Source organism: Palaemon carinicauda, chromosome 44 (genome assembly GCF_036898095.1).
Source record: "Palaemon carinicauda isolate YSFRI2023 chromosome 44, ASM3689809v2, whole genome shotgun sequence".
Taxonomy (NCBI): Eukaryota; Metazoa; Arthropoda; class Malacostraca; order Decapoda; family Palaemonidae; genus Palaemon; species Palaemon carinicauda.
In genome coordinates, this window is record NC_090768.1 from 25,113,150 (window position 1) to 25,257,328 (window position 144,179).

The 144,179-nt window shown below is 44.2% G+C and overlaps 3 protein-coding genes across 7 annotated transcripts in view; 1 reads left to right on the forward strand and 2 right to left on the reverse strand.

Annotated features, from left to right (window-relative positions):
* Window positions 1-8,084: 8,084 nt before the first annotated feature.
* Aasdh (Aminoadipate-semialdehyde dehydrogenase) lies at window positions 8,085-24,174 on the reverse strand. The gene is made up of 3 exons (XM_068366987.1): window positions 23,763-24,174; window positions 19,171-19,256; window positions 8,085-13,719 (listed from the first exon to the last, which is right to left on the reverse strand). Exons 2-3 carry the CDS (start codon window positions 19,250-19,252, stop codon window positions 10,301-10,303), a joined length of 3,501 nt encoding a protein of 1,166 aa, XP_068223088.1. The 5' UTR covers window positions 19,253-19,256; window positions 23,763-24,174; the 3' UTR covers window positions 8,085-10,300.
* Window positions 24,175-25,004: 830 nt separating this feature from the next.
* APC10 (anaphase-promoting complex subunit 10) lies at window positions 25,005-74,787 on the forward strand. Of its 2 annotated transcripts, none has more exons than XM_068366901.1 (4): window positions 25,005-25,074; window positions 30,635-30,766; window positions 67,197-67,359; window positions 74,242-74,787. In XM_068366901.1, exons 2-4 carry the CDS (start codon window positions 30,640-30,642, stop codon window positions 74,525-74,527), a joined length of 576 nt encoding a protein of 191 aa, XP_068223002.1. In that variant the 5' UTR covers window positions 25,005-25,074; window positions 30,635-30,639; the 3' UTR covers window positions 74,528-74,787. The 2 variants fall into 2 exon arrangements, with proteins under 2 accessions (XP_068223002.1, XP_068223001.1); XM_068366900.1 differs by having other exon boundaries at window positions 25,074-25,210.
* Window positions 74,788-97,897: 23,110 nt separating this feature from the next.
* The window catches only part of frc (fringe connection), a 292,532-nt gene continuing 246,250 nt past the window's right edge, over window positions 97,898-144,179 (reverse strand). For 3 of the 4 annotated variants that reach the window (XM_068366665.1, XM_068366664.1, XM_068366663.1), the window contains exon 8: window positions 97,898-99,403. In XM_068366665.1, coding sequence (XP_068222766.1) covers window positions 99,307-99,403 — 97 coding nt within the window. In that variant the 3' untranslated portion in view covers window positions 97,898-99,306. Of the gene's footprint in view, window positions 99,404-128,493; window positions 128,757-144,179 lie in introns of those variants that run through there. The other variant, XM_068366666.1, reaches the window with a different exon arrangement.

Below are 144,179 nucleotides of genomic sequence, written 5' to 3' on the forward strand. Positions count from 1 at the left end.
ACAGTTGACGACTTCGACCCACTCCGGGCTCCTATGGATGAGAGCTCGGACGTGGAAGAGCAGAGCGATCTCGAGGACGACGCCAGCAGCCGCTAGCCCTAAGCTTACAGAGGATGAGAGGAAGGAGTCGGAACACGCCTTCTGCAGGTCCTAGCCTGCATCCGTTCCATCAATGGACTTCCAGATCCATCGGCAGCCCCTCTAGATGGAAAAGAAACGGTCTTTGACCAGTTCTATGGCACTCAGAAACCTCATAGGACCAGTGCAGCTTTACCCTGGTCAAAGGGGTTGAAGAGTGCCAAACAGAAGGCAGTGTCCCAGGCAACTGGGTCCACCTCTTCTCTCCGCTCCAACTCGTCCTCCAAGCCCTACCTCCTCCGTATGTGTTTCAGAGGAGGTACTACGAGATCCTCGGGGAATTTCTTCCAACGCTACCTCTCGACCACTCTATAGAGGCACTCTCTAAGGCCACCTCTTTGAGAAACTTACGGGACTTCCAGTCTCCTTTTCGGCCTCTGAAATCCTAAACCAGGAGAAGGTGGCGAAGTACGCCATGCATGCTACTTCGTGGCTGGATTTCTGGTTAGGATCCTTAGGACAACGGATGCGGTCTAAAGACCTGTCTCAGGAGTCCTCCAGGAATTCTTTGGAGACTTTCCTATTGTCTGGCACTCGGGCCATCGAGTTCCTCTCCCATCAGGTTGCTTTGGGCCAACACTATCCTGAAGAGGAGAGATGCCATCATAGGCAAGTTCTATAGACATCTCCCTCAGGCTAAAGTAGCGAGACTGAGAAATGCTCCTTTCGAGGGCAATTCTTTGTTCCATCTCGAGTATGTCGAGCGGGTGGCAGAGAGGTGGATGGAGTCCAGTCAGGACTCCCTCATCCAAAAGGTCTTAACAGCTAGACCTTATCCAACTCAGCCACGGTGGAAAGCACAGCAAAACCCGCAGCCGAAAAGGGCTAGAGACCCAAAACAGCAGGGTAAAAAGGGTGCAAAGCAGGCCTTTCTCAGCAAAAAGTCCTTTCGTGGAGGAAAGGGTAAGAAGGGATCTGGCCGAGGCCGGTCCCAATAAGACAGGCAATCCTCCCATTTGCCCACCTGTGGGGGGATGCCTACAAAGCCGCTGGCAGAGGTGGCTTCACCACAAGGCCGAACCCTGGACGGTCGAGGTGATTCGTTCAGGGTATCGTGTCCCGTTCACGCTCTCTCTCCCTCCACTGACTCGAGTGCCGATTTCACCGAACTCCTGTGTGAAGGGATCTGCACAGGAGTTTGCCCTCGGGGCAGAAGTCCAGTCCCTGTTGGAGAAGGACGCTCTCCAGGAGGTCCTCGACGGGTCCCCAGGCTTCTACAGTCGACTCTTTCTTGTGAAAAAGGCGTCTGGAGGCTGGAGACCAGTCATCGACCTCTTGGCCCTGAACAGGTTTGTCGAAGAGACACCTTTCAGGATGGAGACGGCCGACACTTCATGTGCACTCTAGATCTGAAGGACGCATACTTCCAGATCCCAATTCACCCGTCTTCCAGGAAGTATCTGAGATTCATGTTCAATTGGAAGCATTACCAGTTCAGGGTACTGTGTTTTGGTCTTTCCACAGCACCCCAGGTATTCATGAGAGTATTCGCCCCAGTATCATCTTGGGCTCACAGAGTCTGCATCTGTCTCCTAAGATACTTGGACGACTGGCTGATTCTGGCAGACTCGGAGGCGCCCCTTCTCCGCCACGGAGAAAAGCTTCTAAGGTTTTGCCAGGATCTGGGGATCGTGATAAACCTCGAGAAGTCTCAACTGCTCCCCTCTCAAGAACTGGTATACCTAGGCATGCAATTAGACACCCTAAGGCACAAAGCATTTCCATCAGACAAAAGGATCCAGAGACTGAGGGAAATAGCACAGATCTTCCTCAGTCGGGAAGAGCTCCCGGCGCAGTATTGGCTTCACCTTCTCGGTCACCTCTCTTCCCTGACCCGACTGGTCCCCAACAGTCGCCTCAGGATGAGATCCCTCCAGTGGCGACTAAAATCCCAGTGGAACCAACACTCCGATTCCCGGGATCACCTAGTCCGCATAGGGCTAGAGGAACAGTTGGACTTCAGGTGGTGGCTGGCAGAGCCGAACCTCTGCAAAGGGGTCGATCTTCTCATCTCCCCCCAGGAATTGATGCTTTTTTCGGATGCATCAAAAGAAGGGTGGGGGCTCACGTGCTCCGGCCAATGGTCTGAATCAGAAAGGTACCAGCACATAAATCTGTTGGAGATGACGGCAGCCTTTCTGACCCTCAAAGAGTTCCACCAGGTCCTGGCTGGGCACTCCGTCATGCTGATGAGCAACAACACCACGGTAGTAGCTTATCTAAGCAAACAGGGCAGTACCTTTTTGCAGCAGCTGTGCCATCTTGCAGTAGAGATACTCAGATGGGCAGAGGACAACTTGGTGACTCTTATCAGCTCGCTTCATTCCGGGCAAGCGGAATGTGCTAGCAGACAAGCTGAGCAGAGCGACTCAGATAGTTGGCACCGAGTGGTCTTTGAATCCTCTGATAGCCAACAAAGTCCTGACTTTGTGGGGTTCCCCGACTGTGAATCTATTCGCAACGGCCCTGAATTTCAGGCTCCCGTTGTACTATTCTCCAGTCCCGGATCCCCAAGCTCTTGGGCAAGATGCTTTCCAACAATGGTGGATAAACCTGGACGCTTACGCGTTTCCCCCATTCTGTCTGATGAGAAAAGTCCTCAACCAGGTACGAGCAAGCAACAACTTGCAAATGACCCTCATAGCTCCGCTATGGCATCACGCAGAATGGTTCCCGTACCTTCTGTATCTCCTCACGGAGATCCCGAGGGAGCTTCCTCCACAGCACGACCTCCTCAAACAACCACATGCCAACATCTTCCACAAAGCCGTAGCCTCGCTTAGACTTCACGCCTGGAGACTACCCAGCACCTCCTCACGCAGAGAGGCTTTTCGCAAAAGAATGGTTGGACACCTCAGGAGATCCACAGAGGCAGTCTACCAGGCGAAGTGATCAGTTTTCTGTGGTTGGTGTCGTGGAAGGGGCATCTCTCCCCCCGATGCCTCTGTTCCAACTATAGCGGAGTTTCTTGTACAGTATACCTTCGGGAAGAAATGCTTCTCTCGGTCTCGGCAGTCAAAGGCTACCGCTCAGCCTTGAGTCTCGCCTTTAGACTGAAAGGAGTCGATATTTCCTCCTCTTTGGAACTTTCTTTGCTCATACGCAGTTACGAGCTTACTTGTACCCAGGCAGAGCTAAGAACTCCCCCTTGGAACATGGTTCGGGTCCTCAGGTCTCTGAAGGGCTTCCCCTATGAACCACTATGCCAGGCCTCAGATTGCCACCTCACGTGGAAAACAGCGTTCCTGCTCGCTCTGGCTTCGGCCAAGAGAGTCAGCGAACTTCATGGTCTATCTGATGATGTCTCCCACTCTAGGAGATGGGGGGAAGTAATCCTCAACTACGTCCCTGAGTTTGTAGCTAAGACTCAAAATCCGGATGTGCCGGACTCCAGGTTCGGCCCATTTCGGATAGAGAGTCTTCGTTCTGTAACCGAAGATCCAGACCAACTGTTACTATGTCTGGTAAGGAGTCTGAGGTGTTACTTAAAAAGAACGGCAAAAGCTCGCCCCCGTGTACGAGCACTTTTTGTCAGCACGGGGAAGGTCAAGATGAGGGTCACGAGGAATACTATTTCCTCCTGGATAAGGAAAGTAATCGAATATGCTCTATAGACAGGTCCTCCTCTGTCCAACCGACCCAGAGCTCATAACGTCAGAGGCATTACAACATCTCTGGCGTTCAAGAAGAACTTTTCTGTGGCACAGGTATTGCAAGCGGGCGTGTGGAAGCATCAGACGACCTTCACAGCCCACTACCTGAAAGACGTAACCCACAGGAGCATGGAAACCTTCTCCATTGGTCCTGTGGTGGCCGCACAACAAGTGATCTAATGCCTCAGGCTCCTTGATGGACAAGTAGCAGAGGGTTAAGGGCTGAGGTTACCCGGGCTAGTCTGGGGTGAATGAAAAGAATGTCTGGCTCACTTCTTTCTTTTTCCTTCTCCCCCCCCGTGGGGAAACGGCTCCGCAAGACCGAAGCATAGTTGACCTCACCCCTCTGCAGGTAAGATTCATTTCCCTTGTGCATCCTGAGTATGAATGAATACTTTGTTACGTCACCAATACCTCATGAGGGAGGGTATTGGATATGTCTTAGAATCCTCGAGATCCTACGTAAAGACAAGCCACGAATCTCTCTCACACAAGCTTTTGCTGGCCGCTATCATTGAGTTACCTTGTAACTACTCTGATTTTAGCGAGGGTAGGGTTCCTACTAATTAGATAAAAAATCAATTAGAAGGAACCCCGGGTCATGACCAAGGCCAGTTGGTAGAACTTTCTCCCTCCTAAGAGTAAGTCACCCTATAAATAGCGAGGGTTTGTATCTGTGTCGGAACAAATAACAAATTTGGAAATAATTTGTATTTTTCCTAACATACAAACCTGGAGCTATTTACACAAATTGGCCCGCCACCCTATCCCCCTAGAAGTCCTGCCAGAAAGCAAAATTGGTTACTCAACCGACAGGTGTGAGTGAGCGGGGTAGCTAGTCTACCCCAACTACCTCCCGCTAACTAGCGGATGGGGTAATTATCCCTCACTAAAATGATGTTGGCTGGTTTTCAGCGTTGCCAAAAGTAATACTCTATAAATAGCTCCAGGTTTGTATGTTAGGAAAAATACAAATTATTTCCAAATTTGTTATTTTTCGCTTTGCTTCAAAATCCGTGTTTTGGGCTCAAGCCATGTCGTCCTGATGGAAGTTTACCAGAGAATTACTTGAAAGTACTGAATCTGTGGATTTGTATAAGTGCCTCAACCTTGGATTAGCTTTTATATGGTCATCCAGACCATTGAGAGATATGACAATACCGTTATATGTCACTACCACTAATCATGGAACAGTGTTATGGCTTCCTGCCCCCTGCAGGGAAGTGTCTTTGCTAGACAGTAAAAAGCTTCAAGGTTTGTATACGTGTAGGAGCAAATATAAGTATTAATCAGATCTATTTGTTTCTATGTATCAGTACAATAAGTAGGAATTTTACTCCGGAAAATAAGTAAAAGAACTCCAGCTACTTTTTATTTTGCTACTTATGGGGTGAAATAAGATGCAATTACACATTTTTATTCATTTATTTAAGTTGAATGAGTAAATGGAGTAACATGTGTAATAAATTTAAAAGAGAATTATACATTCAACATATACAGACAATGTTTTTCTACCTGAAAGGGAAGAAAAGGGTTAATGCCACTCATAATAATAGATAAAATTATCAAGATAATTTTTACTGTAAATGTTGGATACTATCAACACTGTCATTTGTATAATTCTTCACCTGAAAATTGAACAGTCTTAGTGTCACCAGGGTGACACTCACATAAAGGGATATTGCACTAGAAAGAGTCAACATCTTTTCACCCGAATTGAGAGTCCCAATCAATTCACTGTTCAACGCAGCACTAGACGACAGGTTTCACTACACTACCTGCCGCCACCACATAACGTTTGAGTTCGTGCACTTGCTTCGCATAATGTTTGTAAAACACTCTAGAGGACTTCCAACCAGTGTATGAGCGAAGACGCTCAAAGTCCATATACTGAAAAAAGTTCAGTGAGGAAGCAATTTTTCTTGGATCATGGCCTGCGGGTGTACTGTCAGGATCCGCTCTGTGAATGAAGTAGGTGAGCTTCGCCCTCAGCTGTTTTAGGGATAGGTTTGATCCTGAAGTTTCGCCTTTGAAGAGCTGATCTCCCCTGAAGTCTGAAGTTCTTCGAAGATAGACCTTTAGACATTCTACTGGACATAGAGAGACATCTTCCTTCAGAGGGCAGATTCTCCAGGGACCCCACCTTTTGGTGGGTAGCTCGTTCTTGGCGAGAAAGGTAGGATCAGGAAAGAGATCCAGTTCTCCTGCTTCTGTGAACTGAATATGACCCTCGTCTCTTGATAGGGCTACTATTTCACTAACTCTAGCCCCTGAGGCTAAAGTGAACAGGAAAATCACTTTTTGGGTTAGATCCTTAAGAGAACAATCTTCATTGTTCAGGGCTGAAGCATAGTGCAACACTTTGTCCAGAGACCATGAAATGGGCTTCGGAGGGGCTGCAGGTCTAAGTCTAGCACATGCTTTCGGGATCTTGTTAAAGATTTTGTTCGCCAGGTCCACCTGGAAGGCGTATAGAAGAGGTCTAGTCAAGGCTGACTTGCAAGTAGTCGTGTTGGCAGCCAAGCCTTATTCATGAAGGTGGATGAAGAAGGACAAGCAGAAGTCTATTGAGATTTCTCTTGGCCTTTTTGCTTTAACGAAAGCAACCCACTTTTTCCAAGACGATTTGTTTTGTCTTCGGGTTGACTCTGACTTGTATTCTTCTAAGAAGTCTATACTGCCTTTTGAGATCCCAAGGCGAGAAATCATGAGATGTAGGTTTTGGGTTCTCTGTGATGAAGCGAAGGCAGTCGACTTCTGAACCAGTTGAGATAAAGCTGGGTTTGGTAGAGGGACCAGCCTCAGCTTCAGTTCCATCACTAGAGGGAACCAATTGCTCTTGGGCCACTTGGGGGCCATTAGTGCTGCAGTTCCCTTGAAGGGAACAAGTAAATCCGGGTCCAAGCATTCCAATCAAGGGACATGGCGTCCGTCACTTCTGCCAGAGGATCCTCCTACAGGGCTATGTATTGAGGTAGTTTCTTGTTGTCGCTCGTCGCGAAGAGGTCGATCTGCAGTTCCAGGACTTATTCCAAGATGAAGGAGAATAGGTCTGTGTCTAGGGATCATTCTGACTCTATCGGCTTTAGCCTGGATAGAGCGTCCGCCGTCCCATTGCGGAACCCTTGTAGGTGAACTGCTGATAAGCGCCATCTCTTCTTTTTTGCTAGAGGAAAGATGGCTTACATCACAAGGTTGATGTGGGGCGATCTCGAGCCTTGTCGGTTCAAACATCTCACTATCACTTCGCTGTCCAAGACCAGCCTGATGTTGGCTGATCTGTGAGGGGATAGTTTCTTCAGCGTCAAGAGGACTGCCATGGCCTCCAGAATATTGATGTGAAAGGTCTTGAACAGGGATGACCAAGTCCCTTGGGCTTTCCTTTGATAGGAGTGACCTCCCCATCCTTCCATCGAGGCATCCGTGTGGATGGTCACCGATGGGGAAGGTGGTTGTAAGGGAATGGTCCTTCTTAGGCTCTTGACCTTCGACCACGGCTTGAGAAGTGATAGTAGTAAGGTCGGTACCGGTCTTTGTAGATCTCTCCGAGCGTTTGATGCGTATCTTCTCCAGACTCCTGACGCATCTATCAGCTGTGCTCTTAGCACTGGGTCTGTTACTGCTGCAAACTGGAGAGAGCCCAGTACTCTTTCCTGTTGGCGCCTTGAGATCCTGACGGATTTCAGTAGTCTCTTGACAGACCCCGCGATCTCTCTCCTCTTCCTAGGTGGAATGGAGAGGCGGTGTGACTTCAAGTTCCAATGGATTTCCAGCCATTGAAACTCCTGAGCTGGAGAGAGTCGAGACTTCTTGAAGTTGATCTTGAATCCTAGATGTTCCAGGAACTGGATCACTTTCTTGGATGCTTGCAGACAAGCAGTCTTGGATGCTGCCCACACCAGCCAGTCGTCTAGGTACGCTGCTACCTGAACACCTAGGTGTAGTTGTTGTACAACTGCTATGCAAGTTTCGTGAAGATCCTTGGGGCTATGTTTAGTCCGAAGGGCATGGCTCTGAAGACATACTTTATCTTCTGTAACTTGAATCCTAGGTAGGAGGAGAGGGGGCGGCTGACTGGGAGGTCAGGTCTATTGGGACTGTGTACGCCCCTTTTGGTAACAGGGCCCTTATGTGTTGAAGGATTAACATCCTGAACTTGTTGTTCTCGATGAACTTGTTGAGTGGCGACAAGTCCAGAATGACTGAGTTTGTCCAAGTCCTTCTTGGGACCACAAAACACCCTTCCCTGGAATTTGATGGACTTTGCTTTCCTTATAACCTTTTTGCTCAAGAGGTCTAAGGTATATTCTTCCAATAAGGGGGTGGAGTGTTGGAAAAATTGAAGAAATGACGGGAGACTTGTTCCATTTCCATCCTAGTCCATTCTTGATTAGGCTGTGGGCCCAGGGATCGAAGGTCCAACGATCCCGAAAGTGTTAGAGCCTCCCTTCTACCTGAAGCATCTCATTGCTTAGGTTGTCCAGAGGGTTTGCCACCCTGACCACGTCCTCCCCTGTCTCGGGAGGGGTGTCTTGAGGAGCCCTGACGGTAACCTCTTCCTTTCGGACGAAAGGTAGTGGTTTGCCTCTCAAACCCTGGGTTGAATGCTGGTGACTGGGCAACCAGCTGTTGAGGTACCACTTGGAATGTGGTCTGTGGTTGAGCAACCACTTGGGGCACCGCAGTCATGGTGACTGTAGGATGTTGCTGGGCAGGCCGAGAGGATAGTCTTGGCTTCTTCGACTTCTGTTTAGTTTGGGGACCCACATCTGGGGAAGATTTCCTCTTTGAAGAGATGCCCCACTTCTGGAGAAGGTTCCTATTCTCAATGGCGGCTTTCTCGACTACCTCTTTGACCGTTTCACTCGGTAAGAGGTCTTTACCCCAGATGTTGGAAGAAATCAGCTTCCTGGGTTCATGTTTTACTGTTGCAGCAGCAAACACAAACTCTCTACAGGCTCCCCTAGCCTTCATGAAGGCGTACAGGTCCTTCACTAAGGTGGCCATGTGCATTTTGGCCAGGACCGTGAGCATGTCTGGGGTGCTTTTGTGGCCTGCACACATCTCGATGCAGTTCTGTAGGGACAGGGAGGCGGCAAGCCTCTCTTTCGTCTCTTGCTCCCTACGCAAGAGAAAGTCTGACAGCTTAGGGAGATTCTCGCTGAACTACCGTCCCGCGATATCTGTATCTAGCTTCCCTACTGAGAAGGTTAGGTGGACTTCCTTCCATTCCTTCTCATTCATGGGTAGGGCTAACAACAGACTCCTACACTCCTCTAGTGCAGGACATGGTTTGCCTGCCTCAACTGCCTTGGCAACAGCCTGGAATGCCTTCGACGTAAAAGGGAAGGCTCTGGAAGCAGGAGCAAGAAAGGTACGGTGTTTCTTGCTCAATGCAGACACTTTTGAGTTAGTATAACCCGCCTTCTTCAGGCTGCTCGACAAGAGAGCCTGTGCCTTGCCGTGGTCAAAAACCATGACCTCCTTCGGTTCCGTCTCCTCCTTTAACGCTGGCTCATGCTTCAGTCGAATGAAGCAGTCAGGGTAGGCTTGGAAGCTCGGCCAGAACTGAATATCGTCTAGGGGGACAGCTCCCATCTTCTCTGAGATGTAGAGTTTGCCGTTGGTAATCGGCATACACTCCGCATACCTCCAGGGATTAGTCTCGGGGCAGGATGGCAGGTCTTGAACTCTGGGTCGCTTGTAAGACCCTCTGGATGCGGTGATCCGTGCTTCACGGAGCTCTCTTTCGAGCTTCGCTTCCCTTTCTTCACCTTGTTTGCGAAGATTCCCCATTAATGAAGTGATATGAGCCAAAACTGCCTGGCTCATGGCATCTAATGGAGGGGTAGGAGCTGAAGATGAAGTTGTGTTGCAAAATCCACTCAAGACCCACAAGTTTGAAAAAGTATCAATATTCAAATATTTCCATACTATTAAGCAATTATTTATGACCTGGTTGTGCAATTGGTGGCAAAATTCCCACCCTGAAAGTATAAAAGTAAAATCAAATATCAAAACTTAGTTAGGAGTTGCTTAAAGGAATTTTTACATACGGAAAACTTTAGCATCCAAATTTGAGGTTGAGCGACAGGGGCAAGGAATAGGTGATTGCGCTTGTTACACAGTATCCTAGATACTGACCACATCTACATTTGATCAGCACACAAGCCTCTTTCAATTTAAGCTAGGACCAGGAAGAACCAGGTAATGGCTGCTGATGGCGCTATTAGTTGACCTATTGCCCACCAAACCCATATCAATAGCTCACAAAAATGGTAAGGTTGTTAGTGGGGCTCAGCCTCCTGACCCTAGGAATATGAGTGATACATTTTCACAAAGTTATAATATCCCTAAAGGTATGGAAAAACCAAGAATAATGGATGAAAAGTACCCAGAAGAATAGTTCAATACACATAGAACATCTTTTTAATAGTTTCAAATCTTTTCAATATAGCAAAATGGGACAACATTATATGCAATATAATTTATTAATAACCTATGTTTATTTATACAAATTGAAGGCAATATATGTAATCATCTCTACTACATATATACAAATTGTTTTGGAAAACTACAGGTGAAGAAAATATTTCACCTCTAGTTTTAGATTCATGTACTGTTTCCAATTTTAATTTTGTAACACCAAATTTTGAAATGTCATCCTGCAAAGTATCAAATATCAAATCAACAAGAGTATATTTACCAGAGGTTTCACATACTACCATTCTGGCTTTATTTTTCACATTTAAGCAAAATATAAATGGGGTTGAATAAATTGCTGATTCTCCATGATATTTTGCAACATTATGACCCTCGTTATTGAAAAAATATACAAACTTATCATGACTGCCAATAGCTATGATCTCCAATCCATTTTCTAACACTTTTGTAAAGGCAGATGAATAAACTGGTGCATTTATTTTGAAATTCCAAAGTTTTTCTCCTGTAAACGAAAATCCAAATATTTCTCCACCAACACTGCCCAAAACAATGCCCTTTGAATATGCTGTAATTGATGAAAATATTGGTTTGTGTAAGAATGCCCTCCAGTTTACATTACCAGTGATCTTGTTAATACCAGCTAATACACCATCAAGAGTAGCAACAAAAACTTGCTGTCCAACAATGCATGGTGAGGAGAAAACACTTCCAACTGAGAGCTTTAGTTTCCAAACAAGAATCCCATCTGACATTAGGCAATAAACATTTTTGTCATGAGATCCAAAAATTACATTTTCTGTTTCAAAATCAACTACTGGAGAGCTTTTTATTTCAGAATTTGCTGCAAATTTCCACAAAATATCTCCGGTAAGAATGCTAATGCAATATAAACTATAATCATAACATCCAACATACACTCTCTCCCCATCACCAGAGATGCAAGGAGATGATTCTATTCTGTCTCCTAATGTCAAACACCATTGACTTTTGCCTGTCAGTACATCAATGCAAACAAATTTAAAAGAATGTGATCCTACCATTAACAGAGTCTTTCCACAAGGATATTCAATCAAAGTTGGGGACGAGTCAATGCACTTTTCCAAATTATATTTCCAGAGTAAGTGTGTAGAAGATTGATATTGATGATGCATTACCTTTTCACAAGAATAATGAACACCCCTGCGTGATGCAACTGACACCTGCCTATATAGTGAGCATTTGTATTTGTCTAACGAATAATTTTCCTTAATAGAACTACCTTCAAAATTAAGGCAGATCTTATCATTTGATTCACTATTGTTTTCATTCACAATACTTTTATGGCCCAGCTGGAGTTTTATCTTTTTATTTTTTTGCTTTTCAGTATAATCATCACCACATTCAATACTTTGAATAATAATTTTAAGGACATCTTTAAAAGTATTATTCAAAACAATATCTAAGAGTGTAGGTATTTTAACCTCAAATTTACTTTCAATTTCTTCAGTAAACTGCAATGCAAATAGTGAATTTCCTCCACTTTTGATGAAATTCTCATTTTCAAATAAATTCTCACCATCTCTTACGTAACTGATTCCTAAAATTCTTTTCCACAATTCCTTAACACATTCTCCGGTGTCATCACAATTATAGTTGCCAAACCTTTTCAAGTGCGATTCACTAAAATACTCCAACAATTTAGATTTGTCTACCTTTCCATGTTTATTAATAGGTATGGTATCTATAGTAATAATGTAATCTGGTAATTTCCAATCCGACATAAGACTTTTCAAATCATTCTGGATATCACTTCCTGTGTAAACATCGGTACTGGCTGTTTTCACAAAAGCAACTATTTTTATTTGATTGTGCAAAATTAAATGACAATTTTCAACATAGCTTAAACTTTCACACTGCCTTTCAATTTCAGATAGGCTGACTTTTTTGCCATGGCGTTTCACTTGTCTATCATTTCTTCCAAGACAATATATCTTTCCTTTTTTTGATATCCCTCTGTCTCCAGTGCTTCTCATAATCAAAGGCTTTTGTTTTGTATCTTCTTTATGTGTGTGGATATTTTTTAGAAATTTAGTTGTCTTACTGAAATCACAGTCTCCTTGAAATTCATCACATTTCAGCTTCCAAAATGTTTGTTTTTTACTTTTATCATTTAAGTTGTTGTTGTCTACCCAACAAAATCTTTCCCTTCCACCAACATATATTTCCCCTTCTTCACCTTCTTCAACCTCTTTACCTAATTCATTAAGCACCTTAATTACAGTTAAGGTTAGAGGGTTGCCAATGGATGTTAACCATTGTAGTGAGGCTAAATCTACTTTTGGTGGTATGATTGGAATACCTTTCACAGAGGTGGATGATTCTCTCTTCTCTGGAACTAATATTTCATTATTTGAGTTGCCTTCATGGACAAAAACCTCCTCAACTGATGCCCAGCATGACACTTCAGTTATCCCATAGACATTAAATATTCTTGTTTTGCACTTATCAGTCATCCATTCTCTCAAGACAGACAGTTTAGGAAACACTTCTCCACCTAATGCTAATATTTTTAAGTGAAATTCATCCCCAAGTAAATTTCTTTTCATTCTTTGTTTCCCCAAGTTGAATATAAGGGAAGGTGTAGCCTGTAATATTGTAGTTTTACTTTTAGTTAAAATACTAAGCAAAGCTTTTGGCATTTTCAAAATCCACATATGAGCCATCACAAGAGTAGCACCAGCTTGAAACCCAACAAAAAAATCTACCATACTTGGGTCAAAAGTTGGAGGTGAAGTACAAAATATACAATCTTTAGATGTGACCATAAAAAGGTCAGCAAAATCTTTGATATTTGGTAAAATGCATTTATGAGGTACATATACTACCTTGGGTGTCCCAGTACTTCCAGAGGTTAAAATTATATAAGCTATATTTTCCTCTTCAAAATTATGCAAACAGTTTGTGCCAGTGAAACTGATGCAAAGGAACTTTGTGCCAAACACTTCAATTTTTTTCTCTGTACTTGGTGATATTTTAAAAACCTTATCTATAAAACACTCTTCAATTAAAATTATATTAGGATTTACTCTGTGTAAATATGACTTTATTTCATTTTCCTTCCATTCTGGGGATATAAAAAAGTATGTATACTTTTGCATAATGCCCAACATACAAGCAACAGAGCATGGGCCAGGATCACACATAACACCAACTATGTAGTTTGAACAATTTTTATCACCTTTACAACCTGAATCATTTTTAGTTGTAACACTGGATTTCTTTTCAGTATTATAAGTTGCCACTGTTACTTCACTGCTTGGTACTGACTGACTTTGTAAACTTGAGCGTGAAAATTGACTAGTAGAACAAAATCCTTCTGAAGGTACAGATTTGTTTGTACAGTCATGATGATTAGGTTTGCTCCTTTGGTATTCACATGCCCTTAACACTTGCAAGGCTTCATCCTGTAGCTCTCTGTAACTTATTCCCTTTGATTTATGTTCACCTGTAAAATCAATAATTCTTAAGTTATTCATTCTTAAGTGTCACATAAATAATGATAATATGTTATAGCACATCGTTCAGCTGCTTGTAATATATATACAGTATCTTATATAATGTCAAAGAAATTCTTACATGAAAATATAATGATTGTTGTGACATGCTTGCTTTAACTAACTAATACTAGTAAAACAGTAAGACTTGGAGACCTTATCTGAGGTTCTGAGATGGGAATACTTAATAGATGAATATTTTGCAGCAGGTGACAACTCTACTAGAAAACAACAACCAATTTAAATATACTACAATAGAAATGATTTTCCATGCTATTAGAGATTAGGCAGTACTAACTGTTCAGTAAAATAAGAAAATTTTATTTCATCACTTACAACAGTGACCTAGCAACCCCAAAGACAAAGGTTTGTGGTAGCATTGGAGCTCTAATCTGCTTTTTAATATTACAGTAGCAGACAAATTCGAAGGAATATAGCCTTCTAGTGTTAGTGGTAAGAAGCCCAGGTTGTAGCATTAGTAAGTATATTTTGCAGTTTGCTCTGTTGACCGGCAATGATTGAACACTCAGATTGTTTATATACTGCATTTTAAGATGTCTTCCCTCTGTTTAGTTTACATTTATTGCCTGGAACGTGAACAGGAATTAATTCTGGGAGTTCATATTTTCCATTCATGTTGGGGACAATTTTGAGACTTAAATAATTGTTGTGAATAGTGCTTTTCACTCTTGGTACCACTAATGGAAAACTGTTTCTATGTTTAACGATCAAGTTAACTGTTCTAGCGAGCATGGGAAGACTCCGTTAGGTGATTGTAGAAGGATGACGACGGTATTAACATGCATTCATATAAGTGACACTCTTTAAAGGTTTGTTATTGGTGATGTTTCAGCTCAGTTGGTAGGTTACATCACATGATCAATCCAGATGACAATGCATTTTCATTCGCTTACATGCTTGGCCTCTGGTATGTCACAGGTTTACTTTAGTATGGTAATTTATTACTTTCATGTTTTTAATACCAGTACAGTTTGACTTTGAAAACAAAAAAAAGATAAATATCATATTGGATTGACTGTACTGGTAGCTGGATCCCACTTTATACTAAAGCAAGTGTTATTAAATAATATCTTTTCAATTTGGTATAGAGCATTTCATATCGTAGATGCTCTTTAAGATTTTTTGTAATTGGTGTGGTATTGACTCAGCTGGTAGATTACATCTCATATTCAATCTGGATAATAGAATGTATTCCTTTGCTTACAAGGTAGGCCTCTAGTTCATCATGGGTTTACAGGCATAGAGTGTTCATTACACACTACCTTAAACAAATCCAAGAAGTACAACATTCATGTGTGGTACTTGTGCATTCGGGACTCATATAGGGGGCGTCTGGAGGGAAGGACTAAATCACCAGGACCTTCAGGCAGTCGGTGTTCTACAGTTACCTTTTTTAGGTAAGAGTCAGTCTTGCTAGTTTGTTTTCTTTTTCCAAGGAACATACACATGTATTGAAGGCTGAGTTTGGTGGAGACCTGGGCAGTGAAGTGGTCGTTGAGATGTCCCTGGAAGATTATTCTCAAGCAACCCAAGAGCTCCTCTGACAATCCCAGTCGTAAAGCCTCTTCCTTTGCAGAGTTCATGTCATCCTCTGATCCAAAGTCAACAACATGGGTAGGAGCCTGGTCCACTAGGGCCCCATTGCTGAAACTGGGATATCAAGATTACTTAGAACTCTGAGATCCTTGCTTGGGTAAATACTTAGCTGATGAGAAAATCCTTTCACCCACATAGAAAGGAGGAAAACAGCCTTGACTTTTAGGTGTTCTGCCTCAGGCTCCAAATTCTGAGAGGAATTGATCCTTTTACAACAAATGGAACAGTTTTTGGTCTCAAGTCTTGCCCCAATCATCAGAACAATCACAATTCAGCCTACAACCTTTGTAACTCCATTTCGAGTTAGCCGAGTTATCACATCTGACCCTGATGCATCTTGGTTTAATAACACTCATCTGTAATGGGAATATTTTAAATGAGAAAAACACGTAAAATTGAGTGAATGTTGGAGATCAACCTCAAACATGTACTCTCTATCATGTTTGTAGTAGGACTGAAGGGTGAAGGGTGTAATTTACTGGGTAATACATTGTCTTGTGACTCGTGGAATCTATATATGCCATAGCTAACAATTTGTTTTACATTAAAATGTAATAATTATCAAAATTTACAAAACAGAAGAAATACTGTATTTTCTTGTAGGGCACAATGTTTTTGGTTTATTTAGTTACTATTTGACAAAATATTTTGTATATGCATTCGCCATTGCCATATGAAGCTCTGAAATTTTTCAGCATCTTGTGTTTTTCTTCCTATACCCCCATATGTTGGCATTCCGGCCGGGCCCCTTAACCAACATCTCAGGAATTGGTAAATCCTGAGTAATGGGAAAGTAGGCAACTGCACTGGACTACTGGTCAATCCAGGAAGCTGCCTGAGGCTGGTCATAAAAGAAGTTTCCATGGCAGAAGACTCAAATGCTAAAAAGACAGTGCCCTCAGCCTTGAGTTTATCCATAGGCCATCCTGCCATCAATGGGGAACTGCAGAATTAATGGAAAGAGAAGATGGGCTCGCACCCTCGGTACGTAGACTCTTATCTATCAAGGAGTGCAGGGGGCAGGAGTTTTCTTGAACACAATGAATTCTCCATGCCAGAGATCAGAAAATTCTCTCTGTCCAAGGCAACTTTCAACTATTGCAACTTCAATGAGGTCCTTTATCATTGAGGGGCACCAAAACACTGATTAATGATCAGGGAACCCACTGACACAGAAGTTATGGTAGCCTCTCTAAGTTCATTTCACTCACGAATGAGTACAAAAACGAACACCCAGTCTCGGGGTTCTCTGCCTTTACCGGATCGAAGTCAAGTATCATTGGCTTATTAAAAACAAGGGAGGAGGTCTCAACAATCAATCACGAGACAGCTCTTTATTCAAAGAGTAAACACAATCCAGACTGAGAATGGAATCAGGAATATACATGGAAAAGAATGAAGGGTACCCCGATCGACGAAAAGTTAACTGAAGAATCCTGGAGACCCATCTAGTGCCACTTGAAGTGTGCCTTTGTCCATCATTTTCTGGACTTCTGCTTGAAGGATGAGGTCTTTCTAAGATCCTTGGAAATACAACAACAATATTTTCGGGGTTTGATTAAGGGGAGGGCGAGAGTTGATGAACTGGATGAATTATTAATGTTGGAGAACCTTCACCATCCAGTCCTCTGCTCTGTGGTACTGCCACCTCGCCCACCTCCTTGACAGGCATCCCTTCCCCTCATGGCAGTTGCCGGGGGCAGTCTCTTCCCTAACAGGACTTAGCCCTTCTCTTGGCTCTTCCCCTTTATTGATGGCCAAACTACTGTATGTGTGAAAAGGCTGGATGGATTCTGTAGACCTTCTAGGGGACGGCACCAACAGTGTCGTTGATCTTTCCCTTACTAACGTTTTCTTGAATGCCGGCTTCAAAGGCATGGTCATTTTCCCACTGCAAGAAAAAATAGAATGGGGATCAACACTTGCCTTGCTCATGAAAGTCCCGCAATAATGTCTGGAGATTCCAGAGCAAGACCGCAGGCCATTATTTCTCCACGAGCAGGCACACACCAAGCAATCTGGAGAGAAAAAGAAATTAATATGACAAGTTTGTTAGCTGACAGCGTGGCTGTACTACTCGGTAGATGAAATCAAAGTGGCTTCCCAACTACCTGCTAGTAACTACTGACACCTCGTTATAATTTTTTTTCAGCTTCACTGAAATCATACTCCTATTAAAGGATGAAGGTTTGTATCAGTGTAAGAACAAATAGGATTTTGTAAAGTACTGTAGAGTACTAAACAATTTCAGAAATATAAACGACTATATAGTACTGCACAGTGAGTAATCTACAGGAAAATAATTTAGCGAGTTATTTAGGGTATTACTCGACAGCATATAAGCAGCAATCAGTTAGGGAGGGTGGGAATGAATTAACCCGAAAAATTAGTGTACTCTCTCGCGAACGAAAGAGAAACACTTCGTAGAAGAGACGGGTCAGCCAGTGACCTAAAAAGAGCAATCCTCCGCAAGGGGCTCCTGCAATTGCCCAGCCCCTTGAGCGTAACAGCAGGTGCGACCGCTCAGCACCAAGAGCATAGTCGCACGAAAAAAAGGCAAGAGAAGAACCCCCCCAAAGGGGAAAAACTCAAGCCTGGACAGGAAAACTTCCCTCGGAAGGAAAGTTACCCACCCAAGGAGGCGAGCCTCCTGAGTGTTCTAAAATGAACTGGAGAGCTGTCAATCATCACGGGAGTACTTCCAAGAGAAGGAGACACGCCCCTGACGAATATCTATAGGGGAGGCAGCAACAGCCGAATCCCCAGGCCTCAACAAGACAGCTCACTCCGTTGTCACATTACAGAAACGAACTAGATCGGTAACTGTGAAAAAAAAAAAAAAAAAAAATCATTAGTTAACATTCATTCCCCCGGGAAGGCTCCAAAGAGGAATCCCGAGGGAATGGAAAACAAGAATTACACAACAGGCACGTGCCCTCACAACCACTTACACTCACGGAAGGAGAGCTGTAACCAACACAGAATTATAACAATTATAATTATGTAACTATGTAATTATGTAATTAAAAAATGAATGAACACTAAAGAAAGAACGAAAACCCCAAAAGGAATCGTTCTACAAAGCTGAAAAATCAACAAATACAATTAGATTCATAAACTAATTGAGACAAAACGTACGGCGTAGCAACCCCACCCACACGGGAAGGAAGCTACTCAGACGTAGTAAAAGTAACGTAGTAAAAGTAACGTAGTAAAAGTAACGTAGTAAAAGGGTGAACGACCTCAAAGAGAGAGAGAGAGAAAGACCGTAGTCAAACTCGATCGCGACCCATGAAATTACACCATGGTGGCCTAACTGCCGAGGGCTCCACGGAGATATTGTACACTACACACACAAACACAAACTCTGAAAAGGAAACTTACTGATTTTTATACTCAAATATATACATAAACACGAAAAAATGTTTACATATATATTGAGTAAAAGAAAAGTAAGTGATTAAGTAAAGACAAAACAAACAATGGCTGCCAAGCGAGGACAAAGACAGAGACGTCTGTCCATTGTCCGAGCCAAAAGTGAAGTGAAGCAGTTCACCGGTGTGTGAGGGGGGGAGGGGTAGCTAGCTACCACTCCCCTACCCCCCTGCTAACTAGCGCGGGGGTAATACACCCTCGTTAAATTCTAATGGCTCGCCATTTCAGCTACGCCGAAAGGTAAACCCAATGTACGGTAAATAGCGTGGTTTGTATTTCGGTTACGGAACAAATGGAGTTTTGCTTTCTTGTTTCATCACGGTTTTAAAAAAAATCAGAGCTGCACTTACTCTCAAAATACAAAATTGCTGAATTGTCTGGGTATGCATCAGCTGCAGTATTAAATATCTCTGCAAGTGACATTCTGGTCATTCTTCTGAAAGAGAAATCATCTCATTTAAGCTGTACATTAAGTTGAAAATAAAACAAAAGCCTGGTAATATAAAAAAAACAAAAAATTCAGAACTTCTAATGGAAGTTGGACAAGAGCTCAAACAAAACATTATTATTACTACTAGCCAAGCTACAACCTTAGTTGGAAAAGCAAGATGCTATAAGCCCAAGGGCTCCAATAGGGAAAAATAGCCCAGTGAGGAAAGGAAATAAATAAATGATGAGATCAAATTAACAATAAATTATTCTAAAAACAGTAACAATGTCAAAATAGATATGTCATATATAAACTATAAAAAGACTTATGTCAGCCTGTTCAACATAAAAACATTTGCTGAAACTTTGAACTTTTGAAGTTCTACTGATTGAACTACTTGATTAGGAAGATCATTCCACAACTTGGTCACAGCTGGAATAAAACTTCTTGAATACTGTGTAGTATTGAGCCTGATGATGGAGAGTTTTTGAAGGTATGACAAAAATGTGCATATTTTGTCAAATCCATTAAATCTCAGTTGTACTTGTTTTCAAATAGCCTAATAAATTATTAAAATTTCACACAAAAACAAATGTACGTATTAAGTTATGCTAGTGCTCTAACATCTTGGTAATGTTAAAAATGAAATTTTTTTCAAGTAATTTGTATTTTTTTTAGCCATACAAACCTGTGTCCTTTAATTTGGGAGATTGTTTCAGCACGAGTCAGAGGTCATTAAAGTTGGATAACAAGCGGTTATCCAGTTCATAGGTGTGGATCATGAAGACCTAACCCCCCTTTCCAGCTAGAAAGCCTTCACTTTTGACCTTTCAACTCAGAACAGAAGGGTGGTTAAGGAAGGAAGTTGAATTAAAGCACATGTTTATAGGGTGAGGAAAAATGCAAATCAATTTTATAATTAGTGAATTGTTCCTGCGTAGCTTATAAATCTTTGTCTTTTAATTCCCTCTTAACGAGAGAATGCCTTGACGGAGTCACTTGATTTCATCACAGAATTTTGTATCCATGTTGAAGCATTGTGACGGGAAAGAGGGCTCTTGAACTTGGGGGAATTGCTCCAACAATTTGAATCTAAATTTCTCTCTCTCATCAATTTCTTCTTCTTAATATTACTTTGACCTCCCCTAATTTTATAAACTTTCTTTCATCTTGCTGTCCTAACTCTATGAGTAATATTTCCCTTATCTCTATATATATGCATATACTGTATATATTTTAGTCTTTATAATTTTTTTTTATTTATTCATTTATTTTTTTAAATAGCGTGGATATTTCCACATTCGTTATTACTGCCTGCTTAGATGAATAGGAGAAGGGATAATTGTTGGGAGACATTTGCATTCAAAGCTATATGTGAGAGTGTTGGATGGTCTCAGCCGTCCCGAAGATGGTTTGGACCTTTTTGGTGGAACTATTCTCAAGGGTTGGGTCATCGGAATCCGGGGGGTTCCAATCCTTGAGATAGGACTCTCGGCTTCTGGCCAGAAGCCCATTACAGATATGGGGAAGATGATTCCATATTTTCTTGGTCTCAGCCCTAACAGACAGGTTTAGCTTACACCTGTGCCTATATCTGTTTTAGTGCTATCCTTTGGGTAGGGTATGGAGTGGACCATCTGAGAAGTATACTCTCATTGTGCTGATAGTGGAGAATGCAAATTTCCTTTCCAACGTATGATACTTTCTTGATATTTTCAAGCAAGTAAACCAACCAACCAAACAAACAACCAACAAAGAAAACCCCAGCCTTCATTATGGACCTTTCGAAAAATGACGCCCCATCTCCTGGATATGCTAAGTCCCGCTGGTACTGTTGACGACTTCTGGCAATTCATTTAAAGAAAATTCTGTTGTCGACTTAGGAACTAAAAAGGCCCATGCTTTGAATATTCAAAACGAGGGTAATTTAGGCAACACAGGAAAACTGAAAATCTTGCATGTTACCCAGATTTTATTAGAAACTAATCATGATATGTTGTATAAAATATCTGAATGCTACGGTTTAATAAAAGAAATTAGCATGAAACTTCAAGATGACAAATGGGATTCTTGGTTATCGTTTAATAGCCATGATGGAGCATTTTATGCAACCTGTGACATTATGATTATTAAAGCTGGTAATATGACAAATTTGGAAGTAATTTGTATTTTTCTTAATGATACAAACCTGTAGCTATTTATAGGGGCATTAGCCTACTTTCGGCGAAGCGGAAAGACGAGCCATAAGACTTTTAGCGAGGGTGAACCTCATTTTCCTTGTAGGTAGGACTTCGAGGGGGACTGGTGCTGGCAGGCCAATTTGTATAAATAGCTACAGGATTGTAATGTTAGGAAAATTCAAATTACTTCCAAATTTTTCATTGGTTACATAACTAAAATACAGACGAGTCTGCTGGCCAAGGCAAGTCTTGCTGGAAAGATGAGTCTGATGGCCTGTTCCCAAAGATCAAGGGCAGGGAATGGATGAAACCAATTCCCGTAGGATCTTTCAGGATCTACGTCAGTAAGTGAGACAAGTCTTCTAACGAGACAAAACTGCTCTGAAGGGGCAATGGCAGAGAACGGCCTAACATGATTCCTGTGGAAGGAATCCCCCGAAGGAGAGACTAACCAGGAAAAGGAAGATTCTCTCATGGATGGGAAAGGCGGCCGCCGTTTGCTGCTGCTGTCAACGATCCATCCAGCAAGCAGGCAGATTGCTTCATAGTGGCTGGTGGAGGAACTACTCTTCGGCTGGAGAGTGGATGAATCCTTCCCTTTGCTGGAAAAATTCTCAGAAGGGGAGACCAAGGAGAGAAGGAAGTCTTTTCTGCAGTTGGAAGAGACAAGATTAACATTGCTACCATAGTTGGTGATTCTTCCTACGATGGAAGGGAGAGTTCCAGCAACTAGAGGCGATCCTCTTGGCCGCACTCTCTGTCTCCCATCCCCGAGTTCTAGCCCAAGTTAAAGGTAGACATCGGGCACTGTATGAGAAACAAGTCAGAGCTCAAAACTGAGTCCCCCTCGAAAGGGGGTAATACCTCTTGCCTGTAGGAAGGTTTGCCTCAACTCAGAGATTTAATAGCTGGTACTATTTGGACTCTGACCACAGACCGGAGGCCGAGTCGTACTGCATGCCCTGCCCCCCTTTTTCTTTTATGCATCTGGAGAGAGAAATCAATTTGGGGAAGAACCGACAAGATTGACTCTCTGGATGAGATTCTCATCTGGCAACCTCCTTACCAGGACAGTCTTCTGCTCAGATCTCGTAGAGAACCAAAGGAAAGGAAGATAATGTACCTGGTGCCGAAGGACCTGGGATCTGGCTGTTCCTGAAGAGGTTAAATTTGAAGGAGACTGATGGGGTCTTGTCAAACCTGAGGAAGTTTCTGCAGGCTGATGACCATGTCTATAGATATCCATACAGTATTCTATCTGACAGTTGGGTCTCTCCTGAGATTACTCCAATCCTCAGATCGTGGTAAACTCGAGGATATGTTTCGGAGGAGCTTAAGACTGTTAGGATCAGCCAGTCATACAAAGTCTTCGGAGACAAGGACAAACCTGAAGGGGAAGGTTGACCTTAGGGTAAAATCCTCTGTGGCAACCACTGCCTTTTATTAAGTTCTTACCCTTTAACATGAATGTAAATAATAAAAGGTTACCGTGGCAGCTTCTAAGCTAATAGCATTGGTTAAATCTCTTATGATCATTAAATGTATTAGAAGAACTACGTGACCTGAAATTACCAATTTAATAGGTTATTCGTGGTGGTGCAAGGAAGTCTTCCAGTAGAGTTTTCATGAAATCTGTGGAGTGACTTGCCTGTGGGTGTCATGGGAAGGATGCATTGATGATTGGGTATTAGAGAAGTAGACACTTCCGTGAAATGACCCTGAAGTTTATATGTTTACTCTATCATATCAGAAGGTAATTGGAAGCAGTGAGACAAGTAAAAACAATTTTTTGGTTGTATGTACAATAGCGGCCACCTATATGTATTGTTATGTCTAACTTAGAATACGGCAGTGTAAAGTGGGTCGCAAGGGGAAATTATCCCCCCGTTAGGTAAGTAGGTAAGGACACGGCATGTAGGTTAGGTTAGAGGGTAAAGTTTAGGTTAGTTGATGTTCATTTTTAATGAACACGTGAGGAACTGGCCGCTGATATACAAAGGCTCCCAATTTTACATTGATGTATTTATTTTAAAATGTATTGGTCTCCTTCTTCCTGTTGATGTGTAATCACGTCTTATTTGAAACAGTTACTTTGTTGTTATGTCGATGATTTCTTTTAAGATTATAGGGATACCAGGGTGCCATTAAACCCACCCTTTCATCATTTATAAACATTGTGCTTTCTAATAGGCTTACACCTTTACTTTAGTTTAATCTATCTTTTGGTTTGTTTGTCAAGCAAAAAAGGTAATTTCTACTATTCAATTCCTTCTCAACTTTATTTTATTTTGTTAGGAATTATATGCTTAACAGATATCCTACCAATACTCACAATAGTTAAACTATAATAAAAATTGTTTCTTAGTTATTATCTTGTTGCATTTGAAGAAATTAGTTCGTTTCATTTCAACTTCTCTTTAAAGAATGTCGGACTCTATCATAATCCAGCTCGTTTTCCATATCATCTCGTGTGTCTTGTTCCTGTCCTTTCTTTATTGTCCACTTTCATTTCAGTTTGAATATTTCCGTTCTAGAATACATTTTATGAATTTATTTGTTGATTTTACAAAACAAACGTTCTCAGATAATAAATTGTAATTACAAACAGCTGGAGACTTGTAGTAGTTATGAGACTTTCTAACCTTTGTAACTGTATACTTTGTTACATTACTTTTTTTGGTCCGATCACATAACGAAACCCTACTTAGAAGATTTGTTTGTGACCGTAGACATTCTAAGGCATTCAGAGTATGATGTATCATAGAACATATCAACTCATTACAGGTAAACGTATGCTCAGTAGCATCATCTGCCCCCCCCCCCTTCACAACACAAAGTCTATCCTACCACACCATATTGGGGGCTAATAGCAGAAACAGGATTATGGCCAGTTGAAAATACAATAGAGTATAAAAATTTGATGCTTTTTCATAACATCATAACATCAGATGACAAACTAGTTAAGGAGGTAGTGGAAGATCAAATAAGAGAACCATATGGGGAATGTTGGGGAAAAATAAATATGATATTAAAATTGAAGAAGAAAGTATAATAACAAGAATTCAAAAAATAAATAAAAAATAAAGTGGCAAATGAAATTAAAAGAAAAATGGAAGTAAAGAAAGCAGAGATGACCAATCTGAGATTTGTGAATAGTGATGGCAGAAGAGATTACATAGGAGAACTTAACACTATTGAGGCAGTAATAGTTATTAAAACAAGGTTAAATATACTGGAATTAAAAGAAAATTACAGAAACAGGAATGATAAAGATAGTCTGTTTTTTGTGTAGGGAAGCAGAGGATACTACTGAGCATATTTTTAACTGATAGAAATAAGGAATTTAGAAATCTCAACTAAAGAGGTTCCCTAGTGTATTGGAAAGGTCCTAGAAGTTAGAAGTAACAGTATGCAAGCTGTGCTGTCTGTGTAGAAGGTAACTAGTGATAATGAATTTTCTGCAGATTGCAGCGCTTTGAACCTACTACGTTTCTTCTAGTAGTGTGCCCACAATCAGTGTTGTGGTCTTGTGGAGAGATCAACGAGGAACCTAGAAGATCTTGAGTCTTCTTGACGGACAGCTGCACAAGGCATGAACTGAAGTGAACTTACTGACAGTTCAAGATTTGTGATTCATTCTTAAGGTGTGTATTACAAAATATACTTATCTTCTTTTGACCTAAAGCAGTGACAGTGCACTAGTGTTAGAGATTGTGAAGCAAGAAACTGTCATCACCAAATAGATGTCCCAGGACAAGTGTGGCTAAGAACCAAACAAGGGTAGGTCTACGTGCGTCCAATTTCGTGAAAAAAAAATGGACTCGCATCAACCTTTGTAATAGAACTGCAGGCATACTGAAAGAAACACGCAGACTTGTTCTTAGTGTATTTATTGGTACCCCATGAACTGTTCTGAAGTAAATGGGCATTATTATAGTAAAACACAGGGGAAACTTTAACAATTAAAAAAATTGGGTACATATAGAAAGAGCCCAGGGTAAATAGATGATACTTTAATTTCTAGCCAAATACATGAACCATATATTTTTCCTGCTCGTATAAAACCTTGGGGCAAACCACCCGTTCATGAGTCTTTGGACCCCCTTATATAAAGACAATTATGGGAGACCCCAGTGAGAAACCATTGTTTTTTGGGTGGGGAAATGTCATAAAAGAGTGATTTGCAGCAGTAATAATGGTCACAAATGCAAAATAAGCCGAAGATAACCAGTCGGAATAATATATAGTTCATGTAAATGGCTGAAAACAGGCCAGGGGTGTATGTATGATAGCGGCCACATGTATGTATGACTAACTTAGAATGCAGCAGTGTAAGGGGGCAGGGGGCGCAGGCCCCCCTTCGTTAGGTAAGTAGGTAAGGACACGGCTTGTAAGTTAGGTTGGGGGGGAAAGTTTAGGTTAGTTGATGTCCATTTTTAATCCCCATGGGACGAACTGGCCGCTGATATACCAAAGGCTCCTCAGGCCAAATCGTGATTATTTAACTTTTGAAATTTGTAAAAGGGTGCAGAACCTAACAAACCCACCTAACCTAACCTAGTAGTTCCCAGGTCACAACCCCTAGCTAGGGGCCAAGCCCCCAGACCCCTCTTCCCAGGTGACAACCCCTAGGAGGGGGGCCAAGCCACCAAGAACCCCCCAGGTCACAACCGCTAGCCTAAACCCCCCTTCCCAGATCACAAATTTAAAGTAAATCACAAATAAGTCCTTAGATTATGATAAAGTAAATCACAATCAAGTCTGTAGATTATGATAAAGTAAATCACAAATAAATCCTTAGATTATGGTGAAGTAAATCACAAATAAATCCTTCCATTGTAAAAACGTAAATCACAAATAATTCCTTACCTTATGATTAACATTGTCGCCTTTTTTTTTCTTGGCAATCTTTACAAAAGCTTTGCATTAGAAAATGTGCTGGCCTTCCCTGAAAATTAAGTCAGAATCGGACCTTTGTGGTATTATTTCGCTGTTATTTTTAAATTTCATGGTAATCATATGATACTCTAATTTCTAGCGAAACTGGAATTCGTTATAAGAAATGGACAAGTGCTGGTTAGTTTGATATTTTTCTCTATATGTTTAATAAGGGCTGGGGTATAATAACTTACATAACAGTCTATTAAAATGTGAAGTATATGTTTCACTCAAAGTCTATTGTTTACATCTGAGAGACTAAAGGGTCTTATTGTGCATGCATTTTTTCCTATGGTTTGGGGAGTTTTTTGTGCATTTACAATGACGTATTTGTCAGGTGTTTTTTTTTTTTCTTTTAAACCAATTAACAGCTTACAAGTACTTCTTCATAAGTTCCTGGATGGTGTTCTACAAAAGCCATTTTTTTCTCACTTTCGCCTTCAGTTTTAAGTTAACCACCATTTCGTAAAGACGTCTCCAATCTATTTAGAAATTTAGGTGTAATTTCGTTTATGTCGGCAATTGATAATGATGGAAATGTTCTCCGTTCAGTGTAATGCTATTGTTACTCACCTAAAATTGGTAAATATATGATAATCTAATTTCTAGTGAGGTTTTTTCCAGTAGTGGGTAGTCCCCTCCTATGAGCTTGAAATACTCATTCTTTTTTTGCCAAAGACAGAATCCACAGCCTAGCTACACAAGCATACACTTGTGTCTCCTCCACCCACCTGTTAATCTTTGCAATTCGAACATCCAGTCAGATAGGACGACGTTGTTCATCAAGATATCTCCGAGCTTCTATAGTTAGTTCTTCCCATGGAAGTCTCCAGCTTTGTCCTCTCTTCTGGGAACAAGTTTGATCATCAAATTCTGTCCATTGTCCAGGGAGGAGAGACTTACTGTCAAACAAGCAGTTAGTCCAGGGCTTCCTGTGCACGTTCGACCACTAGGACTCATACTCCTAGTTTTCCTAGACATCCGTCATTAAGGAAGATTTCTTCATTCATACAGGCTTTCCATGACAAGGCATGGTGCTTCGGTTTCTATAGCACGTTAGGTTTTCACGAGGGTTTTACTCTAGTGTCAACCTAGTCCTACAGCATCTGCCTCGTTCTCTGAAGACTTCGGGACCACTTACTGATCATAAGTCTCCGTGGCATGCCGAGACAACTCAAGCTTACCACAATCTGAGGATTGGGGTAAATCTCGAGAGATATCCCGACACTAATCAGAGGCGGGTATCCTTAGACATGTTTATCGTTATGTACTGTACCTGCAAAAAATTTCCGCAGAACTATAGGGTTCAAGGTGGAGGATAGCAATAGCTCTTCCTTCCTTGGGACTTGCTTTCTCCTGCAGTGGTTACATCTCATATGTCTCCATTTCACTCCGGTTCATCAAGCCCGCATTAGTCTCTGTCGAATCCAACCTCTAGGGGCAGCCAGATTCCAAGTGCTTCAGCACAAGGGATCATCCTTTTCTCTGATTCCCTACGAGACCCGGCAGGTTGATGGGCCTGAGAAGAAGGTTGATAGACTAGAACCTCATCTGAGGAGTTAATCTCCTCATTTCTCTTCCCCGGATTTGATGCCCCCTTCAGATGCATTAAAGAAAAGTTGGGGGACCTCATGCTATACCCCTCATCTCCAGGGCTCAGGTCAGAGCCTGAATGGTATCGTCATTTAAATCTCTTTGAGACGCAATATTCCTGCTGGTGGGAAGAATCGCCGATAGCGGCAACAGACGGTCTCTCTTTTTCCTGTCCTTGGGAACGATTTAAAATATTTTACAGAGAGTAATAATATTAAAATAAATGTCTCCTATATAAACTATGAAAACTTTAACAAAACAAAAGGAAGAGGAATATAATAGAATAGTGCCCAGGTGTACCTTCAAGCAAAAGAACTCCAATCTAGTACTGTACTGTCTGGCCAGTCAAAGGACCCAATGACACTCTAGCGGTAGTATCGCAACAAGTTGGGAAGAGGATACCAGGATACCCGCGAAAATTTTTGGCTTCGGTCTTTCAGGCCATGTGGACTGTTTTCTATAGTTAGGGCCATGGAATGGTTATCTCTCCCCTTGGGGCCACTATATCAGTAATAGCTGAATTCTTCCTTTACCTTTGAGAGGAAAGCTACTTTCGGTCTCGGCGATGGAAAACCTCCACTCTCGTTTGAGCCTCGCCTTCAGACCGAAAGAAATTACCTTTTTCTCTACGTCGGCATTGCCTCTCTTCATGCAGAGGTGCCCCCTACGACCTAGGACTCCAAGCAGCTGATCTTCATCTGACCTCGAGGACAGGTCTCCCTCTCGTGGTGGCCTCGGCCAAGAGATTTGGTGTACTGTACCCCAGAGGCCGCCTACAACCTCTGTCATTCACGGTGACGGGCCAGGTAATACTCTACTGTACAGTAATGCTTCCCAACACAAAATTAATTCGTTCTGGAATATCTTTCGTTTCGTGAGAATTACGTGTTACGAGTCACATTTTACATTTAAATCTCCTAATTCCTACCAAACCCTACAAAACCACAACATTAAATTTTATAATAAAGCTATAGCATAACCACAATGATACTGTAACGTACAACCAAATGCATTTGAACCATTCAGTATACCTGAACAAACTGTTAATACATGTAAATTAAGTAGTTATTAGAACATAGTGCAATGATAAATGGAAAATAATACAATACATACAGTAAAATACATAGTACCGTGTGTACTGTACTATTATAGTTACCCCTACTACACAGATATATTTTCTGTTGAGTAAACAACCCATTTTCTTCAAATTTGTTGATGGGTGACTATTTTATTCTCACCCTGGCTGGCAAATCCCTTTTCTTAGCATGAAACATTTTTCGCAATGTGAGTCTTGTTTCGCAGCGTAAAAATTTCTTAAGCAGATTCTTTTGTGAAGAGAGGTATGACTATACTTCATTTCTGCCAGCTCGGACCCCAGATTCGAGCTCTTCGGATTAGGAGTCCTTTGTAGTGTGGCTGATGATCCAGATCCATGGCTACTATGCCTGGGAAGATCTTGAGGCACTACCTCAATGAAACTACAGGAGCTCGCCCCCAAGTATCAGTACTCTTCATCAGCTCGAGAAAAGTCATAAGAAGAATCGCCATGAACACGTTCTCGGCTTGGATTTGCAGAGTCACGGACCAAATACTCAATCTGGATCCTTCCTCTCATAGAGGAGACCTAGAGTTGATAACATTAGGAGCAGGAGTACGCCCCTTGCGTTTATGGAAACTACTCTGTGATGCAGGCCTTTTCTGTGGGCGAGTAAAAGCGTAAAATGACCTTCATTGTCCTCTTCCTGCTAGACGTGACCCACAGGAACATGCGTTCTCCATTGTCCCTGTGGGGGCTACACAATAAATGGTTTATAACACCTCAAGCTCTTTGATGGACAAGTAGTTGAAGGGGAAGGGCAGAGTCTAACCATACTTAAGTCTGGGATGAATGACAAAGAATGACTGGCTCTTTCTTTCTTTCTTCTCCCTGCTGGATAACAGCACCTATGGTACTCTGCAAAGCTATCCTCCATTGCCTGCTGGTAGAACCATTTACCTGGTGTAACCTGGTACTGTATACAGTAGAGAGATATACTTGTTACATTCCCATATCCCCTGGCGAGGTGGTATTGGGTAACGTCTATGGTTGATTCTAAGATTCCTATGTTTCTAAGTTGTTTTACCTAGACTATACACACTGCTATTGTCACACATTCACACAGATTGTTCAGGTTACTAACTATGCTTTGCATGAATTGTTTTGGGAGGTATCAGGGTTTCTCCCTGTTACGTGCAGAGTACGTACGGGAAAACCCCTGGTCAAAGACCAGCCAGTTGGTCTGAACATCCACCCTCCTAAGGAGCGAGCCAATCCCTATAAATAGCGAGGGTTTGTATTAGTGTTGATACAAATGACAAATTCGAAGGTAATTTGCATTTTTCCCAACGATAGAAACCTGTAGCTATTTATACAAATTGGCCTGCCATCACCTGTCCTCCAAGAAGTCCTGCCTGCATATCATAGGTGTGTGTGTGAGTGGGGTTGCCTGCTAAACCCCCCCGCTAACAAGTGGTAGGGTAGTTCCACCTCGCTTAAAAGTCTTATGGCTAGTCTAACAGCTTCCCCGAAAGATGATCCCTATAAATAGTTACAGGTTTGTACCGTTAGGAAAAGTACACTTCCGAATTTGTCATAGTAACATCCTGATGATGAATGTTTCCTTTCTTTTGCAGGGAAAATGATATCGCTTAACAGCTCTGGCAGAATACCGGGTGAGGATCCAGATCCTGCAAGAGAGGAAAGATCTGGACGTGTAAGAGAGGTTGGAAATCAGGCAGTTTGGTCTTTGTCATCCTGTAAACCAGGTTTGTTAGATATAATGTACTGTACTGTAATTACGAGGCGGGCCTTTTAATAGAGCAATGTATGTGATAAATATTTCAAGTAAAAAAGTTGTTGTTCCTATATGTAATACAGACCATCAACTTTGGAATAGGAGTATATCATCAGCGAAGCTGAAACGGCTATTAGCCTTTTAACAAGATAAATATGGTTGGTCGCCGGGTGGTGGGTAAGTCCCGCCAACTTGATAGAAAGCGAAACCTTCATTTTGACTTCAGCTGCAGAAGAGTACGTACGTTTACTGCTGTGCAGTGTTACTTTGTTGTTTGAACTAATAATTGCTTTCCCTTCTCGTTTCAGTGTGTTTATGTTTGGTTTGAGATGTCTGCCATTAAGCCAGACATGCAACTTTGCCCTGGCAAAGAAGGCCACAGGTATGGCTGCTACGTAAGTAAGTTGGAGGTGGACCCCCATGTGCTTTGTGGTTTTTCTAGGTATTATGACTGTTTGCAGTCATCCCCTTGTAGGGAGGTGCTTCCTGTGCAGTGGGAAGAATTTGCAAAGAAGAGGAGAGAAAGTTTAGAAGGGATTCATTGGCAGCAGAGGGAAGTAACGTTACACGGAGCTCCGACCTTCAAGAAAAAAGCTTGGTGTAAGGTTCTAACGCAAGTTCCTAAGGATGGGATTCGTAAGAGACTGATCCAAAGTGTTGTTAGTCAGGACTCCGATCCCTGACCTGCCTTGGAATGTTCCTCAAATACTTTGGTGGCTGGGCTCCCGATGACAAAAGCTGCTAGGAAGATGGAAGTTTTAACTGACACTGCTGATTCTTCCGATCGCCTAGAATCGCCTGTCCAATGGAAGGAGAAGAAGTAGAAACGCCTCCCTACTTTTTTTACCTCATGAGAAGCGATTGCCACATGCAAGATTACTTCTCAACTGTCTGCCCTGCACAAGGACGATCTTCTCAATCTAGGTCCCTACGAGAAAGAATATTCTTAGTTTCTCCCACTATTGAGAAGTTTCTTACTCTATCTTTTGTTTTATATGAGATAGGAAGTTTGGTCATCCTTTCTACAAAATAGGAAGGCTCAATCTCTCATCTCAAGTTTTGTTTGGAGTGGTCGTCCTTATGGATTTTGGGACTCCCTACGAAGGAGGAACTGCTGCGCCTTCTTCAGCGTGGTGCCAGGAAGGAGCCTTCTCCAGAGCCGTCAACATCTCATCGAGGTCCATCTGTCACCTTCTGGCCCTTCCACGCGTGGACGGGGTGAACGTTCGCGTTCGCCTCTCCAGCGGCCCCCTGCAGATGACGAACCGTCGTCCCCCAACCTTCAACTCTGTTTCTCCCTACAGGAACCTGCAAGTTGCAGGTGTGGATCTTCCGGGGACCATCCCCTTGCCCTTCTGGACTCCCTTCCCCTGATCGCCGTTTGTGACGATCGGAAGGTCTTATGGATCGTAGGTTGTCATGATCCGAGCGCTCTTTTTTTGTAAGATGCTCACGCTTTACTGTAGTGCTTTGCGCTCCCGAGACCGCAGGTCTTAACGCTCTCCTCGGAGGCATTCCTCTTCACGAGGACAAGTCTCGCTATAGCACTCTACACGATCACGAGCAAAGTCTAGACCTAGATCCAGACGTTCATGTTCTAGATCTCCGAGATCTAGATCACGTGAATGGCGCTCGCGCTCGCGAGGCCAATGCTCACGTTTGCGAGCTAGGCATTCGCGTTGTTCACGCCGTTCTCGAACGAGAACTAGATACTCTCGTTCACGAATATCTCATTTGTGATGAAGGTCTAGACGTTTTTCGTCTAGAGGTAGAGGTAGGCGTACGCGCAATCACTGGAATAGCATTAAAAGCACATAATACATGTTACTTTACAATGAATAAGAATTAAAGTATATAAAGTCATAATAAAATACACTCATAGTAGACCCTCATATAACTAACATAAATCCTAGCGAACAAACTATGAAAACGTCTGTGATATATTAGTTAGTGGTCTTTAAGAGCTAAACAGTGGCATTTTCTATGGTAGTTCAAATATCTACCATATGAAGCGTTAACAGCACAAATCATATTATTATACAATAACTAAATATAAAAGTATATAAAATCATATTAGAATATATTTTTGTTTGTACAATTTTATTCCGAGTGTATTTTATCAATCAACAATTACTTTTTTATTTTTGGTTGTGATCAGCCGATGTTAAGACTAATATGCGCACATCTGAATAACAATATCGCGTGTGGTGTATAATTTCTTAAGGGGACCGTCCGCCATGGTGTTATGACATAACAACTTTCAGAAATTGAAAATCGTTTTATTGTTTCTATGTATGCAGAAACATATCGTACATGCTCTCCAGAAGTTTCAGCCAATTATTTTTACAAATAGTGAAGATATAGCAGTCTTTAAATGATGACATCATCTTTACTGCTTCATCTACATGACTAAGTTTAACAGAATCGTCTTTGCGTGTTTATTTTTTTCATTTATATAGCAATTTTTTCACTTATATTTCAAAATCTCATACGTCTGGCAGCGATAGATGGCATTGGTAGAGGGTAGGTGAACGCAACTACGATCTACGAGAACAGTTACATTGCATGTGTGTTTGTTTACTTGTAGTTCGTATATACATTGTGTTTTCACAACGTACTCGTGAACTTTATAGCAAGGCCAATGTTACCTAAGGTCAAAGAAAGAACAAAAAGTAAGCAGAGAGCAACAAAAAAGAACCAAAAAGAGAGGGAAACGTGAAGAAGAGTACAAACCTGGAACATGCTAACTAAAATGCTGGCAACAATGAGAGGCCGCTGGCAACTCATGACACCCTTACACCAAGTGTATTAACAAACAGTGTTTAAATACCTCGTTTAGGGAGCCTTCATGTAGGAATAAACAATATAAGTACAAAGTAAGGTTATCAAAATAATGTTATTTTGATTTTTCCAAGAAATGGAACAAAAATTTATAGCAAATCATTGGGAGCTCATAACTTTAAAACATACTTATTCACACTTGGGTACATTTTTCTTGCCTAATTGTTGTTCTATTTTTGAGAGAAAGATATTAAAAAGAAGAATAAAAATCCCACAATTTTGTGTACCAGATTTTCTATTTTCCTTTTTAAATATTTAACTTAGCCGGTGAATATATAATAGCTGCTGCTGCTCCGGCGGCTTGACAGAAAAAACACAAAAACTCGCGAGCGATCGCTATGAAGGTTGCGGGTGTGCCCACCAGCGCCAACTATCGGCCAGATACTGCATATGCATGTAAACAGCTCCAATTCTTCTCTGTCGGTCTGATCGACAAGACGTACCATTACTCGCTGTTAACCTGGAGTTTTTCAATATTTAACTTAGCCGGTGATTATATAGCTGCAACTCTGTTGCCCGACAGACAACTCTACGGTAAAAACTCGCCAGCGATCGCTACACAGGTTGCGGGTGTGCCCAACAGCGCCATCTGTCGTCCAGATACCCAGTACTCATTGTAAACAAAGACTCAATTTTCTCTCTGTCGAGCTATCGACAAGACGTACTTACTCGCTGTTGCTAAACTGGAGTTTTTTCACAACTAATTGGTGAAGTACTTTACAGTATTCTAGTTTTGAGCTTTTGCTGTGCAGGGTTTCTCTTCACACAAATCCTTGAACTCTTTTTGATAACGGATTCTTTGTTGATGACTTTTTGATAGTTTTTTGAATTTCCCTTTGACCAATTCAAAATGGCTGACCCTTCACAAGTCCCAAAATTTAGGAAGTGCAATGCTAGGGACTGTTCAAGGCGTCTTCCGAAGGCTTCTATCGACCCTCACACTGTTTGTTCCAATTGTCGGGATAAAACCTGTCAATTGGAAGATCGGTGTGAGGAGTGCGTTGGGCTTTCGGAATTCGATTTTATCGAATTCCAAAAGTATACACGTAGGCTAGAGAGAGATAGAGTTAGGAGAAGTTCTTCTCGTTCTATTGATATATCCTCTCCTCATGCCCCACAACCTATTCCTTCCCCTGTAGTGGTTGCTCCTAACCCCCCTCCTGGCACTCAGGAACCTTCGATGGCTGATATGATGCGTGCCATCCAGGCTCTGGGTGAGAGAGTTGAGTCCCTTGCTAGTGACCGTAATCAGCTCATGGCGGATGTGAAGGAGCTTAAGTGCAAAAGTGCAGTGGGAAGTGCTAAAGTGCCGAGTGATAGTGTTGTGGATAGTGTTGCGCTTGAGGGTTCGTCTGTTCGTGCCTGTCGTCCTCCTAGTCCGGGACCTCTTGCAAGCTCCCAAGTCCAGGGGAGAAGCAATGTCGTACGACAAATGGGTTCGAGAGGCTTTAATCAGCGAACAGACGTTCCCTCCGTGGTATCGGGCGTATCTACCCAAGATCGCTCCTACCTAACTAAGACGAGAGAGCCCATTTATACCTCGTCTTCGGAAGGTGTTTCTCGCAAGAAACCCTGGACCAAGGTCTCACGACCGTTAAAACGCAAGTCGGTCCCTTCAGCGCAAGTCCAACGGCCCGGTTGTAGCCACTGGGTCAGTTCGGACTCGCTGCCGTCATCCGATGACTGCTCACCGCCTAAGAGAGGCAAAGCGGTACCGCTTCAGACAGTAACACCGTCTGTCGCCGCACCTGCTCCTGTAGACCCTAAGTGGTCTCTACTGCAAGACATGCAGTCTAAACTGACGTCTCTAATGCAGGACTTTCGTGCGGAGAAGGTTGCTGCCGCACCAGCTAGTGCAGTACCTAGCCTACAACCTTCCACACAATCGGTTGTGCGTCCTGTGGACGCTGAGGTAACCTTCTCACGCACACCAGTTGAGAGAGTTCCACCACCCATGCGTTCCAGTGTGATCTGCCAGCCGCATGTTGACGTTAAGCGACGCACGGAGGTCTCCGTTGACGTTCGGGAGGTTCAACAACCGTCAGAGTTGCTTTGTTTTGACGCGGTGCGTCAACCTCCGCAACCCAGTGTGCTTTCCACTGCGCACCCACATCAGTCCAGACAGTCTGGAGTAGACGCTGTGCGTCCCCGCGCTGCCATGGTTGTTGCCAGCTCACAGACTGGGCAGCAGTTCCATGACGTTGCGTCCGGCTCAGTCACGCATGCACCCGTGCGACCGGACTCAGCGAACCAGCCGTTACCCACTCCGTTGCCGTTTCCTCATCAGCTATCGGATGAGGGACTTTCTGATGATGATGTTGCTGCACACATAGATGAACCACAATCTGAATTGGACGAGCCTAAGTCTACTCAACCCTCTTTGGACTTTAGGAAAGTTTTGGCCATTTTCAAAGAGATGTTTCCGGACCAGTTTGTTTCTGTGGCTCCTCGTTCTCCTCCGTCAGAGTTTGTGTTAGGCATGCCGTCTACCACTCCTGCCTTTACTAGACTCGTCCTCGCACGCTCGTCCAAGAGAGCTTTGCGGGTGATAGGAGAATGGTTGCAGTCCAAGAAGAGTTTAGGGAAGACAGCCTTTACGTTTCCCCCTGCTAGACTCTCTTCTAGATCGAGCGTCTGGTATGCCACGGGAGAAGTTCTCGGCTTGGGAGTTCCTGCCTCTGCCCAGGGCGACTTCTCAAGCCTCGTAGACTCTCCCCGCCGCCTTGCCATGAGACGCTCAAAAATATGTTGGTCATCTTCGGACCTGGACCACCTTTTGAAAGGTATCTTTAGGGCCTTCGAAGTTTTTAACTTCTTAGACTGGTGTCTAGGAGCCCTAAGCAGAAAGATCTCTCCGACAGAGAAAGGGACTTCCTTGCTCATTATGTCCTGCATGGACAAGGCCGTACGGGATGGGTCTAATGAGCTTGCTGCATCATTTGTGTCCGGAGTCCTTAAAAAGCGTGAAAACCTATGCTCATTCCTTTCAGCTGGAGTTACACCGTGCCAGAGATCCGAGCTTCTTTTTGCTCCTCTTTCCAAGTTCCTTTTTCCAGAAGACCTGATTAAGGAAATAGCCGCTTCATTGATACAGAAGGACACTCACGATCTTGTTGCGTCCTCCGCTCGCAAAGCTACCCCTTTGCCTACCTTGTCAGCTAGACCAAGGATGGACACTCCAGCGTCCCGTTTTATTCCGCCCTTTCGTGGCAGAGCCTCCAGCAGAGGAGGTGCTCGTGCCGAAGGGAAACGAGGAAAGAAGAAAGGAACCAAGTCCTTTAAGGGCAGAGTCTGACTGCCAGCTTCTTCAGACAGCAGTGGGAGCCAGACTCAAGAACTTCTGGCAGACCTGGGAAAAGAGAGGCGCAGATGCACAATCTGTGAAGTTGCTCAGAGAGGGGTACAAGATCCCGTTTGTACGGAAACCCCCTCTAGCAACGTCTCCCATCGATCTCTCTCCCAGGTACAGAGAGGAAGACAAGAGACAAGCCTTGAAACGGGAGGTGTCTCTTTTACTAGAGAAGGGAGCGGTGGTCAAAGTCTCGGACCTTCAATCTCCGGGATTCTACAACCGACTCTTCTTGGTGTCAAAGAAGACAGGAGGGTGGAGGCCGGTGCTAGACGTCAGTGCTCTGAATGTCTTTGTCACAAAGCAGACGTTCTCTATGGAGACCACAAAGTCAGTCTTAGCAGCGGTCAGAAGGGAAGACTGGATGGTCTCTTTAGACCTAAGGGACGCCTACTTCCACGTCCCCATCCACCCGGACTCCCAACCTTTTCTGAGATTCGTTTTCGAAAAGGTTGTCTACCAGTTTCAAGCCCTGTGCTTTGGCCTAAGCACAGCTCCTCTTGTGTTTACGAGGCTGATGAGGAATGTAGCCAAATTCCTTCATTTAGCGGACATCCGAGCCTCCCTCTATTTGGACGACTGGCTTCTAAGAGCTTCTTCCAGTCGTCGCTGTCTGAAGGATCTAAAGTGGACTCTAGATCTGACCAAGGAATTGGGTCTCCTTTTCAATATGGAAAAGTCACAACTGGTCCCATCCCAAACTATTGTGTATTTAGGGATGGAGATTCACAGTCTAGCTTTTCGGGCTTTTCCGTCGGCCCCCAGAACAAGCCAAGCCCAGTTATGCATCCAGAACATGCTGAAGAAGGAACGATGTTCAGTCAGGAAGTGGATGAGTCTGATAGGGATGCTATCATCCCTGGAACAGTTTGTGTCATTAGGAAGACTACACCTCCGTCCTCTTCAATACCACCTAGCATTTCACTGGAAAAAGGACAAGACGCTAGAAGCGGTCTCGATCCCCATTTCCGAGAAGATGAAGTCTTGCTTGACTTGGTGGAAGGACAGTATCAGCCTAAGAGAGGGTCTTCCCCTGGCTGTTCAGACTCCCAACCACGTTCTCTTCTCGGACGCATCGGACGTAGGCTGGGGCGCGACATTAGACGGTCGGGAATGTTCGGGACTATGGAACTCGAGTCAAAGGATAATGCATATCAACTGCAAGGAGCTACTGGCAGTACATCTGGCCTTGAAAAGCTTCAGGTCTCTCCTTCAAGGCAAAGTGGTGTAAGTGAACTCGGACAACACCACTGCCTTGGCGTACATCTCCAAGCAAGGAGGGACCCACTCACTGACGTTGTACGAGATCGCAAGGGACCTGCTCATCTGGTCAAAAGGTAAAAACATATCACTAGTAACGAGGTTCATCCAAGGCAACTTGAATGTCATGGCAGATTGTCTCAGTCGGAAGGGGCAAGTTATTCCAACAGAATGGACCCTCCACAAGGATGTATGCAAGAGACTTTGGGCCACTTGGGGCCAACCAACCATAGATCTCTTTGCAACCTCGATGACCAAGAGGCTCCCAATATATTGCTCACCAATCCCGGACCCAGCAGCAATACATATAGATGCCTTTCTCCTAGATTGGTCGCATCTAGATCTATACGCATTCCCACCGTTCAAAATTGTCAACAAGGTACTGCAGAAGTTCGCCTCTCACGAAGGGACAAGGTTGACGCTAGTTGCTCCCCTCTGGCCCGCGAGAGAATGGTTCACCGAGGTACTTCGATGGCTAGTAGACGTTCCCAGAAGTCTTCCTCTTAGGGTGTACCTTCTACGTCAGCCACACGTAAAGAAGGTACACCAAAGCCTCCACGCTCTTCGTCTGACTGCCTTCAGACTATCGAAAGACTCTCGAGAGCTAGAGGCTTTTCGAAGGAGGCAGCCAGTGCGATTGCTAGAGCAAGGAGAACATCCACCCTTAGAGTCTACCAATCGAAGTGGGAAGTCTTCCGAAACTGGTGCAAGTCAGTATCTGTATCCTCGACCAGTACCTCTGTAGCTCAAATAGCTGACTTTCTCTTATACCTGAGAAAAGAACGATCACTTTCAGCTCCCACTATCAAGGGCTACAGAAGCATGTTGGCTTCGGTCTTCCGGCATAGAGGCTTAGATCTTTCCAACAATAAAGATCTACAGGACCTCCTTAAGTCTTTTGAGACCACGAAGGAGCGTCGTTTGGTTACACCTGGTTGGAATTTAGACGTGGTACTAAGATTCCTCATGTCAGACAGGTTTGAGCCGCTACAATCAGCCTCCCTGAAAGATCTCACCTTAAAGACACTTTTCCTGGTATGCTTAGCCACAGCTAAAAGAGTCAGTGAGATTCATGCCTTCAGCAAGAACATCGGATTTTCGTCAGAAAAAGCTACATGTTCATTACAACTTGGTTTTCTAGCCAAAAATGAGCTACCTTCTCGACCTTGGCCGAAATCGTTCGATATTCCCAGCTTATCGAAAATGGTAGGCAATGAACTAGAAAGAGTCTTATGCCCTGTGAGAGCTCTTAAGTTCTATTTAAAACGAACTAAACCTTTACGAGGCCTATCTGAAGCTTTGTGGTGTTCAGTTAAGAAACCATCTTTGCCTATGTCAAAGAATGCTTTATCCTATTTTATCAGACTGTTAATACGAGAAGCTCATTCCCATCTGAGTGAGGAAGACCAAGCATTGCTGAAGGTAAGGACACACGAAGTTAGAGCTGTCGCAACTTCCGTGGCCTTTAAGCAAAATAGATCTCTGCGAAGTATAATGGACGCAACCTATTGGAGAAGCAAGTCAGTGTTTGCGTCTTTTTATCTAAAGGATGTCCAGTCTCTTTACGAGGACTGCTACACACTGGGACCATTCGTAGCAGCGAGTGCAGTAGTGGGTGAGGGCTCAACCACTACAATTCCCTAATTCCATACCCTTTTAATCTTTCTCTTGAAATGTTTTTATTGTTGTTTTTTGGGTTGTCCGGAAGGCTAAGAAGCCTTTCGCATCCTGGTTGATTTGGCGGGTGGTCAAAGTCATTTCTTGAGAGCGCCTAGATTAGGGGTTTTGATGAGGTCCTGTTGTATGGGTTGCAACCCTTGATACTTCAGATCCTAGGGGTCGATCAGCATCCTAAGAGGATCGCGAGGCTCCGTAAGGAAGACGTACTTAAAATGCAGAGTAATTGTTCAAGTCGACTTCCTTACCAGGTACCTATTTATTTTGTTTTTGTTATTTTGATAACTTCTAAAATGAAATAAAAACTCTTAGCTCATAAAAGTGTAAACATATATTGCTGGTCTCTACCCACCCCCCTGGTTGTGAATCAGCTATATAATCACCGGCTAAGTTAAATATTGAAAAATGTTATTTTGATAATAAAATAAATTTTTGAATATACTTACCCGGTGATTATAAATTAAAGGACCCTCCCTTCCTCCCCAATAGAGACGCAGTGGGACGAGGAGAAAATTGAGTCTTTGTTTACATTGAGTACTGGGTATCTGGACGACAGATGACGCTGTTGGGCACACCCGCAACCTGTGTAGCGATCGCTGGCGAGTTTTTACCGTAGAGTTGTCTGTCGGGCAACAGAGTTGCAGCTATATAATCACCGGGTAAGTATATTCAAAAATTTATTTTATTATCAAAATAACATTTTTCAACTGACTTGGTGAAGTACTTCATTTTGGTTTGAGCTTTCGCAGTGCAGGTGTTTTATCTTCAACTTAAACTCTTGAACTCTTTTTTGGACAGATTTAATTGTGGATGACTTTGGATTTTTTTTTGGACTTTCTTTGACTTTTTCAAAATGGCTGACCCTTCTCCAATTCCTAGATTTCGTAAGTGTAATGCTAGGGATTGCAATAAGCGTCTTCCAAAGGCCTCTCTCGACCCACATACTGTGTGTTCTAATTGTCGGGGTAAAACCTGTCAATTAGGAGATCGGTGTGGGGAGTGCGTGGGCCTTTCGGAATTCAATTGGCTTGAGTTTGACAAGTATTCTCGTAAGCTAGAGAGAGATAGGGTGAGGAGAAGTTCCTCTAGATCGTTAGAATTTTCCTCCTCCCATGCCCCTGAACCTAATCCTTCCCCTGTAGTAGTTGTGCCTGAACCCTCTACTAGCACTCAGGAACCATCAATGCGGGATATGTTACGTGCCATTCATGCTTTGGGCGAGAGAGTTGAGTCGTTAGCTACAGACCGTAATCAACTCATGGCAGACGTAAAAGAGTTAAAGTGTCAGAGTGCCACATTGGAAAATTGTGGGAAAGTGATTAGTGCGCAAAGTGTTATCAGTGTTGCGACCGAGGGTTCGTCTGTTCGTGCCTGTCGTTCGCCTAGTCCGAGACCTCTTGCAAGCTCCCAAGCCCCAGGGAGAAGTAATGTCGTAGGACTTATGGGTTCGAGAGGCTTTAATCAGCGATCAGACGTTCCCTCTATGGTTTCAGGCGTGTCTCATCAAGACCGCCCCTACCATAAGACGAGCGAGACGGTTTTCTCCTCGGCATCCGAAGGCTTTTCGCGTAAGAAACCGTGGAGCTAGGTTTCGAGGCCCTTAAAGTGAAAGTCAGTCCCTTCAGGACAGGTCCAGCGTCCTGGTTGTAGCCATTGGGACAGCTCTGACCCTGTGCAGTCATCGGAAGACTGCTCGCCGCCTAAACAGAAACGTAACACAGGCTCCGAGAGTCTTGGTTTAGGCAATGTTTTGCAGTCGCAGACGTTACCCTCGTCTCTTACCGCACCCATTCCCGTTGATCCTAAATGGGTTGTACTGCAAGACATGCAGAATAAGCTTGCCTCTCTTATGGAGGACTATTCTGCTGAAAAGGTTCACGATGATCCTCGCCGCTTAGCTGATTGAGATCCTGGCCGTCAGCCGCCCAAACGAGCCTTTGCTCGTCCTGTTGACGTTGGCGTTATAAAGTCACGTCAGTCACGTTTTGTAGAGCCTCACTCGATGCAGTCCCGTGTTGACTTTCAGCCGCATGTGGAAGTTCAGCCGCTGCCGAATGCTCTTGCTGACGTTCAGGACGTTCACCAACCAGCGAAGTTGACTTGTTTTGACGCTGAGCGTCAAGCACCGCAGTCAAGAGTTGTTTTGACTGCTCAGTCTAGGCAGTCAAGGCAGTCTCGAGTTGACGTCGAGCGTCCTCCCGCTCCTGTTGTTGTTGACAGTCAGGCTGTTAAGCAGTTACATGACATAGCGTCCTGGACTGCTACTGATGCACCGGTGCGTGTGGACTCTGCTTGTCAAGCATTGCCACCAAGGCAGGTCTCCCCTTTGCTTGTAACTCAGCAGTTATCGGATGAAGCTCCTTCAGATGAGGACGTTGCTGATCCTCATCCTGATGATAATCCTTCAGATGTAGATGAACCTAAGGCGGTTCCTCCTTCGATGGACTTTAAGAAGATCATGTTGATTTTCAAGGATCTTTTTCCCAATCACTTTGTTGCTGTTGCTCCTCGTTCGCCACCGTCTGAGTTTGCTCTAGGCTTACCCGCTACCAAGCCAGCCTTTACTAAGCTAGTGCTTTCTCGCTCTTCCAAGAGGGCTTTACGTCTTTTAGGCGACTGGTTGGATACCAGGAGGAGTTTGGGGAAGACGGCCTTTGCCTTCCCTCCTTCTAAGCTTGCTTCTAGATCGAGCGTCTGGTATGACACGGGAGAAGTTCTCGGCTTGGGAGTCCCTGCCTCTGCCCAGGGTGACTTCTCAAGCCTCATAGACTCTCCCCGTCGCCTGGCCATGAGACGCTCGAAGATTAGTTGGTCCTCCTCGGACCTTGACCATCTGCTTAAAGGCGTATACAGGGCCTTTGAAGTGTTTAACTTTCTTGACTGGTCATTAGGAGCTTTAAGTAGGAAGACCTCGTCTGCCGACCAAGATGTTTCCTTACTGATCATGTCCTGTATGGATAAAGCCATCCGCGATGGCTCCAATGAGCTCGCCTCCACCTTTACGTCAGGAGTTTTAAAGAAGCGAGAAACCCTTTGCTCTTTCCTTTCGGCAGGAGTTACTCCCTGTCAGAGATCGGAACTGCTTTTTGCTCCCTTATCAGCGTCCTTGTTTCCGCAACAGCTGGTTAAGGATATAGCTGCTTCGCTTGTGCAGAAGGACACCCATGACCTGATGGCGTCCTCTGCTCGCAAAGGGGCTCCTTCTGCATCCTTTACTGTGAGACCCAGGATCGAGACTCCGGCATCTAGATTTATCCCGCCCTTTCGTGGCAGAGCTCCCAGCAGGGGAAGCTCTCGTGCCGAGGGAAAGAGAGGTAAGAAGAGAGGAGCCAAGTCCTCCCGTGGCAGAGTCTGACTGCCCACAGCCTCAGACAGCGGTAGGTGCCAGATTGAAGAGCTTCTGGCAGGCCTGGGAGAAGAGGGGTGCAGACCAAGAGTCTGTTCTGTTGCTCAGAGAGGGGTACAAAATACCGTTTGTACGCAAACCTCCTCTAGTGACAACTCCCATAGACCTCTCTCCCAGGTACCGAGAGGAGTCAAAGAGACAAGCCCTAAACCAAGAAGTGTCTCTGTTGCTAGAGAAGGGAGCGGTGGTGAAAGTCTCGGACCTTCAATCACCGGGGTTTTACAACCGTCTCTTCCTAGTCCCAAAGCATACAGGAGGTTGGAGACCGGTGCTAGACGTCAGTGCGCTCAATGTTTTTGTTACAAAAACAAAATTCACGAATTAGACCACGAAGTCCGTCTTAGCAGCGGTCAGAGAGGGAGACTGGATGGTCTCTCTCGACCTACGAGATGCGTACTTCCACATTCCTATACACCCGGATTCCCAACCGTTTCTGAGGTTTGTTTACAGGAATGTGGTATACCAGTTTCGAGCCCTGTGCTTTGGCCTCAGTCCTGCTCCTCTCGTGTTTACGAGGCTCATGAGGAATGTGGCAAAATTCCTCCATCTATCGGGAATCCGAGCCTCCCTGTACTTGGACGACTGGCTTCTCAGAGCATCGTCCAGTCATCGCTGTCTGCAGGATCTACATTGGACGTTGGGTCTGGCCAAGGAATTGGGACTTTTGGTCAACCTAGAAAAGTCCCAACTGATCCCATCCCAGACTATTCTATATTTGGGGATGGAGATTCGCAGTCCAGTTTTTCGGGCTTTTCCGTCTGCCACCCGAATAGAACAAGCCCTGCTCAAAGTCCAACTAATGCTGAAAAGAGAACGTTGTTCAGTCAGGATTTGGATGAGTCTCGTAGGAACTCTCTCATCCCTGGAGCAGTTTGTCTCGCTAGGGAGACTACACCTTCGGCCTCTCCAGTTCCATCTAGCCTCTCACTGGAACAAGGAAAAGACGTTAGAGACGGTATCAATCCCGGTCTCCGAACCAGTAAAGGCATGCCTAAGATGGTGGGACAACAATATCAGTCTGAGAGAGGGACTATCCCTAGCATTCAAGAACCTAAACCACGTGTTGTTCTCAGACGCGTCGGATTCGGGTTGGGGTGCGACCCTGGACGGTCGGGAATGCTCGGGTCTGTGGACCTCAAGTCAGAAGAGCATGCACATCAACGGCAAGGAGCTGTTAGCAGTCCACTTGGCCTTGATGAAATTCGAAAGCCTTCTTCGAAACAAAGTGGTAGAGGTCAACTCAGACAACACCACAGCTTTGGCGTACATCTCCAAGCAAGGAGGCACACACTCCCTCACGCTGTACGAGATCGCAAGGGACCTTCTCATTTGGTCAAGAAATCGAGGCATCTCCCTGTTGACGAGATTTATCCAGGGGGACTTGAACGTCTTGGCAGACTGTCTCAGTCGGAGGGGTCAGGTGATACCCACGGAATGGACCCTCCACAAGGACGTGTGCAAGAGTCTTTGGGCGACTCGGGGTCAACCCACCATAGACCTCTTTGCCACCTCGTTGACCAAGAGGTTACCAATCTATTGCTCACCAGTCCCAGATCCAGAAGCAATCCACATAGACGCGTTTCTACTGGATTGGTCTCATCTGGACTTATATGCATTCCCACCATTCAAGATAGTCAACAAGGTACTGCAGAAGTTCGCCTCTCACGAAGGGACAAGGTTGACGTTGGTTGCTCCCCTCTGGCCCGCGAGAGAGTGGTTCACCGAGGTACTTCAATGGCTGGTAGACATTCCAAGAAGTCTTCCTCTAAGGGTAGACCTATTACGTCAGCCCCACGTAAAGAATGTTCATCAAAGCCTCCCCGCGCTTCGTCTGACTGCCTTCAGACTATCGAGAGATTCTCAAGAGCTCGAGGCTTTTCAAAGGAGGCAGCCAGTGCGATTGCGAGAGCTAGGAGAGCTTCTACCATCAGAGTATACCAGTCGAAGTGGGAAGTCTTTCGAGACTGGTGCAAGTCAGCATCTGTGTCCTCTTCCAGTACCTCTGTAGCCCAAATCGCAGATTTTCTTTTACATCTGAGAAATGTTCGCTCCCTCTCAGCTCCCACGATTAAGGGCTACAGGAGCATGTTGGCTTCGGTCTTTCGTCATAGAGGCTTAGATCTTTCCAACAATAAAGATCTCCAAGATCTCCTTAAGTCTTTCGAGACCTCTAAGGAATGTCTTTTGGCAACTCCTAGATGAAACTTAGACGTGGTCCTAAGGTTCCTCATGTCAGACAGGTTTGAGCCATTACTTTCAGCCTCCCTGAAGGATCTCACCCTCAAGACACTTTTCCTAGTGTGCTTGGCTTCGGCTAAAAGGGTCAGTGAACTTCATGCCTTCAGTAAGAACATCGGCTTTTCTACAGAAAAAGCCACATGTTCACTTCAACTTGGTTTCCTGGCCAAAAATGAACTGCCTTCTCGTCCTTGGCCTAAGTCCTTTGATATACCTTGCCTATCAGAGAATTGTAGGCAACGAACTTGAAAGAGTGCTGTGTCCAGTTAGAGCTCTTAAGTTCTACTTAGCTCGTACTAAGTCCTTACGAGGTGGATCTGAGGCATTATGGTGCTCAGTTAAGAAACCATCATTGCCTATGTCAAAGAATGCTTTGTCATATTTTATCAGATTTTTAATACGAGAGGCTCATTCTCACTTGAATGAAAAAGACCGATGCTTGCTTAAGGTTAAGACGCACGAAGTAAGAGCTATAGCAACTTCCGTGGCCTTTAAGCAAAATAGATCTCTGCAAAGTATTATGGACGCGACCTTTTGGAGAAGCAAGTCGGTATTCGCGTCATTTTACTTAAAAGATGTCCAGACTCTTTACGAGGACTGCTACACACTGGGTCCATTCGTTGCAGTGAGTGCAGTAGTGGGTGAGGGTTCTACCACTACATTACCCTAATTCCAATATCCTTTTAATCTGTCTCTTGAAATGTTTTTAATCTTGTTTTTGGGTTGTACGGAAGGCTAAGAAGCCTTTCGCATCCTGGTTGATTTGGCGGGTGGTCAAATGTCATTTCTTGAGAGCGCCCAGATTAGGGGTTTGATGAGGTCCTGTTGTATGGGTTGCAGCCCTTGACACTTCAGCTCCTGGGAGTCTTTCAGCATCCTAAGAGGATCGCTGGGCTTCGTGAGGAAGACAGACTAACAAGGCAGAGTAATCGTTTAAGTCAACTTCCTTACCAGGTACCTATATATATTTGGGTTTTGTTATGATATAACTGTCAAAAACTCTAAGCATATACGCTGTAAACTTTATTAACTCTGGTCTCTACCCACCACCATGGGTGTGAATCAGCTATTATATATTCACCGGCTAAGTTAAATATTTAAAAATGATATTTTAATTATAAAATAAATTTTTGAATATACTTACCCGGTGAATATATAAATTAAAGGCCCCCCCCTTCCTCCCCGATAGAGACCCAGCGGGATGAGAAGAATTGGAGCTGTTTACATGCATATGCGGTATCTGGCCGATAGTTGGCGCTGGTGGGCACACCCGCAACCTTCATAGCGATTGCTCGCGAGTTTTTGTGTTTTTTCTGTCGAGCCGCCGGAGCAGCAGCAGGTATTATATATTCACCGGGTAAGTATATTCAAAAATTTATTTTATAATTAAAATATAATTTTTCTCTTTTTTTTCATGATTATTCTACGGCTAGAGGAATAAAATTAAGGAAAAATTCATTAAAAAAAAAAGGAAAAAGAAAATCGAAAATCTGTCGCACAGAATTATGTGATTTATAAAGAAGTTTTGATGGTATGATTTTCAATACAATTGGTGTCATATTAGTTGAGAAAAATGAACCTAAAATTTTTATAAAAATCATGATTTTTGCCAATAAATTAAAAGTTTTCGATCAAATGACTTGAAATTTTTATATGATGAAGGTATTATGTCTAGAATTATATAGAAATTGTGTATTTTGAATCTTTAGAAAAAAAAAATGGCGGACAGTCTCCTTAACTCATTCAATATAAATTCCTAAGGAAAATTACATCAGCACCAATTTGTTAAACAATATAATTTTCATATATTTCGTTTATATCTATTATTATTGTTATTAGTTATAATACGAATCTCTCTCTCTCTCTCTCTCTCTCTCTCTCTCTCTCTCTCTCTCTCTCTCTCTCTCAGGTGCCTTACTATTCACATACAGAACAGATTTAGCTGAAATCTTTGTTTCTTTAAAAAGTGATAGCTTAATACTACAAATCTCTCAAAACACTAAAGAGATGGAAAGCCGGTGGATATGATGGAATAACTTCCGAGATGATACTGGCTGAAAATGAAGGGACTCTCAGTCTACTTACAAGATTATTTTGTAGAATGTGGCATGAAGAGGCAAAACCTGATGAATGCCAGTTAGGAGTGTTGGTGAAAAGGCAAAAAAAGGAGACCTCACTGATTGCAAAAATTACAGAAGCATAACACTTACGATAGCATGCTTATTCTAAAGAGACTGGAGAGAAAGATTGATGAAAAGCTGAGGCACTAGAAAGAATTGGAAGACCCAGACCTACATGGCTGAGGACTATGAAGCGCGAAGTGATGATGAATGAAGAAGTATTGAATTAAAATCTCAAGATAGAGACGACTGGTGAAATCTAACCGAGTCCCTTTGCGTCAATAAGTGTAGGAGGAGATGATGATGATGATATACTACACACAAAATAAACTTTTATTTTGCTTAAATCTATGTTTGATCATAGGCTGGAATTAAAACACGTCATTTGATTTCTTCAACTGATCTGTAGCTTTAGCCAGCAGCTTAACGTATATGTACTGAAATATATCTAAAATAATCCTGGTTTTCTGTTATCTGAACTTCGTTTAATAGTTTTTGTGCTTTTTTTTATTATCAGTTGAAGATGTATGTTAACAAGAGCAAATACCAATAGTTTTTATTTTGGTTATGTTGTCAGCTGTTTTGAAGGTCACGATGGTATCACGATTATAGTCACATATACAGTAGTTCACTGAGTATTGTTGATATGATTTTGCTCCCTTTCAAACAGTCCTTGAAGAAGTTCAAGGAAATCTCGACTGGTTTTTTGTTAAAGTGCTTATTGAACAACAACAGACGAATCAGCTGTTGATGCTGACGATCCACAGCCATCTATGTACACGATGTTAACAAAGATATTGAATGTAAATATTGGTAAATGTAACAACTAAGTGTATTTTGTTCTATTGTGAAATACATACACATGCCAAGGCACTTCCCCCAATTTTTGGGGGTAGCCGACATCAAACAAATGAAACAAAAAAGGGGACGTTTCCTCTCTATGCTCCTCCCTGCCTGACAAGGGACTCAACACAGTTCGGCTGGTACTGCTAGGGTGGCACAGCCCACCCTCCCACATTATCCACCACAGATGAAGCTTCATAATGCTGAATCCCCTACTGCTGCTACCTCTGTGGTCATCCAAGGCACCGGAGGAAGCAGCAAGGCCTACCGGAATTGTGTCACAATCGCTCGCCATTCATTCCTATTTCTAGCACGTTCTCTTGCCTCTCTCACATCTATCCTCCTATCACCCAGAGCTTCCTTCACTCCATCCATCCACCCAAACCTTGGCTTTCCTCTTGTACTTCTCCCATCAACTCTTGCATTCATCACCTTCTTTAGGAGACAGCCATTTTCCATTCTCTCAACATGGCCAAACCACCTCAACACATTCATATCCACTCTAGTTGCTAACTCATTTCTTACACCCATTCTCAACCTCATTAGTTCGTTCCTGACCCTATCTACTCGAGATACACCAGCCATACTCCTTAGACACTTCATCTCAAACACGTTCAATTTCTGTCTCTCCGTCACTTTCATTCCCCACAACTCCGATCCATACATCACAGTTGGTACAATCACTTTCTCATACAGAACTCTCTTTACATTCATGCCCAACCCTCTATTTTTTACTACTCCTTTAACTGCCCCCAACACTTTGCATCCTTCATTCACTCTCTGACGTACATCTGCTTCCACTCCACTATTTGCTGCAACAACAGATCCCAAGTACTTGAACTGATCCACCTCCTCAAGTAACTCTCCATTCAACATGACATTCAACCTCGCACCACCTTCCCTTCTCGTACATCTCATAACCTTACTCTTACCCACATTAACTCTCAACTCCCTTCTCTCACACACCCTTCCAAATTCTGTCACTAATCGGCCAAGCTTCTCTTCCGCATCTGCAACCAGTACAGTATCATCCGCAAACATCAAGTGATTTACCTCCCATTCATGGTTATTCTCATTTACCAGTTTCAATTATCGTCCAAGCACTCGAGCATTCACCTCTCTCACCACTCCATCAACATACAAGTTAAACAACCACGGTGTCATCACACATCCCTGTCTCAGTCCCACTCTCACCGGAAACCAATCGCTCACTTCATTTCCTATCCTAACACATGCTTTACTACCTTTGTAGAAACTTTTCACTGCTTGCAACAACTTTCCACCAACTCCATATAACCTCATCACATTCCACATTGCTTCCCTATCAACTCTTATCATACGCTTTCTCCAGATCCATAAACGCAACATACACCTCCTTACCTTGTGCTAAATATTTCTCGCATATCTGCCTAACAGTAAAAACCTGATTCATACAACCCCTACCTCTTCTAAAACCCCCCTGTACTTTTAAGATTGCATTCTCTATTTTATCCTTAATCCTATTAATCAGTACTCTACCATATACTTTTCCATCTACACTCAACAAACTAATACCCCTTGAATTACAACACTCATGCACATCTCCCTTACCCTTGTATAGTGGTACAATACACGCACAAACCCAATTTACTGGTACCATTGACAACACAAAACACACATTAAACAATCTCAACAACCATTCAAGTATCACACCCCCTTCCTTCAACATCTCAGCTCTCACACCGTCCAAACCAGATGCTTTTCCTACTCTCGTTTCATCTAGTGCTCTCCTCACTTCCTCTCTTGTAATCTCTCTCTCATTCTCATCTCCAATCACCGGCACCTCAACACCTGGAACAGCAATTATATCTGCCTCCCTATTATCCTCAACATTCAGTAAACTTTCAAAATACTCCTCCCACCTTTTCCTTGCCTCCTCTCCTTTTAACAACCTTCTATTTCCATCTTTCACTGTCTCTTCTATTCTTGAACCAGCCTTCCTTACTGTCTTCACTTCTTTCCAAAACTACTACTCCTCTTCATATGAAGGATCCAATCCGTGACCCCACCTCAGGTCAGCTGCCTTCTTTGCCTCACTTACCTTGCACTTTACTTCCACATTTTTCTCTCTATCTTTCATACTTCTCTACAGTATTACTCTGCAGCCATTCTTCAAAAGCCCTCTTTCTGGGCTCGAACCTGTGCCGCCCAGTGAATAAGCTCCATTTAGCACTTATTCTTAGGTAATTTACTGCTAAATATACCAGAGAAAAAATGTAAAGGAGTGCTAGGTTAACTAGCTCGCTCACCTATTGGTGTCGGTATAAAATTGGGCGTATAATCCAGAGGTCCCGCACTATTTAGATTCATCCACGACAAAGATCCCAATAGAGGAGAGCCGTTCAACCTCACTCGGCACCACCAACTCTGCATCCGCTCAGAACCTAACTCCTTTTAGCACGCCTGTGTTGTAACCCGCTTTTTTGTTGTGTTCTCGTATTTCGCTTATTTTCCACTGGATTATGGCTTCTTCGTCGGTTTCCCAGGAGACACCGTCTAAGTTAAGTACCAAGCTATGTTTTGCTGTGTTTTGAGCAATCTAGATCGTTTAATATTTAAATTATAGGAGTTTATTCTCTTCGTTCATTTCGATCTTGCTTGATTCCGCTTACAGTTGGTACTCCTGTTTTGAGAGCTTTTAGTTTCACTCGCGGTGTTACTATGTGTATTATTTTTATTATTAATTAAATGTTATTTGTTTTTGTGAATATTCATTATTTAGCGTTTAGAACCCTCGTGGTTCATTTTTAGGGCCGATATCAGTTACGTATCGTTATGGCTTGCCGACCTTCGTTACTAGGCGGCAAATTTATTTTATAAGTCATCAGGTGTGTCCTTTGTGATTTATTTATTATGTTGCATGCCTTGCCCTAAATTTTTTATGTGTATATTTATATAAGTTTTCAACGCTATTACTATTATAATGAATATTTGTGCTATTACTCCGTTTGATCTGTCTGGTTGGGGATCGTCAGTTGGTAGCCCTGCTGCTCCGTATCACGTGATCCTCCCCCAAGCTCCCCCTCTCGCTAGGTGGGCGGCTAGGCTTCTCTCCCCCCTCCCCTAGGGGACCGTTGCCTTCCCTCCTTTAGAGGGGGTAGTTCAGTGTGTATGGACTTTGTCCTCCGGGTGTCCCGGCGGGTTCGTCTCTGTCTAGACGGGTTGGCCACCGGTCAACAGAGTTGGATCCCGGTGCACCCTGTTTTATATTCACTTATCACACTTTTATTATGTTATACGAAACCCTCCGGGTTCGGTTGGCGGTTCTTATCTACAGTTCCGCCCCCCTATTAATTTATAACAGTTCCTATGATTATATATGATTATATATGACAGATTACTATCTCGGAGTTCCTATATGAATTGGTTTATGGATATACTTTTATTTCCCGGCCCGGGGCTTAACCTCGCTCCGGGAAATCAGACACTATGTGTCTTAATCTTTTGTTGCTTTTTATACTCCCGGCTCGACCGGAATGGATAGCTATACTTTAGTCTTAAGTTAGACTTATGTTTAGGTCCGGGTCCTCCGGACCTGCCCCTACTTAAGAGTATTACAATTAAGCTCTAGTCTTCAGTTAGACTTATGTTAGGCCCGGGTCCTCCGGATCCGCCCCTACTTAAGAGTATTACAATTAAGCTCTAGTCTTAAGTTAGACTTATGTTAGGCCCGGGTCCTCCGGACTCGCCCCTACTTAAGAGAATTACAGTTTCTCATATACTATTCTTTTTATAGATGGTGCATTGTCAGACGACGGCCTGTGCGGCTGTTCTGCATCAGCCTTGTGGGCACACCGTATGTCGGTCTCACGCCCTCTGCGGGGTTCAGCTGGAGGACATCGTGGTCTGGCACCCTGACAACTGCATGGTCTGTTTTGACCTCATCACCACCCTTGGATCTGACTCGGTGAGTCCTGTTGGCTATGTTGCCTTTTTATTTATCTTACCTTTTTTGGTATACATACACTATTTAGTAAGATTTCTATGGTCTTGAAGGACCACTATGAGTCTGCCTTTTTATAATTCCCACTATTATTTCAGGCATCCCCGGAGCAAAAGTCTGCGGCTCGGGCCACACTGAAAGTGTGGGTTGGTGGTTTTGCCCGGAACGTGAAATCCAAGCAGCCTTACGTCCTATCCGAAGACTATTGTGCCATGGTCTATCCTAACGCCAAGTCTTCAGCCGCTGTGGCTAGGCATGTTGCAGCTCCCATCATTGCCCACATTGATGCCACCATAACGGGGTTTATTGATCAAGATCAAGATCCGTCGGATGCCCCCGGAGATCTGGAAGACAATGTTGCTTCCATGAACCTGGACGTCGAACCCATGTTATTGGATGATCCGGACGCAGGTAGGGTGGTAAGTGAGGCAGGTGTTACCGGCGCTGAGATTCCTATCCCTCAGCCCCGCTCTTTCTTCTTCTGATCGCTCTTCCTTTCATGGTTTTTCTGGGGACCGTGATTCGTCTCAACGATCACACCCGGTTCCCCCCAAGGATAAGTCTACATCTAGAACCTTACCTAAAGCTCGTAAGCCTCACAAGGCTTCCCATAGTTCTAAGCTGAATACAAACCCGTCATCTAAGGCTTCCGGCTCCTCCTCTAAGTCTCACGACCCAGGAGTACAATCCGCCACTCCTGCTCCTAGCCCGGGCCTTTCCGAATCAGCCATGCTTCGCATTGTGTCGGAGATGCAAGCTAAGTTGGTGTCGGAAATGCAGGCCAAGATGGACACGATGTTCTCTAACATCGGTCAGAGACTTGGGGCATTAGAGCAAGGGGCTCCGGAGCGAGTCCAAAGCTCTCTCATCCCGGATGCCTCTAAGCTCCCGCCGTTTACCAAGAATAATCCTTGGCGCATGGCTCTTCATTCTCCGTTCTCAGACGGAATGTTAACTTTGGAAGGTCTTGGCACTCGTCCTCTAGAGGACTTTGAATTCTTTCCTCCTGGTCTGGCATTTCCATTTCATGGTTATGCCAGGCTTACCGAGGAAGCTCTGGTTCGGCTAGATAAGGTCCCCAAAGAGACCGTCATCTTCCCAAAAGAGCAAGCCCAATCCGTTTGGGCTAGGTTCTTGAACGACATCGGTTGCACCAACACCATGTTAACGCCGTATAAGAGTTCCTTCACAATGTTTTTAATGGATAAAAACACCGTGACTCCATGTGTCAATAAGGTAGCAGAGCTTGCTTTCCAATATGCTCTGGAGGAGAAGCCCTTGCCTCCCATCCGAGAGGTGGATCCGATCCCCCTCCTTCTTCCTTCTGGCATTGAGTGTTGGGACAACGTCCATACCACTTTTACCTCTGGCAAGCTATCAGCGGACTGTGCCTCAGTCTTGTTTAGTGAGCGGCTTCCCCGTCTCCCGGAATCCCTCATTAAACAGGAGTATGATTCCCGCCTACGTGTTGGCCGAACTCTGAACTTGGCCACATCCACGGAGTCGATAGCCTTGACTTATGATACTGAGAGTATCTTTAAGTCTCTCAATAAGGCTACGTTGCAGTCATTATACTACGACCTTTATGACTTCGCTACTGCTAAACGTAGGTGTCGCAAACACGTCCTGGCTGAGGCGACTATTAGGCACGAGCCTAATAAGCTTATCCGGTCCTCCTGCTGGGGTTCAAATCTCTTCCCTGAGGATCTTGTAGAGGAAGTCTTGGCAGAGGCCACTAGAGTGAATCAGAGCCTTAAAGCCCGTTGGGGTTTGACTCCTAAACAGAAATATGACCCCGCAAATTACCAAGCCCGGGGTAGGAAGAAGCTCCGCCCGTATACCTCCACCCAGTTCAGGCAACAGCAGAGTAGTTCGTCCAATTTCCGACTGCCTCTTCCTCCATCTCCCGTTGCTCCTGCACAGCCTTCCACCTCTCAGGCTCCTTCGGACGACTATGTCACCGTTCTGCTCCCTAAGAGCCAGCTTTCCGGTGCCTCCACCACTTCTCCTGCCTTTAACCAGTCTTATGAGGCTCATAGCTCTTCCCAGAGTTATAACAGAGGTAGAGGCTACCATCGTGGTTCTAACCAGAACAGAGGTAGAGGAAGAGTCTTTCGTAAGGGAAAGAACTTCCGAGGCGGACGCGGAGGCAACTCCTCAAACCAATACTGAGGTGCAGCAGGTAGGGGGGAGGCTTTATGCCTTCCGTAACAAATGGAGGTTCAGTCCCTGGGCTTTCAGTATCATCTCCAAGGGACTGGGGTGGAGTTGGATTCAAGGACCTCCACCTCCGAACAGATTTCATCAACATTCCACTCCGGACCTAGTTGAATTTGTCCAGGACCTGTTACAAAAGAACGCCATACAAGAAACGAAACACCTGAAGTTTCAGGGTCGGCTGTTCAGTGTCCCGAAGAAGGATTCGGACAAGAGAAGAGTGATTCTAGACCTATCCCTTCTCAACTTGTCCATTCAATGCGACAAGTTTCGAATGCTTACCGTCTCGCAGGTGCGGACCTTACTTCCCCGTGGGGCCGTCACCACCTCTATCGATCTTACAGACGCCTATTATCACGTCCCGATAGCGAGACACTTCCGTCCGTACCTAGGCTTTCGCTTAGGGGACAAAAGTTACTCCTTCAAGGTGATGCCTTTCGGGCTCAACATCGCCCCAAGGATCTTCACAAAGTTAGCAGAAGTTGCTGTTCAGGAACTCAGAAATCAAGGGATTCAAGTAGTAGCCTATCTGGACGACTGGCTCATTTGGTCAGACACCTCCCAAAATTGCCTAAAAGCCACTCACAGAGTCATCCAGTACCTTCAATCTCTAGGCTTCCAGATCAACTTCAAGAAGTCCCGTCTTCTTCCGAAATCAAAGTTCCAATGGCTCGGCCTGCAATGGGATCTTATATCTCATACTCTGTGTCTTCCCAAACCCAAGAGGTTAGAGATTGCAATGAACACCAAACGCTTTCTCAAAGACAAAGTAAGTTCCAGACGACTCCAAGAGAGGATCCTAGGGTCCCTTCAATTTGCTTCAGTGACGGATCTACTTCTGAAGGCAAAATTGAAAGATATCAATCGTGTCTGGCGTTCGAGGGCGAACTGGAAGCTCCGGGACAGGAAAGTCCGCCTTCCTCCCATTCTCCGGGAAAGACTTCTACCTTGGACAAGGGCCAACAATCTGTCAAAGTCAGTTCCCCTTCGATTTCCGCCTCCGAAGTTAATCATTCACACGGACGCATCCCTATCAGGTTGGGGAGGCTATTCTCAGCTCAGGAAAGTTCAAGGTCTTTGGTCTCCCTTATTCCGCCAACTTCACATCAATGTGCTGGAGGCCATGGCAGTTCTTCTAACCCTGAAACGTCTCGCTCCACCCAAGAGACAACACCTTCGCCTGGTTCTCGACAGCGAAGTGGTGGTCCGCTGCCTCAACAGAGGCGGATCAAAATCAGGGCCTCTGAACCATGTTCTAGTAGCCATATTCTCCCTAGCAGCCTCGAACCGTTGGCATCTTTCAGCTGTCCACCTGGCGGGAGTCCGGAACGTAGTGGCGGACGCCCTGTCCCGGACCTCCCCTCTAGAATCGGAATGGTCACTCGATCTAAAGTCATTCCGGTGGATTCTCTCTCGGGTTCCGGGTCTCCAAGTGGATCTCTTCGCCACGGAGTCCAACCACAAGTTGAGAGTATATGTGGCTCCCAATCTAGACCCTCAGGCCTACGCCACAGACGCTATGTCACAGAATTGGGACATCTGGGAAAGGATTTATCTCTTTCCCCCGGTGAATCTTTTACTGAAAGTCCTAGACAAGCTGAGATCCTTCAAGGGACGAGTAGCCTTGGTCGCACCCAACTGGCCCAAGAGCAATTGGTATCCTCTCCTGCGAGAGTTGAGACTACATCCTCACCCGATACCCAATCCGGTTCTGTCTCAGATAGTACAAACACGCGTTGTGTACGCTTTCTCAAACATTCAGAGCGCCCTAACTTTATGGACTTCATGAAGTTTGCGGCCATGCATGGGGCCAATATCGATCCTCAAAACACCCTGTTCCTAGAATCAGATAAACGGGATTCCACCATCCGCCAATATGATTCTGCGGTTAAAAAGTTGGCTAAATTTTTGATAGACTCAGACGTACACTGTATGAACTTGAACCTTACAGTCACTTTCTTTAGAACTTTATTAGAATCAGGTCTGGCAGCCAATACTATCACCACTATTAAATCTGCCTTGAAAAAGATATTCCTAGTGGGTTTTAACATAGACTTAACCGACTCTGTGTTAGCTTCTATTCCGAAAGCCTGTGCCAGACTGAAACCGGTTACTCGTCCTACCCCGGTTACCTGGTTCCTTAATGATGTACTCAAATTGGCTTCTGATACCATTAACAGTTCTTGTGATTACATTCCCCTTCTCAGGAAAACACTTTTCCTGGTGAGTTTGGCTTCCGGGGCAAGAATTTCTGAACTGGCAGCTTTGTCAAGAGACCCGGGTCATATTGAGTTCCTTCCTTCGGGAGAGGTCCTTCTTTCACCTAACAAATTCATTTTAGCTAAGGACGAAGACCCTCAGAACAGATGGTCCTCCTGGAAAATTGTTCCCCTCACGCAAGATCCGTCTCTGTGCCCTGTTACTACTCTTAGGTCTTATTTATCCCGGACCTCCTCTAACTCCTCGGGGCCTCTATTCGTTAGAGAACAAGGCGGTACCATTACCATTAAAGGGATCAGGCAACAAATTTTGTATTTTATTAAACAAGCTAGCCCTGACTCTTTTCCTCTTGCACATGATATCAGAGCGGTTGCTACTTCGGTGAACTTTTTTCACCACATGAATTTTTCAATATTAAACTTACCCGATAATCATGTAGCTGTCAACTCCGTTGCCCGACAGAATTCTACGGGAGGGATACGCCAGCTATCACTATACTAGAAGGGGGTGTACTCACAAGCGCCACCTGTGGCCAGGTACTACAGTACTTGTTGTTGACGCCACCTCACTTTTTCCTCTGTCGTGCTTCCGGCAAGACGTTCTTGGATACGCTTATGATTTTGGAGTATTGTTCACGGTTTGGTGAAGTATTTCTCTAAAATTTGCAGCTATTCGCTATACTGGAAACTTCTATATTAGCTTAGTTAGCTTTTGGAATTAATTTGATTATTTATGGTGACGAAGAGAGTATGAACTCTCTTTCACCTTTAAATGGCCGACCCTTCCCTTAGACGGAAGTGTTGGTGTCTAAGAGAGTATAGACTCTCTTTCTTAATTTTGCTTAACAAAAGTTATAGATTTATTTTATATCTCTCCGCCTCTTATAGGCCTCTTCGATTAACTTCCTTTTTTTATAAACTTATTAAAATTAATTTTTATATTTGTTTATATTCGACCTTCCTAATAGTAGGCGGTCTTTTCTTGGTACCGAAGTTAATTAACATTGAGCCCGTCATTTCGGTTTTACCTGTTAACATATTATGCTATTTTAATGTCTTTGAAAGAATTTCTTTGATAGTCTCGTACTGTTTTCAAAGTTGAACTAACGTTTTGTTTTGTCTCTGCAGTTGTTGACGTTCAGAACGTTCAACTTGCGCTCTATCGTTACGATAGAGAAAGAATTTTCACGGTGTCACGTTGCAGTAAGAGTAACCGTGTCTAGCGTTTTGTTCATTCTTTCTTAACTTAATGGTTTTAATTCTAATAAAGGAACTTTTCATTTTGGGAAATATTTCAGTTTTTTCCTTTAACAATAATATGTTTTAACGATATATATGATTGGGCTCTTCTCTCAGGTTCTAAGTCAAGAGAGAGAGAGAGAGAGAGAGAGAGATAGAGACGGAGGGAGAAAGAGGAGGATAAACGTTTCATTCAAGCGAGTAACGTTGTTATCGTTTTTGCTCTTCTCCCTAGTCTCTTTAGGGGAAGAAGGTAAACGTTTCTAGAGTGATCTAGTGTTTAGTCTCTTTCCAGCCACTGAATTATTTATCTTTCATTAGATTTTTCTGTTACATTGTAATTCTGTTTTCGCAATTACTAACTTTTGAGAAAGGATAGAATTGCGTGATTCAGGTACAAACCACTTAAAGTTTCGAGTTCAGTGAAATAAGTGCAAACAGAAAATCAAAGTGATAAGTGATTAGCGCAAAGTGTGTCAGTGTTGTGCGTGAGGGTACTTCTGTGCGTGCCAGTCGTCCTCCCAGTCCGGGACCTCTTGCAAGCTCCCAAGCCCAGGGGAGAAGCAATGTCGAAGGGCAAAAGGGTTCGGCAGGCCTTGATCGACGCACAGAAGTATCCTCGGTGGTTGCGGGCGTGTCTTACAGAGACCGTCACTCCCACCCGCAGACGATTGAGCCCTTATTTTGCTCGTCTGCAGAAGAAATTTAGGGGAGAAAACGCTGGTCTCAGGTCTCAAGACCTCTTAAACGTAAAGTCCAGACCTATGCCAGACGTACGAAGTTAGAGTTCAACAACCCGGATGCAGTCATTGGGTTAGCTCTGACTCGCCGCAGTCATCAGTTGAATGCACTCCGCCTAAGAGGAGTAAGGTTCTGCCGCAACAGATCTCTGCTGTTAAGGCTTTACCTCAGCAGACCTTAGTGTCTGCCGACCCCAAGTTGACTCTACTGCAGTCCATGCAGTCACAACTTTCGGTCTTGATGCGTGAGTGTCGGGCTGAGAAGGTTGCGCCTCCGCCTGCGCTCGCTCCGCCTGCGCTCGCTCCGCCTGACCGCAGTACCGCCTGCCAGGCGTACGATGTTGAGCCACGTTATGAGTTTACTGATTCCAGTGGTGTGCTGCTCCCTCCGCCTTCCTTAAGGCAACCTCAGCAATGGGAACAGGAGGCTTATACCTCTCTTCCTCCGCTTCCACTTGCTGTTCCACCAGTGAGGCAACACTCGCTTGAGGTACAACAACCTCTCCCATCCATGAGTCAGTCTCCTCAGCTCTCGCTGCAGCGAGCTCAACCCTCCTCAAGGCAAGCACCTCAACACCTTAGCCTTGCGCCTCAGGAGCCTCAACTTGCGAGACTTTTACTGCGTTCTGCGCAGCCACTACCTTTTCGCTCTCAGCTCACACCGCAGGAACCTTAACTCGTTCCTCAGGAACTTGCTACTGCGCATCCGCCAACCACTCAGCAAGCGCAACCCTTGAGTTCAGCCACTCATGCCAGGAGTCAGCCTCCTCCACCCATGCGCCTACCTTCTGCTACTTCTTTTGATCAGCCTTTGCAGACTGAGCCTCAGGTGTTCCCTCAACAGAGTCTTGAAGAGGAAACCACAACTATTGTTGTTCCAGCTCGTTCTGACTCTGCTGTTCAGCATACCTTACCTCCATTTTCAAACATTATGATAATGGAGGTTATTTGTATTACTTATAAAAATATATTTGTATTCCTTGCAATATATTTTTAACAATATCGCAAAATATGGCAAAAATATGAATCATGAGTTATGAATGTAAGGTAAATATTATGTTGATATTAAAACCCCATGCAAGCATGCATAAAGCACTCTAGCACTGGTCATGGAATTTCTGAGAAATGTTAAACGCCATGCACACGCTCTGCTTACCTTACAGCATGCTCTACATACAGCATGCTCTGCATACAGCATGCTCTGCATACAACATGCTCTGCATACAGCATGCTCTGCATTCAGCATGCTCTGCATACAACATGCTCTACATACAGCATGCTCTGCATACAGCATGCTCTGCATACAACATGCTCTGCATACAGCATGCTCTGCATTCAGCATGCTCTGCATACAGCATGCTCTGCATTCAGCATGCTCTGCATACAACATGCTCTACATACAGCATGCTCTGCATACAGCATACTCTGCATACAACATGCTCTGCATACCTTACCGCATGCTTCTCAGTCACACATCTTTGGTTGTTGCCAACTCACTAGACTGTCAAGCAGTTTCATAACGTTGCCTTCTAGTCTGCTGCTTTTGCACCAGTGAAACCCTCACTGAGAGAACTTAGCTTTTCTCGGATATGGTCCCTGTAGATGAGAAAGTGCTTTTCTCCCTCCTTCTGATATTCCCTTGAGGACTCTGTCATTTGGAGGGAGCCTTTAGCTGCGTAGCCTCCTATGGACTTTTATTTAAGCATAACATGCTTCCAGGGAAGGTAATGGTTCCACTTCAGTCGCTAATCCCGTCTGTTACCACACCTGCTCCCATAGACCTTGAGCTGTGTTGCAAGACATGCAGTCCAAGCTTAGTCCTTGTTAGAGGATTTTTTGTTTACGGAGTCAATGTGTCACGGGGAAGACGTTCAACAACCAGCAGAAGTGACTTGTTGTGACGCAGTGCGGCAACCTCAGCAACCCGATAAGGAGTTGTCTGTACGACCCAGACAGTCTAGACAGATTCGGGTTGTCACTGTACTTCCTCGCTTGCCCATGGTTGACAGTTCACAGACTGTGCAGCAGTACCATGATCTTGTGTCCGGCTCCGTCAGACGACTGGCTTTTAAGAGCTCCCACAAGTCGTCGCTGTCTGGAGATTTTCAAATGGACTATGGATCTGACCAAGGAACTGGGCCTCCTGGTCAATTTTGAGGAGTCTCAGCTCGTCCCATCCCAGACCATTGTCTCCTTGGGTATGGATCTTCAGAGTCGAGCTTTTCCGTCGGCCCCAAGGATCTTCCAAGCCCTAGAATGCATCCAGAGCATGCTGAGAAGGAACCGATGCTCAGTCAGGTAGTGGATGAGTCTAACAGGGACACTTTCATCTCTGGCCCTGTTCATCGTGTTAGGGAGACTCCACCTCCCCCCCCTTCAGTATCATCTAGCTGCTCACTGGATAAAGGACATGACGCTAGAGACGGTCTCAGTTCCTGTTTCCGAAGAGAGGAGGTCTTCTCTCGCGTGGTGTAAGAACAGCTTTCTTCTCAAGGAAGTCTACCTTTGGCTGTTCAGAAACACGACCGCCGTCTCCTCTCGGACGCATCAGACACGGGCTGGGGTGCGACTTTGGACGGACAAGAATGCTCGGGAACATGGAATCAGGAGCAAAGGACACTTCACATCAATTGCAAGGAGTTGTTGGCGGTTATTCTGGCCTTGATAAACTTCAAGTCCCTCCAGCTTAACAAAGTGGTGGAGGTGGACTCTGACAACACCACAGCCCTGGCTTACATCTTCAAGCAGGGAGGGACTCTTTCGTGGAAGTTGTTCTAGATCGCAAGGGACCTCCTCATCTGGTCTAAAGATCGAAAGCTAACTGGTAACGAGGTTCATTCAGGGCGGTATGAATGTCATGGCAGATCACCTCAGCCGGAAGGGTCAGGTCATCCCCACAGAGTGGACCCTTCTGAAGAATGTTTGCAGCAGACTTTGGGCCCTGTGGGGTCAGCCAACCATAGATCTGTTCGCTACCTCGATAACCTAGAGACTCCTGTTGTATTGTTCTCCGATTCCAGACCCAGCAGCAGTTCACGTGGATGCTTTTCTGCTGGATTGGTTCCATCTCGACCTGTATGCATTCCCGCCGTTCAAGATTGTCAACAGGGTACTTCAGAAGTTCTCCTTTCGCAAAGGGACACGGCTGACGTTGGTTGGCTCCGCTCTGGCCCGCGAGAGAATGGTTCTTAGAGGTACTGCAATGGCTGGTCGACATTCCCAGGACTCTTCCTCTAGGAGTGAACCTTCTAAGTCTACCTCACGTAAAGAAGGTACACCCAATCCTCCACGCTCTTCGTCTGACTGCCTTCAGACTTTCGAAAGACTCTCAAGAGCTAGGGGCTTTTCGAAGGAGGCAGCCAGAGCGATTGCCAAAGCAAGGAGAACATCCACTCTCAGAATCTATCAGTCTCAAGGGGAAGTCTTCCGTAGCTGGTACAAGACCAATGCAGTTTCCTCAACCAGTACCACTGTAACCCAGATTGCTGACTTCCTGTTATATCTAAGGAAAGTAAGATCCCTTTCAGCTCCTACGATCAAGGGTTACAGAAGTATGTTGGCAGCGGTTTTCCGCCACAGAGGCTTGGATCTTTCCACCAACAAAGATCTACAGGACCTCCCTAGGTCTTTGAGACCTCAAAGGAACGTCGGTTGTCCACTCCAGGCTGGAATCTAGACGTGGTCCTAAGGTTCCTTATATCATCAAGATTTGAACCTCTCCAATCAGCCTCTTTTTAGGACCTCACATTAAAAACTCTTTTCCTCGTGTGCTTGACAACAGCTAAAAGAGTAAGTGAGATCCACGCCTTCAGCAGGATCATTGTTTTCACATCTGAAACGGCTACATGTTCCTTGCAGCTCGGTTTTTGCTAAACGAGCTTCCTTCACGTCCTTGGCCTAAGTCGTTCGAGATCCCAAGCCTGTCCAACTTGGTGGGGAATGAACTGAAGAGAGTACTTTGCCCAGTTAGAGCTCTTAGGTACTATCTAAAAAGGTCTTAACCTTTACAAGGACAATCAGAAGCCTTATAGTGTGCTATCAAGAAACCTTCTTTTCCAAGTTCTAAGAACTCAGTTTCTTACTATTCAGGCTTCTGATTAGAGAAACACATTCTCATCTGAAGGAAGAAGACCTTGCTTTGCTGAAGGTAAGGACACATGAAGTGGGAGCTGTGGCTACTTCAGTGGCCTTCAAACAGAGCCATTCTCTGCAGAGTGTTATGGATGCAACCTATTGGAGAAGCAAGTCAGTGTTCGCATCATTCTATCTCAAAGATGTCCAGTCTCTTTACGAGTACTGCTACACCCTGGGACCATTCTTAGCAACGAATGCAGTAGTAGGCGAGGGCTCAGCCACTACATTCCCATAATCCCATAACCTTTTAACCTTTCTCTTGAATACTTTTTATGGGTTGTACGGTCGGCTAAGAAGCCTTCCACATCCTTGTTGATTTGGCGGGTGGTCAATTCTTTCTTGAGAAGCGCCGAGGTTAAAGGTTGTGATGAGGTCCTTTAGTATGGGTTGCAGCCCTGTATACTTTAGCACCTTTGAGTTGATTCAGCCTTCCAAGAGGAACGCTGCGCTCAGTAAGGAAGACGATCTTATTAAAGGCAGAGTAACGGTTCAAGTCGACTTCCTTACCAGGTACTTATTATTTCATTGTTATTGTGGATAACTGATTATATGAAATACGGGATACTTAGCTATCCTTTAGTCTTGTACACTGGTTTTTCACCCACCCCCCTGGGTGTGAATCAGCTACATGATTATCGGGTAAGTTTAATATTGAAAAATGTTATTTTCATTAGTAAAATAAATTTTTGAATATACTTACCCGATAATCATGATTTAATTGACCCACCCTTCCTCCCCATAGAGAACCAGTGGACCGAGGAAAAAGTGAGGTGGCGTCAACAACAAGTACTGTAGTACCTGGCCACAGGTGGCGCTTGTGAGTACACCCCCTTCTAGTATAGTGATAGCTGGCGTATCCCTCCCGTAGAATTCTGTCGGGCAACGGAGTTGACAGCTACATGATTATCGGGTAAGTATATTCAAAAATTTATTTTACTAATGAAAATAACATTTTACGGATCTTTCCAGGTATACAGGGTGGAAGTCACCCTCAGTGTTCAAGAAACACTACCTTAAACATTTGGAAGCCCTTAAATTTCCTACAGTAGCTGCAGGGAGCGTAGTTACCCCCAGGTAACTCATATGTTAATTCCTTGTTATTTTATCTCTCCCCCTTACCTGCCTCATTTATACCCTATTTGTATTCGTTGGTTTCGCACCTGATTACTATTATTATATTTGTTAATTTTTGACTCCTGAGTATCTGTATATATCATCACTCACGGCATTATTATACCTTACCTTATTTGTCAGTTGTTCTACCAAGTGGATTATGTTCCTTTTAAGATACCCTTATAATTGTTTTGTGGCACTCATCTCTGATTAAAGCATCCTGTATTTCCCTTACGCTTATGTTTTTTCCTTTATTTTGCAAGTTTGGTGACATTTCTCTTGTATAGATTCACTGGGCGGCACAGGTTCGAGCCCAGAAAAGGGATTTTGACGTAGGAAAAATCTATTTCTGGGCGAGGGACCTGTGCCACCCAGTGAACCCTCCCAGCTCCTCTCCCTTGGAGTCCCCAAACTTTGGGTGCTAAGGAGTTGGGTTCTAAGCGGATGCAGAGTTGGTGGTGCCGAGTGAGGTTGAACGGCTCTCCTCTATTGTGATCTTTGTCGTGGATGAATCTAAATAGTGCGGGACCTCTGGATTATACGCCCAATTTTATACCGACACCAATAGGTGAGCGAGCTAGTTAACCTAGCACTCCTTTACATTTTTTCTCTGGTATATTTAGCAGTAAATTACCTAAGAATAAGTGCTAAATGGAGCTTATTCACTGGGCGGCACAGGTCCCTCGCCCAGAAATAGATTTTTCCTGCGTCAAAATCCCTTTTTTCTTTTCCACTTTTACCTTCACTCCTTCATTCCACCATTCACTGCCCTTCCTCATGCTGCCTCCAACAAACTTCTTGCCACACACATCACTTGCAATTCCCACAAAATTTTCTTTTACTAACCTCCACTCCTCTAAATTACCAGTTTCTCTTAATTTCATTTCGTCATATGCCATTTTAAACTTTTCTTGATATTTACTTTTTACCCCCGGTTTTATTAGCTCTTTAACCCTCACTAGCTCCCATTTACATCCACCTACTCTATTCCCCCACTCTTTTGCTACAACTAATTTTCCTTCCACCAAAAAATGATCAGACATACCGTTAGCCATACCCCTAAACACGTGCACGTCTTTCAATCTTCCAAACATTCTTTTAGTTATCAACACATAATCCATTAACGCCCTTTCTACCACTCTTCCATTTGCCACTCTTACCCATGTATACTTGTTTTTATCTTTCTTTTTGAAAAAGCTAGAACTTATCGCCATCTCTTGCTCAACACACACATCTACCAGTCTCTCACCACTCTCATTTTCACCTGGTACGCATACTTCTCAATGACACCTTCTACCTCTCCAGATCCCACTCTAGCATTTAAGTCACCCATGACAACTACATAATTCCTTCTACCCAGTCCTTCTACAAATCTAGTTAATTCATTCCAGAACACTTTCCGCTCTTCTTCACTCTTCTCACAACCTGGCCCATACGCACTGTCAAAAGCCCAACATTCCCTACCCAACCTAACCCTTACCCACATTAACCTAGATGATATCTCTCTCCATTCCACTACTTTACCTGTCCTCCATTCACTCAGCAATAAAACCACACCTTCTATTGCTTTTCCCCTTTCAATCCCAGACACTCTACCAGACATTTCACCAAGCATTACTTCACCTTTCCCTTTTATCTTTGTCTCACACAAGGCCAATATATCCATCCTTCTATTCCTAAACATACTTCCATCTCTCATTTTTTACTCTATCATACTACATCCACGCACATTCAAACACCCCAAAACTAGAGTGCGGGGAGCAGACACTCTCCCCCCAGCTCTACTTCTTTGATGTCTTACAGGATTATAATACAGGAGAGGGGGTTCCCAGCCCCTCGTCCCGTCCCTTTTAGTCGCCTCTTACGACACGCAGGGATACGTTGGCGCTATTCTAATTGTTTTTATGCCCCCGCGGCAAAATCTTTCTATTTTATACTCTTTAAGAGCAAACCACATTCACAAATAAAGACCAGCAGTCATCGCGATGTACTGCTAACAGGATAAATTGTAAACATATACATTTACAAGTATGGATGTACATTTATTCGTAAAATTAGATTACCTTTTTTTTGGTACTGTTTTAAGACTAAAATTTATTTGTTTGTAAGCTTAAATAGATTCTTATTAACCATATATTATTCAAATTGAATTTTTAAACAAAATACAGAACTCGGAACGGTTATTTGTGGTTTTGCCTAGTGACAAGTAAATTCAGAAACAAGTCTTTTTTTAAACTGGACTCGCCTCTCCTGGAACTAACTCCCGACGTAAGGTGAGGTAAAGTACACCTGTATGTTAATAATACAAGCCACTTGATGTTCATATCACATCGCCTCTCTAAAATGGAACAGAAGGCTGTGCCTTTTATGAGCCGGCTACACTGTTCACAAATAATTCACTTTTATCTCTTGCTAATACTATAGTAATTGTATCTTTAAAAGAAGGACATACTTCCTACCTTCAGGGAGACTTCCTCCCACCCAAGGAATACTCCCCATATAAATGACTCGGAAGTTTGTATCTTGAGTAGGAATAAACTACCAATTTGATATTTGTATTTTTCCTACCTATACAAACCGGAATCATTTATCAAAGGTCCTGCCCTAGCCACCCCGCAAGTCTTTGACCGGAAGAGTGTTGTAAGTACGTGCTTCATACAAGCAGGAGGCTTCATGTGCAGTAGTTGCCTTGCAATGTAGCTTGAAGTAATCTACCAAATACTTTTTGATTGTCTGTCCGTAGAAAACTAAACCAGAAGTAACCCTATATAAATGACTTAGGTTTGTATAGCTAGGAAAAATTCAAATTATATGAAATTTAAAATTACTTTATTGCTAGTCAGCATATCACACACACACACACACACACACACACACACACACACACACACACACACACACACACACAGAAAGAGAGAGAGAGAGAGAGAGAGAGTGTGTGTGTGTTCAAAACAAACAAACCTACAGTGTGTGTGTGTGTGTTCAAAACAAACAAACCTACAGTGTATTTATCTTTCTGAAAGGTTTTGGAGTAGAACAGCTGCGTGATGACTGCCTAGATACATATTGGCAGTCAGATGGTCCCCAGCCTCATTTGGTTAATATACAATTTAGGAGAAAGACAACCATTCAAGATGTTTGGATATATGCAGACTATAAAGCAGATGAAAGTTACACTCCTAGCAGGTAAATATTTAGCCCTTTGATAATTTGGAAATTGACTGTATTGATATGCATTGATATATAGACTTTCTTACTGGAGACTTGATTGCTTTGTTTTGAACCAAATTCTTTTTATGAAAATTGATTTGAGTGCACCTTTTGACCGTCCACTACTGATCGATCAGGAGTATCTTTTGAATCTTGAGTAGATGGAAGTTGTTGGATAATTTCTTAATATTATGATTGACTTTGCTAGTACAGTAGATGTGATGAATTGTAAACAGTTGTTATTTATAGATTCTGTAGTGGCTATGTAAATGTCCCTGTACTTTTTGCTTTATACATACATATACCAAGGCACTTCCCCCAATTTTGGGGGTTAGCCGACATCAAACAAATGAAACAGAAAAGGGGACCTCTCCTCTCTACGTTCCGTTTTGCTTTATACAGTATGTAAATGATATGTGGTCCAACTATGAAAAGAAAACACGGTACAGTAGTTGCTTATGCAACTCTTTGTCCTCTTTGTACATTGATTTTATGTCTTGTGTGTAGACCAGAGATGGCCGAATATCTGCGACAGAGTTCTAGCTAAAATTAGATTATGTGGTATGAAGTTAAACACTCAAAAAGCTCAAATCATTATTACTGGATGATTTATTAAGATATTGGACCCTCCCCATTCAGATCTTTTTATAACAATACTGTATGTTTATAACTAAAGGTTGGTAATTAGAATTATAGATGTCATTGTTTATTACAAACTCTCTTATGAAAAACATATCTGGCCTGCCCTTTCCTCAATTTCACAAAAATTGCTTTATTGAGAAAATCTTTTCAATATTTTTGAGACATGTTTGTCTTGCGGAATTTTTTAATTATTTAATCTGTCATAATTGAATACCATGCTCTTTTGTGGACATGAATTTAAGGTCTTATTAAATTCCTTATCCTTAATCTAAATGCTGTAGAAATCTCTTGTAAAGTGTTCAATTACCTCATTGTGCTTGCTGTATGATTGTTCCGGCACATATACAAACCCTTGTCCTTTACCATAGAACATATGTATAACTAAGCTGGAGTATACAGCCGTTAAAATAAACTGGTAGTGAAATTTAAGTAGTGGGCTCACTGACAAACTACTTTGATTTCAGCCATCAGGGGAGACATAATCTTCATTGGCTTGAGACAAGGTAAATTTTCATGCTTTTCGAGCCTTTCAACGATACTCTTGGACTTTGTTCTCGGTATGTCACTATGGCGTCTTGGGATAATGTCATTAAGTCAGAGATTTGATTGATGCTTTCATGTCTCTTTTAACTTTTTAGGTTGGCCAAAGGTAAACACATGATTCACACCTCTGCCTCCTCGGAGTTACACTTCCTTGAAGTCAAAGGAACAGACTTCTCCCTGAAGGAAGCGTGATTCCTTGTGTTTACTCGCTATAGGCGTCCTAGCAATTGGTGTTGATTTAATGTTCTGAACTTTGCTTACTGATTGCCAGACTTGGTCTGCGGTCAAGTCTCTGAGAGTTATGCTTAATGCAAGACGTCTCTTAGCGTGTTCAGTGTGCGCTCGTGGTGAATGCATGACCCACCTGAGAGATATGCTTAATGCAAGCTATCTCTCAACATGCTGAGCATATGCACAAGATGAACGCAGGCCTCTCACCTGAACGCAGGCTATCATTAATGTGCAAAGCATTCAGGGTGCTCAAGGTGAAATATGCTAGCTCGTCAGAGCGTATGCTTGTCTCTTCAAAACGTGTTGGCATGGCCACACACCCACGCCTGAATACTCCTTTGATTGGGTGACTGACTGTACTAGACTACTGGCATGTGCTCAGCCTGTTAGGGGTCTAGAATAGGTGGTTTATTCCACCTCAATGTCACATACGTTTTTTAAACCTTAGTGTGTAAGGGTAAATTCTCTTTAACAAGAGACTTTAGTGCCTGTCATAGCTAAACATGTGCATTTATACTTACACTTTCTGGTGTTCTCACATAATTATGACTAGAGGTTGACTTCCAGTTACTCTTAGGTGTGATCCTCACATTTATTCCTATTATGTATTAAGATCAACCAGAGTAGTTCTTTTTCGCCGACAATTGTCTTCTATAGAATTTGGGTTGACCTTGCACTCATTCTTTCTCTTTGGAATCAAGGAGCCTCCTGCAGCGAGCGTCTTCAATTACTCATAGGAATAAATATTAAATCATGGTAATAGACAAACTCTTTCCAGATTGCAAGTCTCTCTACATGGCAAGAAATAGGGTTAGCAGTAGATATGATGTTTCCTACTAATCTGTCTCCTTCTCTCCCTTGTAAGATTTACTGTACGCCGAGAAAATCTTAGGATATACCCTTAAGGGATTCCCGAGTTTTTTGGACAACTTGAATAACCACTGGAACACAAGGTGTAATGATCCGTCACTCTGCATGCTGTAGAGCATTGGAGGATGGACATGTCAGGTTAATCTTCCATCCAAACAGAATAGGACTTCCACCCACCTCAGAATGAGTCTCATATGGTAAAAGACAAGGGTTTGTATGTGTGCCAGAACAAATGACGTTTGAAAGTAATTTGTATTTTTCCTAACTATACAAACCTGAGTCCTTTACTCAAATTTAGCTGCAATCACCAACCTCCTAAGTCCCAGTTGCAATTAAAGTGGTTGGTCAGTGAGCCAGTGTTTCTCCATTGCCAACAGGTAACTATCGGTTGGATTGTTTACAGCTCATTTCAAATTTTAATGGCCTTGTACTCCAGCTTCACTGTAAATCTATCCTATGGTAAAGGACTCAGTTGCTCTGACACTAAGTACAAACCCTTTCGCTCTTTATTGGGAATATACTTTTGACGAAGCTGGAAGACTAGGTGTAACTACCCCACCGCTAGTTAGGGGGTTAGGGCGTTAGTACCGGCTACCCCGCTCACCGGCCAGTGTTGTCTCATCACTTTTTCTTTAGGCTTGGCTGAGAGCTGACGCTGTCTCCGCCTCCCAAATCTGACTGCCATTTGACTAACATTGTGTTGCTTTCTCTTTTCAGACGTGACTGTTTTTCTTCTTAGGGTGTCATACAGACATGTCCAGGACCTGAGGGGCCCAAATGTGGCGCTTTTATGTCTAAGACCGACCCCCACTCATTGTGTCTGGCCTGCACAGGACAGTCTTGTATGCAATGGGAGAAATTTGGACAGCGGCGTAAAAAGTCTTAAGAGGGACTCAAGACCCCAAAGGAGAAACCTCGTACTTCTTCTTTCACCCCTCAATCTCTTCCTGGAACTCCTGGTTGCTCGTTTTCCTCCTGGGAACGATTGACAGGAGTGTTGACCGATTAACCCCAGGACAACCCTTAGGTTCAAGGGGCGCTATTGCTTTCCCTAGCAAAGCGGTGCCACCCTTTCCCATACTGGTCCTTTTCTATTGATGATCTTTTTGAAGATTTGGCCTTCTTTGGGTGTTGCTGGTCCCCGTCGAAGGAAGGCCTCGTTGAGCTACTGCAGTTGGGAGCTGAGCGAAAGCAAACACCAGCTGCTTCAGAAGTGGAATTGGATCCCCTCCAAGGGGCTTTGAAGGTTTTTTGCTGGAGGAGTTTCTTGCTTCTGATGCCAGCGTTGTTCTACCAGGATCGAGTTTCCTACCTTTGCCTGCTGCAGCAGCTGCCGCCGAAGACCACGTTTCCTCTCATTCTGAGTTTGCTTGGCCTGTGGAGAGGGAGGAAGGTCCAGGGCATGTTCTTTTCTTCGGGTGGTCACCTTTCCCGTTTGAGGGTAAGGTCCTCCCTGAGTAGTCTCTGCCACGAGGTTTGTCTAGTCATTGCCCTGCCTCGTCCCTGCTGTTCTCCAACCCTTCAGAGTGTGATTTGCCTGTGGAGGATGAGAACAATACTCAAAACAAGGTAGAATGAAAGAATTAAAACACTTCTTCAGAATAGATTGATTACCAATTTTTTGTGCAATTGAAGAAGACACAGACCTAATGTGTTTCTCAAAAGTAAATTTGCTGTCGAGAATCACGCCTAAAATTTTAAAAGACATACAAATTTAAAGAAACATTATCAATACTGAGATCCGGATGTTGAGGAGCCACCGTCCTTGACCTACTTACTATCATACTTTGAGTTTTATTAGGATTAATTTCATACCCCATAATTTGCGCCATGCACTAATATTAGCTAAATCTCTATTAAGGGATTCACCAACCCCAAATCTACATTCAGGGGATGGAATTGATGCAAAGAGAGTAGCATCATCTGCATATGCAACAAGCTTGTTTTCTAGGCCAAACCACATGTCATGTGTATATAGTATGAAAAGTAATGGGCCAAGAACACTACCCTGTGGAACACCGGATATCACATTCCTATACTCACTATGGTGCCCATCAACAACAACTCTTTGAGATCTATTACTTAAAAAATCAATAATAATGCTAAGAAATGACCCACCCACTCCCAACTGTTTGAGTTTGAAAACAAGGGCCTCATGATTAACACGGTCAAAGGCAGCTCTAAAATCAAAGCCAATCATACGAACTTCCTGACCATAATCAAGGGATTTCTGTACAGCATTGGAGATTGTAAGAAGGGCATCACATGCTCCAAGGCCTTTACGAAAACCAAATTGCAAACTAGGGAATAGATGATTACCTTCAGCAAACCTATCAAGACGTTTTGCGAGAAGACGTTCAAAAACTTTAGATGATATGGGAGTTATGGAAAATGGGCGGTAATCAGTGGGACTTGAGCTACCACAAACACATTTACATAGAGGAGTAACATTACCAATTCTCCAACAAGTGCTAAAAGCTCCTCTTCTTGCTAACTTGCACAAAATAACAGATAACTTTGGAGCTAAGAAACCTGCTGTCTTTCTAAAAAACAAAGGAAAAATGCCATTTGGGTCTACACCTCCATAAGCATCAAGGTCCTTAACAGAGCATTAATGTCACGAGATTGAAAACTAAACTAGTTAGTTTAGCTTCAGGAAAACAGGAATGAGGAAGTTTGAGTTTTTCATTACTCTGTTTACTGTCAAAAACATCAGCCAACAGGGTTGCCTTTTCCTTTGGACAGTGAGTGACAGAGTCATCTGGTTTAAGTAAAGGAGGAACTGTTGCATCTACACCAAAGAGTGCAGATTTAAGGGTAGTCCATCACTTATGTTCCTGAGTTGTACCAGAAAGGGTTTCTTTTATGGTTAAGATCCTGCAAAGATCCTCTGCAGCCGTCTATCAGGGTAAGTTGGCCATCTTCTGCAATTGCTGTCATAGGAGCTTTTCTAAAATTGATTATTGATTTCCTCATCTAACTGAGACAAGCTCCTCTCTCTCTCTGTGGTGGAAGGCTATCGCTCAGCCTTGAGCCAGGTTTTCAGACTGAAGGTCTTAAGTTCTTCCTCTTTGGTAATTGTCAATACTGTACTCGAGGAGCTTTGAACAGTTCTGCCTTTTCTAGGAACTCAAACCCCCTGAATGGGACATACTCAAGTCCTTGGATCTCTCAATCCAGCCCCATATGAGCCCTTGAGAATGGCATTAGATAGGGATCTGACTCTCAAGACTGTTCTTCTAGCCATAGCCTCAGCAAAGAGTAGGCAAGCTGCATGGTATTTCGTATGTCATGAGTCATTCAGAAGGATGGAAGGTCTCCTTTGTCTTTGTTCCTGAGTTTGTGGTAAAGCCCCAGAGCCCAGATGTTCACGGCTCCAAGTTCAAGTCCTCTATTTCTTATCTACAATAAGTAGCAGGCCATGAGATTACTTGCTTTTCTGTCCTGTGAGGGCACTATGACACTACTTGAAGCGCTTCAGGCTGAAGCACCAGAGACTTCCGCAGCATTGGTATGATGAAGAAGATATCCGACATCCAATAATACTTTCATTCTGACTTTGTGAGATGATCAGACATGCCTACTCTACAACCAGTTAGGGGATGGAAGGACTATCCATGGCGTGAGAGTATGAAGACCTTGTCGGTGGCACAAGTCTTTACGCAGGAGTCTGAAAATGCCATACAACTTCCTCTTCCCACTATCTGTGGGAGTATATCTACTAGTCCCTCGATACATTTACTCTTGGACTGGTGGTAGCTTCTCAGCGGGATGTTTAAGCAAGCCTACCATCTTGTCCAAGATATCAGTTGCAAAATAAGATTAGAATGTGAGAGGTTAGAATGCCGGGCTGGTTTTATCTTTTTTCTTCCCTTGGGGTAAATATTTTAAGAACAGCAGCAACATGAAAATAGATCTTTCATATATAAACTATAAACGTTTAAAAAACAAGAGAAATAAGATAGAAGTGTGTGCTCGTTTGTACCCTCAAGCAAGAGAACTCTACCCCAAGACAGTGGAAGCCTTTATCCCATTAGTAGTAAAAGAGGGAGTGTGTGAGGTAATATTGTATAAGTTTATCATACCAATGTATGTTTAATCTTGTTAAAGGAACTGTTATGTAATTTTTTTCTAGTGACTTGATGGTTGAGATCCTGTTTACAATAGTGATATCAGTATTTTGTACATAGCTTACAGTTAACTTAAAATTGACTAAGATAGCTATGATTTAATGACTAAATGTTTGAAAAATATTTTTTGGGGAAAATTGGGATTTAAAGCATTGCAACTTTCTCACTGATTATTACACAATTTATTTGTCCATAGTTTGCTTTTAACTTGTTCATATGAAAATAATTTTGTCATTTACCCTTACAGGGGAAAGAATTGGGCAGGTATTGTGCATTAATAATAATATACAAGGCAATGCTTTTATTAATAACCTTACATAGATTTTCGTACTTGATGTAATTAAGTTTGTTATAAGATGTATTTTTATGTTAATGAAAAATATACATTATTTCCCTGTACTGTATTTGCTTGTCAGTTAAAAATATACCTTATTTCTCCCAGGATATCTATCAGATGTGGCACACATTTCAATGATCTCCAAGAAATTGAAGTAGTAGATCTACATGAGCCTACAGGTTGGCTTTTAATTCCGCTCAAAGATATCCATGACCGACCAATTCGAACTTATATGGTACAAATTGCAGTACTTTCCAACCACCAGAATGGGAGAGACACACACATGCGGCAAATTAAAATCCATTCGCCTGTAGAGGACAAAGCAGTAGCTGTGGACTGCCTTGGAGCTTTTACCTCCCCTGCATTTAAAAGCTACAGCTGTATCAGGTAGTGGTGAGATGGCGTTATCTCATACGATTCTGATTATTTTAATATTTTGTGAGTTCATATAGTATTAATATATTTTTGTATATTAGCATTAAGATGTGGAGTCAAAGAATTCGTTTGAATATTTTAGCAACAAACTTAAGTGATTGATTGCTCTTCATTTTAAATTGACAAGATATGAATGTTATATTTTCATGATTCATATCTGTATGATCAACTTTGTTACATAAACTATAAAAAGTACTACTATAAAAAAGTAATGTATATTATGTGTCATTTTATGTACCTGACCAAATAATCTATTAATTGTATTGAAATTATTCTCTATCTGAATTTATGATTAGGCATAATTGTCATACAGTGTACTGTATTGAAAGGTAGAAAAAGCTATAAAATAATTTGTTCTTACAAAAATACAAACCCTCGTCCTATAGTAGAAGTATGACTTCAGGGAAGCTGGAATGGCTGTTAAAATTTAACAAGGTAATTATAGCTAGTTGCATCTCAAATTTCAGATTTTTAAATGCTTTGCTTTCTCTTTCTAGAATAAACGGAGAGGTGTGCAGACATGCTGTGTATTTTGGTAATCCTGGATAAAATACAGTAAGTGGAAAGTTCAAAGCTATAGTTTTTTCTGAGGAAAGCTGCAAATGTTTGGCTGGTTAATGTGCAAACTTGCTATTAATCTAATCATCCTTTTGCGGGCAGGCATGACTTTTCACCGTTATTTTGTCATTACTTGTGATTTATGATGACATTGACAACCTGAACCATAAGAAGTTGGCCTCCTTGGGGGCATCGCTCATGCTTTGTTGGTAGATGAAGGATTTTGCTGCGCTAGGACTTTGAGACCTACTCCTGCATGTCTTCCTGATTCCTATGTGGAAGTGATGAAGGGCTTGGCACTTAATAATGTTTCTGCTGCTCTTAAAGAGGCTAGTGGCTTCTTCCTCCATGAGAGCTTCTTCATGGGTTTAGAAGACCTCAACTCCTAATGAGGTTGGCAAAAAATGTGTATGCTACCCCTCTTCATATTACCTGACTTGTCTTTATTGGATTCTTTAAACACTTACTTCTAAGAAAAAGAGGGTATCATATAAGAAGTCCAGGAAGACCAATATAAGCTAGTTTCCGATCAATCTCTCTCTGCTTGTCTGTGAGAGAGAGAGAGAGAAGGTGCCTCAGTACACTGTATGGGTGTTATGTTCCTGATATCAGTGCTTGGTCTTCTACTGAACCAAACAAATGTACTGTCAGTTGGGATGAAAGGTGCCACTCTTTGGTTCTGTTAAGGGAGGAGAGAAATTAGCTTCTTAATGGGGCGAGGGGACATGGTGATGAGTGATGAGACATTTCCTTATGAACAACGTAATAGGGAATATGATCCTCGGTCTTGTCATGATTGTTCGCTGTGAGATTGTACACTGCATGATTGCTCTCTTTGTCGTTCCTATGTGCTTGTGCATGTAGGCACATGGTAGAAAGATCCCTTGAGCTTGACTAGAAACTGGAACAAGTGACTAACCCATACTAATTTCAGCTTTCTTATGAGCACCGAAATGCCTAGTCATGTGTATGCAATTGATGGCAAGATTATTTACCACCAAGTGATCTGTAAGCACATTGTGCACCTGGGCACCATGTGGTACAGAGCTCTTCTCTACCTACCACAAGGCTGAAGTACTGTACAATATGCTGTACTTCATCATGCTGTTGCGCATTCTAGTGACTGCGCAACACCCTGCACAGCGCCTTTCTGCGCGATAACGCTGCCCGGCCCGCCGTTGCTCGTAGATCCAGTGCTTCCCAATGCACAGCGCTTGCCATGTGCCAGCACTCGCCTGCCTGCTCTCCAGCGCAGCGCTCTTCTACGCATTCACCTGAAACTGCGCACCACCATCCCCCTGTGCACTGCCGTACTGAGCGCCAGTCTCTCCTGAGGATTCTGTTTTAACACCAGCATCATCCTGTACAGTGCATTCCTGCGTGCCAACATGCTCCGGTACTCTCCTGCGCACTCACGTGAGAGGCAAAAAGAACAAAAGGGAAAACTTTTCGACTGGTCACCATTGCCCTATTCCCCTCCCCACAAACACATTACAGCATGGCTGCCGGGAAGAGGGAAGAGGGCTTTCACAGAAGGGTTCAAGATCTCAAAGATTCCATCTTCCAAGGCGGATCAACCGCATCTACCATCGGTCGAGACCCCTCACAGGGAACCCTTGGTCCTTTTTCTCTTCAGGTGGTTTTTTTTTGACAGTACCACTGTTAGCAAACACAATCTGGACGTTGCAAGTGGCCTATCATTACCTTGCCAATCTCTAATTGCCAGATTGATGATCACTAGCTCACCGGTTGCCGTTCACTAGTCTGCTGATCGCCGTTTTCTAGCTCATCTTCCACCAATGAGAAATCATCAACCGTCTAATCGCTAGCTCGCCGATCGCCAGATCGCCATCTGCTAGCTCATCTTTCTCTGATCATTGACTTCCAGTCTTGCCAATTGCTAATGATCTATGATTGCGAGTGCCTATCACCCATTGCTAGTCAATAACCAGTCATCAGCTTGCTGATCACTGATGGCCAGCTCGTCTTTCTTCGATCATCGACCTCAGCTCACTGATCTCTGACCAGCCAATTGTCAGCTTGCTGATCTCTAGTTCGCCGATCGCCAGTCCTTGATCGATCGCTGATCATCAATGGCTCACCGATCACCAACTGACGCTCATTAAATCATTCTGCGCTCTCTCAGGGCTCTCCAAGCCATTCACCAACTCATTAATCGCCAACCTTCCTTGGCTGTCTGACCAGACAGCCTTCATCTGCCTGTCAATTACTATCTTTGGCTCAAAGATCGCCGATCCACCGATCATCGGCAGTTCGCCGTTCACCAGCAGTTCGTCACTCAGACTTACTAGTCAACCTCTGCTTGTGGTTCCCTAGATCAGAAGGGAGACAACACATTTCTCGCTATTCGCCGTTCGTCATCACACCAATCCATTAAAGCAATCAACAGCCCCCATCAGCGGCTTTTTGACAAGTGACTACTTGCGAGCACTCTCCAACTGCAAAGTAGCAACGATACCCAGCCGTTAACCATTGTTTAACATTCGCCAGACTGATGCTGTTCTAAGGAATAGCATCATTCCCGTCAGGGCGCATGGTAGGGTTAAGCGTTGCCTTACTTTTATCAGTCAAAAGAGTTTTCTCCCAGGGAAGAATCCTTACAGAGGGTATCGCGTCCCATCCTTTCCGCCATGAGTCAAAACCCCAGCGTCGACAATCTCCCATGCGAAAAGATCCGCAAGGAGCTGTCCCTTTGGGTCGATGTCCACACCATGTTGGAGGAGTTCGGACAAGGAGTAAGACCACAGGTCTTCATGTGTATGCTGGACCTAAAGGACGCATACTTCCAGGCCCAAACCATCCATCTTCTAGGAAGTATCTGAGATTCAGTCTAGACAAACAAGAAACACCAGTTCAGGGCACTGTGCTTCGGTCTTTCCACAGCATCCATCCTTGGCTCACATGATCCCTTGGGTTAGCACCAGAACTTCTGAAGTCTTTTTATCAAGATCGGGTGATCATGGTAAACCTTTTGGAAGTCTTCCCTACTTCCTTCTGAGAAGACTGGTATATCTGGGAATGATTCTAGACACCAATCTCCACAAAACCTTCTCATCAAAGACAGGATAACGAGGATTAGAAAGGTCACACGACCCTTTCTTAAGACGAGAAGAACTCCCAGCCCAGAGTGACTATTCCTCCTTGGACACCTATCATCCCTACCCTGTCTAGCCGGCCGTCTCAGGATTCGTTCTCTCCAGTGGCGACTTGAGTCCGATTGGAATCAGGCCTTCGATTCCTCTGACATTCTGATCCCATGGGACTAGAAGCTTGGACGAACCTCAAGGGATGGTTGTAAGTCAAGAATCTACAGAGTGGTGTAACCTTCTCGTCCTTCCCCACCCCTCGGACTTGATGCTGGGCTTAGACACATCAAAAGAAGGGAGGAGGGCCTGTAGTTCTGCACCACGCGACCTCAGGCTCTGGACAGAGCCCGAAAGTACCTTCACTTAAATTTCTTAAGAGATGAAGGCCAACTTTCCGGTCCTTCAACAGCCTCATCAGTTCCTAACGGGCCACACAGTGGTGTGATGAGCGACACCACGTAGGGGCTCACATCAACAAGCAAGAAGGTACTTGCTCGCAGCCTCTTCCCTTCTAACAGTATAAATACTAAGATGGGCCGAAGTCAGTACGGTACCACCATCAGCCCACTTCATTCCAGACTAGAGGAATGTGCTCGCCGATAATCTGTGCACAGTATCTCAGATAAGGAGTACCGAAAGGTCTTCGGATCACCTTGTAGCCCACAAAGTCCTGACTTTACGGGGTTCTCCAGCTATGGATCTGTTGGCAACGACCCTGAACCTCAGGCTTCCGCTGCTCCCCAATCCTAGACCCCAAGGCTGTCTGGCCAGAAGCATGCGAGCAATGGGTACAACAACGACATTTACGTCGCGTCCCTGTTTTGTCTAGAGAAGGGTACTCAACAAGGCTAGAACATCGGTCAGCCTGTCATAGCTCTGCTATGGCATTACGCAGAATGGTTTCCAAACCTTCTGCAGCTCCTGATAGAGCCTCCAAGAGAACCCTCTTCACGTCACAGACAACCACACTTCAACATCTACCACAAGCTATAGCTTTGCTATGATTGTACGCCTGGAGGTTACCCAGCCCCTCCTCTTTCAGAGAGGCTTTTCGCAATAAGTTGCGAAGAAGTTGTCTGGATATCCGAGGAATTCCTCAGCATCAGTCTACAGGCAAAGTATAACGTCTTCTGTGGTTGGTGTCATGGGAAGGCGTATCTCTCCACTCAATACCTCTATTTCAGCAATAGCGGAATCCTCGACTATATGCAGGAGGAAAAGACCCCCATTTCAGTTTCAGCAGGTAAAGATGATCACTCAACCTTGAGCCTCACCTTCAAATAGAAAGGAAGGGACATCCCCTCATTGCTAGATCTTTCCTAACTCATGCAGACGTACAAACTTGCCTTTTCCCAGTCGGAATTGAGACCTCCCTCTCAGAACATGGTTCGAGTTCGGTCTCTAAGGAGACCTTCCTGTGGTCCACTTCACCAGGCAAAAAATTTTCACCTGGTTTAGAAGACAGTGTTCCTACACTTTGACAGCGGTCAAACGAGTCAAGGAACTTCATGGTCTCTCTTTCGACATTGCCTATTCATGAGAAGGGTGAAAGGCAACGTTTATTTTTGTCCCCGAGTGTGTTGTCAGATACAGTCCTAGACAACAAGTCTCCACTCAGTAACTGACAATCCAGGTCATCTGTTACTGTACCCGGAATGAGGTTTGAGGCTCTACCTTAAAAGAACGGCAACACCCCCACCTAGGTCCCTTCACATGTCGTCAACACTGGGAGACAAGAGGAGGATCGGCAAAACATCATCTCTGCTGGATTCACAGTCATCAATTACACTCTGAATCCAGATCCTCATCCAACACGTTGACCAACGACGTCAGGGGCAGGCCCTTCTAAGCAGATTACTCTGTGACGCAGGTTCTACAAGCAAGGGTGTGAATGCTCCAGGTGACTTTCACAACCTTTCTCCTGTAAGACGTGACCCACAGGAACTCGATACGATCTCTATCTGTCCTGTGGTGGCTGCACAACAGCTGGTTGTATACCTCAAGCTCCTTATTGAACAAGTAGCAGAAGGTTGAGGGCACTGTTACCCGGTTTTAGTCTGCATGAATGAAAAGGTTTGACTAGCTCTTTCTTTTCTTCATCCTCCCCTCTCTTGGAGAAAGCAGAATCCTGGGGTCTCTGCATAAGCTGACCTCACACCACTGCAGGTAAAACCTGCTCCCTTGTGTACCTAGTATTAAGCTAATACTGTTGCGTCCCCATACCCTGGCGAGGTGGTATTGGGAAAGCCTTGGTTACAACAGTTTTTCCTACATAAAGACTTGGAATAACTTTACCTGGACAGTCACACTTCTAAATATCTCAACACATAGCTTGCATAGCAAGGTTTTAGCGAGACGCAGGGACTCCTTATTTTGAGTACTAACATACTTGGATAAGGAGCCCTCGGGTAAAGCCAAAAACTAGATTGCCAGGGAAGTCCACCCTTCCTTATGGGCGAGTCGGGTAAGTAAGTAGCGTAGATTTGTATTCCAGTTACAGAACAAATGGCAAATTCGTAAATAATTTGTATTTTTCCTCACGATACAAACCTTAGCTATTTATACAAACTTGCCTGCCAGCCCTATCCGCCTTGAAGTCTTATCTCCAAGCAAAGTGAGGTAAATCACCAATGTGTGAGTGGGAGCAAGCTACCACCCCCTACCCCCGCTAACTAGTGGTATGGGTAGTTAACCCTCGCTAAATTTTAATGGCTTGTCATTTCAGCTTCGCCGAAAGTAATACCCCTAAATAAATAGCTAAGGTTTGCATCGTTAGAAAATGACAAACTTATAACAAAGTTTGTATTTTTCCTAACATACAAACCCAAATTCTTTACTATAGGAGATATTCTAGCGCGAGCTGGAAAATACGGCAGAAAAACCTTAACAAGGTCGTTAACGACCTGGCTGGTAGTTATCCACCTGTTAGGGGTGGGGGACTACCGGCCAGTGACTACTGAATACCTTCAATCGGATTCTAGCTAGGACTATCTTAGGGGGTGGTGACGGAGGGAAGATTTGAGTAAAGAATTCGGGTTTGTATGTTAGGAAAAATACAAACTTTGTTATAAGTTTGTCATTTGTTCCTACACTAAATACAAACCCTCTTTCTTTACTATAGGAGACTTAGTCATGATGTCAGGGTGGACGAAGGGTTCCCTATTCCTAGGGAAGATAGTCCTCAGACTAGACTCTATTGATGAACAAATCTCCCATTAACTTTTCTCTGTAGATCCCCAAAATCTTAGCACGACTGAAGGTTTGTAATTACGTGGAAACAAATGTTTCAGTATGAAGAGGGTCGGGAACAATGACTTGGACCCTATCATACATAGGAAACCCCTGACCTTGAAAAGGGGAATCCTCGTGACTACGAGTATAACTTATACCCTGTGAGAGGAGTCAGATGAGTTTCATACCTTATTTCCATTGGTGAGTCCAACTGAAACTGGTTACAGACTAGGATACCCAGATGGGAGGAAGAAGAAAGGAGCAGAAGATAGATGGATGTTCTAAAACCTAGTGTAACGCAGAATCCTCGACCAATGGCTACTGTCCCCTGAAAGGACGCAAAGGTAGTTACAGCACCTGTTGCCCTGCCACAATAGGCCCTATAGAAAAGGTGTTTAGAGACCTGTGTGTCACATCGGTTAAAGTGAGAGGTGAATGTAGATTGGCGCTTCCAGACTCCAGCTCTTAAGTCTTGGGAGACTGAAAAATTCTTCTTAAATGCCAGAGAGGCAGACACTCCCCTAACTTGATGGGCTTTGGGTTGAGCTGCCTCTGGGTCTCCATGAATGGCTCTCGCAATTACTTTCTTGAGCCAGAAAGAGATGGTATTGCGAGAGATTCTCTTCTTTACCTTATTGGTACTGAGGAAGAGATGACGGAGGCGTGGTCTGAAAGGTCTGGTGCGCTTCAAGTATTTCCTTAGCGCCCTGACTGGGCACAGTAGCAATTGGTCAGTATCCTGTGTTACCTTACTGAGGCTGGAAAATTGAAATTCTCTAAACCTCTCATCGGCTGATGAAGGATTCTGAGTTTTGGCCACAAAGCCTGGCACGAACTTGAGCGAGACTTTCCCCCCCATCCTCTAGGATGGGCGACTTCGTAGGATAGACCATGAAGTTCACCAACCCTTTTTGCCGAGGCCAGAGCTACAAGGAAGACGGTCTTAAGGGTTAGGAAGTAGTCAGAGGCCCTATTCTAGGGCTCATAGGGAGGTCCCTTCAAGGAACGTAAGACCAGGGACACATCCCAAGGTGGTGGTCTAATCTCCACTGTGGGGGCAAGATCTCTCAAAACCTCGAACCAACAAGGTGATATCTTCTGAGGTGGAAAGGTCAACTCCTCTCAGTCTACAGATGAGGCTTAAGGCTGATCGATAGCCCTTAATTGTCGAGACTGATAGGAGTTTCTCCTCTCTGAGGTACACCAAGACCAAGAAGTCTGCCACTAATGGAAGAGAGGGATTGAGTGGAGACACATCTCGCCCTCTACACCAAGCTGCAAACACTCCATTTTGCTTGGTAGAGGTTGTGGAAGATTGGCACAGGTGCCTGGACATGTGTTCAGCCACCTTCCCTGAAAAGCCTCTGCTTCTGAGGAGAGACTGGAAAGCCTCCAGACGTGAAGCTTCAGGAAGTGGATTCTCCCGTGGGGGATACCACTGCGTGGCTGCGTCAACAGATGGGGTTCTAGAGGTAGCAACCTCGGCACTTGAACCAGCAGGGAAAGGAGGTCTGTGTACCACTCTCTGCTTGGTCACTCCGGAGCTATTAGCGTTAGTTTGCAGTTCTGGGAGATCCTGAGTTTGTTGATCATCCATCTTAGCAGGCATAAAGGTGGAAAGGCATATGCGTCCAGGTTGTCCCAGGAGTGTTGAAGGGCGTCCTGGATCGCTGCCTGATGGTCTGGAACTGGGGATCCGTAGCGGGGAAGTTTCGCATTCAGAGAGGTGGCGAACAGGTCTATTGTGGGGAAACCCCCCATGCTATTACTGTCTTCGCTACTCGAGGATCCAAAGACCCATTCGCCACTCAGCACTTGATGATGCCTGCTCAGTTGATCTGCCATGATGTTTCTCCGGCCCAGAATAAACCTGGCTGTGAGAGCAATGCTGTGACTTTCTGCCCACTGGCAAATCTGGACTGCAAGCAGACAGAGGTCTCTTGCCAGAGTACCCCCTTGCTTGTTGATGTATGAGACAGCTGTGGAGTTGTCGCTCAACAGAACCACCTCTCGTCCTTGTAGATCTTCTACAAAGAATTTTAAGCCTTTCCAGGCGCTAATAATTCCAGATGATTTATGTGGAGAGACTTCTCTACCGGACACCAAACTCCTGATGCTAATTTCGGGCTTAGGTGGGAACCCCATCCCCGTAGCAACGCGTCCGAAAAGAGTATTAACTTCGGACTGGGGCTTTGGAGGGGAATGCCCATTTGGGTATTCTCTCTGGTCGACCACCAATGATCTGGTAACACCAGATTTGGAACCTCCACTGCCAAGAATGGGGAATCTGTGTCTTGAGACCAATGAGTCTTCAGATGCCACTGGAGACTTCTCATTCTCGACCTTCCGCCTGGAACTAGTTTTTCCAGGGAGGAAAGATGACCCAGAAGACACTGCCACGACTTGGCGGAAGTGGAGACAGGAGATGGGCGATGGACTGGTCCAGTCTCCGCAGCCTGCCTTCCGACGGAAACACTCCCTACCTGGGTATTGATGGACATACCCAGATAGTTTAAGACTTGGGTCGGAGTCAAGCAAGACTTCTCTGCGTTTACAAGGATCCCTAGGTCCTTGCAAAGGCTCAGACCCCCAACGAAGCACCTTGATGGTCCATTGCATGGCCCCCATAGCCTTCCACCACCTCCAACTCCCCTGCAGGCACCCCCCTACGCACTGTGAGGGGGGAGCCGTGACCCTATTTCTGTCTAGGGTTCCTCCCTCTGCCTTTAGCCTCTGCCCATCGGGTTGGGTGTAAAAGAGGGGCGGCTGAGGGACTTGGCTGGCAGTGGAGTTGCGATTGTTGTTTTGGGTTGTGGAGTTGGCTGCTGTTGCATCGGGCGAAAGGAAGCAGCCTTTTGCATCGCGGTGTCTTGCCTCTCTTTCCTCCAAGTATCCAGGGCAGAGGAGACCGCCTGCTTAGAAAAGAGGAGAGGTTGCAGAAGATCTGAGTTCCTCAAATCAGACTTTTCAGTCTTACCGATGCTCCTATGAAGTCTGGAGACTACTGATTCCCTCCTTTTGAGAATCCAGTTGCCCCACATTGTTGCAGCCATAGCAGTTAAGAAGTCCATTGTTTTGGCCCCGGCTGCCAGGACTTCTTGTAGGGACTGCATGGAGTTTTGGTTTGAAAGGTCTTCGTGACTAGCTAGGTAGCCAACTGTACCTGACCACGTGTCAAACCAGGATAATGCCTCCAGAAGGGACATTGATGCTGCTTCCATTGCCAAGGCTTCTGTGGCAGTGAAAGAGACTGGGAGTCTCTCTGCAGAGCAGCCAGGCGTGAGCCTTGCTGTGAGCGGGTCCAGTGTCAGAGGAGAAGGGTTGGCGCCTCTGACCTTGTAAAAATGCCTCTGCCTCGAAAAAGGAAAATGCATTAGTTTATGGGATCCTTGAGACTTCAAGGAACCTGTTTCCTCTGAGACGGCCTGCGAGACCTTCCTCAGACGGCCTGCAGTGTGAATAGACCAGGGAAGTTCTATTCTGGTCTTAGGGTTTGGTGGAGGACGACATAGTCTGTCTATGGCTGGAGCGTCGGTATGTTGAGGTGACAGATGTAAATCTCCAAGGCCTGAGATATTACACATCGTTCTTAGAGCCCTCAGATAGGCGGACTCTAAATCTTTTGATGGTTGTTCTTCCGAGGAATCTTCCAGTCGCGCTAATTCCTCGCGAGGGGGGCCGATAGAAGCCCTAGTGTCTGAAGGTAATGGCGAAGTAGCATACTCCATTGCCGATATTCCCAGGGAAGGCTGGGCGCTAGACAATGGTGTCGCGTGCGCCTGACCTTCCCTGGAAGTTGATGGTTTAGGCGAAGGCAACAGAATTAACGGTACTGTCTCAATAAGAGGTTGTATTGATCGGTTTTCTCCTCTGTTCTCAGCCGAAGAGAAGAAGGGTTGAACCCGTGTCTTCTTCTGAAGTTCTCGTGAAGCTCATATTCCGTAACTCGTTACAAAGTACGGGAACGGGAACTGTTCTGTCCGACCTGCGAGGGTGAGGTGAATGACCCCACGCTGGTAAGTCCGGAGTTTTGCGTGATCGGGAGGTTGAAGGACGGGAGCGCTCTCTCTCTGTTGATATAAAGCGACGGTGAGAAGAAGAGTTCTTTCTTCCTTCCCTAGAGCGCTCTGAGCTCCTCCTGATAAAATGTGAAGGGGAGGAATCGCGCTCCGAGTGCTCTCTTTCCTTAGATTTAACATCGCCCCAACGGGAGCGCTTATTATGCTTACGAGAAAACTCGTGACGAAGAGCGCACATGTATTGTAGCGCTCTTCTTCTTATAGCGCCTAGATGATTCCTCGCGAGAGGAAGACTATCGCGTAGCAGAACGATGGCGCGAGGATGTATTCTTCTTATGTTTATGGCGAGAGCGCTTATCGCTTCTCGGCGAGCCATTTTGTGATGAGACAGAAGGCGAGGAAGAGCTAGAATGATGACGTCTCTTCCTATGTCGCCTTTCTCTCCGACGAGAACGTCTGGGCGAAGGAGAGCGAGCTCTACTTTTGCTCTTCTCTCTCTCTCTCCTATCCTCCGAGGATGACGAATACTATGAGGAGGAGGAGGAGGAGGAGAAGGGGTAGGATTCGCGATGATCGCTCTTGCGACGTTGTTTCGTAGAAGCGCAAGCACGAAGCGAAGTAGGTTCTGCGGGAGCTGAAGTTCTTACATCTGCTGACACTTCAGCGGCCGCCGATTGGGCTGACGGGATGTCGGCGAGGTCCGGAACTCCCAAAGGTTCCAAAACAGAAGGGACCTGAGGTAAAACCGTGCCTGCGAGGAACTGGTTCCACACTTCCACCAAAGGAGAACCAGGAAGTCCAAGGGCAGGCCATACCGCTCGTACGTTATCTGGAATAGAAGTGGTAATAGAATTATTTCCGAGAATGGAAGAAACTGTCCCACTGGGAGGGGCAATTTGATCCACCTGACCCGGGGGAATGGGAGTTAAGTCAATGGTGCCGCTCTTCCTTGACTTCCCCCCGGAGGAAGGATGCAAGGAAGAGTCTGAAGGAAGAGATCGAGAGGCCAAAGAAGAGGCCCGAGACTCCTTACCTTTCGACGGCGAACCTGGAGGTAACGGATCTTTCTTTGATTTCTTCTTCTTCCTCTTCATGAACTTTTCCCACTGCGTTGGCGACCATTCTCTTCATACTTGGCAGGGGGAGCCTTCAGAACACCTATGACCTCTACACGAAGGGCATAGGGAATGAGGATCCACCTCCGGTGGTGACATGAATGTGCCACAAGATTTCGGGGGAATCCCGGGACACTTCCTCATATTAGAGGACATCACATCTAATAAAGAAAGAAAAGAAAAAGTTAATCAAAAAACACTAAAGAAAGGCTAGTCTGCCAGTCAAACAAAAGCAGGAGCAGCGGTGTTACCACTGCGACGGCTAGAATTCGATTGAAGGTATTCAGTAGCCACCGGCCGGCAGTCCCCCACCCCTAACAGGTGGATAACTACCGGCCCGGTCGTTAACGACCTTGTTAAGGTTTTTCTGCCGTATTTTCCAGCTCGCGCTACAATATCTCCTATAGTAAAGAATGAGGGTTTGTATTTAGTTTAGGAACAAATACAAATTATCTACGAATATGTTGAGTTTATTGACTACCTTTGGCACTTTTAATCTTTTAAAAGATGATGAAAATTTTATTGTTCAGTAACGGAAATATTCTTGAAATGAAAATTAATTCCAGAAAAAATATGTATTTCAAACATTTTATAAAATATGCAAACTAAAATATTAAGCCATTATTACAAGTTATGGCAACATCCTAAATTTTTTAAAATGTTTGTCCGATACACACCATTGCTTTTAAATGCCTTCTTTGCCATTCTAGCTACAATTTAATTAACCTGCTCTCATTTGTGCAACCATTATACAAATTTGGATCTGCCAACCTATCAGTCTCTTGAGAGAAATTAAATAGAAAATCCATAGAAATTAAATAGTTTGTTTAGTCACTCTTGTGTATGACTAGGTTATGCTCCATAGGATCAGTGTTTCAAGCATCTACCTCTTGAAAACAATTGATAAAACTCATAACTATGTAAACCCTGAAAAGGGTATACCCAGAGAAATGTCTTTTTAGAAGAAAATCTTAGTTCTTGAATATACGAAAGGAGAAATTTTGGCAGCATTCTATCGTAAAAGACCACATTAATGTTTCAGATCCACACGCACACACTAAAGTTATGAAGCTTTTACTAACTTTATCAGGCTGTCAATGAGTTGGCTCTATGCAACACATTCATTCTATATTAAACAGATTGCAAGAATGATTTTACCGTAAATGTGGTCTTATCTAGGATAATTGCAAGACCAAATTAAACAAAATGAATTAAAGATAAAGAGGTGAAATATCAATAGTAAAGGAACAATAAGCCACTGAGAATGTGTGGTCCTGTAACAGCATTAATGTACGTCAAGGATTTTAGTTAAAACCTATGCATTACCATTAGTGTGACTTAACACAAATTCTAGCCATAATATCATATACAGTATCATGAAAAATCAGTCCTAATAGGGCTCAAGAAACAAGTTCCAAAGTTTTGGGTAAAATATCTCCAATTAGAGCACTAATTTAACCATAAAAAGTAGAATTGCACTAATAATTTACCAATAGAATGTAATTTGAAATAAGGCATTTAAATATTGTACTAGCTTGGGTGATGATAACCCTGGAAAATAAGGCATGTAAAAGCAATGGCTTGCACTTTGTAAAATGGACTCCAAATTAAATCATTGCTAATACTTTTTCTCTCTTTTAACTTAAGCAAACAAGGTTCTATGAATTATCATAACACATAGATAAAAATTTTTGATTTCAAGTATAGAAAAAAAATATATATGGCTGAATGCACTTGTTAACATATTTGTTGAATGGGTTAATACTTGAAACTGGAATCAATAAAAAATTAAAGGATACTGCGAGCAACAGTAAATGGCTAACCTTTCAACTCTAAAACCATTACATGCGTCAAATAAATTAACACGGAATTAAAAATTTCACATTCACACTAGTATAAAAATAAGATTCTTTCAAAGCTGACAAGTTATATGATACCTAACAACTTGAGCATATAATTATATATAAAAAAAACTAGAGGTCAAAAATGCAAGACTGGCTGCCACAAGATCATTAGAAATATCTTTGTCCCATATAAATCTATGAATGTTTCTGTTGTGGGACCTGTTTTCATTTGTGTTAATAGGCATTTTTATACCTCATTTACTTCTACCTGTCATTATTAATAGGCATTTTATATAATTCATTTCTAATTATCTTTAATTTCATATTTTTAAATACTAGCAAAAAGTATCTTTCTTAAACATATTCAACATATATATATATTTGAAATAGAAAAAAAAAAATAATCTGAGTTTCAAAGCATAGTAACTGTCACATTGAGTACTATATTTTGTATGATGGTTTTCACAAAAAGGCCAAAAGAGAGGATTTCCTTTAAAAGATGATGAAAAGCAGTACTATATTCTTACAAACATAAAATTTTGAAATCTGTTGAAATGGTAGAAGTTATTGCCATCATATATTTTTCCTTCTAACTCGTTTGGTTCCCAAATTTATAAATCCAATGCAAATTACATTTCTATATTTTGATTCTACCTTGGTTTATTTCCTGGTTTAGTGTTGATTGGCAATTTTGTTACTGTAAATTGGGAAGAACTTGTCTTAAATTAGTGTACCTTAATATGAGACAATTTCCTCCTCAATGCATTACAAGAATTTCAAGACCCATAAGGATAAGAACGTGTGCTTGATGGAGACTGATCGTGCAAGAACTTCATGGTTAGTATACTCTATTTTCTCGGTGTCATTACCTCAATATATAACAGCATAATAGGATTGCCCGTAAATAAAAAATCCTTCATATGTAATGTGCAACATAAATATTAGGATTTATCCTGCTATCCACTTCGATATGATGTACTGGGTGTAAAATATTTAAAAAATGTGGGAATTACAGTTTGAAAAATGAATTATACCTTACTTTGAGAGCCTAATTGAATTAACAATAATTTCAGTGGGCAATCCAGTTAAGTAAAAACTCATGAGATACTGTACAGTATAACTTGCTTTTTCAAAAATAATCATTACTATCACTATTAAATAGATAGGACACAACAACATCACAAATTTTAAGTAATTTGTATTTTTCCTAACATACTTACCTCGAACTACTTTCTTAGGAGTACCTGGAAATCTCCTCTCATCCGACCAGAGTTTTGTGTAGTTTACCCTACTTCCGTTTTCTGTGAAGGCTAACCTCAGGTGGAAGGATACGTGCCCTGAGGCTAGTCTCGGGTCAGGGAGCGTGCTAGCTTGGGTCTCGACCCTCAGTAAGTTCTTGGTTGATCAATTACTTAAAGGGTCAGGAAGACACTCGGGGATGGAAGGGCGGGCCATTACCCGAAAGTAGTTCGAGGTAAGTATGTTAGGAAAAATAGAAATTACTTAAAATTTGTGATTTGTTCCAACACGGAAACTTACCTTGAACTACTTTCTTAGGAGACTTACACTAGGAGGTGGGAGTGTCCTTCTTGGCCCCTAGATCTAGCTAAGCAGGATGCAATGGAACCTAGATAGGGGGCTAGGTTCAGAGACGGTCAGAAAACGAAACGTAGGAGAAAACTACACAAAGAGCTCATGTTAGTGTCTATTGTTCGAAGCTCTTGATGAGCATCGAGATATGTCTCGAGGAACCCAGATCGATGCCCTTCAGTAGGAAGACTTGTCCTAAAGCTGCACGGACTCCTTTGATGGCCGGGATAGACACACCGACTACATCCCTGAGATGTACCAGGAAGTCCGCAATGTCCGGAATAGAGGCCCTCAACGGCTTGATGTTTCTGGAGGAGCACCACTTCGTAAAGGTGGTCCACTTAGCCTGGTACACTGCTGCCGATGAACGCCTCAGATATCCCAACATCCTTTCGGCCGTTCTAGCTGAACAGCCTTCCTTCCTCAGAAGACGGTCGATAACCTCCACGCGTGAAGGCGGAGGGATCGAGGATTGTCGTGGAACCTTTGGAAGTGGGGTTGCTGCAGCAGGTCTGGTCTGTCTGGAAGAGGCCACGGAGGAAGACATGCTAGTTCTTTTAGGTCGGCAAACCACTCTCTCCAGCCACCAGGGCGCTACCAAAGTCATCTTTAGGTTGTGGGCCGTCCTCACCCTGTTGAGCACTTGTCTGAGCAAGGCGAAAGGGGGAAAGGCGTATACGTCCAGATTGTCCCACCGGTGTTGAAAGGCATCCTCCAACGCCGCTTTTGGGTCTGGGACAGGAGAACAGAATACGGGGAGTTGTGCGTTCAGCCTTGTTGCGAAGAGATCCATCACTGGCGAACCCCATTTCTGGATGATGAGTTTGGCTACCTCTGAGTGCAGGGTCCACTCGGTTCCCACCGCTTGACCCATCCTGCTAAGCCCGTCGGCCAGGATGTTTCTTTTCCCTGGAATGAACCTCGCTGCAATCGTGATCTGTTCTGTCGTGGCCCAATCCAGAAGTTCTAATGTGAGATCGCACAGCTCCCTCGACTTCAGTCCTCCCTGCTGCTTTATGTATGCTACTACTGTGGCGTTGTCGCACATCAACGACACAGTGTTTCCCCGTAGAAGGTCGACGAACTGTAGGCACGCCTTTCGAACCGCCCTCATCTCCAGGATATTTATGTGTTGTGCCTTTTCTTCCTCCGTCCAACTGCCTCTTGCTGACTTAACGAGGAGATGGGCAACCCATCCCTCCTTGGAAGCGTCTGTGAAGAGAAGCATCTCGGGGGGCTCGTCTGCAAAGGGCATCCCCTTGAGGGTGTTTGTCCGGTCTAGCCACCACACTAGGACTTCTTCCGTTTCCAGGAGAACTGGAACCACCTTGTGGGGGGAATCCGTCTGGTTCCAGAGTTCCTTCAAGTTCCATTGGACGCTCCTGAGCTTGAGTCTCCCCTGGGGAACCAGTTTCTCCAATGACACGAGGTGACCTATTAACCTCTGCCAGTCCTTTGCTCTCCTGGGTGGTCCCGCCAAGAAGGGGCGGAGGATTTTGTCCAAGTTGGTCAGCCTCTCTTCCGACGGAAAGGCTCTCACTAGACGGGAATCCAGGACCATCCCTAGATAAGTCATCCTGGTGGAGGGTGACAGATGAGACTTCTCCAGGTTGATGGTGATGCCTAGAATCTTGCAGAACTGCAGAAGCTTCGCACCTTGATCCCTCAAAACTTCCTCTGAGGATGAAAGGAGCAACCAGACGTCTAGGTAACAAATCAGGTGGATGCCCCGTTCGTGAGCCCACACTGAGACTGTCGCGAAGATCCTCGTGAAGACCTGAGGCGCTGTGGATAGTCCGAAGCAAAGGGACCTGAACTACAAGGTCTGGGCACCCCACTTCACCCGAAGGTACTTCCTGCTGGAGGGGTGGACTGGGATTTGAAAATAAGCGTCCTTGAGGTCTATGGACATCATGAAGTCCCCTTCCCTCAAGGACTCTAGGACCGACTTCAGGGTATCCATCATGAAGTTGCTTTCTCCACCAGGAAGAGCCGACTGTAGAAGCCCGGGCCCGGGTCCCATACCGTTTCCATTGCTCCCTTCGCCATCATCGTGGAAACTTCCTCTTGTAAGGCTGTTCTCAAGGGGTCCTTGGGAGCCAATCACTCCGCCCGAATGGCCGGGATCAGGGGCGGAGGTTCTGCCAGAAACGGTAACCTGTACTCCTCCTTCAACACTGTTACTGTCCACGGGTCTGCTCCGTGGTTTTTCCATGCTTGCCAAAAAAGTCTGAGGCATCCCCCCACCTGAGGCTTGGGCAGGAGTAGGGGGCCTCTCTCCCTATCTTCTTCTGGAGGAACGACCTGTATGCCCCCTCCTGGAGGCCGAGAAGGAAGTTCTAAAGGAGGCTGGGGATGATGCTGCTCCCCTACGGGAGGGCTGAGACGGCTGTGACCAAGGAGCAGCTGGGGAGTCTCTCCTGTGCTGGCTAGACGAGGCTCGAGGAGTAGCAGGACCATTGGACGCGGGCCTCCTGTGGATGGGCCTCCTCGGTGCTTGAGGTCTAGGAGCACTCACCTCCTTCCTCTTCAAGACCTTCTCCATGATCTCTTCTGCCTCCTTCAGGGGAAAGAGGATGTCTTCCCATAGGGGCAGGCTTCTCAGGGCCCTTGCTTCCCTGTCCGGTATCCTCCTCGACAGCTTGCTCAGGACAGTGTCTCTCCTCCTGAGTACCCAGTTGGCTGATTGGGCTAGGGACTGGTAGGCCAAGAACTTTAATGCCCTACCGCCCGAGATGATTAGCTCCTTCAGGAGAGCCTGGTTCCCCGGAACTGAAAGGTCATAGGAGGATTGAACACTTACGAGAGTGGAGGCCCACCAATCTAGCCAAGAGGCGATGTTCGCAAGGTCTTTTGCCATCTCCTCCATCATAGTCGCCTCTGACTGGGAGAAGCAGATTGGGGCTGATGAGGCCCTGTCTTCCAGGGCCCCTTGGCCTAAAACTTCGAGGGAGGGTTCCAACTTGCAGGCCCCTTGACGTTGACCCTCCGGATGGTAGAATTTACTCTGGGACCTCAGTCCCTGGAGCAACTTCGAGGAGCTCTGAGACTTAGGGGCCTCTACATTGCCAGAAACAATCTTGTTGACGTGAACTCTACCGAGCCTCATGTCTCTGGCCACTGGAAGAGCCAACGGAGCCCTCCGCTGGGTGGGGGCCTCCATTAGTCTATTGAGGCTAGAGCGCCAGGGATCCTCGTCGGAGGGTTCAGGCTCCTCAATGCGATGGTGTCGTCTAATGAGGCCTATCACCCTCCTGTAAGCCGAGTCCTCCGCTGGGGCGCCCTCCACATCGTCGTCGATGTCCTCCGTCTGGCGGCCTACTTCTCTAGAGGGAATCCCACAGGCGGATGCCTCCGCGTAAGGCTCTGGATGCAGGACGGGCATTGCCGTGGCGGCGAGGGGCTCCGTCCTGTCTGTCTGTCTTTAGTCATGGAGGACGCGGCTTCCGTGGGCTTGCCCGACGGAGGAAGCCGTCTCTCCTTCTCCAGGGTCCGTGGTGCCACTTTTGAGGGCATGACGAGGCTGCCCGTCCGAGGGGGCGACTCCCTCCGCTGGGCGGATTGAGTCGGAACCCTCGCGGTCCGTGAGGCCGGGTCCCTCCGTGGTTCTAGCTTGTGGCTGGAGGAGAACCTTCCTGGAGACTTGTCTCTGGGTCGCCAGCCTGAAGTGCTCAGGACCAAAGTAAGGTCCACGAGCTTACTGTGGGGGATGACCACCCATTCCTCCTCTGGTGATCTGCTCCTCCTGAATTTTCTCCTAGGAGACCTGGAGCGCCTCCTCCCATGTCGAGACCTGGAACGTGACTCAGAACGGAGTGCCTCCTCCGGGATCTCTCACGCTTCCGTCGGGAATTCCTCCGGTTTTCTCCTTCCGAGGAATAGGGGGTTGTAGCAACTGATGAATCGGAGGACTCTTTATTACCCGTCCGAGAGGCCGGGGCCCGGAGAGTGGTCGTCTGAACGGCTTGTTGTCCTACGGAGAGCGCGGGCTGCAGGAACACTTCCGGAACTGACGACGGCGGTGCTGGGGGAGAGCATGAAAGTTCTACGTTGGGGAACCAGGATCCGAGGCCTTCCTCCAACCTCAACGGGGACCTACAGGGCATCCTAGGAGGGACCCATTCAAGGGTATCTGCCGCCGGTGAGTCTTCCTTCTCTGGGGTGCCTTCAGCTGCGGAGGTACCTGAAAAACCTGCCCATGAAGCGGGCGAAGAGACAGGGACAGTTTTACTCCACATGGGGTCATCCGAAGAGACTTGACCCGCGTGCACCAGGGCATCGTCTCTAGGACCCCCACTAAACTTACCTTCAGGTCCCCCACTTGGCTGGAAAGATGCTGCTACCCCACTATCATGGATAAAAGACTTAGGGAAGAACCTCTGGCTTCTTCCCCGCAACGGACTTACCTCGACGGTCCTTCTGGAGACGTAAAGGGCGAAGAGGTGCTAGCCTTCTTGGGCGAACGCTTGGCAGACTTCTTTCTCTTGGAACTGAATCGTACCCACTGGACTTCACTCCAAGAAATGCACTCCGGACACGTGTCCGACGGAGAACACACTCTACCCCTGCACGACGAGCACAAGGAATGAGGGTCTACCTCCGGCTTAGAAAGAAACGCACCACACGATTTCCCGGCTCTAGGCCCAGGACAACGGCGGGGATGCTCCATCACGCACTATCGCAACACCGCAAGACACAGGAACGCAGCGGGAAAGGGTAATAAGGACAAGGATAACACGTGAGAACACAAGGGAAGGATAAGGTAACCACACGGGGACACAAAGGGAAAGCACAGGATACCACGTGGGAACCACGCGGGGGACAATGGAAGTCGGGGACACAAAGGGTCGCACTGAGATAAGGAGAGCGTCGAGATGATATCACGACGCGACCAGAGAACTTACTGAGGGTCGGGACCCAAGCTAGCACGCTCCCTGACCCGAGACTAGCCTCAGGGCACGTATCCTTCCGCCTGAGGTTAGCCTTCACAGAAAATGGAAGTAGGGTAAACAACACAAAACTCTGGTCAGATGAGAGGAGATTTCCAGGTACTCCTAAGAAAGTAGTTCGAGGTAAGTTTCCGTGTTGGAACAAACTCAAATTAATAAATATAGAAAATCAAACACAACAATATACTGTAAACCAGATGGGAATTTGAACTAAATATCATCAGACTTCAAGGGGCATTAGTTTGTTGAGTGTGGTGGGAAAAGTGTATGGTAGAGTACTGATTAAAAGGATTAAGGATAAAACAGAGAATGCCATCTTAGAAGTACAGGGTGGTTTTAGAAGATGTAGGTGTTGTACGAGTCAGTTTTTAGTTAGGCAGATATGCGAGAAATATTTAGCAAAAGGTAAGGATGTGTATGTTGCGTTTATGGATCTGGAGAAAGCGTATGATACAGTTGATAGGGAAGCAATGTGAAATAAGATGAGGTTATATGGAGTTGGTGGAAGGTTGTTGCAAGCTGTGAAAAATTTCTACAAAGGTAGTAAAGCATGCGTTAGGATAGGAAATTAAGTGAGCGATTGGTTTCCAGTGAGAGTGGGACTGAGACAGGGATGTGTGATGACACCTTGGTTGTTTAACTTGTATGTTGATGGAGTGGTGAGAGAGGTGAATGCTCGAGTGCTTGGACGAGGATTGAAACTGGTAGACGGGAATGACCATGAATGGGAGGTAAATCAGTTGTTGTTTGCGGATGATACTGTTCTGGTTGCAGACGCGTAAGAGAAGCTTGGCCGATTACTGACAGAATTTGGAAGGGTGTGTGAGAGAAGGAAGTTGAGAGTTAAAGTGGGTAAGAGTAAGGTTATGAGATGTACGAGAAGGGAAGGTGGTGCGAGGTTGAATGTCATGTTGAATATAGAGTTACTTGAGGAGGTGGATCAGTTTAAATACTTGGGGTCTGTTGTTGCAGCAAATGGTGGAGTGGAAGCAGATGTATGTCAGAGAGTGAATAAAGGATGCAAAGTGTTGGGGGCAGTTAAGGGAGTAGTAAAAAATAGAGGGTTGGGCATGAATGTAAAGAGAGTTCTGTATGAGAAAGTGATTGTACCAACTGTGATGTATGGATCGGAGTTGTGGGGAATGAAAGTGACGGAGAGACAGAAATTGAATGTGTTTGAGATGAAGTGTCTAAGGAATATGGCTGGTGTATCTCGAGTAGATAGGGTTAGGAACGAAGTAGTGAGGGTGAGAACAGGTGTAAGAAATGAGTTAGCAGCTAGAGTGGATATGAATGTGTTGAGGTGGTTTGGCCATGTTGAGAGAATGGAAAATGGCTGTCTGCTAAAGAAGGTGATGAATGCAAGAGTTGATGGGAGAAGTACAAGAGGAAGGCCAAGGTTTGGGTGGATGGATGGAGTGAAGGAAGCTCTGGGTGATAGGAGGATAGATATGAGAGAGGCAAGAGAGCGTGCTAGAAATAGGAATGAATGGTGGGCGATTGTGACGCAGTTCCGGTAGGCCCTGCTGCTTCCTCCGGTGCCTTGGATGACCGCAAAGGTAGCAGCAGTAGGGGATTCAGTGTTAATAAGCTTCATCTGTGGTGGATGACGGGGAAGGGTGGGCTGTGGCACTCCTAGCAGTACCAGCCGAACTCGGTTGAGTCCCTTGTCAGGCTGGGAGGAACGTAGAGAGGAGAGCTCCCCCTTTTTTGTTTCATTTGTTTGATGTTGGCTACCCCCCAAAATTGGGGGAAGTGTCTTGGTATATGTATGTATGTATCATTAGACTTATTATAGTTAAGGGGCCCGGCCAGTACTGTAAGCCAATATGTGGGGGTATAAGACAAAAATTGGAAAATCCTGAAACATTCACTGAGCTTTGTATGGCAATGGAGAATGCGATTACAAAATATTTTGTCAAAATTTCTCTTACTTTCATAGTTACAGGGTAATTAGTAAAAGTAACTTAATAAACCAAAAACATTGATCCCTACAAGAAAATGCAGTATTTCTTATCGTAAATTTTGATAATTATTACCTTTTAATATAAAACAAATTGTGAGCAACGGCATTTGTATAGATTCCACGAGTCAAGACGGTTAGTTATAAGTTATGATTACACCCTTCAGTCCTAGCACAAACCTCAAAGAGAGTACACATTTGAGTTTGACCTCTGACCTTCGCTCGTTTTAACGTCGCTTTCTTGATTTTGGCAAGAATTTCATCATGCCAATGAGGAAAAGACAAATTCAACATCTCTCTAACATAAGGAAGAAGAAAATTTGCTCTTATTAATAAGAGCTCAGAAGTAGGTAATATCGGCGATATTGGCGGAGTTAGTGAAGGAGAGAGAGAGAGCGTGCTGTGGATGAATGAGCGACCAAGAGCCTAAAGAAGCAAGATATTGAGCAAAGATATCTTCATTTATGATTAAATTATGATAAATAACATTGTTTTGATTTATTAATATTTGAAAAGGAACATAAAATTCATAATAATAAGGATTTATCAATATTATATTAAAAATACTCGAAAAAACTTTGAATGCCCGTATCTCAAAACTATACTTATTGACCTTCAAATTCTATCTTCTCCCTTAGTTTTAAATATATAGCATTGGTTTATAACTTAGATAGACATTATAAAACCATCAAATTGAGCTCTTTTTTCCAATTTTTCTTTTCCTATTTTTTTTTATCTTTCTTTTTTCCCCTGATTTACAGTTTATTTTTTTACCATAATGAAAAAATTCATATCTAGCAAAAAACATTACTTAGAAAAAACTATTTGATTTGAGGTCTACATCACAATTTCAGGATAAATCGCCCTCGAAACGCAAAACCGAAGGTCAGAGGCAAAAATCCTATGCAGTTTGGAAATGTCCTACGTCACTTTATTAAGTGGTATGAATATCAAAGTCCTGTCCATAAAAAATGGCATTAGCCAGCCGGCCCCCTTAAAGAATGACAGCAATGAAGAAAAAACTTGTGGAAATTTCCCTCTATAAAAATGACAGGAAATGAAATGATAATTTTAATTTCACCAACTCTTGTTCCTCTTATTTTTTCTTTAAACTCAGACCTATGCAAGTTTTACGTTTCAGTTTGTGGTTGCATTATTAAATTAGATTTCATCTATAACAAATCATTACCCTCTTCAAATAACAGATAGTCATTAAAGTTAAATTGTACATGGCTTAATTTCATATTATTTTGAATACTTCTTTAACTACATCTGAACACCAAAAATAATTGTTTTACAATATAGTTGCAGAAGTACTAAAATGTTCTACATGTTTGAAATACTCAACAAAAATATGAATGGTGACATTGTTATTGTTAAATAAAATATTCAAGGCATAATATACTGTAGTTTTCAGAATTGCCTATATTTTTATGTTAATGCATCTTTCTTTTGAAGAATTGGAACTACATTTTTCATTAACAGAATTAAATAAATTGCACCTTACTTTTTCCAATTTACACTAAGTTAAATTCTGAATATTGTTCAAAATGTTAGGCAATCAAAAGTTTTGCGCCTCAGTCTTATGAGTTAAACTAGGTAAATCCAATTAAATTTCAATACACAAACTTCAATTCCTAATTGTCAAATAGGAGAATTATATTTTGTCAAGAATAAGTACTAGCTATTTCTCCACAAGTCAAAATTTTTATAATTCTGTTACTTACCGTCTTCCATCCTTCAAAATATGCTCAACACATAGATGAAAGCTAACATTTACTGTAATTAATGCCCTAATAGTGTGTGCAATAATAGGGACTTATCTTGTCCCTATTTTTGTAAAATTAAGCACCAATATGAGAATTTGTGGCTACATTTCATATCTTAACAAATATAGTTCAGTACCTTACACATGGAGCCATTGGAATTGCTGTATTAATTTAACGGTCACAAATAATTTGTTTCACAAGAGAACTTGTTATAGTTATTTGGAATTAAAAGTTGAAATAATTTAAAAAGTAAAATACAGCTTGGATAAAATTTTTTAAAAATAAATAAAAATCATGACAATCGTAAATCTGCCTTCAAATAAAAAAGCTAAAACATAATTACTAACCTTGACAATGTTTCACGTCAGCAATGTGATGGTGTGAAACATCTTATATAAAGTACTTAGTGAAATAAATAAGTAATCACAGTATGCGACACTAAGTAACAAATATTTTAGATGTAGATAGTATCTACAAAAGAGATTCATCTTAAAATCCTGTCAACTACATTCACACACTATTGCACAAAAGGTATAGTTCAATCAGTGAATAATCCACACAACACACACACACAGTAGTGAACTATCTTTCTAAACAGTTGATGTCTGGGCTGGCTTTAGCAATTCTGGTCTTGGCGGTTCCTTTCTTCGGAAGGTAATCCAAGAATATACTATACTGCCACACACACTGAAAAGAAACAATAGAAATACTTGGAAATAGTACAAGGAAAATGATGGAAAAACTCTGAATCAGATAAAGAAACACCCAGTGCCAGTTTATCGCTGTTAAAACTAACACTGGAGAACAAATGAGTGGCAAGAAACAATACTGGTATTGTTTTAAACAACTTGGGTGCACGATAGTTTGAGCCCAGTCATAAAAATATAGTAAAACCATTTACAATGAATTTAATCAAAGATCACTGATGTTCCTCCAGGATACCACCTATGCTAAAATAAAAACCTGTGTTTGTATAAAAAAAAGAATACCGACACAAACTTTTTATATATTTGTATAAAAACATTTCTTACCATGGTACAAAACTCCAAATCTCCCTATGGTGAAAGTATTGGCTATTATTTCCATCAAGTGTGGGGGGGAGGGGATTATTAAGCCAAACTACTCATACGTAGCTGGCTTGAATAAATTTGGGAAGATATAAAATAATAAATCTAGTGATAAAAAAGAAAAAAATTTGCAATAAATATTAATTTTAACTTTATTTACTAAATTGTTCCTTAAAACTGAAAAAATAGAAATTCTCAGAATCTGATGAAATGTAAGATAAAATTTTCTTATCAAAACAAAATTCTTTTTCATATATACAGTGCATTCACAAAAAACGTCTAATCATCAAAATGCAACCTTGCTAAAATAGCTTCAGCTTTATCTTTCTTCTCTGATGATTCCCTTAGCGAAATAATTGGTTTGATTTGTTTAAATTTATTCTATGACCCATTATTCACAAAGTGCTATTTCATTACAGTATTATAAAATGCTTTATTGTGATTACATTGTCCTTAATGGGGAGTCTAATGACAACTTATTGAAAGTTATGTTGGCCAAGGAACAGAATATTTCAATATTTACCCCTTGAGAATAGAATTTGTTAAGGTCTTTAATATATTTGTAATACCAGGAACTCTTTTTGTTACCTTTGAAGGCTTCTATGGCACTCAATTCATTAAATATGACAAAATTGAGATTCTCCCTATCTTCAATTGTTTAACAGCATTAAAATAATTGTTAGGAAAATGGCTGATAGTTCAGATGTAAATATTGTTCTGATGCTTCAGTAGGTAATGGGAACCAACTAATTTTGTTTGATGATACTACAGTGCTACCAGCATCCTATCATAGATTTAGAACCTTAAGTATATACTGTATAGCATAGTGAGACCCTTTCCTTTGAATATGTTCCAAGGTACACGTATATTGTTTATGGTGATTCAGAGTAGTTATATTTCTTTGATTAATAAAAAAGATGGGAGCATATTCCTATTTTCTTTGATACAAAGTAGAAGAAAAGAAAAAGGTTGATTAAGGGTCTTCCTGATGTTTGTGGATTGTAATACTGTACCGTATTTCCTCTTATTGAGAATGGAAGTTCATAAATTTTAATAAATACGTAACCTTGGTTGACGAGCTTCTTTGTTGTTGAATTGGAGGATAGGTCCATCAAAGTATTTTGTATTGGTGCAAAATCTAAATGTATGCAAAAAGATGGATCGCCACTTTCACATCTCAAGTGTGTATTCAATCTAAAGACTTGAAAGTAGTTTGAGATGCAGATACATATACAGTATTAGGCTACCATAATTCACCCTGGACAAGACTAACGATGTTCAGATCATCAGTCTAAGTTGAGACATTGCATTGCCAATAAATAGAATTATATCAATACGTTGATAGTATTATTTCATGTTGATTTGATATGATATACTATATATATATGCTTTCCAATTCAGGTGAGTACTAATATTATTCTGAACCCAACAGACACAATGCAAGCTTGTATTTTTTGAGTGGCATTATTAAGATTGTTCAAAGAACAGTACTGTATACTGCAAAGTCATCCAAATAAAGACTACTTTTGGACTTCTTGTGGCATTTGAGCAACCATGTTGTTAATTACCAATTAAAAAAGAATCTTACTTATAACACTTCACTGGTCAGTGACATTGGTCTGTAGTTGTTTGGAATACTGGGATCTTTTCCGGCATGTTTTCACACACTTGTAAATAGATGTTTGGTCTAAAGATGAATATATAACTAATAGATAAGCCGTTAGCCAAAGGGGTAGAGTTTTAGTCCTTCCCGTGCTTACGAACAACGCCTGCACGCGGGGACGAACTGCAGCTGTTCTCTTCAAGTAACGCCTCAGACTCCTCACTGGGCATAATAGCAGATGGTCTGGGTCACTTGTTACGGAACGGAGACTCGTGACCCTGAAGGAGTCGAACCGTGGGTCCAGCACTCCAGGGTTCTGAGTCTTGGCAACAAACTCAGGGACGAACCTGAACGTTACCTCCCCCCATCCCCTTGAATGGGCGATGTCGTATGAGAGACCATGAAGTTCACTAACTCGTTTGGCAGAGGCCAACGCGAGTAGGAAAGCCGTCTTCCAAGTCAGGTGGCGATCAGAGGCCTGGCGTAATGGTTCGAAGGGGGGTCTCTTCAGAGCCCTGAGGACCCGAACCACGTTCCATGGAGGAGGTCTCACTTCCAACTGAGGGCAGGCAAATACACGAGGAACTCCGCTATTGCTGGAATAGTGGCATCAAGTGGAGAGATACCCCTCCCACGACACCAACCACAGAAGACTCTCTACTTCGCCTGGTAGACTCCCGCAGAGGACTTCCGCAGGTGTCGAGACATTCTTTCCGCAACCTGCTGCGAAAAGCCTCTCTCCGTGGAGACGCTGGATAGTCTCCAGGCGTGAAGCCAAAGCAAGGCTACGGCTTTGTGGAAGATGTTGCAATGTGGTTGTCTGAGTACCTCGTGTCGTGGGGGAAGTTCTCTCGGAGGTTCCGTTAGGAGTTGCAGAAGGTCCGGGAACCATTCCGCGTGATGCCATAGCGGAGCTATTAAGGTCATAGACAGGTTGACCGATAGTCTGGTCCTGTTGAGCACCCTTCTCATCAGACAAAACGGTGGGAAGGCGTACACGTCGATGTTGTCCCACCGTTGTTGGAAGACATCTTGCCAGAGAGCCTTGGGGTCCGGGACTGGGGAGCAGTACAGAGGCAGCTTGAAATTCAAGGCCGTCGCGAACAGGTCCACTGTCGGGGAACCCCACAAAGTCAGGACTTTGTTGGCTATCTGAGGATAAAAAGACCACTCGGTATTCACTATCTGCGAAGCTCTGCTCAGACTGTCGGCGAGCACATTCCTCTTGCCAGGAATGTAGCGAGCTGATAGTCTTATCGAGTGGACTTCGGACCACCTCAGAATCTCTACTGCAAGATGTGATAGCTGTTGTGAAAAGGTACCTCCCTGCTTGTTGATATAAGCCACTACCGTGGTGTTGTCACTAATCACCACCACGGAGTGGCCCGCCAGGGTCCGTTGGAACTGTTGAAGGGCCAGATACACGGCCTTCATCTCTAGCAGGTTGATGTGTAGGTACTTTTCTGATTCTGACCAAAGGCTTGAGACCCTCTGGTTCAGAATGTGGGACCCCCACCCTTCTTTTGACGCGTCCGAGAACAGTGTCAAATCTGGGGGAAGGACGAGAAGATCCACTCCTTTTCGTAGGTTTTCGTCAATCAGCCACCACCGCAGGTCCGCCTGTTCCGTGGGTCCTATAGGGACCAGAGAGTCCGGGGAATCGGTGCCCTGATTCCACCGGGACTTGAGCCACCATTGCAGGGATCTCATCCTGAGACGGCCGTTCGGGACCAAACGGGCCAGAGAGGCTAGGTGACCTAAAAGACGTAACCATGATTGGGCTGGAAGCTCTTCCCGCCTAAGGAAGGGCTCTGCAACCCTCCTCAGCCTTGCTATCCTGTCGTCTGATGGAAAGGCTTTGTGGAGATTGGTGTCTAATAACATGCCTAGATATACCAGTCGTTGGGTCGGCTGCAGAGAGGACTTCTTGAGATTTACCATGATCCCCAGATCTTGGCAAAGTCCCAGAAGCCTGTCTCGGTGTCGAAGAAGGGTCGACTTCGAGTATGCCAGGATCAGCCAGTCGTCCAGATATCGGAGGAGACGGATGCCGTTCCTGTGTGCCCACGACGAAATCAGGGTGAACACTCTGGTGAACACCTGAGGTACTGTGGAGAGACCAAAGCACAGTACCTTGAACTGGTAGGTCTTGCTGTCTAGGCTGAATCTCAAGTACTTCCTGGAAGACGGATGGATTGGGATCTGGAAGTATGCGTCCTTCAGATCCAGTGTGCACATGAAGTCTTGTGGTCTCACTGCAAGTCTGACCGTGTCCGTGTTTGTTTGACAAACTTGTTCAGAGCTGAGAGATCGATGACGGGTCTCCAGCCTCCAGACGCCTTCTTTACAAGAAAGAGTCGACTTAAGAAGCCTGGGGGAGCCGTCGACGACCTCTTGGAGAGCATCCTTCTTGAGCATGGTCTGGACTTCTGCCCGAAGGGCTAGCCCCTTTGCCGATCCCATGGCATAGGAGCTCAACGACACTGGATTCGCTGTCAGGGGAGGTTGAGATGTTGTGAATGGGACGCGATATCCTTGACCGATCACAGAGACCGTCCAGGAATCGGCCCCATGTTGCTGCCACCTGTGCACGCAACTTTGTAGGCATCCCCCACAGGTGGACACGCAGGGGGACTGCCAATCCTAGCGTTTATGGCCACGGCCGCTCCCTCTAGGATTCCTGCCTCCCCTGGAGGACTTTCCACCCCTCTTGTCCTCGACAGGAAAGGGCTGGGGTTTAGACACCTTCGTCTTAGTTGCCGGAGCCTGCTTCGGTGTCCTGCGAGGCTGCTGTTGATGCTGTTGTGGAGCTGGAGGCTTGTAGGGCAGAGATGTGAGGGCCCTTTGGATGAAACTTCTCGGTCACCGCATCGCGTCGCTTTAAGATCGAGTTGGCCCACAGGTTGGTAACCTGGTGGGCCAGGAACTCGATGGAGCGAGTACCCGAGAGGAGGAAGGTCTCCAGGGCCTTCCTATTGCTCTCCTTAGACAAGTCCTCAGAGCGCAATAGGATGCCCAGAGAACCAAGCCAGACGTCCAGCCACGAAGTGGCCTGCATGGCATACTTCGCGACCTTCTCCTGGCTAAGGATCTCCGAAGCCGAGAATGTCACCTGCCGGGAGGAGAGCTTCTCAAGAGGAGCTCCCCTTGTGAGCTCTTCCACCGAGTGGTGGAGGGGAAGAGCTACACTGGACTCCCCCACGATATCAAAATACCTCCTATGCTGTAAACGAGGAGGTGGGAGGAGTTTGTTCCCGGCAGAAGAACGGCTGGAGGAGGAGAGTTCCGAGAGCTGGGCTTCGACCTTGTCTCTGGCACTCTTCACCTCCTGGGACCCAGGCAAAGCTGCACTGGCCCTTGGGGGTTTTTGGGTACCATAGACTTGGTCTAGGACCGTATCCTTGCCTTCGCGAGGGGCGATCTCCGGGTCCTTGAACCTGTTGAGTTGCCTCATCAGATTCAAGACCTGCCAAAAGGCATGCTGACTCATGCTGCTCTCCTCCCTGTGGACTGGCACCTAAGTCTCCCACCCCAGAGGCTCTTCTTGGGGAGACACGTGGACGTTCTCCCGGGGTCTGGTTGGCTCTGGACGGATCCGTGAAGACGACTTAGGAATCGTCTTTGAGTCCTTGGGTTCCCTCCTGGGCGGGATACAGGACTCCAGCAAAGAGGTCTGGAAGGTACCTTCCACGCGAGACGTTTCTCTTCCTGGAGGTGGGGTTCCCCCTTTGGTGCCGTGGGAGAGGTCCTCACCTCGCTGGACTCTCCTGAGGACGGAAAGGCTTCATCCACAGGAGAAAGAGAAAACGACCGCGAAGGGGATGGAGCCTTCCTGACGGACCTCTTAGGAGCCTACTTCTCCCTGGGAGAAGTCACCACGAAGTCCACTCCTCTCCTTCTCTTCAGCAAGGGCGAGTCTGTCTTTGGTCTGAGTCCCAGATCAGCGAGGGCCGGCTTCAGACCCTGCACCACCGCTTTCATCAGGTGACCAAACCAAGACTGACGGGTGACGGACACAGTGTCAGTAATCCCCGCTGGGGGGAAGGGGATCTCCTGATCCTTCGGAGTGGACGCAACGGGGCCTACCTGAAAAGAAGAAAGGGAAGAATGTTGCCTGGACCTCTCCGGTGACTCTTCCTGGTCTTGATGGCGATCTGGAAGTACGCGTCCCTGTCGTAGGCACGAGCTGCGGGACCCGGCGAGAACGGGGGTCGCGCTGGGGCTGGCGCGATGGAGCATTCAGAGGGTCGCGCGCGGGCGGCTGCTGGAGCGCGGGCGCGCAGTCGCGCAGAGATAAACGCGCACGGACGCGTTTGCGCGCAGGCGAGTGGGCGCGCGTTGGCGCGCAGGTGAAGATGCGAGCGGGCGCGCTGGCGCGCAGGTGAATGAGCGCGCGAGGGTAGAGGAGATCGCTGTCGGTCAGGAGAACGATGAAGCGCAGGAGATCGACGGCGCACTGGAGATCGATGGCGAGTGGGCGAGCGATGGCTTGTTGGCGAACGCTGGCGCGTCGGAGAGCGATGGCGCGTTGGCGAACGATGGCGCGTAGTACGTGCAGGCAATCGAGGAGATTTAGCGCGTGTGTGCGTCGGAGACCTGTGGCGATCCGAGTCATGGGCGCGTTGGCGAGCGCTTGCGCACAGGCGAAGGATCGCGCGGGCGCTCAGGAGATCGTTGGCGTGCAGGAGGGTGTCGACGCGCAGTCAGCTGGGACGCAGGATCAGATGGCGAGGAAACGCACAAGGGCGAACGCTCGCGGTCGGGCTCAGAAGACTCGTGGGCGCGCGAGAGCGCAGGAACTCTTGAAGTGCGCACCGGAGCGCGTGCTCGCTGTTACGCAGGCGAAGATGGGCGCACAGGAGCCGAAGGGCGAGGCGAAGGAGTAAGGTCCTTGCCTGCGTCCAGATCCGAAGATCTAGGGCGCGTGGGAGAGCGTTGGCGCGCATCAGGAACAAGGGGCGCAGGTGCGCGGTGACGAGCAGGAGATCGTGGGCGCTCAGGAGACTGATGGCTCGCCTGGCGCGCAGCAGGAACAGAAGGGAACTGACGGCGAGCAGGCGAGCGCTGGCAAGCAGGCGAGCGCTGGCAAGCAGGCGAGCGCTGGCAAGCAGGCGAGCGCTGGCGAGCAGGAGAGCGTTGACGAGCAGGAGAGCGCTGGCGAGGCGAGTCTGAAGGCTGCAGCTCAGGAGAGCGCATGTGCGCTAATGTGCGTTCGCGCGCAGGGGAAACCTGACGCGCAAGGGATTTACCCACACCGTGGGAGACATCCCTTTGCCCCCAAGGGACCGGTGTCCGTCGGGTGACGGGGTGAGAAGGCGCCTCCTGCACATCTGCATCCAGGGGTGAAGGTAGGCCGGAAGGACTGGAAGGTCTGGCAGGCGTAGGAGATCGTGAGCGATCTCCGGAGAGGTCCAAGGACGTGGCTGCTACGGTCTGCTCCCGACGAGAAGAATCCTCTGCAGGGGAAGGTGGCGGTGAAGACGACCCGAAGAGGCGCCTCTTAACTCCCTTGTAGGGAGAAGGAAGGCCCCTACGACGAAGAGGAGGATGAGCCTTACGGTGAAGGCGACCTCGAGGAAGGGCATCCACATCGTCGGTCCTCCGAAGAGGAGTCTCTGTCAGTGCGCTCCCCCAAGGAGGAGACGCACCCGCAGGAGAGACCGTGGGACTCGACTTCCCCCTCGATGGATGTTCGGAAGGGGAGGCTGAGCCTTCAGCAACGTCCGCAACAGCAGCAGCAGCAGAGGTTTGACCAGACCCGTCGGAAGCCTCTGCCACAACCACGTCGACAATAGACAGAGGGTCTACCTCTGCTATTACCGGCGATTGCTTGACAGCAGCCCCCAATTGGATCAGGTCAAACAAGGCGTCCTTGGAGGGCAAGCCCTTAAGCCCCAAGGAAGCCCAAAGCTGAAAGAGATCATCATTAGACACAGCATGGTCATCATCGTAATGAGAATCAAAATCCTTCCCTGGAGGAGGAGGGGGAGCTGCCCCGCTATGGGAGGCAACACCCTCTCCCGCACCCCGAGGTTGGGAAACAGAACAATGGCCTACGCTACCACTCGACGGCCTCTCACGAGAGACTGACCGAGTAAGAGCTTCGGAGGAGGTTCGGGCGGCGGAAGAAGAGTCCTTGGAGCCTTCCTTCTTCAAGGCAGCCCTTGAAGGAGAAAGGTCTCTCTTGGACTTCTTCTTACGCTCCCGGGAAAACCTCTCCCACTGGGAGGTAGACCACTCCCTGCACTCACTACAAGTTAAGTCTCTAGCACACCGTTGACCTCGACACTGCGGGCAAAGGGTGTGGGGATCCGTCTCGACCGCCGACATGAAAGTTCCACAGGGGCGGCCGGAGAGTACAGGGCACTTGCGCATAATTGCGATGAAGGTAGAGGCCAACTTACAAACACACAAAGCTGAAGAAAAAGAAAAAACAGATTAAGGCTGTCAAAAGCGAGGATGAAAGACACACGTCTGCTCATCGTACGAGCCAAAAGTGAAGAGGGGACAGTTCACTGGTGTGTGTGGGGGGGGGGGGGTAGCAAGCTACCCCTTCCCCTACCCCCTTGCTAACTAGCGCGGGGGTAGTTAACCCTCGTTAAAATGTAATGGCTCATCATTTTCAGCTACGCCGTAAGTAAACCCTATGTAAATAGCGTGGTTTGTATTTCGGTTACAGAACAAACTAATTTTCAGGATAAATCGCCCTGGCGTCACAAAACCAAAGGTCAGAGGCAAAAATCCTATGCAGTTTGGAGATGTCCTAAGTCACCTTGTTAAGTGGTATGAATGTCAAAGTCCTGTCATTAAAAATTGGCATTAGCTGGCTGGCCCCCTTAAGTTATTCAATTCTTCCTATAACCATCTCTCTTCTAGTCGAGTTTGTTATCAAATAATCTAAACTCAAAGTTTTTGTACTCTACATATTTAAATTTTCATGAGTTTTTATAAAGTATTACATACAGATTTTTCATTCATTTAAGCAGTAGTGATTCACTAGAAAACCAAAGTTAAACTAGTAGAAAATATAATCAAGAGTAACAAAATATAATTAAGAGTAAAGTCAAAGTAGCAATACCTAAAGTTTATGAATTAACTTTGAATTTAAACTAGAGTAAAATTTTACCTCTTATTTTAAAGACTAAGAGGAAAAAAAAAACAAGGTTGAAATTAAGTAAGTAATACATGTCAAGAAAAAGGTAGGATTTCATTCACAAGTCTGATTGTAAGTTTATCAAGTGCATAAATATCTTTGAAAGGTTCAAAAGAGGCAAGTAAAAATTGTAAGATGACATTCACAAGTCTGATGGTAAGTTTATCAAGTGCATACATATCTTTGAAAAGTTCAAAAGAGGCAAGTAAAAATTGTAAGATGACTTTCACAAGTCTGATTGTAAGTTTATCAAGTGCATAAATATCTTTGAAGAGTTCAAAAGGAGCAGGTAAAACATGTTTTAGTAGGATGGTTACATTTAGACATTTGAGATACCAAAGTAAAAAGGTTTTATCCATAATCCAAATTATTCTAATAAATTCTATGGGTATAAGCAAACCGTATAGGACATTCAACATATCTGCACCTTATCTAAATAGCAAAGCATACATAAAATTAATCATAAAATGATGGCATACAAACCCATAAATCTTATACTGTACTGCACTAAGTACTCTCTTACCAGCTCCTTGAATATTTCTCCAACATAGTCAACAGAAAAAAGGTTAAAGTTTCAGACATATTTGAAGATTCTGAGGGAACATGAATGGTGAGTCTATCCTTTTCATATTCTGTCTACTAAATAAAAGACTGGTAAGCCTAAGAACTTTTAACAGCAAATTTATGCAGATACTGTAATAGTTCATAGATTTGTATGAAAACTTTTAACTTTCAACACCCCAAAAATCCTGCTCACTATTTACAGTGTCTTTCATTTTCAATAATTTATAGAAGTGTACTTCGACATGTCTAAATACAGTATGGTCCCGAATTATGCGCGTTCAAAAATTTGCGATTCCCCATTTATGCAGTCGCAAGTTTTCAAAAATGAATTTTCTGTATCTGCGAAGCTGTTTAAAGTCTGCCTGCGAGTCAAGTACCACAAAACGTATCAAATCTACTGTCTTTTCAAGTATATTGGTAGTCATAAGTACAGTGCCTGATAATAAATGTAACCAAACGACATTTACCTTACATTTTATTAACATAATTTCATAATAAATAGCCTATTAAGGAACAATTCTATATCAACAATGAAATAAACCTTAAACTAAGCGAGTCCAGCTGACAAAATCTAAACAGAATTGTCGTTACGTTCTCGGCAATCTTTATTTTTCTCTAACTTTTCGATAATTTTGATGATAGCATTATTTTTGTTTAGTACAGTATATATAAAAGCTTTTTTTTCCCTGTGGGTGTTCAAGGTTTTCACACATAGGCTGGGTTCATTTATTGGCAGTGCATAGCCTAACTTTTGGTAATGAATCGGCAATATTTTCTGTCGTATATTTTAAACAGTATAGATTTGCTTTACAAAGATTTGTTTTGTAAACTACAAGGTATATCAAACCTCTCTCTCTCTCTCTCTGTGTTGTTTTTAACATAGTTGTGGTGAGCAATTCCTCGCTTCAGGTGGTACTAGAAACAAAAACACGCCATTCGATTGCAACAGTTGATATACTCACACTCACACTCACACACTCACTCTCTCTCTCTCTCTCGTTTTATATATTTACATATAGATGAAACCAAAATCGGTTTTCTTAATAAGTGTTGATTCAATACGACACCCAAAAAAATTATATTGTACACAAATCCATTTCAATTGTAGCTTAAAATACGGCATCCGATTTCTTCAGCAAACCACTATTTTTTAGGAACCATTTTATTCTAGAAAATTGCTACTATTCAAATAGTTAATTGTGTTTAAAGAAAACATTTATGTACTTTTGTTTTAAATTTCATGGGTATTTTAACAATAGAATATTGCTGACTTCTTTTTGTTTTACTTTTGGCAGTGATCAGATCAGCTGATGCCTAGCTGCCATTCTCAAGAGTATGCGGGTACGAATACAATAACAAAGTATTGTATATACTATTCCTTAACTTATTCAAAACATCTATACAGTTAATATTACATAAGCACCAATGTGTTATAACCTATCATATTTTTTTTTTAGTAATGCTGAATCCCCTACTGCCACGGAGGTAGCAGCAGTAGGGGATTCAGAGTTATGAAGCTTCAACTGTGGTACAGTGAACCCTCGTTTATCGCGGTAGATAGGTTCCAGACGCGGCCGCGATAGGTGAAAATCCGCGAAGTAGTGACACCATATTTACCTATTTATTCAACATGTATATTCAGACTTTTAAAACCTTCCCTTGTACGTAGTACTGTTAACAAACTACCCTTTAATGTACAGAACACTTAATGCATGTACTACAGTACCCTAAACTAAAACAGGCACAAATATTAAAGGTGATTTTATATCATGCATTTCCTAAACATGCTAAAAAGCACGATAAAAAATGGCAACCAATGTTTTGTTTACATTTATCTCTGATCCTAATGAAGAAACAAACTGGAGGTAGAGCTTTGCTTATTACCCAGTCATATTTCCCATACTTTTCCCTTAGAACTACATCACATCTTCCTACTTTAGATATATATATATATATATATATATATATATATATATATATATATGTGTGTGTGTGTGTGTGTGTGTATATATATATATATATATATATATATATATATATATATATATATATATATATATATTTATATGTATACACATATACATACCTACATATATACATAAATACATGCATACATATATATATATATATATATATATATATATATATATATTACTGTATATATACATATATATATATATATAATATATATATATATATATATATATATATATATATATATATATATATATATATATTACTGTATATATATGGGTTATGGAAAAAATCCGTGAAGTGGTGAATCCGCGATGGTCGAACCGCGAAGTAGCGAGGGTTCACTGTACATACATATATATACATACATACATATATATACATACGTATATATATATATATACAGTATATATATATATATGCATATATACACATATATATCCTTCGTAACAGTTTAGAATTATCGTAAATTATCATACAGTCGTTAGCAGCAGTTTGCTATTGTTAATTAAACAAAAACAAAAATGGTTTTGCCTGTTTTGCTACGTAAGTAGGAATTTACATGGATACGGTAAGTAAAATATTTGTAATAAAATATTTACTAAAAGCTCCTAATATCACTAGTTATCACCTTTATCATTTATGGTTAATGCGTGTTTGTTCATTATTATCAACGATGGAGCGTACAGTAAACAAACGGAAGGTTTCCGTTTTAGCCAGCGTGCTTAGGAAAAAATTGCAATCATTCCATTTATTTCGAAGTTCTAAGAAGAATTAAGCACTGTAAAACAACATTAGTAATAACACAAACATCATATAAACAATACAGTACTTGGTAAATAACCTAAAAAAATGTGTAAATGCGTACGTTTCTTCGTTACGATCAGATATGAACATAAACAAAAAAATGGTTCATGTTTTTATTGTGCTTTTTGGCGTGTTTAGGAAACGCATGATATATCTTTTTAATTTTAGATTTTCAGTGATACAACAAAGGCTAGTCTATACAGTGATGGTTTTGCTATTCAGCAGTTGTCTTATACAATATATATGACTAACATTAAAATTTGTCCTAATTTTAGTTGTGTTATAGGGGGAAATATTCGGTATTTACACCCATCTAGGTTGTAATTTTGACCTTTATCAAGATATCAAAACTTTAAAACATTTTAAACGTTTGATTTATTTATAAGAACAATTTAATATTAGAAAAAATACAGTACAGTATATAGAAACTATTGAATATGGGTAGAAAATACATTTGAATAGGCAAGTTGCTGTTTGCCATGGCCCTAATGGAATTATTCCTGTTACCCGTTTCGAAATATGCGATTTTCCATTTATGTGGGACCATTGATCGACCAAATTCTCCCATAATTTGGGACCCTACCGTACCATGATGAAGTGTTACTACAATGCAGGCCAGTCAATCCCCACTGCTTTCCTTGAATGTAGTTTTTAAGTTAAATTTTTCCTACATATGACAATCTCTGCACAATATAATTCAAGAAAAATCTAGCCTAGACTTTGACTGTAACCATGAAACTTCTGGAACCTTGCTACTTACTGTATTAAGGGTTGTATTTAAACACTATCTGTAACTTTAAAATTATTTTCCTTTTTGTCTTAAAATATTCCTACTGGTTCATTTAGCTAATTTTGACCTCTACCTATCCATCTACAACATAATGGAAACCAAAGAACGGATTTTGAGCGAAGCGAAAAATCTATTTTTGGGTGAGATAGCCATGGCGTCCTGATGGAAGGTTCCTGTTTGGTAGCTTCCTTGGGTATAAGACTACTAAGATATTCCCAGAGAATTTAACCACAGGTTATCACAGAATTCTAACTTCTGGAGCGAGTATCTCAAAGGTTTCCCTTTAAGACATCGTAATACAACAGGGGACACGCATGTCTGAACGTGCCACATAGCTATCTCCACCCCGAACAGAGTTAATGCTTCGGTGTGTAAGGGCTGAGAATAGCTGGGAGCCGTTCCACAGCTAATCTCACTCGTGGCTACTACTGATACTCGAGACGTAAACAAACGGACGCCATTGCTCTAATGACGTCACGCGCGTCTTTATCCTGGCGCCAGTTGCTGCCCATCACCATGATACAATTGTGTAGGGTGGGAACAAACTGAACGAAGTAGTAGGGAGGGTCCATCAGGACGCCATGGCTATCTCACCCAAAAATAGATTTTTCGCTTCGCTCAAAATCCGTTTTTTGGGCTCAAGCCATGGCGTCCTGATGGAAGAGTACCAGAGAATCAATGTATCGTGGTAGATTTTCCCCCAGAGTTAAGTGCCTAGGCATTGACAAAACAGCAAAGTAATCTTAGGTAAGAACCATAGGAACAAAGTATCCTGCCCCCCATTGGTAGGAAGTTCCCATGGGCTATGCCGACGTCAAAGTGGTATTGAAGGGCTATTCATCTTGACAGAAGAACTTTTAAGAACTTAGAGATGAAGCAGAATGTTTGATATTTGTATAGGAACATTCTGAAGTAGGCCAGTGGTGGTTGGGCACTGTGTGTAGAGTTCATCTCCTGATTATTCGAAGTAAGTATTCGTGTAGGAACCTTACTGAGACAAGGTGAATATAATTTAGGATTAGACATCTTAAATTCTTCATGACCATAGGAAAGGAGGAATAAATAAAACTATGACAGTATGTATTTCATAGTAAGTAGGAGCTGAAAGAGACGCATAAGTAATAAAATAGAAATTTTATTTCACAATGCAGAAATTAAATAATTTACAGCAAAAGTAAAGTTCATTTACAGTAATAATAATGTACATAGAAATAAAGGCTTGCTCTTGAGTCTGAAAAGGAATTTCAGGATTAGTAGGTACTCGTTCTCGAGGAACGCAAGTCTTTAAACAACACATCATGCTCAAGGCATGCGGCACTTGTGTGACACTATGACATTTCACCTGGGATAAGAACAGTTATAAAAGCACTAAGTGTTTTTAGACATCACTATGAATCACTCGAGGGTCAACATAGGCACCCGAAGAGTTAGAGTCCCAAGTAACTCACTGTTCTACGCAGAGTTAGGTGCAGGTTTCATAACACTACCTGCGGCTACCACAAAATGTTTGATTTCGTGCACTTGTTTCGCATAATGTTTAAAGAAAACTCGCGAGGACTTCCAGCCCGTAAAGTTTTTAAGGCTCTCAAAGTCCATGCTCTGAAAGAAGTTCAGAGAAGATGCCACTTTTCTAGGATCATGACCAGCGGGTGTACTGTTCGGATCCGCTCTGCGAATGAAGTAGGTGATTTTCGCTCTTAATTGTTTCAGTGACAGGTCGCTGCCCGATGTTTCTCCTTTGAAGAGTTGGCCTCCACCAAAGTTCGAAGTTCTGCGAAGATAGACCTTGAGACTCTCTACTGGACATAGAGAGACATCCTCCTTCAGGGGGCATATTCTCCAAGGGCCCCATCTTTTGGTGGGTAATTCATTTTTGGCGAGAAACGTCGGATCAGGGGAGAGGGTCACTTCTCCTGAATCAGCAAACAGGATGTGTCCCTCTTCTCTTGATAATGCCACTATTTCGCTGACTCGAGCTCCCGAGGCGAGAGCAAATAAAAATATAACTTTCTGAGTCAGATCCTTGAGGGGGCATGAATCATTGTCCAAGTTGGAGGCGAAATGGAGCACCTTGTCTAGTGACCAGGAGATCGGTTTCGGAGGGGGTGCTGGGCGTAGGCGAGCACATGCTTTCGGCAATTTGTTAAAGATGTCGTTGGACAGATCAATTTGGAAAGCATATAGAATTGGTCTAGTCAAAGCCGATTTGCAGGTTGAAATCGTATTGGCTGCTAATCCTTGTCCATGAAGGTGAATGAAGAAGGACATACAGAAATCAATGGTGATTTCTTTAGGATTTTTTGCTTTAACAAAGGAGACCCATTTCCTCCAGGATGATTCATATTGCCGTCTCGTGGATTCGGTCTTGTATTCCTCTAGGAAGTCTAGACTTTTCTTCGAGATCCCAAACCTCTTCTTTGCGGCAGGGGAGAGAAAATCATGAGATGAAGGTCCTTGATTTTCGATGATGAAGCGAAGACAGTCGACTTCTGTACTTGTTGAGAGAGAACTGGGCCCGGGAGAGGGATCAGCTTGGGCTGCAGCTCCAGGACCAGGGGGTACCAGTTGCTCCGGGGCCACTTGGGAGCCACTAGGGCCGCTGTCCCTTTGAAGGTTCTCAATTTGGAGAGGACTTTCAACAGAAGGTTGGTGGGAGGGAACAGGTATATCTTCGACCATCTGTTCCAGTCCAGTGACATGGCGTCCACCGCTTCTGCTTTGGGGTCCTCGTACGGGGCTACGTACAGAGGAAGTTGATTGTTGTCGCTCGTTGCAAAGAGATCTATCTGAAGTTCTGGGACTTGATGAGAGATGAAGGAGAATGATCTTGCGTCTAGAGACCATTCCGACTCTATCGGGTTTGTCCGAGATAGAGCATCCGCTGTCACGTTGCGGAATCCTTGTAGGTGAACTGCAGACAGGTGCCACTTCTTCTTCTCCGCCAGACGGAAGATTGGGAGAAGCACCTGATTTATCTGGGGCGATCTTGAGCCTTGGCGATTGAGACAACGAACTACCACCGAGTTGTCTAGGGTTAGACGGATGTGGATCGAGGGCGGCGGGGATAGCTTCTTCAGAGTAAGAAGGACCGCCATGGCCTCCAAGATGTTTATGTGGAACGTCTTGAATAGTGGAGACCAGGTCCCTTGAGCTTGTTTCAGGTGGGAGTGACCTCCCCAGCCCTCCAGTGAGGCATCCGTGTGGATGTTGAGTGATGGAGGAGGGTGTTGGAGAGGAATGGACCTTTTCAGGGCCATTGCTTCCGACCACGGCTTTAGGAGGCGTCGAAGTCTGTTTGGAAGCCGTCTCTTGAGGTCTCTTCGAGCGATGGATGCCGATCGTCTCCAGACTCCCGCGGCATCCTTTAGCTGTGCACGAAGCACTGGGTTTGTCACTGAGGCGAATTGTAGAGAGCCTAGAACTCGTTCCTGCTGTCGTCTTGAAATGCGTTTGGATTTCAGTAGTCGCTTGACAGACCCTGCTATTTCCTTCCTTTTCTTCTGGGGGATGGAAAGGCGGTGTGACTGAAGATTCCAGTGGATTCCCAGCCACTGAAACTTCTGAGCCGGAGAGAGGCGAGATTTCTTCTCGTTGATCTTGAATCCCAGGTGTTCTAGGTACTGGGTAACTTCGTCGCAAGACTTTGTACACTCTTCGGGCGATGGAGCCCAGACTAGCCAGTCGTCGAGGTAGGCCATCACCTGGACGTTTCTTAGGCGGAGCTGTTGTACTATGGCATCCGCCAGCTTTGTGAAGATCCGAGGGGCCACATTGAGGCCGAATGGCATGGCCCGGAAGGCGTAGCTTTTTCTTTGGAGTCGAAATCCTAGGTAGGAGGAAGCGTGATGGTTCATTGGAATGTGCCAATAGGCATCCGCCAGGTCTATAGAGACCGTGTAGGAACCTTGAGGCAGAAGGGTCCTTATTTGTTGAAGCGTCAGCATCTTGAATTTGTTGTTCTCTATGAACTTGTTGAGGGGGGATAAGTCCAGAATGACTCTGAGCTTGTCTGAGTCCTTCTTGGGAACGCAAAACAGTCTCCCTTGGAACCTGGTGGACTTTACCTTCCTTATCACCTTCTTGTTCAAGAGGTCTAGAACATATTCTTCCAGAATGGGGGTCGATTGTTGAAAGAACCGCTGGAAGATTGGGGGTGGTTGCACCCAACTCCAGCCTAGACCGTTCTTGATGATGCTGTGTGCCCAAGGATCGAAGGTCCAACGATCCTGGAATTGGCGGAGTCTTCCTCCCACCGGAAGCACTTCATTGCTTCTGGTGTCCCGAGGACTTGTTGCCTCGGCCGCTAGCTCCCTTTCCTCCTCTACCTCTGGAGGGACGACGAGAGGCGTCTCTGCTTGCACCCCTGGACGAGCCTCTACCTCTGGCATGAAAGGTAGTGGATGGCTGCTCAAAGGCAGGGGTGAAGACCGGTGACTGTGACAACACCGGTTGGGGGACCAATTGAAAGGTCTGTTGTGGTTGGGCAACCACTTGGGAGGTAGCGGGTCCCGGAAACTGACGTCGTTGTTGACGTTGCTGGGGTTTTGGCTTCTGAGGTTTCCTCTTAGGCTGAGGTCCATCGTCCTGAGAGGTTTTCCTTTTTCTGGACATGCCCCACTTGTGGAGAAGGTTCCTATTCTCCGTGGCGGCTCTGTCAGTTATTTCCTTGACAAGGTCAGAAGGAAACAGGTGCTTTCCCCAGATGTTGGAGGAAATCAGCCTCCGGGGTTCGTGTTTCACGGTGGCACCGACAAACACGAATTCACGACAGGCTCTACGAGCCTTTATGAAATGGTACAAGTCCTTCATTACTGTGAGTAAGTGGGATTTGGCTAGTACCATGTAGTGATCAGGTACTGCTGTGTCACAGGCCATAACTTCAAGTTGGACTTGATGAGAAAGAGATGCCGCAAGCCTCTCCTTCGTGTCTTGTTCCCGGCGAAGGAGGTGATCATTGAGCTTAGGGAGGTCTTCATTAAACTGACGTCCGGCGACGTCAGGATCGAGCCTACCCACGACGAAAGTATGTTGGACATCTTTCCATTGTCTAGTGTCAGGGGGTGTCACGATGGAGAAGGGTCTGCACTCCTCCAGTGCAGGGCAGGGTTTTCCTTCTTCCGCCGCTTTAAGGCATGCAGCCAAGGCCTTTTCCAAAAAAGGAAGAATCGCAGTGTCAGGTGCGACATATGTAGGATGCTTCTTGCTCAAGGCAGGAAGCTTAGAGCAGGTAAAGCCCCTGCTCTTAAATGCGGAGGCTAGCATAGCCTGGGCCTTTGCGAGATCGAACACTATCTCTTCTTTAGGTTCGGTCTCCTCCTTCGAGGCAGGTTCGGAACGAAGCCGGACGTAACAGTCCGGGTAGGCCTCGAAGCTTGGGAAGAACTCCACATCTTCCAGCGGGACCGTGCCGATTTTGTCACTAACAAAGATCCTGCCGGTCGCAATAACCATATGCTCTGCATACCTCCACGGGTTGGCATGAGAGCAAGCTGGGAGATCCTTGACCGAGATCTTCTTCGGGTCTCTGGATCCAATCATAGACCTGATGGACTCCTGGTTCTCCTTCAGTCTGTCGTCCATGACAGCTCTAATTAGTCGGATCAGTTCTTGGGTAGAAGAGGAAGGATCCGGGGTCGAGGAGGTAGACGGAATGGACATTTCCGTCGGTGTAGGAGTAGGCGGAGGGATGGACGAGGGAGTAGCTCCAAGCTCCGACTCGGTGTATTCCACCTTGTCTTCGTCCTCTTCGGCTCCTTGAGCCATAAGCGTCTTCTCCGTGTCTTCCGAGACGTCAGAGATCTGTTCATCATCCTCGGAATCTAAACGACACTCGTGCATGGACTGAGCCATGACCACATCAGGTTCCACCGTAATTTGGACAGTGGGGATTACTTCTTTTGGAACCACTGAGTCAGGGGAGGCCTTAGGGAACAACAGGGACCTCAGTTCTTCAGTGGCCAGGTACGGTCCAGTAGCATTTCTCTGAAAACCACGCACCCACTTGCGCAGTTTTTCACGAGCAATGTCTCTAACCTCCGCTGAGGGAGGGTTATGGAAGGCCTCAACAAGGTAGGCCTGGCAGACCGTACATTCCAGTGGATTCCAGAACTTCCAATCCCCTTTCTTGTCTGCGCAAGGGGCGTGAGTCCTGCACGCCGTATGTCCGTAAAACTGCGAGCGTTTCACAGCACAGTAGGCGAAGTCACACTTCATCTGCTCCTCCTGTGGAAGAAAGAGAAAATGAGTATGGGGGAGTCATAGGAATGGCTCTTAAATTAAGTTAATATTAATCATTAATTTTAACTTAAAGAAGGTGTGATGCATAGAGAATGAAACAGTAAAGGAGAACACGCTCCATGCATCTCGCCCGGCTGGTTACCATAGGCTTGGTCCTGGGATAATCCAAATGACCGAGATCATTGGATATAGTTTCCTAGGATTCCCATTATATTGGAACTCCATGGAAAGCCAAGGACAAGGTTGGGATCGAATTCATTCGGTTCCCAGTTAAGAGCCAGAAGGCCTCATTAAGGGTAACTGCTTCTGGCAACCAGCCGCGCTAAGATGCACATAGCATGCTGGAAATAGAAGAATGCAAAGAGACAGCATGATCACTAATAGAGCAGTACTAGGTACTGGTCTTAAAAGCAAAGCAGCTTATCTATTTGCAATGTAGGGCTATCTTAGTCTTATGATAGCTACAGAGAGGGGGTGCAAGTATTCTTGACGCCTCCGGGGCATCCGGCAAGCCGCCGGCATGCCGGAGCTCGCTCCAGCGTAGATTCTGGCACTAGAACAGACAATTTTCAAAGTCAGTTAGATACCAGGATGGCGGCCGCCGGCACAACGGCGGCACGCCGGCAGGGAGCGGCGGCTCCGGCAGCCGGAGGATGCCAGATTGGTGACTGGGGTAAGGATGGTACAGGTAGTATCGGGTTGCCGGCAGTATATGCCGGCACTCCGGAGATCGACCGGCAAGCGGACGATTAGATAGGAGTAGGAGAGCTGCCGGTAGTAGCCGGCGGCAGCCGGCAGTCCCTCGGTACACGGGGGGCTGGCGGCAAGGGTAGGGAAGTCACCAAGAGGGAGGCAGGTATTGCCGACAGTAGAGGCGGCAAGAGACCGGCACCCGGATAGATAGAGAGACAGGGGGAGGGGGGAAAGGATGCAGGAAGTACCGTCAGGGTTCCAGACATCCCTCCCCCTCCCTGAGGGGGTGTACCCATGATAGAGACAGGCTCTAGCATCCATAAGCAGGGGTCACTAGGGACCGGGAGCAGGTAGCCCAAGGGAGGACTAGGGAACACCCAAGAGGGGGGGAGACTCCCCTAAGCAGAGCTACACTAGTAACTAACCTTATAGGACACTATGAAGGTATATGTACCAGAGCGGACAGCACAGGGAAGCTCGGGTAGCCCTACTCATCCACCCTAAGGAGGATTTGTAGGACAGGGGACAGATGAGTATAAACTAACCTAAGCATAGGCTAGGCTATACAAGAGATAGGTGGGGAGGGAGAAGAGAGAGGTCTTCCCAGGAAGGGTTTCTGTACCAGAGCGGCCACTAAGGGAAGGGAGGACACTCCCTAACCTAAGATTAGGCTGATCGGCTAAAACGGTGCAAGAGTACAGTTTCAGCATGGAACAGAGAAACCTTCCTAACCCGACCTAGATCAGGGCTAAAAGTCCTGAACTAGGCAAGGAAGAAGACGTATCGCTATCGCAGGAAAGTCATAGACTATCCTAGCCATAGAGGTAGGCTAGCCTAACCTCACTCTCAGACGCAATCCTAAAGGGGGTTCATTCCTTTAGGGAGGACTGAGAGGCGATATATATACTCTATTAGACAATTAATCCCTTTACTCAGAAAAGGGATCAAGGCTAAATAGAGGGAATGCCAAGGCAGGGGATGAAGGAAGCATATAGGGGTCCTAAGGTTAGGTTAGGCTAGAAAGAATCACTGACTAGCCTATCCCCTATATGGTCCCTGAAGGCGAAAACATTTGCATCACTAGTCAAAAGTATTGTAAAATAATAATGCCACTATCTTCATAACTTAGTCTAGGATCACTAATAAATCATGCATGAACACTTGTATGTAGGCTCCTGGCCTGGGGGCTATAGTAGCCGACTGGTATGAGGTCAATCGATGACCGATAAAAAGCGTCTAAACACGATATAAAAGTTCCTAGCTATGAAGACTAAATAAACTAATGTATTCGATTAGTATATAATGCCGGAAGCGTTGTTGTGGCTAACTAAATAAGACATGCAAAACAACAACGACGCCATAAAATGGCGGGTCCGGTAGAGGCACAGCTCTGCCACAAAACATCAATTATTTCGCGAAATAATATTTACTTTACGGCCAGAGCTTAATTAAACAATACTGGAACCTTGTACTCAACTTTCCAGAAGAAGGCGAGGCTGAAGGTAACGACATAGCGAAGATGCAAAGCGATAAAGTTAACACAAGGGAAAATCCGTCTAAGTAGGGCAGCTACTAAACAAAGGATAAAGACGCGCGTGACGTCATTAGAGCAATGGCGTCCGTTTGTTTACGTCTCGAGTATCAGTAGTAGCCACGAGTGAGATTAGCTGTGGAACGGCTCCCAGCTATTCTCAGCCCTTACACACCGAAGCATTAACTCTGTTCGGGGTGGAGATAGCTATGTGGCACGTTCAGACATGCGTGTCCCCTGTTGTATTACGATGTCTTAAAGGGAAACCTTTGAGATACTCGCTCCAGAAGTTAGAATTCTGTGATAACCTGTGGTTAAATTCTCTGGGAATATCTTAGTAGTCTTATACCCAAGGAAGCTACCAAACAGGAACCTTCCATCAGGACGCCATGGCTTGAGCCCAAAAATTACATTACTATGCAAACTATTGAAGTCTATCCACTCATAATAATGAGGAAGTGCTATATTCTTCCTAACTCTCACAAGTATATATGAAAAATATACTGTACTATATTTGGATATTTGAAAAATTTGTATAAAATCAGAAATGAGAAAAACATTCTATATGTAAAATATATTTTTATCAAATATATTATCAACAAATGTAGAAAAGATAATAAGGAACAGAGTAACCTAGACAACAAAGTTCAGAAATGCAATATCAAACATGTGTCTAGGGAAAACTAATTTCAAGTCAATTTTAGCTTGCTCTTGTATCCTCACCTTTATTATATACATGTTTCTTTGAATGCTTATTCCAATTCTTTGTCTTTTGTCTTTTCATCTTAATTTATATGCTTTTAGAACAGGCATTATGAATAAACATGATATTTTAATTATGAAATAAATTTTTTAATATACTTACCCGGTGAATATATAATAGCTGCAACTCTGCGGCTCGACAGAAAACACACTCAAAAAACTCGCGAGCGATCGCTATGAAGGTTGCGGGTGTGCCCACCAGCGCCAACTGTCGGCCAGATACCACTCTTGTATGTAAACAAAACCTTCAATTCTTCTCGTCCCGCTGTGTCTCTATTGGGGAGGAAGGGAGGGTCATTTAATTTATATATTCACCGGGTAAGTATATTCAAAAATTTATTTTATAATTAAAATATCATTTTTAAATATTTAACTTAGCCGGTGAATATATAATAGCTGATTCACACCCAAGGAGGTGGGTAGAGACCAGAGTTAATTATGTTTACAGTGTATAAGCTAAGAGTTTTTTCATTTTGACAGTTATCAATATAACAAAACCAAAATATATAGGTACCTGGTAAGGAAGTTGACTTAGACGATTACTCTGCCTTGTAAGTCTGTCTTCCTCACGGAGCCCAGCGATCCTCTTAGGATGCTGAAAGACTCCCAGGAGCTGAAGTATCAAGGGTTGCAACCCATACAACAGGACCTCATCAAACCCCTAATCTGGGCGCTCTCAAGAAATGACTTTGACCACCCGCCAAATCAACCAGGATGCGAAAGGCTTCTTAGCCTTCCGAACAACCCATAAAACAATATTAAAAACATTTCAAGAGACAGATTAAAAGGATATTGGAATTAGGGAAGTGTAGTGGTAGAACCCTCACCCACTACTGCACTCGCTGCAACGAATGGACCCAGTGTGTAGCAGTCCTCGTAAAGAGTCTGGACATCTTTTAAGTAAAATGACGCAAACACTGACTTGCTTCTCCAAAAAGTCGCGTCCATAATACTTTGCAGAGATTTATTTTGCTTGAAGGCCACGGAGGTTGCTATATCTCTAACTTCGTGCGTCTTAACCTTAAGCAAACATCGGTCTTTCTCATTCAAGTGAGAATGAGCTTCTCGTATTAAAAAAATCTGATAAAATATGACAAAGCATTCTTTGACATAGGCAATGAAGGTTTCTTAACTGAGCACCATAATGCCTCAGATTTCCCTCGTAATGACTTAGTACGAGCTAAATCGAACTTAAGAGCTCTAACAGGACATAATACACTTTCCAGTTCGTTGCCTACGATCTCTGATAAGCAAGGAATATCAAAAGATTTAGGCCAAGGACGAGAAGGCAGTTCATTTTTGGCCAGGAAACCAAGTTGAAGTGAACAAGTGGCTTTTTTTTTCTGTAGAAAAGCCGATGTTCTTACTGAAGGCATGAAGTTCATTGACCCTTTTAGCCGAAGCCAAGCACACTAGGAAAAGTGTCTTGAGGGTGAGATCCTTCAGGGAGGCTGAATGTAATGGCTCAAACCTGTCTGACATGAGGAACCTTAGGACCACGTCTAAGTTCCATCCAGGAGTTGCCAAACGACGTTCCTTAGAGGTCTCGAAAGACTTTAGGAGATCTTGGAGATCTTTATTGTTGGAAAGATCTAAGCCTCTATGTCGAAAGACCGAAGCCAACATGCTCCTGTAGCCCTTAATCGTGGGAGCTGAAAGGGAGTGAACCTTTCTCAGATGTAAAAGAAAATCTGCGATTTGGGCTACAGAGGTACTGGACGAGGACACAGATGCTGACTTGCACCAGTCTCGAAAGACTTCCCACTTCGACTGGTATACTCTAATGGTAGAAGCTCTCCTAGCTCTTGCAATCGCACTGGCTGCCTCCTTCGAAAAGCCTCTAGCTCTTGAGAGTCTTTCGATAGTCTGAAGGAAGTCAGACGAAGAGCGGGGTGGCTTTGATGGACATTCTTTACGTGGGGCTGACGTAACAGATCTACCGTTAGAGGAAGACTTCTTGGAAAGTCTACCAGCCATTGAAGTACCTCGGTGCACCACTCTCTCGCGGGCCAGAGGGTAGCAACCAACGTCAACCTTGTCCCTTCGTGAGAGGCAAACTTCTGCAGTACCTTGTTGACTATCTTGAATGGTGGGAATGCATATAAGTCCAGAAAAGACCAATCCAGTAGAAACGCGTCTATGTAGATTGCTTCTGTATCTAGGACTGGAGAGCAATAGATTGGTAACCTTTTGGTCAACGAGGAGGCAAAGAGGTCTATGGTGGGTTGACCCCAAGTAGCCCAAAGACTCTTGCCCACGTCATTGTGGAGGGTCCATTCCGTGGGTATCACCTGACACCTCCGACTGAGACAGTCTGCCAAGACGTTCAAGTCCCCCTGGATGAATCTCGTCAACAGGGAGATGCCTCGAATTCTTGACCATAAGAGAAGGTCCCTTGCGATCTCGAGCAGCGTGAAGGAGTGTGTGCCTCCTTGCTTGGAGATGTACGCCAAAGTTGTGGTGTTGTCTGAGTTGCCTCTACCACTAAGTTTCGAAGAAGCCTTCTAATATCATCAAGGCCAAGTGGACTGCTAATAGCTCCTTGCCGTTGATGTGCATGCTCTTCTGACTTGAGGTCCACAGACCCGAGCATTCCCGACCATCCAGGGTCGCACCCCAACCCAAATCCGACGCGTCTGAGGACAACACGTGGTTTGGGTTCTTGACTGCTAGGGATAGTCCCTCTCTCAGACTGATATTGCTGTCCCACCATTTCAGGCATGCCTTTACTGGTTCGGAGACTGGGAATGATACCGTATCTAATGTCTTGTCCTAGTTCCAGTGAAAGGCTAGATGGAACCGGAGAGGCAGAAGGTGTAGTCTCCCTTGTGAGACAAACTGCTCCAGGGATGAGAGAGTCCCTACGAGACTGTTCCAACTCCTGACTGAATAAACGTTTCGTTTCAGCATTAGTTGGACTTCGAGCAGGGCTTGACTGCGAATCTCCATCCCCAAATATAGAATAATCTGGGATGGGATCAGTTGGGACTTTTAGGTTGACCAAAAGTCCCAACTCCCTGGCCAGACTCAACGTCCAATGTAGATCCTGCAGACAGTGCAGACTGGACGATGCTCTGAGAAGCCAGTCGTCCAAGTACAGGGAGGCTCGGATCCCCGATAGATGGAGGGATTTTGCCACATTCCTCATGAGCCTCGTAAACACGAGAGGCGCAGGACTGAGACCAAAGCACAGGGCTCGAAACTGGTACCCCACATTCCTGTAAACAAACCTCAGAAACGGTTGGGAATCCGGGTGTATAGGAATGTGGAAGTATGCCTCCTGAAGGTCGAGAGAGACCATCCAGTCGCCTTCCATAAATGCTGTCAAGACAGCCTGGTAGACTTCATCGTGAAGTTTGTCTTGACAATGAACACATTGAGCGCACTTGCCTCTTACGTACTCCTGCAGTGAACATGGCTGCCAAATCATGGAGCCATCCCTGAGGGATTTGTTCCTGCATAGAACGTGGCTGTCAGATCATTGGAGCCATCCCTGAAAGCCTTGTTTATGCATGACATAATTGTACAGCAAAACTTAAAGGCTCGAAAACAGCTGTGAAGTCGACCTGTAAAATCTTGGAGCGTCTCATGGCCAGGCGCCAGGGAGAGTCTATGAGGTTTGAGAAGTCTATCTGGGCAGAGGCAGGAACTCCCAAGCCGAGAACTTCTCTCGTGTCATATCAGACTCTCGCTCTATAAGCCAGTTTAAAAGAAGGGAAAGTAAAGGCTGTCTCCCCCAAACTCCTCCTGGTGATAAACCAGTCGCCTAGCAAACGTAAAGCTCTCTTAGAAGAGCGAGAGAGCACTAGCTTATAAAACAACGGCTTCGAAGTAGTTAGGCCTAGTGTAAGCTCTGACGTTTAGGCGAACGAGGAGCAGCAGTTACAAAAAGATCCGGACAAAGATCCTTAAAAATCAGCATGATTTATTTAAAGTCCATAGAGGGCTAAGCAGCTTTAGGCTCCTCTCCGTCTGACAGAGCCCTCAAGGGAATATCAGTAGGAGGGGGAACAGCAACTTCCTCATCTGAAGGAACCTTGTCCGATAATAGCTGAGTCTCAAGCAAGGGAGAGACCTACCGTGGTGGCAATGCTTTACAAGCAGAGTCCACACGCACTGGTGCATTAGTAGCGGACCAGGACGCAACGTCATGTAACAGCTTGACAGTCTGTGAACTGTCAACAACAACAGGTGCGTGAGACCAGGACGCAACGTCATGTAACTGCTTGACAGTCTGTGAACTGTCAACAACAACAGGTGCGTGAGGACGCACAGCGTCCACTCGAGACTGCTTTGACCGCCTAGACTGAGCAGTCAAAACAACTCTAGAATGCGGAGGTTGACACTCAGCGTCAAAACAAGTCAACTCCGATTGTTAGCGAACGTCCTGAACGTCAACAGGAGCATCAGCAAGTGGCCTAACGTCCAAATGTGGCTGAAAATCCACACGAGACCGCATCGAGTGTGGTTCTAAACAACCTGACTGACGTGACTTGGCTACGCCAACGTCAACAGGACGCACAAAGGAACGTTAGGGTGGCTGAAAGCCAGGATCTCGATGAGATAAACGGCTAGGCTCAACGGACTTATCGGCAGAATAGTCTTCCATAAGGGAGGCAAGTTTATTCTGCATGTCTTGCCGTACAACCCATTTAGGATCAACGGGAATGGTTGCGGTAAGAGACGAGGGTAACGTCTGTGACCGCAAAACCTTGCCTACAAAAAGACTCTCGGAGTCTGTGTTACGCTTTTGTTAGGCGGCGAGCAGTCTTCCGATGACTGCATAGGGTCAGAGCTGTCCTAATGGTTAAAACCAGGACGCTGGACCTGTCCTGAAAGGACTGACTTTCGCTTAAAGGGCCTCGAAACCTTGTTCCACGGTTTCTTATGCGAAAAGCCTTCGGATGACGAGGAGAAAATCGTCTCTCTCGCCTTATGGTAGGGGTGATCTTGGTAAGATACACCCGATACCATAGAGGGAACGTCTGTTCGCTGATCAAGGCCTCTCGAACCCATAAGTCGTACGACATTACTTCTCCCCTGGGCTTGGGAGCTTGCAAGAGGTCCCGGACTAGGCGAACGACAGGCACGAACAGACGAACCCTCGGTCGCAACACTGATAACACTTTGCGCAATATCACTTTATCACTACGATTTTCTGTTTTGCACTTACAGTATTTCATTGAAATCGAATTTTTTAACAATTCACATTAGGTATGAATAAAACTGATTTCTACCTGAAGCACGCAATTCTACCCTCATCAAAAGGTTGTAATTGCGAAATCAGTCGTATAATGCAAGCACATTAATACCAGCAAAAAACAGTAAACATATTTTAAGATAAAAAAATCAGTGTCTGGGGAAGAGACTAAACACTAGTTCATTCAAAACTACGTTTTCAATCTCTCACCGTACATTGCCTTGGGACGAGAATAAAAAACTAAAAACGTTTTATCCTTTCTCCCCGTACAGAGACTAGGGACGAGAGTAACTCGAGAACAACGTTACCCGCTTGGGACGAGATAAAGATCGGAACGTTTTCTCTCCTCTCTCTCCCTCCGTCTCTATCTCTCTCTCTCTCTCTCTCTCTCTCTCTCTCTTGATTTCGCACCTAAGAGAAGAGCCCATTTACGTTTCGTCAAAAAAACAGGTTATTTGACCAAAGGAAAAAACTGAAAGGTTTTTCAATTAAAAAGTTCCTTTAAAATAGAATTTAAAACATTTAAGCTTTGAAAGAAGAATGAACAAAACGTCAGAATCGATTTACTCTTTCTGCAAAGTGAAACCGTGATACTCTCTCTCTCTATCGTAACGATAGAGCGCAAACTGCGTAGCATAAATAAACTAAACGTTAGTTCATCTTTGAAACAGTACGAAGACTATTCAAAGAAAATCTTTCATAAAAATTCTATTAACAAATATTCATTTAATAAGTTTTAAATCATTAGCTCTTTAAAAGCTATTTACGATTGAAAGGGCTCAACGTTGTTTAACTTCGGTTTCCAAGTTTGGACCGCCTACTCTCAGGAAAGGTCGCATATAAACAAATCATTAAAATTTATTTTGATGTTTATTATAAATGGAAAGCTAATCGAAGAGGCCTAATAAAGGCGGTTGAGATATAAAATATATAGAGGAAAATCTATAATTAATTTATAACGTGATAAGATAATTGCTAAAAGCCTAAACACACTTCCGTACTGAGGGAAGGGTCGGCCATTTAAAAGTCAAGGAAAGTCCAAAAAACAATCCAAAGTCATCAAAAATTAAATCTATCCAAAAACGAGTTCAAGATTTAAGTTGAAGATAAAACACCTGTACTGCGAAAGCTCAAACCAAAATGAAGTACTTCACCAAATATGTTAAGAAAACTCCAGGTTCTACAGCGAGTATGAATACGTCTTGTCGTCAACGTCGACAGAGAAGAATTGAAGGTTTTGTTTACATACAAGAGTGGTATCTGGCCGACAGTTGGCGCTGGTGGGCACACCCGCAACCTTCATAGCGATCGCTCGCGAGTTTTTTTAGTGTGTTTTCTGTCGAGCCGCAGAGTTGCAGCTATTATATATTCACCGGCTAAGTTAAATATTTAAAAGTTAGATTATCAGAGTACTTTTAAATATGAAAGCCCAAATAGCTATTTCCACATAAAAATAATAACAATAACAATACCCTATTAGTAATAATTAATATTTAGCACCAAAAGTCATAACAGCAACTAAGTAAGATACAAAGTTGAGTTTATGGATTATCTATAGTATATCTAACACAAAGCTGATTCTATTGCTTATCTAAAGTATATATAAGCGGATTCCTTTGTGTGAAGGTGATTCCAGAATAAAGTACACTGCCACAGATACTGAAAATGTATAAGATGGAGTGAGTGAAAATACTATATTATAAGGGAATGAATCATAATTAAAAATTAAATGATTTCTTATGCTATTAACATTCAAGGAATAAAAAGAGTAGAGACCAAAGTATTCTAGTTAAGTTTTTTTTATACCATTAATATCTAAAATAACCCACTTCAATTTCCCATTACCAAACAGTGTTTTTATGGCTAAGACTTGCATTATTGAGACCAAAATCTTGTGCAGTAAATGTTAAGAATTTCTAAATTAAAGCAGGGTTAATTACCACAAAAGAGCTAAATAACTACACTATAAGTATATCAACTTATTTTACTGTCCTTCCAAAAATGATTAAGTTATGAAAACTTAGTATTACAACTACTTGCTAAGCTACAACCCTAGTTAGAAAAGCAGGACACAATAAATCCAAAGTTAGAAAAGCAGGATACAATAAGTCCAAAGGTTCCAACTGGGAAAAATAGCCTAGTGAAAAAAGGAAATAAATAAATCAAGAGGGGTAATAAACAGTAACAGTATTAAAACATATCTTTCATATATTTACCTTAAGAGACACACATGTCCGTTTGTTCAACATAAAAATTACAAATTTGAAAGTATTTTGTATTTTTCCTAACAATACAAACCTGAAGCTATATATAAGGATATACTTTCGGCGAAACTGGAAGGCTAGCCATAAGACATTCAGCGAGGTGTGGTTGGGGGGGGGGGGTAGCTAGCTACCCCGCTTACACACACGAGAGTTGTCTCATCACTTTTAATTGCAGGCAGGACTTATTTGGGGGACAGATGATGGCGGGTCAATTTGTATAAAGAGCTTAAGGTTTGTATCATTAGGAAAAATGCAAATTAATTTCAAACTTGTCACTAAATACAAACCCTTTAGCTCTTCATAGGGATGACTCACCCGCTGGAAGGGTGGAAGTCCAAACCAACGGGCTTGGCTTTTGACATGAGGCTTTCCGTATGCGTCCGGCACATAACAGGGAAAACCCTGACACAACTAACTTTGTGCAACGCACGGTCAGTGGCCTGAGCACTCTGTGCGATTGTGTGATACTAGTAATGTAACAAGTCTTTCTGTGTGAATTTGTGATACCAGCAATGTGACTGGTCTTTCTGTGTGATTGTGTGATACTAGCAATGTGACTAGTCTAAGTAAGAATTCTGAGAATGTAGGCGGCTTGAATCAACCACAGACATTATCCAATTCTACCTCACCAGAGGGCATGGTGATACAACAAGCATCATTTCTAAAGTAAGTTACACAAGGGAAATGGTTTTACCTCCAGACAGGTGGGGTTAGCTTACAGAGGACCGTAGGTGCTGTTCCCCTAGGGAGGGGAAGATGAAAGATAGAAAAAGCCAGTCATTCTTAACATTTAGCTTAGACCAATCCTAGGTAACCTTTGCCCTCAACTATCTGCTACTTGTCCATGAAGGAGACTCGGGTATTTAAACCACTTGTTGTGCAGCCACCAAAGGGCCAAAGGAGAATGTCTCCATTTTCCTGTGAGTCAAGTCTTGCAGGTAGTAGGGGGGGGGGAGGGGGGGGGTGAAGGTAGTTTGGCGTTTCCACACGCCAGCTTGTAAAACCTGCGTCACAGTAGTTTTTCTTGAATGCTAGGTATGTGCTCCTGCTCCTAACGTCATGAGGTTTGGGTCGTCTAGTTGGAGGAGGATCAGGATTCAGTGTCTATGACTGTGCATCCAAGAGGAGATGGTGTTCTTGGGGATCCTCCTATTGACCTTCCCCTTCCTGACATAGAGGGCTGATGCTCAGGGGCAAGCTGCTGCAGTTATTTTGAGACAGTGCCTCAAACTCCTCACTGGGCAAAGTAACGATTCATCTGGATCATTGGTTACATTACAAAGACTCCCAATCCAAGAGGGCTCAAATCTTAGATCCTCTACTCCCGGATTTTGAGTCTAGGCTATAAACTCGGGGACTAAGCTTAGCGTTACCTCTCCCAATCCCCTTGAATAGCCGATGTCATAGGAAGGACCATGAAGTTCACTCTCTTGACTGAAGTTAAGGCGAGTGGGAATAAAGTCTTCAAAGTGAGGTGGTGATCTGTTGCCTAGTGTAATGGTTTGTCGGGTGCACCCTTCAGAGCACGAAGGATACGAACCACGTTCAAAGGGGTGGTGATCTGTTGCCTAGTGTAATGGTTTGTCGGGTGCACCCTTCAGAGCACGAAGGATACGAACCACGTTCAAAGGGGGTGGTGTAACTTCCAATTGAGGGCAGGTCTCAAAACTCCATATGAGGAGAGAACTCCGAGGATGAAATATTAACTCCTTTTAGCTTAACGACAAGGCTCAAGGCTGAGCGGTAGCCTTTTACTGCCAAGACTGGGAGGAGCTTTTCCTCCCGAAGGTAAACAAGTGGTATCAAGGGGAGATATCCCTTCCACGACCCCAACTATAATGAAGTCAAAGATCTTCGTAGGTATCCATACATCCTCTCCGCAACTTGTTGCAAAAAGAAAAAAAAACTCTTTAGGAGAGGAGGTGCTGGATAGTCTCCAGGCGTGAAGTCGCAGGGAAAATGTTCACGTGGCTGTTTGAGTAGACCGTGCCGCGGAGGGATTTCTCTTGGGACCTCTACCAGGAGCTGAAGAAGGTCTAGGAACCATTCTGCATGATGCCATAGCGGAGCTATGAGGGTCATTGACAGGTTCTTGGATACTCTGATCATGTTGAGTACTCTTCTCATCAGACAAAACGGGGGGAAAGGCGTAAACGTTGATGTTGATCCACTTGTTGGAATACATCTTGCCAAAGGGCCTGAGGATCAAAGAATGGGGAGTAGTAGAGCGAGAACCAGGATTTCAAGGACATCGCAAACAGGTCCACAGTTGAAGAACCCAAAAAATTCAGGAATTTCTTGGCTACTACAAGATTCAAAGACCAATTGGAGCCCACAATCTGAGTCGCTGCAAAAAGGTACCGCCTTGTTTGTTTACGCAAGCAACTACCGTGCTGTAGTCGCTCATCAACACCACAGAATTACCGGCCAGGAACTGTTGGCTGGCTAGAAAGGCTGACCTTACCTCTTAGAGATTTATGTGTCGGTACCTTTCAGACTCTGACCAGAGCCCGGAAGCCGTGTGGTGCAGCATATGGGCATGTGAATAGAGCATCAATTCCGGGGAAGGGACGAAGAGGTCGACCCCTCGGCGGAGATTCAAGTCTACCACCCACCTCATCAGGTCTGTCTGTTGCTCTGGTTCAATGGAAACCAATGTATCCAGGGAGTTGTCTTGCTGAGTTCACCTGGCTTTCAGCCCCCACTGAAGAGATCGAATTCGAAGGCGGCTGTTGAGCACTAGACGGGATAGGGATTATAGATGACCTAGGAGACGTAGCCACTGTTGGGCTGGGAGGGCTTTTCATTGGAGGAAGGGGCTTGACGCCTTCTTCAGCCTCGGTATTCTCTCATCTGATGGCAAGACTTTCTGCAGGTTAATGTCAATGATCATTCCTAGGTATATCAGTTTTGAGAGGGAAGCAATCATCGAGATATCTTAACCCTTTTACCCCCAGGCTATTTGGAACTTTCCAACCCTTAACCCCCAGGGTTATTTTTTTTTTCAAGCACATTTTGCTATATATATTCTTTAAATTGCTCTAACAGCCTTAATTTTTCTCAGAGAGGTCAGGTTGGTCTCATTCTTTTGGAAAATGGCCGAAGTTTCTCAAAAAGTTATCAAAAATATGCAAAAAAAATTGTGAACAGCAGTTTTTTGCAAGGACGTACCAGTACGTCCATGGGGGTAAAGGGATGAGTTCTGTGAAACGTACCAGTATGTCCTTTGGGGGTAAAAGGGTTAAGAGATGGATGCCATCCTGTGGGCCCCAAGATGACACTAGGGCGAAAACTCGTGAAGACCTGAGGGGCTGTCGAAAGACTGAAGCACAGCACCTTGAACTGGTATTGCCTGTTGTCGTGAATGATCCTTAGATACTTCCTTGAAGACGGATGGAGTGAGATCTGGCAGTATGCGTCCTTGAGATCCAGTGAACACATTAAGTCCTGTGATCTTAAAGCTTGTCTGACCATGTCTGCCGTCTTCATGCTGAATGGGGTTTGCAGAACAAACCTGTTCAGTGCCGAGAGATCAATGATGGATTTCCAAACACCTTTTTCATAAGAAAGGCGACTGAAGAAGCCTGGAGATTTGTTGAGGACCTCCTGGAGAGCGCCCTTCTCCAACTTGGTGTGGACTTCGGGCCAGCTCTTTTGCAGATCCCTTCACATAGGACCTCGATGGAGCTGGATTCTGAGTCCATGGAAGGAGAGATTGAATGAACGGGATGCAAAACATTGTACGAATCACAGAGACTGTCCAGGGTTCAGCCCCATGCTGCAGCCATCTCTGCCAGCACCGTTGCAGGGATCCCCCCCCTGGTGGGCAAGTGGGAGGATTGCCCATCGTAACGGGAGCAGCTGTACTACCTCTTCCACCACGGGAGGCTTTGGAGCCCTTCTTGTCTTCAGCAGAAAAGAGCTTCTTCGACACTTTTCTCGAGGATGCTGCTGTCCTGTTCGTTGGCAACTACGTCGTCTGCGGTGGCTTCTGAGGGGGCGCTGTTCTGTAGGATAGAGATGTCACAGCCCTATGGAGGAGAGGGTCATGATCTTACTTCCTCCAGTGCTCTGCCGCCCATTCAACATCCTCCGACCCAAAAAGAGAGGAGCGTCAAGTGTAGAATTCATCGGCTAGGTAACTTTCACCAAGAGGAACTGTCGATGGAACTTTTCCATCACCGAGTCCCTTCTCTGGAAAACCATGTTCGCCCACAAGTTGACCACTTGGTGGCGGAGAAACTCAATGGTGTGGATACCCGACAAGAGGAATGTTTCCATCGATTTCCTCTTTGAATCCTTGGACCAATCTTTAGTCCTGACGAGGTGTCCCACTGACCCTAACCATATGTATAGTCAAAAAGTGGCCTGCATAGCATACTTCACGACTTTCTCCATATTTAGGGTGTCAGCTGCGGAGAAAGTGACCGGGAGGGCTGCGAGTCTATCACAAGAGACCACTTTTGCAAGGGACTCTATGGACGTGTCTAAAGGTAAGGCCAGAAGAGGCTCATCTGAAACCTAGTAGTACCTCCTTTGCTGAATGAAAGGAGGTGGGAGCAGATTTAATGATAAGGTGGGAGAAGCTTTAAGGATAAACCTGCAAGAAGAGAGCTAGAGGAGCCAGCTATCTGTGCAAATGCCCTCTTCCTGGCACCCTTAAACCTCTTAGACCAGAGTAAAGCTGTACTGGTCTTGGGTGGTCGCAGAGTGCCAAAGATGTGGTTGAGGATGTTGTCCTTGCCCTTTTTAAAGAATCACTTCAGGGTTGTCCATTGATAGCCCTCATGCAGGCCAGTACCTGCCCCTAGGCATACTTCGACTCCTTCTGCTCCGCTTCCGTGTACTTTGGACTAGTGGCTCTTAGAAGGTAGTCCTCAGTGTCAGTGTCCGGGTCATCATCCACCCACGAGCTCTTACCCATAGGAGCCAGGGGTGGGTCATAGTTGTCATCTAGCGGGGAAGCAAAAGGAACGTCCCCTGCTGACGTTCCTGCTGCTGCTGGAAAGGTCTCGCGAGTCTTCTCTTGGATCTGCTGAGACTATTTGGCCGCAGTGTTCTTAGGTATTGTTTTAGTGTTCTTGCTTTACCTTTGGGGGAAAGGAATTCCTCCAGTAGAGAAGGCCAGGGGAAAGAGCTGCTAGGGTTGTTCCACACGGAGGTACCACTTTTACAGGTGAGAGCCAGTAGCTGGGAGTGAAAGATCTCCCGAGGAGATCGAGAGCCTCGACTTGTACGAGGGTGGAAAGTATCTCCCAAAAAAAGGAGTTGGGTTTCTCAGTCTTCTCCACCTGCAAGAAGTCCTATTAAACTGTACCTGTCTCTCTGGCAGCTCCTCGTACCCTTTTGATAGAGATGAACATCTGTGGAGGAGGATCCCTGGACGAGGTAGATGACGTGGCTCCCTGTGTGGGGTCAGACAGGGAAGACGAAGAACTAGACGATACCGTCTTCTCCAGCGGGATCCTCGAAGTACTAGGCTACCGCCAGCTGCTTGGATGAAGGGGCCAACCCCTGATACGATCCTACTCACCGCCTTCACCAAGGCGTCGAACCACTCGGAGTCCTTTCTGAAGAACGGAAGGACGGGAGGCTGCGAGAGGGAGACTGCCTCGATAGTAGAGATACAATGAGGTGGCGAGAGCACATGCTGAATTCGTCGCCGGTAAGGATCCTCAGCAGAGTCACACTCCGAAGGGCTGGAACACGAATGAGGAGAAGCAGGGCATTGTCTCGAAGGTCTCGGAAAAACGTCGGGAAAACACAACTCGAGAGCGAGAGAGGTGTCCACCCAGAGAAGCAGGAATATGCCTTGAATGTTGCTCGTCCTCCGCATGCTGAGTAGACTCAGGAGGAGAAGCGCAATCTTCGGCGGCAGGTGACAGCGGAGGACTTGAGACCTGCTGAACATTGCAGGTGGAACACTCAGGAGACTTCTCAGGGATGGCGCTCCTTGGTGTGAGATCTTCTACCTCTGAAGAGGGCGGAATACGCTTTCTTTCGGCACCCAGCTACAGAAGTTCCGGCAGGCATTCCTTCAATGGCAGACCAGCAAAACCCGGCAAAGGCTACACCTGTAAGAAATCATCATGAGAGAAGGCTTCCTCCGTGGGGAAGGGCAGGGCAGCTTCTCAAGGGGAACCAACCACGTCTTTTGAACACCGGGGTTGACTTGGTGTTAATTGGTCAACACTCCTGTTCAGGAAGAGATCGAGGGAGGGTCAAGAAGAAATCCGAGGTTTCTTTGACTTCGAGGAAGACCCCAAAAACGAAGAATCTCTCAGACTTTTTCTTGCGCCGCCGCCCATATTTCTCCTGGCATTCCTCGCAGATGTCATCCCGCGCACAACGCCCTCCTCTGCAGACCGGGTACAACAAGTGGAGGTCGGCTGGCTGAGGACATGAAGGTACCACACGAGCATCTCCCAGGTCCTGGACAGGTCCGCATGATGGACGGCAACAAGAAACAAGCACACCTGAAAAGAGAAAGTAAACAAAGCAAGAAAAGTCAAACGGCAAACAGCTAAGTTGGATGGCGGAGAGATACGTCTGTTCTCAGCCAAGCCAAAAGAAAAAGTGACAAGACAATACCTGCATGTGCGTGAGCGGGGTAGTTGGCTACACCCCTACCTCGCTCTTATGGTTAACCTTCCAGCTTTGCCGAAAGTATGTCCCTAGAAAGAGCAAAAGGGTTTGTATTTAGTGTCGGAACAAACATTCGCTGCAAGTTTGTACTTCTTGAGTTCCTATATGCTAACCATATATAGTAGGCATTTCTTTTAATTGAGGAATGCATATGCAGAACAGCTGCTAATATTTCCTCGAAACGGGCTCTTGTAATAAAGCCACAGCCCCCAATATGAGGAACAGTTAAAAGTATGCAGTCAATGTACTGTTTAGTTAGTTAAAAAATATGAGTTTTCTGTTAAAAGATCCCAAAGAATTATAACATAAACAAAATTTTTGATAGCTTAAAATAATAACTATGCCATTATTTCAGTTTGACTCACACCTGATCGATGATTGACCCTGAAAAAAAATATTTGCATGAGAAGTTTTAATCTGTACTTTAGTTTACTTCCCCATATCAAGAAAAATTCTTCCAACTGAAACCACAGGGTTTAAATAAAAAGCTAATTTATCAAAATTACGTAGATAACTGCAAAATGCAACGACTTGGTTCAGGCAAAACTATACCTTCCATCCTACATCCTTTCTTATATTATGCTCTCCAACCTCCTAACTTTTATCTTAAAGTGACGTACAGTAGTGTTTTTCCTTAATTGTACCTCAGCGTTGAATAGACACCACAGAAAACATTCATAAATCCGAAACTGTTTTTTACTTTAATATATTTGATTATAAATACATGTACAGAATATAGTAATTCATATTAATATTCATGAGTAAATGGATACATGTCTAAATACAGTAAGTGTACTGTACATAAATGAGTGAACAGTCACATTTACTGCCTTATCCTGTAATTTCAAAATTCTATTCCATTCTAAAACTGAAAGAGGCCTATTAGTTCCCTTATGATTATAGTAAACTTTAAAGTATTTTCCAAACAAGGAAAGTTATTCACAGTAAAAAAAATCTAGTTCCTGTTAACAACAGTTTTTGATGGGGTGTATGTAGTTGATTGGGACAGGCGTAAACTTTTGTTTTACTTGTCATATCATTTTTACCTACTTGGAAAATGTAATGTCTTTATCTAAAATGATATTATTACTCAAGTTTTATGATTTATGAAATGCTAGAAATTCTATATAACTTTTTTTTTTCCCCATCTATACAAACTCAAGTCATATAAAACGGCCAATCAAAATTTTGGTCGATTGCATCATGCTCTATTGCTGAATCATGCTCTGTTGCCAGGTCAACACAGCCCACACGTAAGGAACATCTCCTGACAACACTCACCTGGTCAAAGACTTGTGGGGCAGTTGAGGCAGGACCCTTGGTAAATGACTCAGGTTTTCATAGCTAGGAAAAATACAAATTATATAAAATTTGTAGTTTATTCCTACGTGGAGGCAAACTTCTGATTCATTTATATGGGGAGTCTTCCTTAGAGGGAGGAAGTCTCGATGTAGTTAAGAGGTATACCCTTCCTCTCAGGAAGATCCAAATACTATAAGTAATAGCAAGAGATCAACATGAATTGTTAGAGAGCAGCGTAGCCGGCTCATAAAGAGGTTAGGCTAAACTTCCGATTCTCATCAGGAGTCAAGTATCTATCCGTGAATGAGAGTTATAACCTTTTCTGATACAATTACTAAAAGTAATAGTACATGATCAAAGAGAACCGCCAGAGAACAGAGTAGTCGGCTCATAATGAGGGAGGGCTGCTCTTTCAAATACAAAAGGGGAATCTTCACCAGGGGTGAGGAGGCTTGAACATCAAGTGTCACATAACAAAAGCCTTAGAGTTTCTTCTAGAAAGTAGTGTCAGGAATAATTAGGCCTGAGGCTAGAACTGGTACATGTCCCGTGAAAGCTAACAGCTAGGTCATTTGTTGTGCTGCCACCATAATACCTATTGAGAGGGTGTGCAAAAGCTTGAAAGTGCCACCTTTAAGGTAAATGATAGATGGGTTTTTCCTTTCATCCACCAGCTTGAGGACTTGTATTGCAGAGTGGTTTCGCCAAATGTTGAGGTTGCGGCAAGCCCACATGTATCATGCGCTCAAGGGGGGGGGGGGGTCCCTAGTGATGCTTCACCTGATTAAGTATAGATTATTATACAGTGGAACCTCTACACACGAACGTATCTACATCCGAATTTTCCAACACCCGAAGTAAAATTCGAGCAATTTTTCGACTCTACACCCGAATTCTATTTCGACACACGAAGTAAGCAATTTTCGTCGTACCGGTTGTATCCGAATTTTTCGACACGCGAAGTACAATTCGAACGCGTTCCTACTCTACACCTGAATTTTTTTTTGACACCCGAAGTAAACAATACTGTACCTGTACACGTAGATGGTACTCATAGCGCCGGATGTATTTTTTATTTCCGCCGATAGAAGGCAGCATTTCTACCTCGGAGGGACCCTCAATTAGCGTGGCTTGGAACATTCCTCTGTTCTCGTCGGCTTCGTGTGGTTGTGCCCTGTGTGTTCTGCTATTAACGGTGTTTTAATCGTGATTTTTTACGTTCATCCTTTTACGGTATTTTACGTAAATCATGGGTCCTAAAAAGCTTAGTTTCGCAAGTGGTAGTGGTAGTGGTGAGAAAAGGAATAAGGAAATGCTTTCCTTAGAAGTAAAGCAAGGAATTATTAAAAAGCATGAGCGTGGCATCCGCGTGAGTGAACTTGCAAAAGAACATCACGACGAACTTACTAGAGGAGCTCAAGGAACTCCATGCTATGTCTGAGCACATGAGTGATGACGAGGAAGGGATCGAGGAGGTAGAACATGTGTTAGGTTCGGCGCAAATAAAAGAGGTGTTAGGAAAATATCAAGATGTGGTCGACTTCATCGACAAATACCATCCAAAAAAATTGCAGGTTTGTCGTGTAGTTGCGCAGTTCGGTGATGTTTCTCTAACTTATTTTCGAAACATTCTGAAAAGCTGTACCAAGCAACTTTCTATCGATAGCTTCTTTAAAAAAACTACAAAGCGAGCTCACGATGAAGGGGAAGGAAAATAAATAAAAAAAATAAGCTAAGTTAGGTTAAAGTTCACTAGTGTAAGTTAGAATAACTTACGGTAGTGTACGTTTATCGTAGTCACCCTCTCTACCTCCTCGCCGCCCATCTGTCTCCTCTAGCAAGACCGACACCTGCGCTGGACTTTCTAAGGTAAAGTGACGCTAAAAATCCGTTTATTATTTATTATTTCTTTATAATTATTCTTTTTTACATGTCTATTATCTAATTTAGTGTGCATTATTGTCATGTGTAATTATGTGTAGTAATTTATTAAGGAGTTATCATAGGTTTTTGGGCTCAACCACGGATTAATCCTATTTCAATGTATTCTTATGGGAAAATTCGTTTCTACAACCGAACATTTTCTACACCCGAAGTCGGTTGTGGAACGGATTAAATTCGTATGTAGAGGTACCACTGTACTTTCTCTAAATCAGAGAGAAACGTTGTTTCTGAACTAATTCTTTGGAGCTGACAAAACTCGTGAACAAAGTGCTTTTGGGAACTAGTATTACAGTGTGGTTTTGCGGAACGCTGAGGTTGCGGCAAGTCCACATAAATCATGTGCTCATGAGGGTTTCCTAGTGACGCTTCACCTGAGGATGTATAGGTTCTGGTCAAAACTCATGAACCAAGGGGTTTTTGGGACTAGTATTATCGCATGGTTTTGTAGAACACTAAGGTTGCGGCAAGTCCACATCAATCATGTGTTTGAAGGGGGGTCCCTTGGGACACTTACCCTGAGAATGCATAGGTTCTTCTGGTAGTTTTCATTACTCAGAGAAAGTGTAACTAACTAATTTCTTCCAGAAAGGCCAGAGGTCGTGAGCAAAAGGGGGTCGATATGTCCCAGCTATTTGTTCTGTCAGCAACTCGTACTGCTCTACATGAAAGAATAACTAGTAGTTCATGTGATCAGAAACCTCTTCAAGAGAGGATATCGTGGAAGAGTTAACCCGAGATCTTTTCCAACAGGAGTCTGGATTTGTTCATAGAACCAGAAATGGGAAAGGTGGCAGGTCCACTGATTATATGTGATTGAGAGGGGTCCCAAATGAATCTTCCTTGGAAGATAGTGAGTTTTCATGTTGGGCCTTAAACAACATGGTGGCCATGTTCAGGATGAAGAACTTCACTTCTGATCTACGGGCACCAATAGAGGGAAATACATAGTATCTCTGGGCTGAGAGGTCAAAGCACTCTTCATCCATAGACTTCCTGAGATGCAAGATCATGAAAAAGACCACATGAAATTCACCCTAGTTCTCATTAACCAAAAGAGAATAAGATATTCCCCAAAAATAAGCATTTTCTGAGTTCAGTTTCCGGGAAAAAAGGACCCCGTAAGTAAGCTCGTTTAACTTGACTGGTAGTGAAGCTTTAAAATTAAAGGAAAAAGGTAGACAAATCCTTGATTTTAGCCATTCTGTCTGCGATTGTGAGGATAATCTTTGGAGATAAATCCCTTCTTCCCAACCTCAATAGTTGGGGGAGGGGAGTTAATCCTATGAGACAGGTCCACCCTTAAGAAACCTTGGTAACCAACAACCTGAAACCCAGTATTCACTATTTGTTATGCCAACTACAAAATAAGAAGGAGGGGAAGAAATCCAAAGGAAATTCCACTTCCTACTATAAGACCAAGTGAACTGGAAACTTGAATCATGTTCTTCCACTGTCAGTAGCCGTTATTAAAATACTCTTGAGGAAGAGAATGTCTAAAAATGGCTAGATGTCAACCTCAACACATTGTTAGTGGAAGCGTATCTAGACTAACCATGGTAATTAAAGAGGGAAAAGGGGAGACCTATATCCTGAACATATACCAAGTGTTCAGAAAATGGTCTCTTCTTATACTTTTAATGTCCACTCTTTACCTGTGGTAAGTCTGGGTACACACCTGTACTAGTAGGAGCCATTAAACCTGCGGTCTTTACCTTCAGAGGGAGGGGAACTCTTCCTTGGTTTGAGTAGTTTGAATTACGGGAAGACTCTGTATCTTATACAAGTCTCGCATACCAGTTGTCGTCTCTCTTTTTCCTTAAATAGTTTGTTTACAGTCTTGTGATCTTTATTACTGTTGCCTCTACTTCTGACTGGGAGAGCTGGTAGGAGAACTTCACTAAGTCCAAATTTCTCAGAATTAACACCTCTCCAGGGAGCAGTTGTTCCTGGCATCTGGCCAAGATTATGTCACATCTTTTTAAGACACAGCTCTACCATAAAGGAATGGCCTGAAGTAAAAGGAATTCTAAGACTTTGACCCTGCTCGTGACAAATCTTCAAATCAACATAGAGCATTACAATCCTCGAGATCTTCAATAGTCGCATAGCGGGATATTGCTTTAGAACAAGTCGAGCCATAAACTGGTTTAGATCACAGATATTTCTACTTTTTCCATGTTCATTAGCCTGAAGAAATGGAGGAGACTGTGGATACATTCTCTTTCTTGGAGGGACGAAACTAGGCTAGACAAGCTCTCTTGGACCGGTGATAAGCTTTGAAAGGCCCCAGATGGCACCGATAAATTTCTCTGTTCAGACAGGGCCAGAGGTGGTAGCCCTGGGAATCTGCTGGTTTTAAGAGAATTCTCATAGGCAGAAACTTGCATTTGTTTTGAGTTTTAATCTGTATTCAAGTTCAGGATTCCATACTTGCTTCTGAATCCTGTTTCTTGGTTTTTCCTCAGTGACAGGTTTTTCTAGGAGAGTGATAGTCATAAGGTGGAGGATGAGGCTCCTAATCCTCATAGCCTGAGGCGTCTCTGCAACCGATGTAGAGGTTCTCAGAGGGTTTACCTCTGTTGGGTCGGTGCCAGTGCTCACAGTGGAGGCTTCCACAGGATTAACAATATGCTTGTTGTCAAGATTACAAGGATTACCTATAAATCTCGAATGCCCTTCCTTTCTCTAGCAGTAAATACAGTGATACCTCGGTAGTCGAACGACTCTATACTCGAACAATTCGGAGTTCGACCAAAATTTTCGAGAAATTTTTGCTGCGGTGCTCGACCAAAAATTCGGTACTCGACCAGCCGAACACGTGACGACCGCATGGGCTTTGTGATGATCGCGCCATCTCGGCCACTCTCGCTTGTTCGGGAAGCATCAGTTCTCTCGAGAGCGTCACTCAGACAACGCGCGATCAGCATTCGTTGTGATTTAGTGATTTTCAGTGCTTTTAATTGCTTTTTTAGCTTTCATAATGAGTCCCAAGAAAGTAATGAGTGTTAAGGGGAAGGAGAAGAGGAAAACAGTGCGAACAACGATCGAGTTGAAGAAGGAAATTATAGCGAAATATGAGAATGGTGTACGAGTGTCCGATTTAGCGGTAGAATACGGAATGGCGAAGTCGACCATTTCTACGTTTTTAAAGCATAAAGAAATGATTAAGAAGGCGAATGTTGCAACGGGAGTTACGGCGGTAACTAAGCAAAGGCCACAAGTGATTGAGGAGATGGAAAAGTTGCTTTTAATATTTATTAAAGAAAAACAGTTGGCCGGGGAAAGTGTTAGTGAAGCGTTCATTTGTGAAAAAGCGTTGCATATCTATGAAGAATTAGTGAAGAAAAGTCCGAGTACCAGTGAAAGTGATTCATTTACATTTAAAGCGAGCAGGGGTTGGTTTGAAAAGTTTCGTAATAGAACAGGTATTCATCGTGTTACTAGGCATGGGGAGGCAGCTAGTTCGGATCAAATTGCAGCCGATAAATACGTGGGGGAATTCGATCGGTACATAAATGAACAAAATTTGATCGCACAACAAGTCTTTAATTGTGATGAGACTGGGTTATTTTGGAAGAAAATGCCAGCCAATACGTACATTACCAAGGACGAGACGAAGATGCCAGGTCACAAGCCAATGAAAGATAGGCTAACATTGTTGCTGTGTGCAAATGCAAGTGGCGATTGCAAGATCAAACCCTTGTTAGTGTACCACTCGGACAACCCCCGGGTGTTCAAACGAAATAATATTTGTAAAAGTGCACTACCAGTTATGTGGCGCTCGAACACTAAATCTTGGGTCACAAGACAATTCTTTACTGAGTGGATAAACGAAGTGTTTGCCCCCCAGGTTAAGGCTTACCTCATTGAAAAGAGCTTGCCAATGAAATGTCTTCTGGTTATGGACAATGCTCCTGCACATCCTCCAGGTCTCGAGGATGACTTGAAAGAAGAATACAGCTTTATCAAAATCAAATTCTTGCCCCCCAATACTACTCCCATACTCCAGCCCATGGACCAACAGGTCATTTCAAACTTCAAAAAACTCTATACCAAGGCCCTTTTCAGAAAGTGTTTTGAAGTGACCAGTGACACGAAGTTGACCCTAAAGGAATTCTGGAAGGAACACTTCAGCATCCTCAACTCTGTTAACATGATTGACCAAGCTTGGCGAGGTGTGACCTATAGGACATTGAACTCTGCCTGGCGTAAGCTGTGGCCATCATGTGTCACAGAGAGGGAGTTTGAAGGTTTCCAACCAGAGGCGGGTCCAAGCACTGCTACCCCTGTAATTTCTGATGACACTGATGTCGTTGAGGAAATTGTTGTCATGGGCAGGAGTTTGGGGCTTGAGGTCGACAAGGATGATATTGATGAGCTTGTAGAAAGCCATTCTACCGAGTTGACTGTGGAGGAATTGTTGCACCTGCAACAACAACAGCAGCAGGATCTGATTGTGGAGCAGGAATCTTCAGAAGAGGATGAGGTAAGGGAGGATGTTCCAAGTTCTCTCATCAATGAAATTTGTTCCAAGTGGGCAGATGTGCAGGCTTTTGCTGAAAAATACCACCCAGAAATTGCAGTAGCAAACCGGGCAGTGCATATGTTTAATGATAGTGTCATGTATCATTTTCGAAGAATACTGCAGAGGAGGAAGAAACAATTAACAATAGACCAGTTTTTCACAAAAGAAAAGAAAGCTGCTACATCAAAGCCTGTTTCTCCTCCAAAGAAGAGACAAAGAAGAGAAGAAACCCCTGAAATAGATCTGCCCACCCTTTCATTGGAGAGAGAAACAACTCCTGAAGGAGAACTACCCCGCCACATCATGGAAGGGGACTCTCCTTCCAAGCAGTAACCTCCCCCTTCCATCCTCTCCACATCCATCCCTGTATGCCATCGAACCGCTGCTCAAAGGTATGTTCAC

Bases quoted from the DNA above. Each gene is read 5' to 3' on its own strand.
- Aasdh (XM_068366987.1), bottom strand. From the start codon at position 19,252: ATGACCAGAATGTCACTTGCAGAGATATTTAATACTGCAGCTGATGCA. The intron at 13,720-19,170 runs GTAAGTGCAGCT...TTGATTTTACAG, and splicing joins AGCAATTTTGTATTTTGAGA to GTGAACATAAATCAAAGGGA.
- APC10 (XM_068366901.1), top strand. From the start codon at position 30,640: ATGATATCGCTTAACAGCTCTGGCAGAATACCGGGTGAGGATCCAGAT. The intron at 30,767-67,196 runs GTTTGTTAGATA...TCTTTCTGAAAG, and splicing joins TTTGTCATCCTGTAAACCAG to GTTTTGGAGTAGAACAGCTG. The intron at 67,360-74,241 runs GTAAATATTTAG...TATTTCTCCCAG, and splicing joins GAAAGTTACACTCCTAGCAG to GATATCTATCAGATGTGGCA.